The sequence below is a fragment of the Dasypus novemcinctus genome, chromosome 5, assembly GCF_030445035.2.
Source record: "Dasypus novemcinctus isolate mDasNov1 chromosome 5, mDasNov1.1.hap2, whole genome shotgun sequence".
In the NCBI taxonomy this organism is placed as follows: Eukaryota; Metazoa; Chordata; class Mammalia; order Cingulata; family Dasypodidae; genus Dasypus; species Dasypus novemcinctus.
Window position 1 is genome coordinate 57,666,440 of NC_080677.1, and position 137,407 is coordinate 57,803,846.

A 137,407-nucleotide genomic window follows, 5' to 3' on the forward strand; every position below is an offset into this window, starting at 1 on the left:
TCTCAAAATCTTCAAGTAATACTACTAATAAACCATAATGCTTAAACTTTCTGGGTAGAAGGCAGATTATATTCAAAAGCTCTGATAACCAGAGCCCTTCTTATTCAGCTATTACTTAGTGACCTGCCCCTATATACTAAGAGTTTGAAAAAGCGATTTTTGGTTCAGGAAATTAATTAGAAATTTGAACCAATCATTAATGGATGCAGCTTTAAAAAACAAACATAGTTCGATTGAAACTTCTGCCAATAAAAAAAATAAGCATCCACAGAACATTTATTTACTGTTTAAATTATTCCATATTTTCATATAATGTGAACAAAAAATACATTTTACCCCACACATAGTAAAAGCAAACAAGTGCAATCTTTCAAAGATTAAAAACAATCAAATCTGTACAACCGACAAATAAATTTATACCTCTAACAGTTAGCTTGTAACAAAACCAAACCAAAACAAAAGCAAAAATATTGCCCAAAGTCACTGAATTACTTAAAATTCCACATATGGTCAGATTCTCAATCACAGCAACTTGATTCTTCACTATACTGTGCAAGTTTAGATTGAGAGAGATTTTTTAAAAATATTAATAGGAGAGTAATAGGAAACACCAAAAAGCTTATAAAGCACTTTCCAAAAATTGGAAATAAGGGACAAAAATTAATTAGTGGGTGGGTGGGGCCACTGTGAATAGATACATACGATATGAAATATTACGGACTTTTTATAAAAAGAAACAACTACAATACCAACAATGACAAACCCAGTTACAAAGCCTAGAACAATTCTGTGAGACAAAGTGTACAAAGCAATATATACCTGGTAACCACAATTAAAAGGCAAAATCATGACAGGAAGCACTTAACATCACAACTTGAACACATATAAATTAAAGGCATACTGTTTATCATTCCACATCATTGCACATGATAAGAAAACAATACTGCAGTCAATCTTGAGTAAGAAAGTTTCAATGAAGTAGGAAGTTCGATGATGAACACAGGTGCAGACAATCTTATTAATACAAATTCAGTAAATATCAAAACACTCAGAGGTACCACTATGCTAATTCTATTTATTTACTGGAAAGTTAATAATTTCCCTGCCTTCACACATTAAGTTAAAATCATTTATAAATGGAAATAAAGAGATCTGGTAAAAAAGACTTTGCACATGCAATTCTAAACAATGCATTCTGGTTCTTTTTTTTTTTTTTTTTTTTACTATTTCACATGAAATATAAATATTTCCAATATATACACAATCACACATGTTCAACAGACATCAATGAGTTGTCCTCTTTCCACACAAGTTTACATTTATATACATATTTATATCCCCGAGATAGATGCTTTACTCCTCTAGGAAGATACAGAGTTAAGCCTGAAGAGTTTGTTTTTTATTTTTGGAAGCTAATGTCTTGATTTTTCTTGAATGGATGATAAGATAAGGAGTCCACAAAAAAATATAGCTACAAATGCCAACCTTTTCAACAGAGATGAATTATCTTTAGGAATAATAATCTGTGCAATATCATTGGTGATCTGAGAAATTTCATGTGCCACACAAACGAATATAAAAGTGCTGACAATGATGTTGAGCATAGGGTTTCCAGGTATAAGTACTAAGATACCCCTTGTGTCTGCAGCCAGCCATATGTGATATTGGCAAATAAAGAGCTAGAAGGAAAAAATAGTTAAAGTTAGATGTATATAGAGAAGTCATGAACAAATCACTATTTTTCATAATTGAACATTTGATAGCATTGTGATATTTTGAGGCTTTTCTAAAGCCATCTGATTCTATTTTACTACTTTGAGAACACTTCCTTGCATGTCATAGAAGACAGCTGATATATATCTGGACTTCAATGTTCCCAATTAAAGAATATATAAACGTGTGTGCACATGCATGTCCGTGCACCCATGTGTTTGTGTGTGACTATATGTATGTATATATATTTGCAGTACATATATCGGATGTATATATATCTGTACATATATATGTGTGTATATAATATTGTCATATAAAGTAATAAAATATAACATATCATATAATAATATATATGAATTATAACCTTGGATGTGTGTATGTGTGTGTATATATATATAGGGAGTATATATATATATTTTTTGACACTCTTACTGTGACTAGAAATGTGGTTCTGTCACTGCATTGTTTCAAAATATCGAAGAGTAGGAAATACTTTAGCTACTTCAACAAATATGTGGACTCAAATATATGGACTATGACATTTCTATAGTCTGAATAGAAACACTGAATAGAAACACTAAATAGTTAAAGCTGACTAAACTTCTTGTGATCCAAATATAAAGAGACTGGCAAATGAGCATTTTTTCCTGTTGATTCAGGTCTTGATAAGTCATTTATGATTAAGAATTTTAAATTCTATATAATTTCTTATAAATGACACTAGAGAAAATAATAGAATATTTATTTAAGAACTCAAGGAGAAATTTATTTCCCTATTTTAAATTTAATAAATCTTATATTCTTCTAAAATCTGTAATGATTACAATATGAATTATACTGCTTTAAAATATTCTACTTCAAATAAAGCTCAGACTACTCAGAATGTATTTCAAAATCTACTGCTTAAACAGATTTTGTAGATAATATTATATATCTCATGCCAAATGTAACGAGTTTAAACATTTTCCACAATTTCCAATCACAGTAAGGGTGAATTTTATTATAATAAACATCAATAAACTGAATTCCAGTACTATAATAAGTAATTAGGGAGATAAACAATAAATCAAAATCCCCTCAGCTTAATTTCATTTATATCTCATTTAAACCTTTCTCTCTTTATCTCAGCAGCTTACGACAAAATGCAGAATATTTTGCAAGTAATCTATATCCATTCACTTAGGTAAAGCTTTAAAAACATCTTACAGAACTTTACTGCTGTTAAAAGTTCTGAGTTTTCCGCCCTAATTCCATAAATAACACAGCTTTGGTTTTAAAAAAACTATTTGTATGTCAGATTTATATACACACATACATATATATACATATACACACGTACATGCACATAATACTTGGCTGTATGATATAGCATAAAATATTTTTTTTTTTTGCATAAAATATTAATGTACCAACCTCTAATGAAATTTTTCCAAACCAAGCAAAAAATGAACTGTAAACGGAACGGGCATATCCAGGGATGTTTCTTATCAGGATGAAGGCTAAAATCTAAAGAAAAACACAAAGTCAAATATTAATAATGTCTTCAACAAAAAGTATTTTGCAGGATGCCTTCCTTCAAGTGGCAACCTTATTCTTTATGTTCCTGAATTTGATACAAACACAATGAATTTTTAAAAATAGATAAACTATTCCTAAGTTCTTTTTGTTCTAGAGTCTCCCCTAAACTGGATTTCTCAACATGTGATCTGCGTTCTGCATACCAATGCAGAGTTTTAGTAGTAGATGACTGAACATTTTTATTTTATATATATTGGAAAAAACGTAATATAGCAAACTCACCCTTGAGGCCTGTGGTGTAGAAAAGAACAGATATTTATGTGGTAACATTTCATAAAACCCCTTGGTATAATTTTGTTCCTTCCATAAATATCTACATGGTTGACAGTCACTCCCTCTCTACCCTCTTCAAAATGCTTCTTCCATTGACAGCCACCATGTTTCCCCCTGTGGATCCTTACTCCCCTCAAAACATCTCTAACTTCTGGGCTTCTGGCCATTACTCATTTCCCTATCCTTTCGAACCAAGTGGAGCAATCTTGCTGTTTCTTAACCTCCAATTCAAAGTGTCACATCCAACACCCAATCTATCAAGCAAAGAACTCTCCTTAGTATATCCATCACCTTCCTTATAAATGAGGCAAATTGTAAAGTAAAAAGAAAAAGTTTTACTTTCATAAACATTTTAAAAAGTTTTTCTCATAAAATGCTTGAAAAGTTATCTACACTTCAGAGAAATCCCCATATTCAGTGCTGATCACATTTTGTCAAAGGAGCTAGGAAGAGGTCTCTGGCATGTATGAAAGATGAGGGAATGGGAGGACTTATGTGGATAATTATCACTAGGATAAAGAAAAGGAACCAAGGAGAACTATTTTGGTATAATTAAGTTGAGGACAACTATACAGTGACCCTCACTGGCAGTGGTATCAAAAAGGCTCAAGTTTGAATCTGGTCTATGCCTATTTAATTCTGGGTCTTACAGAACTTAACTCCTTTGGATCTGTTTCCTCATCCATTAAGAAGGGGATTAGGTTTACTTTGGAAAGTGGATGTGAACATTAACAGAAAAATATATATTAAGTGCTGATTATTGTATACATTGTGAATTATTTAAAGCAAGATATTAGGGAATTAATAGTATAGGTGGTAAACAAATATGGTAAAAATCATGGTGATGATACCTCAATGAGGGCCATAAACATAAAACTATTTAATTAATGAGTTTATTAAAGAATTGCATAAACTGTAAAGTTGCAGAAAAAATGAACATATAAATTACTCTATACATATAAATCATTAGCTTAAGCACCAAAAATCTGGAACTAGTCCTAAGCAAATCACTTTCCCTTTTTTTCCTTTGATCTATCATTTTCCAATGTGTATTTTATTTCTTTAGCATATTTGAATCCTATATTTTGTCATACATTTAGTAAATAATGTGACTGGGGAGAAGAAAGTTGAAGAAATAATAATCACGGAGAAGACAACTGCAATCTAAGAAGTCATTATTAGTTTGATATAAAAATAATAATGTTTAAATTGTGTTCAGCATTTATAATTTGCTGGGTAGTGCTAAACACTTCCCACACATTATTTATGGTTAATTATCCTTACACTTTTCTATAGCCAAGTCCTTCTGGAAATGTCTATCCAGCCTAATGGGCAAAAACCAAAAGGTTGGGATTTAAGGACTGATGAATAAGCTTTCTGTTGGGTCAAGCTGAGAAAATAGTTTCCAAGAGGACAATGAAAATCTTTTACATGTTTAAAATCTTAAAGGAATCCCTTCAGTTAGGTATGCTTAGCATTTATAGCATATATGTAAAATATATGTAAAACTGTTGGTGTCTGAGAACAAGAGTGATTCCTGATAAGTGTGTAACCTGTAATTTTGTAATTTTGGGCAACCTAATGCTCTCCAACTTTTACAATGGAGGACTAGTGCCCTTGTAAATAAGTAGCAGCCAACAAAATTAGTGCTTGTTTCATTTAGTGCTCCCAGGCAATTCTTTTACTTTGCAAAGGAGAAGCTGAGGCCCTCACCAAAAAAAATGTAACTAAGGAAATATGAGTTTGTAGAGGGAAATATGATATCTCCTGGGAGCACATGTTATTCTATGTATAGCCACCCTCTCCCTTAGCTCTCCTTGAATCATTTGTATGGTGCGCTATGAGTGATAATGTTTCCCTGCCATTCTTTGAGATCTAGTTTCATGGTTTTTAGCTCTTATGATTAGGTCCTTGATCCAGCTTGACTTAATTTTTGTACATGGCATAACACAGGGGCCCAACTTCATTCTTTTGCATGTGGCTATCCTATTTTCCCAGGATCATTTGCTGAAGGGAGCATTCTTTCCCAATTGACATACTTGGCACTCTTGTCTAAATGAGTTGGCCATGTATGGGTTTATTTCTAAACTCTCAATTCTATTCCATTGGTCTATATATCTATCTTTATGCCAGTAGCCACTATTTTGATTACTATGGCATTGTAAGTTTTGAAATTGGGAAGTGTGAGATCTCCAACTTCATTCTTTCTCAATAATGACTTGGTTACTCAGGGGCCCCTTGCAATTCCATATGAATCTGAGGACTAGTTTTTCCATTTCTGTAAAAAAATGCTGCTGGGATTTTGCTGGGGGTTGTGAGGAATCCATAGATTGCTTAGGATAGTACTGACATCATAACGGTAAGTCTTCCTATTCACGAACACGGATGCCTTGCCATTTGTCTCCTTTAAATTCTTTTAGCAATGTTTTGTAGTTTTCAGTATACAAGTACTTACCTCCTTGATTAAATTTATTCCTAGATATTTTATTCTTTTAGATGCTATTTTGAATGGAATTACTTTTCTGAATTCATTTATTGGCTGTTTTATTGTAGGGCATAATATCTAGGATATAGTAGGCATCAATTTTTATTAAATGAACAAAAAAACATGTTAAATGAATGAATATTTAATAATCTATTAGTCTGTAAATTCCTTGAGGGTAGTCCTGTACCTTGTTTAATACTAACTCTCTTACAGCTAGCACAGTGCCTAACACATGACAGAGAATTAATAACTACAATTAAATAAATAAATGAAGACATTTTATTAAGTGAGTAAAGAAAAAAGCAAGTAGGAGAAAGGGCACTGATTTTTTTCTGAGGGCCTATTAAGTGATAAATCCTGAGCGATACTGTTTCCATACAGTTAACACAATTATCCTTTGAAAAAGAATTTAATATCCCTATTATAATAGAGGAAGGTAGGGCTTAGAAAGAGTAAGTAACTTACCCACATTTTCTGGAGTTTGATCTTAAATTTCTCAGCTTCCAAAGACAGTATTTTATAAGGAATTAAGAAATAAAGGGAAACGGACTTTGGCCCAGTGGTTACGGCGTCAGTCTACCACATGGGAGGTCCGCGGTTCAAGCCCCGTGCCTCCTTGACCCGTGTGGAGCTGGCCCGTGCGCAGTGCTGATGCGCGGGGGGAGTGCCGTGCTACACAGGGGTGTCCCCCGTGTAGGGGAGCCCCACGCGCAAGGAGTGCACCCATAAGGAGAGCCGCCCAGTGCGAAGGAGGGAGCAGCCTGCCGAGGACGCCGCCCACACTTCCCATGCCGCTGATGACAACAGAAGAGTACAAAGAAACAGACAAAGAAACAAGACGCAGCAAAAGAGACACAGAAAAAACAGACAACCGGGGGAGAGGAGGGGAAATAAATAAATAAAAAAAATAAATCTTTAAAAAAAATAAATAAAAAGAAATAAAAATTTCTCTATATAATTACCTGTACCACAGAAACAGATGGATGGAGTTCATTGCATTCTGCTTTGTTTTTGCAACTGCTAGCCCAGATGGAATAAGTCTAAAACAAAATATGTATGGATTATTTCACAGTAACAGTTAAGCTTTAAATAGGCTAATTTGGAGAGTATCTTTCTTACAGTTTTCTTTGTTTATAACATTATAAATCATTATATATTTAATAAGCTTCAGAAAAAACTGCCCACAGGTCTTGTTGTTCCTTGTTTTGGTGTACTCAACTGTCCAAACATAAGAACGAGAGAAAGCAGCTTAGATCAAATGCTCTTCTTTGAATAGTGATCAAAAATTTAATACCAGTTGTTCTTCAAATTTAAGACATATATGTGTGTATGTGTGTATTCCTTTGAAATTCATATTCAATTAGAAAAGTAAGAAGAAAGAAAAATTAAAGATTTGATTTATTAAAACGATTAAATTCTTATTTCTTACAATAAATTTTTCTCTTATCATTTAAGAGTATGGAAAACTAGAGGATTACATTTTGAGACTTACCAAGAAAGAAACTACTGAAATAAACAATAGAAAATTTGAAACTCTGTTTGAAAAAAGAGGTTCACCCTTTCCTTCAGAAAGTACTTGGCGCTTCTGCAACGTCAGATAAATGAAAGCAAACAACATCCCATGGAAGACTACCTGAAAAATAAGGGAAAAAAAGATGTTTCAAACAACTATTTTTCAATAAGCAGCAAAAATATTTGGTTAATGAAGGATATCTGTATAAAAAATATAAGTGAAAGCTTAAAGGTTCAGAGTATCTGCGAAGTACTTTAACTTCAAGAGTAAAATATCAGGCAACAAAATAAAGTCAATGATTGTTAGAAACCATGAGCAATAGACAAGCAAACATCTCATGCAACAACAGGAGATAAATGGGTTCATTTTGAGTAGTCTCAGGAGCAAGTGAAGCAATAAAGACAATTTAAAAATAATGATCAGACACTATCTAGAAGACACATGACAATTTAAATGTATTCAACAAGCATAAAACACATTTTATATTGGTTCTTTCAGTCAAATAAAATGAACAACAATAGCACCACCAAGATCATACTTTTAAAAGGAGTATATGCACATAAGAGTGAAAAAAACAATGGTGGACCATAAAGAACATAAGCTTTCTTTTTTAAAAAAAAGACTTAGCATGAATTATATCATGGTAGACTTCACTAATGAGAAAGTTGAGAATTTAAAATTATTTGATGTCAAAATTTTAGCAAAGCTTTCTATTCATATATAGTACCTTAGAAATTGCACAGGTATTAGAAACCAGGAATGAAAGAATGCAGACACTGAGAAAATACTTATTGAATGAAAATAGGGATGAGTAAAAGATGGAAGGAAATGGAGAAAGAGTGAATAAGAGTAGAAAACATTTATTCAGTGTCTATTATTTTCCAACTGCTATGCTACAAGTTTTACATTTTCTCTGCCAATTGAGAAAACGTAATTGAATCTTAACCATCCTTCAAGATTGAGTTCATGGAATCATCCATGACAGTACTCTCTTATTTTCACATTTCTACAACTAAATCCATAACTGCATAGTTTAGCACCCAATTATAACTAGTTATGTTGGGTTTTAAACTAGATGGTAAAGCTTAGAAGCCTGGTGATATATCTTCCCCTAATATATTCCTCATAACACCAACATCTAGGACACATATGGCTCAATATTGTTTTGAATGGCTGAAGCATATATATTACAGATCAACTATAAGTCAAAATTATGTTGCAAACAAAGGGCACTTTATAGACAACATTTTACAGTATTTTCCTGCTGATACACAAACATGCATATACCACTTCCCTGCTGTAAAAACAAAAGTGGAGAGCATGGGGTAGGACTGCTTTGATTTACTAATTAAACATGTTTCCTTATTCTAAAACTAAATAAAAATAGATTAAAATGTTTTCAAATCCTTTTTAAAAAGTTTAATTAGTAATGACAAGAGATCACAAGGTAAATACATACGTAACGGTCTAACCTCCATCTGAACCACCATTCGTATACATTCCCTTTCAGTTCAAAACACTTGGACAATGGCCAAAGAGAAAAGATCTTCTCAAATGCACCCTGAGAAAAGGAATCCAGAAAATAAATTAAAATGGTGTAAGTCAATACTTGCTTTGCAATTCTATTATAAATTGTGGTTTTCTAAAACTATAATTATGTAAGGGTCATTCACAATTTGTAAATTCTATTTATATCATTTGAAAATCTCACTTCATTTGAAAATATGAATTTATTTTCAACAATGGCCAATAAAGATGGCCAAAACTTTTTTGTTAACTTACTTTTTTTTATATCACATGAAAGGCTACAGAGATAGTGTGTAAAATTTAAAACAAACAAAAAAACCCATCCTAGCAATTGGAAAGTTATTCCATATAAGGTTTTTAATCGAGTACATAGAACAGCTAATATTTACTGACCAAAACGCCAAAATAAAGAGGACTTCAACCAATGGTATCAATATCCTAATATATGATATAAGGCTAAAATATAGTTTTTATTTTTGTAAAAGCCCTTAATAATCTATAATTAACTATTTGAGTTAAAAGAATACTCTGAATTAGTCAACTTTACTCAACCATATCCAAATGCCATTATTAGCTTTTGAAACAAAGTTTACAGTTTTTCTCTGGTCAAATTAGTGAATGGTGCCCTCATTAATTCGACAGCCTAGAAAATCTGGGAATGAAGGGGCAGAAGTCTGTGTGCATTCCTGCACATTAATGAAGTCTTTCAAAGAAGAGGAAAAAAACTCAATTTCCATACTAAAGGATAACAACAAACTATTAAAGAAAGCTCCATTATTAGATCTAATGCCATAGCGCAAAAAATGAAACATCATGATTTTAAAAAAATTAAAACCAAAGCAAAAATATAAAAATATTACATTTTAGGTATTGCTGATCCTTAGGTCAGAAGAATTTTATTACTTTAATAAAATCCAAACTTCTCCACTTAACCACAGAATAAAAATGTGTGTAGCATATTAAAAATAGGTTTTATCAAAATTCATGCCCCAGAAAATTAAGGAAAATCTTACCAAAGTTGCAATATCAAGTATTTATAGATCATCTATGTATATATTAATATAATATACAGATATATAAAAGATTTTTATCTCAGATATATATGGGCATATATAAAACATATATATTATATATTTCTAATTAAAAATTTTATTTCTTACATGATCAATAAACAAGATTTATTGAAGACCCATTTTGTGAAAGATACTGGGCTATATACTTTTCCACTTTGTATATATTTTTGTCTAGTGACCCTCTGGTCAGTCTTCCTTTCTTTTGCTCAGATGCACCCATAGAGCTGTGTGTGTATGTGTTTTAAGGTTCCTTTCTTTTTATTTTTGCAATGCCATCCATACAAAAACAATAGAAACATAAGTCTTAAGAAGTTTACAAATGAATATTTGAACAGAAAGTCTGTACACATTATCATTTACAGCAATTTTACATGGAACTAGCTGTAAAGAGAGGCTCCTTTTACATTCCTTCTACATTGCTGGGAATTTTAATGAATAACTGTCAAGTAGTTGTCGTCATTACCTGGCTATTTCTTTATATTTATATATTTGACTATTTATCTCCTATAAAAAATCTTGGATGTCAGACAAAAAATATAAAGTACTTAAATATTTCTAAGTAAAAAGGCCTACAAAACAAAAAACAAAAAAAACCTTAGCTTTACAGAATCACACACAAACAGAAAATGCCAATAAGGCAGGGGTTCTTAACCTTTTTTGTTCCATGGACCCCTGTTAGTCAGGGGAAAACCAAGGACCCCTTACTAAGTCTACACTATTCTGTGTATTATTTAATAAATATATCACACCTGCACCAACATGTCCCCACAGAAATAATGTTCTTTTGAATTTCAATTCAAGCTCACGGACCCCTTGTTAAGAACCCCTCTGATAAGATGTCTATACCTGAAACAGCAAGGTATAAAACAAAGAGTAAAATAGACTGGGATAAACTACAGAACATGCCAGAACTATAGGCATTCAAATTAAAATATTTTGTTTTAAATATCATGCTGCCCAAAGAATATGTCTGCCTGATGTATCTGACCAGCAGGTAGCAGTTTGCCACCCTATTAAAAATAAATGAGAACAATCTCAACTGTCAGAATAAGGGAACAGAAAAATGACCAAAAAATTTATTAGACACATTACATATATATAAACCCCTCTCCTGCTAAGTTGGTTTTATAGCTGCCAAAATTTTACTCTACGCAGTTATATAAAATCCAAGTAATACTTTGATACAATGAATAATGCACAAACCAAGTTGCAAATTCTGTCAAGAGAATTTTGATCTCCACTTAGGTTAATGTCTTATAAGAAGTATTCAATAAGCATTTGATTGATCAAAGTCAAGTAAAATGGATCTTGAACAATTGCCAGAGGAAGAGCTTTAAATTGCTCTTACAACAAAAACAGTGATAACAAAAGTAGATAGGTCTCGAATGAACTACAGTGAGTAGTCAACTACAGAGTGACACTTTTATTAGTCATTTAAAAAAAAATGAAGCTAAAAAAAAAAACTATGACTCTTCACACATACTTTAATAGACTTGAACTTTAAAATAAAATATAAGAAAATGTAAACTGAAAAGACTATACAAACCTGAGAATAAGCCAAAAAGCATATACAGGACAGCAAGAAGGCTAGTTTCAACAGTAAGCCAAAATGCCAGAAACAATTTCCTAAGATAAAAAATATTTAATTTACTAAAAATGTAAATTTACATTAGAAAACATATTAAATATTCTCAAATTTCATGTATTAATAGCTTACAGATGTCTTAAAATAACTTAAGGCTGCTTAAAATGAAGTACAAAATAAATCTAGGTAGCATAAATTATAAGTAGGGCAAAAAGAAAAAAGATGGAGGATCCTTTTAAGGATACCCTATACACCTACTCTTCACCAGTATAAATGTATTTGAAAATACCTTCTGGATTCAATTATACGTATTCATTATAAAAAGTTACCACAAAATTTGGAAACATATGTTAAATGTAATTCTAACAAGAACTCATGTTGAATATAACTTAAATAATATTGCTTAAACATCAGAACTTAAAACTCCCTAATGGATGAGGATTTAACCAGAAGAATTATTTTAACATATGTATATTTTAAATTATGGGGACAGAGTTTATAGATATTGACTGCTCATTTGATTAAAATGCCATGTTGATGTAAAGAAATTAAACAATAGCAGCTGTCCAAAGACATTAACGGATTTTGTTAGAGGTAGGAATTCAATTCTCTCCTGAAAAATTACTTGATATGATAATGGAAGTCAATGAAAATATTTTTGATATATAATATTTGGTTGAAAGAGTTAAGCAAAATACATTTTTAAAAATCAAAATGGTAAGATTTTATTTTTGTAATAAAATCTTGCTGGAAAAAAGCACTAAGATAAATGACATTGGCCTCAGTTTGAACATTGTCAGTAATAGGTTAAGTGAAATTTAAAAATGACAACCTTTTGTGTATTCTAGTTTCCTTAAATGTAAAACAGATTGATAATAATTGCTTAAAGGGTTGTCCAGAAGTTAAATTATATAAGTACTTCTAAACTTTGATGTAAAAAGACTTCTTCCTAATGACTGTTTACTCAAATTTTCAATATATATAAGAAACCAAATTAAAGTAGAGCTGCCAGGATTGAAGCAGGGTAAAGGGGCAGCAGCTCCACTTGGCTTTCCTTTCTCTATCAAGGTTACCTCTCCTTTAACTACCTCCATTCTGACTCTGTATGAGACAGTTTGAAAACTGTTACATTAGTAAATAGGTAAAATAGCCTTGGAAAATTAATGCTTAAAAAGGGAAAACACATAATATAAAAGCAAACTACTTTTCTGTACTAAATATTATACTCCTTGAAATACTTAGCTGTAAACATTTTAGAAACATTTTACGAACAAAATTTCAAAATGTCAAAACTACACAAATTGAAACGATCTCTATTTTTCAATATAATAATAGCCATTGGTAACTAAAAAGAAATATACTACACCAAGAGAGTTTACTTATTAAAATTAATAAGAGTGTATTTACCATTTGCTTTTTTTTGGATTATCTGTGGCCATAGTGCTAAAGTAGCATATATGATCATGAACCATACAGTGACCAAGGGGACAAAGTAATAGAATTGGTAAGGCCGATCCATTACTATACATAACACCACTACCAGGAAATTGAGACGAAATAAGACCTATTAAAAAAGGGGAAAAATGGTTTTCATTCCAGGTATACATGAAAAGCAAAGTCAGATTTTCTCTGATAGAGTAAGACTAAGATAATAGTTGTATTTTATTAATCCCCCAAATTAAATTTATTCTACAATCACTGTAAAGAGTTGATTATAAAATATTTATGCATCATTATATTAACTAAATTCCAGCAAAGCACCAGCCTGAGCTATCCTCTGGCTACACTTGCTACCTTGTTAATTGTGGGGAAGGAATCATAAAACTCCTTCCTAGGGCTACAATTTATAAGCAGAGATTAGATTACCTCAAGAAAAAGGTGTCCATTTCATCTCTTGTTTGATGTTGACTTACTCCATTTGGGATTAAACTGAGAGTTGTCATAGATACAAAATAATATTACTCACATTAAAAAGTATCTTTGGGACCTTTTAAGAGTCATTTCAGACATCAGTGTGATATTCAAAGAACACAGACTTTGAGGAAATATATTAAAGCTGTACCACTTAGTACGTGACCTGGGCAAATTATTTAATCTCACTGAGCCTCAGTTTCCTCATCTATAAACATGAAGATAACAATTCAGGGTTGTAATAAAAAGTAAATGAAATAATGTTTAGAAAATAACTGGCATAGTGCAGAAACTTAATAAATACCCCTTCTCAGAGAGAGAAAACAGTATATTATAATAATTCCAGATAATTGTACATTTATACAAAACTAAAGTGAATGAGCAATGTTGTTCCTTGTGTGCCAGAGTTTTTATTATATACTCATCTAAATTATATTTTCCTTCCTGCAATAATTATCTCAAATTATTAAACATAGCATAATAAAAAGAACTGTCTCATAAATTCAAATTACTGATGATCTTATAATGACTGTATTATATTTTCTGAACAGTTAGGCACAAAAGTCCATTGAGTAAGAAAATAACTGAATGCATACCTACCTGACATACTCTATGGATTCCAAAGTCTCCTTTGATCCAAAAGTATGAGAAATGCCCATATCCTGTTTGAAACAAATATGCAGCAACCAGAACCCGAACGTGCATGTAAACTGGCAAAAACTGTTGACAAAAGTAAGTAGGTAAATATTCGTTGACATTAACTTACATTGTTATCATTTGGCATTAGCTCGATGAAAAGACATTTTCCTCAAAAGCTAGGCACTACAGAAAGGGGATAAAAAATGTACACTTTGCAACCAGATAGACCTAGATTCCAATTCTGCTTCTACCATTTACCAGCTAGGTGACTCTGAATTTCCTAATCTGCAAAATGAGATTATCATCTCCCTCTTCAATGGGTTCTCATGAGGAATGAATGAGATAATGTGAAGCACTTGCATCCTATTAGAATTCAATATACAATAATTATAATTATTAATCTCCATATATCCTGAATAAAAAGTCAACCCAGAGGTCCTATTTTCCCAATTAGAAGAAAAACAAAAACAACAAATAAAAAACCCACATTTTTGGCCTTTTCATATATATAGATGTTAGAGCTGTAATTAAGAGTCACACAATAACTTACAATGTTTAATTTCTTTAGCAAAATACACATATTTAAAAACAATTTTAAAATATTATTTTCCCCCAATTTTATTTTAAACTTCTATATCAGTATCTTCATCACCACCAAGCTCCTTAGAGTCAACTACCATGGTTTTCCAGAACATTACATTTTAACTTGTAAATTAAATGAAATACATCTCAATATGTTACAGGAATATGTTCTATATGTTACAGGGATGACAGGAATCATACAAAATGTTTTCTCATTTAAAGGTGCTAAATTTCATAAGTTGAAACATTTCCATTCTAGCTGTCCACCACTCATTAGTCCTTTAGGTATGTACTCATGAGATTCATAACATAACTAAGTGTACTGCTTTTTAAAATGATCCTTTAAAGGGCTTGGTTGGTGTCATCTATCCTTGCAAGTGCAAGTCCATTCTTTTAGGGATAATTACTAAGTCTACATAAAAGTTCTTTGGCTTGTATTTTTTTTTTTAAGATTTATTTTATTTATTTATCCCCCCCCCCACCACCACCACCACTTGCTCACTGTCTGCTTTCCACATCCATTCGCTGTGTGTTCTTCCTGCTTGTTTCCCTTTTTTGTGTCATCTTGCTGAGCCAGCTCTCCACAGGCATGGGCCATCAGCTCTCCGCAGGTGTGGGCCAGCTTGCCTTTACAAGGAGGCCCTGTGAAGCAAACCCAGGGCCTCCCATATGGTAGATGGGAGTCCAATCACTTGAGCCACATCTGCTTCCCTTGGCTTGTATCTTATAGATTCATCTGATCACCTCTGTAAGTAGTCAGCATTAATACTACTTAAGGCCATTTAAGTTTGATGTCTTTCACAAATAATATTCTATAGGACAATATAAAGTAATGAAGTGGTCAACTTAAGTAAGGGATTTTATGAGGCCCTGACTGTATAAATTCTTTTTTTTTTCCTGAGGGATAATTATGTTTTGGAAGATAAAAAAATATTCACTTGTAATGGGTCATAACTTCTAAACAGCCTCCATTCTAACCAAACTGATAAACTCTCTGGTTCCTAAACAGGTACTTCTTGTACTTCTCTGTCTACTTTCCTTTGTTTACCTGTTTCTTCTACTCTGGAATGTCCTTCCCCTAACCACATATTGCTTATTCAAGTCCTATTTTTCTTCAGAGCCTTGTTCAAATTTTCTATTCTTTACTAGCAGACCAAAGTCATTTCTCCTTCCTCTGAGTTTCTGTAGCACCAACAATCTATATATCATAGTTATTATTTATGCACTTCACCATTAGTTCTTTTTAAATATTTTAGTTCATCATTATATCAAAAATTTTCAATAAAGGGGGAATATATTAGACTCACAGGGATGAAAGTGGGAAAATACTACTGAAATAACCTCAGGATTTCTCTAATCCAAATTTAATATCCTCTTAAATATTCCCTTCATGTATTTGCTAAGCAATGTTTACGAGCAGAAAACATACAAACTCCCAAGGCAATCTATCCATTTTCAGATGATCATTAAGTGCCATAAAATTCCTTTTCATGCAAAATTGAAATCTAACTACAGGTAAAAGCTACTAGCTTCAGCCTTCTAGAGCAGTGCTGTCCAACAGAAATAAAATTCAAGCCACATACGTGATTTTTAATCTCATATGTCATTGGCTACTTTGAAAAGTTAAAAAGAAACAGATGAAATTAATTTTAATAAATATATTTTATTTATCTCAATATATCCCAAATAATATCATTCAACATGTAATGAAAATATTTTACATTCTTTTTTTCACAGTAAATTTTTGCAATCTGGTGTGTATATTATACTTATAGCACATCTAAATTCTGACTAGCAACATTTCGAGTGTTTAATAGCCACATAGGTCTAGTGGCTACCATATTGGACAGTCCAGCTCTAGAGTCACATGCATGAACTTAATCCCTCTTAGAGCTTTGAAAACAGATGTCAAGACTAGACTAAACATTCTCAATTATTTAACCACTCCACATAAAACATTCTTTGAGACCAGGGCCAAGACCACGAAGTTGGGAGTAGTTATTATATTTTAACAGTAAATACAATTCATTTAAATGGAATTAAACACTATCACAACAATTTTCCAAGTTCTTAATTTTGGCTTATTACAAATTTCTAGTAATATGTCCCCCAATTTTTTATATTAAGATTTTTAAATCAATGGTAAAGTTGCAAGAATAGTACAATGAATTCCTTTATATCATGCTGAACCATTTGGGAAAGTAAGTTGCAGACCACATGACATCACCCCTAAATGTTTTATCAAGTATCTCCTAAGAGTAAAAAATAGTTTCTTACATAACCACATTATCATAAACATACTGAAGAAATGTAATATGAATATTATGGTGCCTGCTATATAATTCATATGCAAATTTCCCCTACTGGTCCAATCATATCCTTTATAGATTTTTTAAATTTCTTTTTGATCTAAGGAACCCATCAATAATCAAACAACACATTTAGTTGTCCTGAGTCTTTAGTCTCCTTTAATCCAAACTGTTTGTCTTGGTGCATTGCATGACTCAAGTATTATAACAAAATATCAGTATTAAAAATATATTTGAAGTTCCAATTTCATTAAATTTAATGGCTAGGCTGGCTTCTGGTCCTATTTTTTTCTCTAGTCCCACTAATTTTCCTTCAAGCTCTTAATTCAGTTTCCTTCATGAAATTATTTACAAACTCTCTAAGAAAAATAAAAACACACTAGAGCACAAATTTGTCTAATGTATATACCTAACTTGCTGCTCTCTTTATGTTAAATTTACAGCATTTTGTCCATAATTGATATCAAGTATGTTTTTAAAAGAATGCATTTGGAAGGAAAGTTTTCCTAAATTAATCTAGTCTTTATTCACATGTCAGAGATATTTGTAGGATTTGATATTCATCTCTACTTACTTCTTAGAGAATCTGCTGGGATTTATCCTACAAATTCTATGTCTTTCTATCTCTATCTGTCCTTGCCCTTTATCTCTTTTACTGTCCTGGCTCTCTAATAACTAAGAAATTCACTGCTTAGCTGCAGTATCACGTGAATTTCACCACAGCTACAAATACAATTAACAAAGCAATGTAAATTCAGTAAAAATTATACCTCATTATTCTGCTGTGTGCCCTTCAAACCATCCATAAAATCACCGGTGATTGAAAATAATAAAGAATAACACTGTTTTCAAATTGTTAGGAATATCTATAAAACTTAGTTATAACAGCATTTATCTTCTTAATTGCTGCAATAGAAATTTCAAAATATTCCTTTCTAGGCAACATTTCCATACTACCTCAATTTATCATTGATTCAGTATTGTTTACAGACAAGTGCTTTATATATGCAGATAAAGCAATAAAAACATACTTCAATAGTCCTCAAATTATGAAGGACTTCCTTAAATCTTTTAAATATATTTTATAGAAGTCAGTTTGTTCTCATATATAAAACTTGTGTTAAAAGTGATTGTTAAATACCAGGTTCACCCTCAAAAGCGTGTTTTCGTCAATATAGCTGGAATGTTACAACTGAGAATGAATACATTTTCTCTACCCTTGCCATGTCCATGGTGGCCATGATTCTTGTGGTGACCACAAGAATCCTAAATATTTTCAGATACCAAGAGAAAAGGAAAAAACATTTTTTTGCTCAGGTACAAGATGCACGGGATGATCAACAGGAAGGGGCTCCCTGGCATGAAGAAGGTGATACTTAGGCAGTATGGCATATCCTATGTGGTCAACAGTGGCAGACCAGCTGCGACTGAGGGACATAACCTTTGTTTAAACATAGAGGCATGAGATTTCTAAGTTTTATATACTTTAAAAGTATATAGATAGTTGGTCAAACTTCCTAAGATATAGTGAAGGGTAGAGTCTAAAATATAAGAATATAATTTAATTTCCTTTGATAGAAAATTGCCTATTCTAAATCTTTGGCAATTAAATAACATCTGCAAAGTTTCTTGATAACTTTAATTATTCAACAGGCTGACAGAAAATAACATCCTTAGATTATCAGCTGTTTCTACTACGTTAAAATTAAGGCCAACTAAATACAAATCAAATATTACCTTATCTTACCTAATCTTTTTTTCTTTTTTTATATTTATTTTGCTTTAAAAATTATACATTCTCAAAGGGTCAGATGGCAGAAAAAAAATAAGAAGGCTGTAAGGTAGATGGGAAACAAGAAAGGTCTTTAAATGGTAGAGAATATAAAGAGCAAAAGGCCAGTACTCTTAAAGAAACAAGAAAGTGGCATTATTTCCTACACTTTATAAACTTCAAAATTCAAAATACTTACTGTACTTGCTCCAGAGATGTGATAAATCAAAATCACAAGTTGCATCCAGCCCTTCCATTCATCTGTTTGTTCTCTATTTAATACTTTTGTCTACATAAAAGAACCAAAATCTGTTTTAAGAATTCATCATGAAGCAATTATTTGGACAGTATATATTAGTATGTTAAAAAATTTCTTAAGGATATACAGCTAATGCTTCAATCAAAAATACTTTGGGGAAAAACAGCTAAAAATTGATATTTTATTTTTAATGAAAGATATGATTACTTAAAATGCAATACAAATTTGAAACATAAATATAAACTACAAGATTTTGAACAAATTGTTTCTTATGCCCTTATATTAAAATTACATTTAAACTTTAACAGCTATTAGTCATAAATCTAAAAGAAGCATTCTATAATTTTCTTAAATAAAATCTTAGAATCTCAGAGTTAAAAAGGATCCTACAGTTCCCTTAAACTTTGTCAGAAAAAAAGTTCTACAATTATAGTTTATTTTCCCTAGTATATTCTCACTGGAAATGAATAACTGATTAATCATCCTCATATGAGAGCTATTTCTTAAAAGAGAATTTATTAATTCAAATAAATAATGCCATTAAAGGAGATACACAAATATTCTGAGCAATGTCAGCAATTCTAAAATAAGAAATTCGGAAAACCCAAGTAGTGGATATATTGTTATGTAAGTTGTAATTGGTGCATATATATATATATACGTCTGTTTGTCTGTATAAATATATAAAAGTATGTACACCTAGAAATTTGTTGATATAGTTATATTTTTGTACTTTATAAGATAATACTATCTCATGCCTGAAGACCTTTATAAAAGCAGAAGCACCTCTACTTTCTCCATTGCCAAGCAGTCAAAATAACACTAAGTAATGACATTATTTTCACAGGTCATTATTTTCCTACTTTTCAACAATCTTGACTCACTGAACTTCCTCCAAACTGTTCCAAAAAAGCAACAGTTCATCTAGATACATCTTTATGTATTCTGGCATGACAAATGATATTATTTCTCAAATCTAGAGTTTGTAATAAGAAGGATAACATAAACTAAAAAGAAAATGACTCTTACCTCTTTAGTATTTTCAATGTAAAATATTCCCAAAACCAAGATGTAGATAATTGGAATAAAGAATGATGAATGCGTATAAAATTTGTTTTCCTTCATAAACAGATTTGCACGGTCAGACATATAGAAATAAGCCATAATCAGGCCAAGTTTGCAGAAAGCCTGTAAAAGTATTTCTATTGCAGACAAAGGGGTATTGATAATATTTTTCTTTTCCTCTCCACTTTCCAAATCAGGACATGGCTTATTCTTCCGATGAGCATTACGATGAATTACATAAAAAATTAAATATCCGATAATAGATAAAGTGAAAAAACAAGCAGCTAACTTCTGCATGAGAGTAAGAGGAAGCTGAGGTTGACAACAGGAACCATCTATAGGCTTCAAAATCTTATTGCAATACACGTTCATAAGAATCATTGCACTCTGTGAACAAATCAAGTTATTTGGTTATTAACTTGTCAGTAATGTAGTTCGTATTAGATTTTCTCCTGTGAACACTGCTAAGTTTTTAGCACTGAAATCAAAATGCTTTCATACCTTTTGCTACAATTTCCCAAACACTCATTCAAACAACAGTATTCTTTCTATCTATAATAGCTAGTGAGAATGACCACAATAATGACCTGGGTTTATGTTGTAGACCCAGGACACACATAATGCCTATCCTTACTATGTGTAATGTACTCTGACAGTTTTTTATATCTATTCTATTTTTTTTTTCTTTTTTAAAAATACTGATTTCATGGCTCTTAATGGGCCATGACCTTTGGTTTAAAAAAATACTATCAGACCTCAAGGACTAAAGAACTTTATAATTAGCAGACCTGCAAAACAGAAGATACCAGGATATTTAGGATAGACTCCAAGTCTTTAGTAGTGAAAAAAGAATGTAGAATAATTGCCCAAAAAATAATTCTCAGCTAACAATATTTTTAATATACCTTTTATCTGTTTTACAGATTATGTAAGATTCCAGTTTCAAGCTCTCTAATGTTAAATAAAATGTTAACTCATCAACATGGTTGGGATATAATAAAAATATTCTAGACAAGTTAACTGTCAAGATGCTGTCTAGTGAAAGCTCAGTCAAACTCAAATTTCATAAACCTTTATAAGTTTAGGCATATGTGGAACTCTAGATGATTATATTATTTAAGCCTAAGCATTAAAAGTAATCAAATGTTTAGAAAATCTCACCCTTTTAGCCCTCAGACTTCGAGAGGTTCTATACCTGGCATTCCTGCAGATACTAGTCTATAGACTCCACACTGAGGTTCTTAACCAGCTTCCAGGGAATCCACGAAGCCCCTTAGAGTATACGTAGAACCATGTGTACAAGTAAATGTATGCATTTTTCTGCAGGAAAATAATGGAACCATTGCTTTTTATCAGATACTCAAAGGGGTTATGTGACCCTCAAAAAGGTTAAGAACCACTGATTCATAAGACAATAATATTAATAACTAAATGGTATCTGTTCTACTATCTGTTAAAACTTAAAATTATGCAGTGCCTTCATACTTAATCCAAATCTCTTTGGATCAGTCAACCTGGATTTGCTGAATATCTACTACATACCTTGAATGATGCTTATGGTTTAAGAACTGTAAGTAAATAATAAAAAATACCCTATGTATTTTAAGATGTGCTCTTTATCTTCAAAGGCTTAAGGTAAAGAGAACATATATATATACACACACACATATATATACACATATATACACACACACACACACATAAATAACAGTAATTTTCAAATATTAGTATGCTGAGAATTTCATACATTTCTTACGAGAAAATATATGTTAAGAGTGACTACATCTTAAGATGTAGATTTTCTATTTTATCATACAAAACAATTCACACATTTATTCTATTATCTTTTTCTTTTTCACTCCCAAGAATATATTTAACACGTATGAAGTATTTCCTCCCTCCCATACCTTGTGTCTTTTCTCTTACAGTTATGAAAATTCTAAGGTATAATCAGCTAGGTGATGGAAAGCAAAATTATTTCTAGATCTATCTTTAGATAGAATAACCAGAGTAATTAAGATTATAATAAAATAAATTATTTACAACCATGTTATAGTGACTTATGGCTATAACTTATTAGACATTATATTCTCTACTGACAGACATAAGAATTCTTACAGTTTCTCTGCTTGATTCAGGTAGATGTAAGCCATCCAAAGACTCCATGATGGTTTCTTGAGCAATTAATTTGGAAACACTAAACATCTTGACATTTGATTTAGAATTTTTGGTGCTACTATTCAAAATACTGACTGCAGCTTCATTGTAGGCATCTATCTTCTCATTAGTGATCATTTTCCTATTTTCACTTAATAGATCTTCATAAACAGGATCTGCATATGAAACACATTTTTAAAAATGCATGTAAAAAATTCCTATTGGTACAAATTGTGATCATGCAAGTCAACTTGAATCTCATTTCATATTTTGTTTTTAAAGTCCACATGATTCCAGGCATCTAATATTTTTACATGAAATTGGCCAAGGTTTGCAAGATTTCCTCTTACATTCAATTTTCAAGTCAATCATTTTATTTCCCTCAAATTTAGACAACTTTTATCCCTCTTCCTTCTTACTTTTATAGCTTTAGGGAAGCATTTTATGTTTAAGTATGTCTTAAGAGTTTAAAACTTTTGAATGCTGGGTAACACTGAGAAACAGGAATTAGAGTTGGATTGCAGAAAACTGTTTAATAGAAACCAATCCTTTTCTAATTTTTTTTCATGTTACTGCTTTAGTCTGTAAACTCTGTTAACATAATTAGGAGGTAATATTATTTAGGATCAAGATTTGTCTATTCTCTTACTATAAATAAAGTTTTCTAATTTTACTATGAGAGAGCTTAACAGTGATCTATAAATAAAGTAGATATTGTAGAACACTTATCACCACCCTTTGTTATGCCTCTTAATTTGAAATTCAACTTGGAAATAATTATGGTTTCTAACAACTTAAGTGGCTAAAAGAGCTAAGGCATTTCATATTGTGCTAGGCATTAAATAATGGACACTCAATAAAACCTTAAAATATGATTTAATATCTACTTTCTTCTAAAGAATTTCATTACCAAGAATAAACTAGATGGCATGAGTTTAACTATATTCTGTCAATTCCAAAGTATATTTACTTCCAATGATTCTAATATTATGAAAGATTTGTTAATTTTTTCTCTATAATTCCCAATCACAATAAACATTTTAAGAAATAAAAATCAGAGGTAAACACCTCATTTGCCTTTGGAATATATCTTTGTTATCTTTTGCAGCCATTCTACCTGCTCCTTGAAGAATTTTATTTACATTTTTTATTTATTATATTTATTAGTCTACCTAATCTTGCAAACCCTCTTTCAAAATGTATTCTCATAAAGAAGTAATTTTGATTCTTGAAATAGGAAATAATAAAAACCCATGCCTCAATTATATCATTAATGTGGAGACAGAGGCCACTGGAGGTGCTGAAGGCAGGGACAGGGAAAAAGAGCTGTAATATGGGGGCATTTTTGGGACTTGGAATTGTCTTGAATGACATTGCAATGATACAGGCCATTATATATCCTGCTATAACCCACAGAATTGAGTGGGATAGAGTGTAAACTACAATGTAAACTATAATCCATGCTTAGTGGCAATGTTCCAAATGTGTTCAACAAGTGCAATGAATGTACTACCACTAATGAAAGAGGTTGTTAATTTGGGGAAGGGTGGGAGGTGTGGGGAGTAGGGCATATGGGAATCCCTTATATTTTTTTGTGTAATCTAAGTATCTTTTAAAAAAATAAAAAAATATATTAAAAAACGAAAACAAAACAAAAAAATCCATGCCTCAAAGAATATACCAAATGACATTTTTTCATTAATTGTTCCTTACCTTGTAAAACCCAATAAACATCACTAGTCTTTGCTAATTTTTCTAAAAGTGGTGCTATGGAGGTAATGTTCATTTTATATTGGGAAAGTGCTTCACTGCTACCATTGTGAATCTTGATGGACCACTAAGAATAAGTAAAAATTAAGCATTAATTCAGAATTTATCATAGAAAAATTAAAGCATATAAATGACCATATTGTAACAAGGTTAATTATTTAATGTTGATTTCCATTTTTATTATTTTATTATTTATTTAGAACAAAAGTTGGTTAAAGTTATCAAATACTTTTCATGTAATACATGAAGGCAGTTAGAAAAAGTTGTCACACTCTAGCAACGGAAGAAACTATATCATTGATGTGGAAACCATGCTGAAGGCAGGGAGGGGGGAAAAAGAGGTGTGATATTGCGGCATTTTCAGGACTTGGAGTTGGCCTTCAATGATATTGCAGGGACAGATGTAGGACATTATATATCCTGCTATAACCTACTGAATGGACTGGGAGAGAGTGTGAACTACAACATACTATAATCCATGCTGTGAAACAATGCTCCAAAATGTACTCATCAAATGCAATGAATGTACCACACTAACGAAAGAAGTCGTCAATGTAGGTGGAGTGGGGGGTGTAGAAATGGGGTATATGGGAACCTCTTATATTTTTTAATGTAACATTTTGTGTGATCAATGTATCTTTAAAAAAAAGATAATAAAAAATAAGAAAAAGCTGTCACAAAAATTAGACTCTAAAATGTATAACATTCAAAAAGAATAAAATTTCAGGTGCAACTATTTTTTATATGAAATATATAAAATTTCAGATATAAAATGTAGACTACACAATTTTAGATTAAAATTTTAGATGTAAAAGTGTAGATATAAAACTGATATTTAATACCAAATTTCCTAAATTCAATTGTTTTTATTAAAATTCATTAATCTGATTAATTATAATAGAAAAATGAATTAAAAATTAGTGCAATCAAGAATTCCATTTAAACATTGTAAGTTAACTTTTTCTCAGCATGAAGTAAAAGTTATTAAATAAGAATATAGGTACTTACTGTGGCAGCTCCTGCCACAATCACATGGGGCTTTGTAACAGAATCCTAAGGAAAGAAAAATCTTTCATAGTGCTATATGCATTTAAGTGAATTGATACAAATAACATCTTTCCTTTTTTTTCATTAAAATGTAAGTTCTTTTTCCTTCCAAATGCATTTTAAATCTCTAGATTTAGTGGATTCTTATTATAACAAGATAGACATCCAATGCCTAAAACCTTATATGGTTAAAAAGGGTGGCATAAGGTGAACATTTGAAGATATGACATTATTGCTGTAGGCAAAAAATAGGAGATGCAATTCCTTTTTAACTTACCATGACTTGTATGGTTAATTCTTTGGTGGTCTTAAATGTAAAACAAACAAACAAACAAACAAACAAACAAACCCTGAAATCTAACGTGACCTAACATTATTCTGAACTCTGAATGAATTACTTAGAATGAATTGTAGGTTAATTAAAAAGTATTCATGGAAGGCAACAGGGTACACAGAGCAAATGTTAAATAACATATAAGATTAGTGCCTAAAGAAACTTGTAATCTTTTGGGAAAACTAAGTCCAGCACATATTTAACAAAATAAACTGATCATTATTATAGACGACAATGTGGGAAAAAAACAACAAGGAGGGGAAGCAGACTTGGCTTAGTGGCTGGGGCATCTGACTACCACATCGGAGGTTTGCAGTTCGAACCCTGGGCACCCTTGACCCGTGTGGAGCTGGCCCACGCACAGTGCAGTGCTGATGTGCGCAAGGAGTGCCCAGCCACGCAGGAGCGTCCCCTGTGTAGGGGAGCCCCACGTGCAGGGAGTGCGCCCCCGTAAGGAGAGTCTCCCAGAGCGAAAGAAGGTGCAGCCTACCCAAGAATGGCGCCGCCCACACGGAGAGCGGACACAGCAAGATGAGGCAACAAAAAGAAACACAGATTCCAGTGCTGCTGACAACAAAAGCAGACAAAAAGAAGAACACGCAGTGAATGGACACAGAGAACAGACAACTGGGGTGGGGGAAGGTGAGAGAAATAAATAAAATAAATCTTTTTAAAAAAAAACAACAAGGAGAAATCACTAGAAATCCATACCCAAACACAAACTGTACTATTGATTCTACCAATGTATAGTACTTAGTAATTTACTAAGCACTTTCTTTTGAATTATCTCACTTTAATATAGATTCTTGTCTCCCTATGAGATAGGCAGGAAGATACTTTGCATGTCTTATAAAATAGGGAAATAGACTCAGGTTCATTAGGGTATTACTGAGGCCTGACAGGTGACAAAGTCAGAACTTAAGTTTTCTGACTTGTGAATTCAGTACACTTTCTACCACATCAAAGAATCATATATACAAGAAACAATTAAAAGTAAGCAAGAAATTTAACTAGAAAAAAAAAATTTGACCCATACCTATAAATAAAAATGGCACTGTCTGATTATAGAGGAAGGTAACTGCTCATTATAGAAAACTATGAAAACAGAGAAAAATAATAAAATAAACCCATATTCCTTTTAGCATATGCTCCTGTTTTCAGTTTAGTGTGCTTTATTTTACACAATTAGAGAATTTTTTAGTGAAATGTATTTTTTTAATTTTTCCTCATCTCTGGGTGGCTCCCTTCCTCACTCTTCACAGTAGTTATCCCAACCCTTATTTTCCTTATGCAGGTCCCTCCTCCTCCTCACTTTAAGAAGAAAGTCTAACTACTCTCAAACTCCATAGAGAAAATAGGATTCATCTTGCATATGTGTCTTACCTTCCTTTCTCCAATTTTACTTCATCTATATACTCACCTAGCTTATTTTCCTCTGACAAGAGAGTAAAGAAGATATATGTCCCTATTTCTTTCAATGGCTAACCTTTCTCTATGACTAGATTCCCTCCCTTTTTACTTCAAGGGCTATAATCCATGAATTATCTCCTCCATCTCTCACAGTATCAGTCTTGTCCTTCTCCACTTTGCCACTCTCCCTTCTTCCCTCAATCTATGAACTGTTAAATTCTCTTTAGCTTAAAAAAAATCTATTTTTGATCCTGTCTTACTCTCAATTTAACAGATTTCTTGAAAGAGCAGTTTGCGCTCACTATGCCATTTCCTTACCTATCATTTATGTTTCAATTTATCATGTTTTGAAGTTGGCTTTTCACCATTCCATCAAAATTGCCCTCAGAGTCTGTTAATCAACACTGGATTGCCAAATCCTGTATTTCCATTCTAGCTATCTGTTTCCTAAAGCAACACTACTGACTTTAAAATTCATTATCTACTATCTACTTAGCTCATCTTTTGTCAGTTCACTCCAAAATGAAGCACATGAAAGGAATAACTGAAACACAATGCAAATCAAGAAGCATTTCGTATTCTAGTTCCAACCATGCTAAAACTGCAAGCAATTCCCAGAATAGGCTATATTCTATCTTTAGCATCTTTGCTATTTCCTTTACATAGAAAAATCCCCCTCCCTCACAGGACCTCACCTGTAAGATCACTTTATCTGATAATGAGACTGAAAATTTTAAAATTACAATTAGTGCTTATTCTCTGTAATCCCACTGTACCCTATACATTCCCCATTTAAGCACTTGTGACATTGCTTGCTTAATTACCTCTCCCTGGGACTAGCCTAGAAGCTGAGGGGAGGAACTCTTGTCTTGTTAACCAGGGTATCTATTATGTCTATCCAAGTGCCTAAAATATGGTAGATGATTTGTAAGCATCTGTTGAATAACAGACTACTTAAGAGTCCTCTAAATTCAACTTTGTTTCATAAGGCTTTTCCAGTTGAATGTATCTTTTTGTCCCATTGTCAGTCTAGAAATACCTTCTCCTCTGTGAAGCTTTCTCCGACCATCGCCTGTATTTTCAGCACCCCCCACTCATCATCTCATGGTGCCTTTATAGTTCTTTGTAAAGAACTTCATCTTACCACATCATTATTCATCACTATCTACTGGATAGCAAATTCTTCAAAAGCTGAGACTGACTAATTTCCAGCGACATTCCTAGTATCTAGCACAAAGCTACCACATAGTATACAAGCAATAAAAGTGTGAATCTCTGTATTTTCAGGAGCTAGCAACTTCCTATGAAAATTATCAAAAATATATACATACACATATAAATATATACATAGTTTTTGAATGAATGAGGCAATCAACTAATCATTGGGTAACTACACAGCCATCTACTTGAATAAGTTGATTCTGCGCTTACTTCCAACAACCATAAGGTGTTTCACAACAGAATCTTAGACTCCAAAAACTAATTGTTTAAGTAAATAAGATTTGAAAACTTAGATTTGCATTATATCTCTAGGTTAGTAAATAACTTAAAGGTTATTCTGTTATCTTGCAGGAATTATATATTATATTGTATTAATGTCTGTTCCAGCATGAATTTCTACTACTTTCATGTACATATTTTCAGATCCACCAGCACAAATATGAAACAAATGTTTCAATTATTTTAAATATACAAATAACACTATTCAACATAACCGGACATTTTAAAACTGATATAAAAACAAAAGACAATATATGCAGACCCTGATTTCTGATTTACCAGAAAGTTGAATTCTAGAAGTCAACTGTATGGGTTTTTTGTCTTTTTTTTTTAAACTCCAACTCTAACACTCCAGTGTTAAAAATGGTGACTAGGTTCCTACTGCATCCCAGGAAAGCCTATTTTAAGTGTGTATTATGTATATGCAATATTAAACATTTTCCGTGAAAAGACACAAAGAAAAATATCATAGCAACATAAGTAATTAAGCAAAACAAGGTCAACAAAACTGGATATTGTTTTATCTGATCCCAAATGCAAACACCTCTGGGAAAGAATACAAGTTTAATAAAAGGACTGACTAGGAATTATATGTAAACTACTGTGGAGATTTTGAAGTAAACTTGAGACAAGTTAGGTGTTTTCTGAGTTAACAGCATGCTTGGCCTTTATCTCTATTTAACTTCCGCACATTAGGAGTCAAAACTTATCAGGCTTGTCTTTTGGATTACAAATGTAATGCTAAAGGGAAGAAAGCAGGCTATTAAAAAACAAAAAGTTTCCTGCAGTACTGGGGCAGAAATCTGAAGGACAAAGTGGAAAAATGTTCAACAGGATGTGTACGTTTTCTAGAAAGGTTATCTGGGTTTCAATTAGCAGAATTATAGCAGTAATAGAGAATTTTAAGTCTGGAAAGTCTGATGTAAGCATAATCTGCCTTCAGGTTAGCAGGGTACTGGATCAACAGTTTCTCCCCTCAGTAAAGTGATAGAATCACTCCAGCACTGATGGTGGGTATAAAGTACAGGAGACAGGGACAGGTGACTAAACGGGGAAAAAAACAATAGATGCTTGTAGGCTTTTTATATTTGGTTGCTTAAAACCTTTCAGAAAGATCTATATTTTCATATACAGACCTCAGTCCATACTTTGATACACTGTTTCATAGAACCATTAACTTCTGGATGCCACAGAAAATCCTAAAAGAGAAATGTAAGAAGAAAAGAATAAGTCTAAGAAATTATTATATCCACCATTCAAAATAAACCTTAACATATATTTTATAAAGTGGCTTAAAAGTAAAATATCCCCTTGTTTAAGTTACCTTCATCTTCTTCCTCATTTGGCAAGAGTCTTCCCAAATTCTTCTTGCATCCACTTTTGCCTTCCTTTAATCTACTCTCCATATTTCGGTAAAGTAATCTTTGAAAAATTTAATTTTTTCTTGTCATACCCCTCTGTTTAAATATCCAGGAGCTTTCAGTTGCTCTCAGAATAATATCCAAAGTCCTTAAAATTGCTAACAAGGAGCAGGTCTCTGCCTTTCCCTATTGCCACATTGCCCCTAGCCCTCTATGTACCCTTTTGGTTTTCATTCAGCAACTGGAATGCTTTATTTTTTTTTTTTTTTGTTCCTCATTGTTTTTTTTTTATTGACTTTGTAATAATATTACATTAAAAATATATATGTGAGGTCCCATTCAACCCCTCCCCCCCCCAACAACACTCGTTCCCATCATCATGACACATCCATTGGATTTGGTAAGTACATCTTTGGGCACCTCTGCACCTCATAGACAATGGTCCACATCATGGCCCATACTCTCCTCCATTCCATCCAGTGAGCCCTGTGAGGATCCACGATGTCCGGTGATCACCCCCGAGGCGCCATCCAGGGCAGCTCCACGTCCCATCTACGCCCCCACCTCTCATCTCTTCCTGCCCTTCCCCATACCCATCGTCCACCATGTCCACTTTTCCCAATCCATTGCCACCTCTTCTATGTGGACATTGGATTGGTTGTGTCCATTGCACCTCTATGTCGAGAGGAGGCTCAGATTCCACATGGATGCTGGCTGCCATCCTCCCATTTTCAGTTGTAATCACTCTAGGCTCCATGGTGTGGTGATTGTCCTTCTTCAACTCCATCTTAGCTGAGTGTGGTAAGTCCAATAAATCAGATTGTAGGTGCTGGAGTCTGTTGAGGCTCAGGACCTGGCTATCACATTATCAGTCCAGAGATTCAAATCCCCTAACTATATCTTAAACCCCAACGTTAACTGCACCTCCAGCAGATTAGTATGAAAGTCTTATGAAGGGAGATCCCATCTGAGTCCAGATTCATCACACATAAACACCATTTCCAGAGAGGGGCCATCTGCCCTGGTAGTAAACCCCATCGGCCATGACCATAACTCTCATGGGTCTCTTTAGCCTTCATAGGAACCAATATCTGGGGGTTGTATCTGCTTTATCTGTCTCTCTGACTCTGCTCAGTTGTGCATGAGGGCAATCCTTCTGCCAGCCTCCAGACTCTTTTTTAGAAACTCGTAGCCATATAAACTCATTTCTCCTTTCCATTTAACTGGAATGCTTTAAATGTTCCTTTCTCTTCAGTTCTTCGGACATCCTGTTACTTCCACCTGTAATGTTCTTCAACTCTTCCACCAGGCGTGACTATCTCAGAAGGCCCCCTACTTAGCCTTTAGGCTTTGGCTAAAACATCACTTCTTCAAGAGGAACACTACATTCAATTGCTTGACCTGTACTTTTCTCAAGCCCTACTTTTTCCCTGTTGTCATCCTTATCCCACTTGTAATTACAAGTAGAGAACTACTGTACTGACATGCAAGCTCCTTTAGGTCAAGGACATTTTGTCTTGATCCCCACACTATATTTGCAGTATCTTAGAAAATTCAGAGTGATTGAGATTTTAGAAAATCCACATATATTCTTTTATGGTTATTAATCCTGGCCACACACAGGTTTCCATTAACATACAACATTATTATTTCTGGATAAAAATCTGAGAGACTAATTTTTCTATTTACCATACAAAGCAAACATTTCATTATCTTATTATTTTTACCCATTCTCAAGAATATACTGAAATGTATGTAGTATGTACAAAACACTAGATGATCTGTAAATAAACTGATATATGGTTTCAACAGTATAACATTTACCTTACTATTACATGAACTTACCACTTTAACTGATGCAGTCTTGTCTTCAAAGGGAATGTTTTCATGCTGCCATTAAAAAAGGGAAAAAGACAAAGAGAAATCATTAACATATAGATTGATTTTATATAAATAATTCTCCCTATAGCAGCTCTTGTTGATTTATTTTTATGCTTTAAATCTCACTTATCCGTAGTCAAATGTAAGGGAAAAAGACCTGCATAGAATAGCAAAATACAAGTGACACCAGTTTCATTGTTTATATGTTCATACATCTAAGAAAAGCTCAAAGACAAAACCTCCCCTACAAAAAGCAGATACATAAACTTGAGTATTTCAATCACCTTTTTGCCAAGCTATTCATAACTCTGATTTAGTCCTAACATCACTATCTATGGCATAGATGGATTGCTCCCCTACACTTCCTGAGTCCCTTCCAATTGGGCAGGGCCAAATGACTAATTCTGGCCAATGCAATGTAGCCAGATGTGACACTGGTCATTCCAGGCTGAATTTCCCAGGTCCTTCCTCTGGTCTGTTTCTTAACCTGATATAGAGATTGAGGAGGTGACATGTTCCAAATGGTGTAACTACAAGACGGTAAAATTTCCAACAACAGGAATCCTGCCACCTAGGGCATGAGGTACCAGGTTAAGAAACAAACTTCTGTTTTGCTAAGTCATTAAGATTGTGTAGTGGTTTGTTGATGCAGCACCGTCTGGTTCATTCTCATCAATATACTAATAAGGCCTTGACTGAACATCTATGGATATATGTAACTTTAGGTTATTGCAGGTTTCACTTTGAAGATATACAGTTTAATTCTAGAAAAAAATTAAACTTTGAGGACTACAACTTCTCATAACCAAGCATTCCAGATAAATAACAGTAACCCTTTCAGAGCTAGAAATCCTGGAAGTGTAGAGGGGATAGGGGTAGGGATGGTCAATAAGATGTTAACCCTGATCCTTAAACTAAGATTGAAATGTTCTTATTAATTCAATCGGGTAGCATTTATTGTACAATCTCTATGAAACAGTTTGCTTTTGCAGCAGGTAAACTTTTTTATATCCTTGTTGGTCTTCCTAAAGCATCATTTCCCAAAAGGAGTCTTGGGACCATTAATTCAATGGAACTTTGAGGTATGTTAAATGAAACATTTCCTTGGTCAAATAACTCTAGGAAACACTGGGTCTAGCAAAGTTACAAAGGTGTTCGCCTCCTCCTATCCCATCACCAACTATTTTTAAAATTCTTCCTCAAAGAAATAATGTGTCATGGGAATTTTCTTCCCTCCTCTTGCACAGCTCAGTTAAACTCAACACAATCCCTTTCTTCTTTCTCTTTATTGTTTTAATGTAACATTTTATACAAAAGAATATATCATGTATATGTAATGTAAGTCATTAAGCACAGTAAAATTAAACACTCAGGAACCTATGACAAAACTAGAGTATTAGCAACAAAATGAACTACGTGCTCCTCTCCCTATCTTAATTCCCTGCTTCCTCCAAAGAATAACCCTATTCTGAATGCTGTGTTTATACACTGTTTTCTTTTTCCATTAAGTAGTTTTATCACATATGTATGCATTCTTAAACAACACTGTTTAATGTTGTTGGCCTTCTCTCCAACTTCAAATTTGAAAAAAATTTCAAACCTATAACAAAATTGACAGAATTATAAACACCCACACAAGTTTTATCAATTGTTAACATTTTCCTACACCAGCTTCACTTCTTTCCCTACACACATATACACAGGTTTTCTCTTTTGCCAAACTACATGGAAGTAAATTGCAGACATAATGATTAAATAGCAAGCATGACATTTCACCCTAAATACTGAAGCATTTACTTAAGAACAAGGACACTCTCCTCCATAACCACAGTGCCATAATCTCACCCAAGAAATTTAACATTGTTAAAATATGATTTATTCTAACAGAGAACATTTCAAATTTCCCAAAATTTCCAATAATGTCCTCCCTATAGCTCTAATATTTTAATCTAGAATACAATTAAGATCAGATATTACTTTATGGTTGTCACGATTATTTAGTCTAGTTTAATCTAGAACATTTCCTAGCCTTTTAAAACTTGTAGTATATCAACATTTTTTGTAGAGTGTAGGTCAGCTACTACTCTCTTGTACGTCTCCTAATACATATGTCAGAGTTTCTCCAGCAGTAGTTCTCAAAGCCCATAAGCTATACAAATGCTCACCCTCACATGATAATGCAAATCATTTTCTCAAATGTTTGTAACAATTTACACGTTTGCTAACAGTTTATAAGACATCTACTGAGGCACAGTTACTCTAAGCACATCTTGTTAGACCTCATATTTTTTGCCATTGTCAGATTTCTTAGTTTCTTTCATTATAGTCAGTGTAAAATGGTATCTCACTATTGTCTTAGTTTGCATTTCTCTAATTACTAATGAAGTTAAACATCTCTTTAGATTTCCATTGGGATTCACGTTTTCTCTTCTGTGAAATACATGCTCATGCCTTTCCCCTTTTTTCTATTGGTCTGTCTTTTTTATTAATTTGCAGTTCCTTGTAGCTCCCAGATATGCATTGTAATATCTTCTCCAAGCTTGTAGCTTTTTTCTTGAAGCTATCTTTTGATGAGATATTCATAATCTTAAAGTATGCGAATTTATCCATCTTTTATTTTATGGTTAACACTTTTTGTTTCTTACATAAGAAATGTTTCCTGAATCTTGATGTAATGAAGATATTCTCCTATATTTTTTCCTAAAAGTTTCAAAGTTTTAACTTTCACAGTTAAGTCTAAATTTACCTAGAATTGATTTTATTTGATGGTGGTGCAAGGTAGGGATCCAATTTCATTTATCTCAATATACATAACCAATTGCCTGAGCACCATTAACTGACCCAACTTCCTTTCCTCAGGATCTTAAAAGACATATCTGCTATTTATTAAGTCTCCATATACACATTTGTCTATTTCAGAGTTCTATATTCTGTCCTACTGATTTCTTCATCTAGCTCTATTACCTATCAGGAAAGAAGTTCTAGACAGACACTGTTTTCCCAGATTTACAAATACATTTACTACCTTCTTTGTCAACCATTGCTTCTTATATTTCAGATCATATTTTCTGAATTATTTTCCTCCTTCCTGAAGTTCATCTTTTAGAAATTCCTTTAGTACTACAGTACTATGTAGTATAATACCTGGGAGTAAATATATTATGGTATCTGGTAGTAAACCCTCACCATGTTTATCTGAAAACATTCTAATATTTCAATAACAACAGAAAAAATTTTTCCACTAGGTAACAATTCTAGGTTGAAACTTACTTTCTTTCACCACTTTGAAGCTATTGTTCAACTGTCCTCTGGTTTCCAATACTGCTATTGAGAAATATGCTGGCCCAATGCTTAGTTTTCCATATATGGGGCATTGCAGCTATTGACATCTGCCTTCAGGGCAACCCGATTCTCTCATGCTTGTCTATTGTCACTGCGCCCATCTCTGGTTTTGCCTCATAGTTTGTTTTTGAGGGAGTGTCTCCCATTTCCTCCAAGTCTAGAAATATATCAACAAGTATTTTTCTTTAATCTAGAATCTAGTTGGTTTGAAACAGAAGGGGCCCCCAGAGTATCTAGCCTGAGCTACAGCTGGAAGCAACATGAAACAGATTTAACTACAACATGTCTCCAGTTTTTAATATCCTATCCTAAATTAAAACCACCTAAAAGGGGGATATGATATCATCATCATGAGCTAGATATGAGCAAATATAAGAAGCAATTATTTGTCTAGAGCTTCTCATAGAACTAGTCTTCTATAAAACACAATTTGAAAAAATCTGCTCTAATAGCTCTTATTAAAAAATTAAAAAAAATAAAGAGCTTTTCCTATATACCAGATACTGTGCTAGGCACTAGAAATGTTTTTTAAAAAATTAATAATTACGATATGCAATCTCTGTCCTCAAGGTGTTCAGAGAAAAGAGGACTGAGAAAAATAACATGGCAAATTCTCCAACAGCACCTTGAACTACATATTTTCTCAATATCTGTCACTTATAAGACTATGACACTCCATCCTTGTTTCTTTTATAAATTCATATAAATTTAAAAGTATCTTCTTTAACAATTTGGGGATAACTGGGCACCCCTAGAAAATAAAATTTAGAAACATACATTTTATAACTAGGGCTTAGGAACAATGCACCATATTGTACCTATCTTTAGCTATTGAATTGAATTAACCATTTTAGCTTTTCTCAACTGTTGCTAAATCCATTATTGTAATTATCAGAAAGTCATATGATTCTAAGCTCGGAAATATTAAAACTGTCTCTTTGGAGTAAACTTTCTCTAACTCTTAAAGTGTACTAAAGTGTTTTTAATTTCAATTTTATAATTTCATATTATTAAACAGTTCCAAGTCTTCCATATACATTGTATAACTGTATTTTACACGTTTAAATACAAATGGAAAATACATTCACAGAAACAAAATACAATGAAAAGCTGACTTTATTATTTTCCATCATTCAGCTTTAAAACTAGCCTTCCCTAGTGACAAAATCTCTAATAGCCAATGGATTCTTCTTACAAGGAATAGTTCCTAAGGATTAGATATTCCACCATCATCATGTGAGCTATGTGATTAACTCACTTAGCTCTAAAGCCTCTAATTTTTCAACTCTTTACCACAGAGTAGGTTGATGTGCATAGGTAGATTTTCTTTAAAAATTCATGAGCTATTCCTACCATTCTGAAACTCTTGTACTCTATTTTTCTACCATTCCATTCTTCATTCCCAGTCATTTATAGTTGAAGACAAGGACTAGAACCCTGAATCACTTAAAAATGTATAAGCAGAAGGCTATTATAATTCACAAAAGAACTAATTAACTAATTAATGAATGAACATATAGAAAAAATGTTTGTCCTAGCTTTCATGGAAAGATACATTTCTAAAATCAGAAATTTTCTATCAAAATAGCATAGTTTTTTTTGCATTGTTGATTTTAATTATACAGCAAGATTGCCCAGTACCAGCAAGGCTGCAGCAAGATAAGCCCTGTTGTATGCTGGTAGAGAATAAATTGAAACAATCTGGCAATATAATTAAAAAATTTTAAATATTTCAATTCTTTAACCTAGCTAATATTTGCATTGTAGAAATTCTATCCAAAGGAAATAATTAAAGAGGCAAAGTTTTTGCACAATGATTTAATTGAAAATGTATTCTTTTTAATTATGCCCCCCCAAAAAAATTGGAAAAAAATTAAGGGAAGATTGTATAAAATTATATCTACTCAATAATATGTTGTCATAGAGAAGTTGATTGTATAATAATATGGTGAATTATGATAAATGATAGGGAAAAAAGATATAAAATTGTGCATGCTAAAAGATTACAAGTATGTTTTAAAAAGAGACTGAAAAGAAATATGCCAAAATATTAACAGGAGGTAAGAAATATTTTCTCTTTAAGGAATTTTTAAAGTTTTGTATGGTAAGAACCTATTACTTATGATAACCAAAAGTCTAAGTTAATAAAAGGTTGCCCACCATTTTTTTTTCTTATGTTCCCTTTCTTCCCCCAATTTTCCTAAAACCAAAGTAAAACTTTCATAGTTCCTACTGTTAATTTGGAGAGGCACAGTCCTCCTGCAACTATTCAGTTGATTAATCTCTAAATACAGCTCTCTAAAGAAGGGAACAGACAAATCTTACCTTATTTCCTTCTTCTTTGAATTGGGGATTAATTATTTTTACAAAAGAATAAAATAACTGACGAATTCTGGAATCTCCAATAAATGCAATATGTTTATCTACAAGGCAGTTCTTTGCTTCACTGAAACCAACAAAGAAACGTTAATTAAAATAAATAAAATCAGCCTACTAGTATTTCAAAGCATAGAGTTTGTGAAGAAAGTTTTACATTATTGTTGCACATACCATTATGTCACTTTAGAAATACGTGACCAGGCTTGTTCAATCTAATAGTCAGTATACGATCAACTAACTCTCAATGTTAACAACCTAGCATTTATTAAGTAAAGATGTACTCTAACTATACTAAGTGCTTTGTATCTATTATCTCATTTAATCCTCAGAATAACTCATGAGGTAAGTATCCATGTTCCAGAGCAAAAGACCCTGGTTACCACTCACCTGAGATAAAGGAGCTAGGTTAGAGCTCTTTCTATAAAACTTTTGGGCAGGAGCCTTCATTTGGAATCAGTCCTACCCCTATCTACAATCTCTAGCCCCCATCTAAAGAAGAAAAGTATTCTCCTTGCTCTACCAACCCCCATCTACTAGCTATTAAGATCCATCCTAGAACAGAGAAAAAACAAGCAAATAACAACAAAATGGAGAAACCTTACCCAAATTTGTATTTATGCATCATACAACTGTGAGGTTGCCAAACTTTCTCTCCAAGAAATCTGCCACTTGAGAGGAGGTATTCACATGAATCATTGCCTAGAATAGTTAAATTAAGCACAACAAAATTTTAAACAATATTAAATTTTTTTAATATGTTAGCTATCTTGACCCCATTTAAGCTCCTTGAGATCAAAGAGTACAAAGTTTTTATGCTTCACTTTAACTTCCATGCACATATTACCCACCCATGAGAAACACAGTAAATATCAATACATTAATATTCAAGAGACACTAATGGTATATACTTTCACTTATAAGAGATTCCTAATTCCTCAATGCCTTGGTCCATGTTTGGTACCTCATATTCAGGTTTTCTTTCCAGGACATCATCTCGAGCACAAACTAACCTTTACATCTGCTTATTACTCCAACTTCTAGTTTGGAAAGGAAAGTTGAAAGGATGAAAGGATAAAAGTGAAGACATTTTTGGAAATGACTCTCTATTCAACTACTCTAATAGTCAGTATATTAGCATATAGGAAACCTGCTAATTATTAAATATTTTATAAATTCACTCCCTGATTTCACAACTTCCCTGTGAGGAAGTGTGCCATCTCTATTCTGTAAATGTGCAAACAGAAAATTGCACACTTTATGATCCTCTTAAAAAGCTCACTAAAATTTCATCCTTTTACAGTCTTACAAAGATAACAATTAAACCTGTATCAGTCACAAGGTGATCAAAGACATGTTCAGTATCAGAAATAAATGCAGATTTCACAATTAATAATTTTCAGTTTTTATATTTCTATTGATAACTCTTGCTTTCCTTTTGGATGACCAACTTGTCCCAGTTTGGTAGAAACTGTCATGATTTTAAAACAGTTCCACATCCAAGAAACCCCTCTGTTCCACGTAAACTGGGACAGGTGGTCACCCTACTTCTTTTGGTCATTTTATTACACAATAGCCAAATGCACTTGACAAAGGGGTTAAACAGGGATTTGGTGACATTAACAAAAACTCACATTGTCAAATATATGAGGAAGAGAATAATATGTTTAGATTAACTATGGGTTATAATAAAATAGCTGCATCATTTAATTTAATCTTTAGTTTTCTATTAACAGCCAGTCAAGAGCAAGCTGTATTTGTTTTACAATTAACTACGGTCTCAGGATAAAGTGTCTGGTAAGAAGAGCACTACAGAACAAAAATGGCATTGAATCATTCAAGGTAGGGATAGGAAAGACCCAGAAATATTAAAAGTAGAAGAATACATCTCCTTTTTCAGTCCAATTATTCGTCTATCCAGTCAAATACAGACAAAAGGTGAAACAAATGTAGACAGATATGAATAAATATTGAAAGTGTTGTTGATTCAGTTTCATAAACTTTAAAATAGAACAGGAAGAGAAAGTGAAAATGCTGCATCATCTTGGTGGAAAACTTGATAAATGGGATATCAAATATTATTAATTTTTTGTAATTATATATGTGGACTAAGCAGGGATTTTTTTTGTATATCAAAGGTTTTTAATAATATCTCTCTAAACTATAAATAATTAGATCTTTATTTTTTCCACTTATTAAAAACTAATTCTAGTTTTCATAAAAACAAAATTAAGGTACCTAAATAATGAAGGAGGAGTAAAGAAAGGACTGTAGGAACAAAAAATTAATTATTTTCTTAAAAACAGCACACCTGCTGCATTGTTTTACAATGGCCAGGTAGTAAAATCCTATTAAAAGTCTAGTAAACAGTTTAAAATTAGGAAGAAAAAAAAAAACGTATTTATAGCCTGTCTACCTCTTTAAATACATCTATTAAGCCAAGTAAAAAAGTATAAGACATTGCAAATAACTACATATTAATTCCACATGGGGTTTTCTTCCTTTTTTTCTAGGGTGGGAGTGGGCATGGTGGATTATTTAATTTTAGTTTCTTAATTAAAGCCTAAACAGAACATACACCTGGATTAATCTTTAGTGTCTGGAATTCGGCTATTTGTTGTGCATCTAAATGGTTAGCAAGACGATCTTCCAGTGGTGGAAGTGCCATACCAACATCTTAAAATAATGAGTTTTTCCTCCACCAAGATATTATTTAGAACACAAATTTATACCTTTCCCTTCAATATTATTACCCGCACATAGTTTCAGTTGTTCAGATAGTGGAAAACAACAGTTCTAATCTGATGATCCCATACTAGAAAAACCCAATTATCACAACAGATTTGAAGTTGTCTCTACCTAAAAGGCACTTAAAAATACAGCAGTTTAGAAACCACTGGTCTTCTCAGGGAAGAAATTCTTAATTTGCTAATAATTGGCAGTGCGATGATGACTTTTCTTAATATATCTCAGAATGCAAAGTTTTTGACAAGGCTTAGATCCAAATTTAATAGTTTCTCTATAGTTTCAGTGTGGGTCCAGTCAGAAGAGAGAAACCATACCAGTTATTGTAACAGAAAATTTAATATAAAGAACTGTTAGTAAAGTAAAAGACAACTGAAAAATTAATGAGACTGGCTTTTTTATATTTGTCATCAAAATAATAAAAATAGTAGTAATAATAATTAATATTGTAATTGGAGTAAAAATCAATTAAACTGATCTAGAAAAGAAAGTGCCACAAAATTCCAAACTCTAAAACAAGTTTGTTTTTCCTAGGAAGGAAACAGTTTTGGGATCAAATTGCTACATGTAAATCTAGATGCAAAAATACATTAAAGAGCCACATATTTTTTATGTATACTATTTGTAATTTTCAGCTGGCACATATTTTCCTTCCCAAATTTTACCCCCAAAAAACCAGAGTCATTATTTTCAATTGCCTACTATAATTTGATAGCCATTTTAATATAAGCAGTGTGGGATGAGAGTTGGCAAGTGCTCAGATAAGTCGTTAGGAACCAAATTTTAAAAAGCAACTCAAGGGATAGATTTACCTACTTTAACTATCTCCAATACTAAGATTACCTAGAAGTATAACTCCCTTCTTCATTCCATTACCTTAAGCATAGGCAGTCTGGTTTGTCAATCTACAGCCTCAGATTTTTATGCATGATTTTTCTGTAACAGACAGATACTTAAAAGCAAACAATATAAGCAAAAACAAACAAAGAAACAAGCTAAAAACCAAAATGTAACAAATAAAGAAAACGTATCTGGATGTCCTACAAATATTTTCCTTTAAAAAGAATACATCTGGTAAACTGAACTATGCTGAAAATCATCATTTAAATTTTTCTTCAGGAGAGCTAGGAGTGCCTCATTACAAGTTGTGTCATATAGATCAGGACCTTTCAAGCAGTCAGAGAAAAAGCCTGAGAGACCTAAAGCTACTTCTTCTGTGCTTTAATTTCTGAAGCTTCCATTTACGTTCCTCCAACACAAACAACAATATGTAACATTTGCAATTAATATACTTAGTGATAAAAAGGAATTAGGCTTCAACAAAATTAAGGCATTTAAAACAAATTAACCTTATTGAAATAAAAAATTAAAATTTATCCAGGCTGGGACTATCCTAAAGGCTATAGATAACGACCTCTTGTCCCAGAAAGGATGTTTCTAATCAGGAATCACAGAATTAACGAACATTTTATAGTTCAGTAATGCTAAAAATTGATAAAATTTAGAAAAAATAAAGTTAAAAGAGTAATTATTTTAAAAAATAATTATGTAAAAACATTTAAATGCAAAAAAAAATCTACTTTCTAAAGCTGAGATTAGAGCATGCATGTAGAACATGAAATTCAATCAAAACCATAAAAGATCCAAATGCAAGGAGGAAGATGGAAGGAAATCGGGACTTGGAATATCTATTTATCCAAGTTATTTATGGAGTTCTTACCCTGTTAGGCTCTGGGAATTTAAAGATGAATAAGATACTCTGGAAGTTCACAGTTTGGCAGGGAGAAACAGATATAAATTATTATAATACAACCAGATAAGTATGTGCAAACTGTTGGATAAACAATGAATTCCTAATTTCTACTTCTGCAGCATGATATTTGAACCAGGACTTGAAGGAAAAAACCCTGCAGTTTCTTTCAAGGGGGAGAGGTCATTGCAGGTAAGGAAAAGCAGTAATCTGTGAGATATGTAAAAGGGCAAAGCATGTTTAGAGAAGAACAGTGAATACTATGAACCTGGAGTTTAGGAAGACTATGGGGGGAAAAAGGTAATAAAAAGTAGGTTAGGGTCAGATCTTGAAGTTTTACACATATGACTTTGAGAAAATCATCTCTTAGCTGGTAAAAAAAATAGGAAAATTCTTGGTTGGTACTAAGAGGTTGAATTAGTGTTTCTAAATTATTTAACCTATTCCCCTTGAAATGCTTTCTATCTAATATCCCCCCATCTAAGAAGCTTTGAGAAAAGCAGACTGTAACATAATGGTATGAGACAGACTAATTGGGTTCTAAATTCTAGCTCAGTTTCTGACTAGTTGTGAACCTAAATGTAATTCATTGAATCTAGGACCAAAGATTAAAAAATGCATCATTATTTTATTTAAGAGTATGAAAAAATGTTACCAACTAACTTTGGCATATAATCAAAGTTTTAAAGACTTCTCCTGATTATGCAGTTATTAAAAATGGGAGGGGGATGAAACATAATAGTATCTACCTCATAAGATAGTTGTAAAGACTACAAGAGTTAAAACATATAAAGTAGTACAGTGCCTGGCATATAAATGCCCAATGTAAGGGAGCAATATTTGCCAAGTTTTACTTTTTATAGTACGTAACTTCTGTTATTTTCTATAGTTTGTAAAGCAAAAGAAACACTAAATATATGTGATTCAAACTGCATTCACCCTACCCTGCCTGAGCCACATTCATCTGCACATACCCCTGATTTTAATAATGTCTAAACCCTTACATCTAATATAAAGTCCTTCATAATTCCAAAGATTTGATAGATATTGTGATTCAAGTATATAGTTATCTTTGTGTGAAGGGCATTACACTTGACTCAGTTTGACACTGCCAGAGCAAGAGGATGGCTGAAAAGTTTCTGGAAGTATCATTATTTTTCCCAAACAATCTCTGGCTCAAGTTCTTGACATTTAATCTCAGGCAAGTACACACACCAGGTGTACTGCTTCACACTCAAGGTACTGAAGCACCTACAGAAGCTGATGACTCACGTCTGGAGGAGACTGTATAAACAACCCCAGATTGCTACATTGACTCATAAGGCCCCATCTGACATCCTATCCTCCCTGCTGATGACAGACTTGATAAGATGAAATATATAATCTAAATATAAAAATTAGTATCCCAAGCTTATTAAAAGATAAAAACATGATAAAAAAAAATGGGGGAATGGGGAGAGCTAGATCTTTAGGACAAAAGGCCTGCAGTTATAAAATGTACCTCTACTACTATCACATTATACACCAAATTGAGGTAGATCATGTCACTTTATACCAAACAGCATAAAATGATTAGCAATAAACAAAATATATTTTCCCCAAAGTTGCAACCAATTAATGCCTCAACACTGCCAGTTTTATTTTGCACATTTCCACTTAAGAAAGAAAGTCTTGGACATCTGTTAGAGCAACAACAGATGAACCAAAGCCCTGCGAGGTCACATGGCTGTGACCTGTAGGGGGCTGGTGGAAAAAGGCCAAAGCGTATAAAAAATTTCCTTTAAAATCGATTTGGTGTATTTATACAAAGAGCTGTTCATCCACTACGGTACTGGAATTTAGGATTTTTAAACGTTAAGAGTTGAAGAAAACCAAGAAGCAAAGGAGACCAAAATTCCCTACGCTTTGAAAGATTTCCCAGGATGAGAAGGCAGCTCATATTCCAGTACCCATTTACTGGAAGTTTTGTCCAAGTAGGTGTGAAATTAAATGGGCAAAGTGTTAAATGTCCGTTACATATTACATCTCGACAATTAATCTGACAGCACCAAGAGCCAAAAATAAAAGATCCTATCATTAATTTCTCTCAGCTTGTCAGCCTCTCCCTGATGGTATTTTTAAAGAGTACATTAAGAAAGAAAGAGAGAAAAAAAGGCAGTATCTCTTGATTACAGATGGCCAATTCTTTCTGAAACAAGGAAATCATATGTCCTTTTCCTCTTTACACCAATTTCAAACCTGCCGCAAAGGCCTCCTTTCCAACAGCTTCCGACTTGCTTTCACTGCACACATCAACTCCTGTCAAACCACAACTTCTTTTAGAAAATCTGCCCCAGTGCCTTTAACTTCTTAAAACGTGTGCAACCAGAATCTTTTAACGTTTTGGAACCACAAAGGATTGGTGGCACCTCCTCCATTTGGCCTCGGGGCATCTTTTGCCAAGGGTCGGTCTCCTGGCAAAGGAAAACTGGGCGGTCCCTGCCGCTGTCCAACATCTCCGCCCTGATGTTACAAGGCAGAGGCCGCGAAAACAAAGCCTAAAAAGCCGGATCCCCAGAACGCGGAATCTGCGAACCCACTCCAGGCAAAGGTGCCCCTAGCAGGGCGGCCTTGGCCTTCGTGGAGCCCCGGGTTGGACCCCGAGGGCCGCATGTCCGAGTAACTGCACGCGAGTCCCGGGTCTGGCGCGTCCTCCCCTGCGAGCTCGCGCGAGTGCCCGGACCCCGGCAGCCCCTCGCCCCAGGCCCAGGGTTGGCGCCCCCACCCAGCCCCAGAGTGGGCGGACCCGGAGGTCAGCGACCACAGACCTCCGTCCTGCGGCGGCCCACACAGGGGTCCGCTCAAGCTAACAGGGGCGTGGGGCCCGACGCGAGGAACACCTGAGGGCACGTGGGGGCACCGCCTCCCCCGCGGGCGGACTGCCGCCGGAGCGTGGGCGTGTGTCGCACGAGGGGGGCGGCCTCCCGCCGCAGCGTCGCCACCTCCCCCCGGGCGGCCGGGGCAGGGGGAGGGCCCGCTCACCTCGGTAGCGGCGGGAAGCGAGGTGGCAGGCGGCGAGCAGCAGCACGGCCACCAGCGCCAGCACCTTGGCGCTCCTCACGCTGAAGTAGTGGTTGATCTCCCGCTTGCCCAGGTTGTAGGCCAGAGCCGCCATCTTGGTTCCTCCATGACAACAGTGCGCGGCAAAGCGGGGAAGGGGCGCCGCACAGGGGCAGCACTGGGGCTGCCGCCGCCAGCCCTCGTTGCCGCCACCCGCGCCTTCCGCCGGGCAGCCTGACCCAGCCGCAGCCGCGGCGGCTCCGGACTCTGTCCGCCCCTCCTCGGTCGCCTCGGTGGCGTCCCCCCAGCCCCGCCGCCGCTGCTCCGCCGTGCGGATTCCCTTGGCGCCCTGGATGCCTGTCTCCTCCCCTTCCTCCTCCTCCCCTTTAGCCTCCTGCCTTAATAGCGGCTGCGCTTGCGAGGGGGGTCCGGATGCCCAGTGCTGCGAGGTCATGGGTCCCAGCCGGCCCTCCGGGGTCACCGGGTTACGGGCGGCGGGCGGCGGCGACTGCGGCGGGAGAGACGTGGGCATGGGGATCGCGGGGCCTAGGGGCCCTAAGCGTGTTCCGGACCCGTGCCTCGGGACCGTCTCCTGGTTTAGTGGCCGCTACCTGAACCCAGCCCAGGTTGGGACAATATAACTACAGTTCCGGGATATAAGTACACGTCGTCCCACTCTCCTTCCTCAGCACACCCTTTCGCAGATCTACTCCCTGAACCCGCCCAGCAGGATGCGAAGGTCACCCCAGCTCCCCTGGGGAGTTGTTGTCAGACTCTGTGGGGCCTGTCTAGTCTGTCTGGCTGCTTCAGGTGCTGGCCTGGTGTTGAGATTGCTGGTAAAACCAGTCTTAACACTTAACTTACTGTCTTGGCCCGTTTGTCTTTTTAAACGTGAAAAAAAAATATCCTTAGTTTGCCCAGTTCCAGTGGGTGGAGGTGCACTAAAGCATAGAGTGAAGATACAGAAAGAGCCTAGTGTAAATGTAGGTGTTGGCAAGGAAAGAAGGAACTCTTCATCTGTGTTTACACAAGGATTGCCTAGGTGGGTGCTTAAATAAAAGAGGTTATGGCAGTCATCCCTGCTCCTAAAATCCTAAAGATGGATAATGTTTTGTGATTATCAGTAAAGTCAAGGCTCCTTTGCCTTTGTAAAGTGCTTTTTATGATCTCACCTTCGTTTTCTCTCCCCCCCCCCCCTCTCTTTTTTTTGTGTGTGTGTCTCCTTTCCTGCTTTTCAAATGGAGTGGTTATTTACACTCTTTGCTGTTCTACTTGCCTTGTTTAAGAATGAGTCATTAGTTTGTTGGGGTGTTGTCAACTATTCTTTACAACTTTCCCATTTAGCCATTCCTGAACCTGTGCTTATAGGTCCCTCTTAAAATTATAGAATGTTAGATATTAAAGAACAGTAGAAATCTTGTCTAGTCATCACTACTCTTTTCATCCAAGGGCTCTTTTTATTATGTTTTCATCCATGGACCCCATATCTTGAAAGATTTTGTCACTTAAATGAAATCACATATATCACTGTCATGGATGTAATGCTAATAAGCAATAACATTAAATAAGTGTACAGATACTTAGGCATTGTTCCCTGCAAATGGTCGCTTAATTTTGGCTGTCACTCTTCTGATCCAAGGTTGATCACATGCTGGAAGAATTAAATCAGATGTTGTAAAAACCAGATAAATATCCCTGTTAACGTATAAGGTCCACCAGTCACATCCTAGAATTTCTCTGATGTCATCATTAGCAAATTAGAATTTCTGATTGGGCCTATGATAGCTAGTGTTTGCACATAGAGTTGATTTAATGCCTGCCAAAAGTAAAGGAAGTTGGCATTTTATTTAAATTGCAATTTCCAGAAGGCTCTCTGAAATGCAGAATATTGCTTGTGGATCTTTTTCTTCCCTCCCCCTTAGCATAAAGCTAAACCATCTATCTCTTCTGAATCTCTTTCTCCCTTTCTTGGCAATGTTGATGCCTCTGTAAGTTATCCCCATGCCAATAATTCTTTCTCCTTTGTCTTCTTCAAACTCCCTCTCTCTTCTCCCTTCCTCCTTTTCTCTTCTCCTTTCATTGTACTTCACCAAGGGTGTGTGGATGACCTCTTGTCAGATCAAAGGGATGCATTAAATTCCTTATCTTCATGGACAATTTAGTAGAATCTGACATCATTGACCATTCTTTCTTACTTGGTATCCATCATCAGATTTTCCTCCTTTCTCTCTAGACCATCTCTTGGTTCCTCCTTTAGATAATTGTATTAACCAGGGATCTGTTGTCCGCCCAATTTTGGCTATTCTTAAAGTGACCTTATCTTCCCCAATGGGATCAATGATTTTCAATATATGAATCTTTGTTTATATCGACCCATATTTATCTCCTCATACCCATATTATAGACTCATCTGCCTACTGGATCTCTACTAGGATATCCTTTAGGTACCTAATATTCATTTCTCTAAAAATATGTGTCACCTTCCTTCCCCTCCTCCATCTACTTTTGACTTGTGTGCTCTGTCTTCTCACCATCAACCCAGTTATTGAAGCAAATATTTGAGCCATTGTTGCTCCCACTAAATTATCTCTCAAATATGTTGCCTCTTCCTTATCCCCTTGCCATTGCCTTGGTTAAGACATGATTCCTTGACTGAATTTCTTGTCCTGTGTACTTATCCTCGTATCTGGCCCAGAAACCCAATTCTACTGCCACTCTACCATACCACTTACTAGCTGGACTTTCTTAAACTCAAATTTGATGATGCTATTCCCTGCTAAAAACCATTTAGTGGCTTCATGTTTATTTGCTTTCCCCTATGTCATCCAGAATGTTTACTAATGCTTAGCAAGTTACCTCACCTCTAATAGTCTGGGAAAAATAAGAGAGACTATCATGTATGTATTAGTCAGCCAAAGGGGTACTGATGCAAAATACCAGAAATTGGTTGTTTTTTATAAGGGTATTTATTTGGGGTAGGAGCTTACAGATACCAGGCCATAAGCCTAAGTTACTTCCCTCACCAAAGTTTATTTTCACATGTTGGAGCAAGATGGCTGGCGACATCTGCGAAAGTTCAGGTTTCCTGGGTTCCTTTCTTCCTGGGCCTTCAGTTTCCTTTGTGAGCTTACTTCCCAGGGCTCCAGCTTAAGGCTTCAGCAGCAAACTCCAACATCAAAACTCTAACATCAAAAACCCTCGTCTCTGTCCTTTGCCATGCCTTTTATCTGCGAGTCCCCACCCCCTAAAGGGTGAGTACTCAACACCCTACTGACACAAAAGGTTTACTTCATTAGGTAATCCAATATAATCTCATATGTCCAGAGGGAAAAAACCAGTTTACAAACATAATTCAATATTTCTTTTTGGAATTCATCAATAGTATCAAACTGCTACAATGTAGGAGCTTTTTCAATTGTGCATTACTTTATCTTTTAACTTTTTAGTTTGAACTATTTTCAAACTTACAGGACAGTTACAAAAATAATACAAACCCCATACAGAGACTTCAGGCATACACCTAGCCCCCAGATACCCAGATCTGCCAATTTTAACATTTTGCCACATTTTCTGTATCATTCTATCTACTTATCAATCCATTTTCCGAACTCTTAAATGTAGGTTGTATACATCATGATGTTTAAATGCTTAGAATATTGCCAGGTACATTTCCTAAGAACAAGGATATTCACATAATTAACCACTTTAATTGCAGTTATAAAGTTCAAGAAAGTTAACATTGATACAAAGCTTACAGTCTATATTACAATTTTTCATATATCCCAATTATGTCCTTTGAGCCTTTTCTTCCCCCTTGCTAGATTATATCCAGGACTGTGTATTGCATTTAATTGTCACTGTTTCAGTAGTTGCTCTTTTTTTTTTTTTAATTGTGGAAACGTATACAACTCGGACTTTCCCTTCTCAACCACATCCAACCATACCATTCAATGGATTAATCACATTCACAGCATTTCAGTACTCTCGTCACCTTCTGTTACTGAAAATTTTCCCATGTCTCCAAACAGAAATCTTTCACCCATTTTGCATTAACTCTTCTTACTCCTATCCCCTGATTTTGGCAATCTGTACTCTAATTTCTGTCCCTATGAGGTTGCATATTCTCCAGTATTTCCTTTGTAGTTACTGTGTGGCTCAAATTTAACATCTTAAATCTATAACAATCTCATTTGCTTTGATACCAACTTAGCTACAATGGTATATGCGAACTATCTTCCTATATCACTCTGTCCCCTTATCTTTATAAAGTTCTTATTACAAATTACATGTTCATACACTGAGTCAAAAACCACTGATTTCTCGTTACATTTTATGTATTTTCCTTTTAGATGTTGTAGAAAGTAAAAGGTGGAGTTACAACCTGAAAATACAATAGTACTGGCATTTGTTGTTGTTACTTTCACCTAAGATCTGGAGATCTTTATTTCTTCATGGGACTTAGATTTGTAGTCTACTGTTTCCTTTTAACCTGCTGAACTCTTTGGCATCTCTTTTAGTTCTAGTGGTTGCAAACTCCTTCAGCATTTGTTTATCTGTGAATGTATTAATCTCTCCCTCATATTTGAGAGACAGTTTTGCTGGATATAGAGTTTTTAGCTGGCAGAATTTTACTTTCAAACTTTAAATATATGATCCCACTGCCTTCTTGCCTCTATAGTTTCCAATAAGAAATCAGCATTTATTCTGATTGAGGCTCCTTTGTACGTGACATGCTGCTTCTCCTTTGTACCTTTCAGAATTCTGTCTTTATCTTAGGCATTTGACAGTTTGATTATAATATGCCATGTTATGGGTCTATTTCAGTTTATACTGTTTGGAGTTCATTGAGCATGTAAAATGTGTATATTCATCTTTCTTTAAATTTGAGAATTTCTAAGCCATTATTTCTTTTAATATTATCTTTGCCTCTGCCTCCCTTTTCCTTCTGGATCTCCCACAAAACATATTGTTACACTTGATGGTATCCCAAAGGCTCTGTCCATTTTGTTTTCATTCTTTCTTCTTTCTGCTCCTCAGAGTGAATAATTTCAATGATTTTATCTTCAAGTTCACTCATTATTTCCACCAGCTCCAATCTGCTGTTAAGCCCCCATAGCAAATTTTAAATTTCTGTTACTGTGGTTTTCAGCTTTGTTTGGTTCCTTTCCATATTTCCACCCCTCTACTGATATTCTCTTTAGATTTTTTAATCTGTAATTTCTTGATTTCCTTTAGTTTTTCATTCTTGTTTTCCTTTAGCTCTTTGTGCATATTTAGGATCATTTTTTAAGTCTTTGGTATGTTCCAGGTCTGATCCTCCTCATTGATGGCCTCTAACCCTTTAGTCTTTTCCTTTGCCTGAACCATTGCTTCCTATTTCTTTGCATGTTTTGTAACCTTTTGTTGAAACCTGGACATTTTGGTATTTTAATGTGTTATTGCTGGAATTTAGACCCTGAGATATCTGTTCCTTAAGTTTGTTTCCGGCTAATGTTATTAAAGAGCTCTCCTTGAATGCCAGGAGCTATTATTTAAAAATTTTTTTTAATAAATTTTTTTTACAAAGAAGCAGAAGAAAAGAAAACACCTTTCCCAATCTTTACAGATTGACCTGGGTGAGTGTTCTCTTTCAGGGCTTATTCATGCAAAGAGTTTAGAGATAGACTCAGGCTAAAGGATAACAGCCTCCCTGATTTTTTTCTGAGCATGTCTCTTGTCTTGGGCATACATGTGTGGCCCTAGGAATTCTCCCATTTTCATGTTCACAAATGTCCCTTCATCTCTAGGAAACAATTTCCTCATGAGCTTGACACTGTACTATATGTCCTACAGCCAGCAATCTCTTTCTCCAATCAGCACAACTTGACTGCTCTCCCACAGCGTTCTGTAGGGGAGCTCTGTGAATTGCCTTCTACCCTCAGGGTAAGTTTGGGAATGACAAGTCTCTGAGGACATCACCAGACAAATTGGGCCAACGATACATGCTCCCAGTATGTGCACGAGGGCTGCTCTGTTTTCTCTAAAACCAGGACCAGGTATCCATAATGTGAGCACTGGCATGTTCCACACTGAGCCAGTGAAGGGTGAGGAAGGGGCCAACCAATATTCCATGTGATCCTACTGCTTTTAAGTAGTGTTTTTCTTGATTTGGCACTCACCCTGTTACTGTAGTCCTTCAACTGTTTTCTGGAAATTTGAAAAAAGTATTTCTGTCGGTTCTTTCTGGTTGTTTAAAGCTTCTTTGGTGGGGATGGAGCCCTGAAGTGCTTCACTCCATCTTTATCAGGGAGGATCCATTTTGTGTGCATTGCTTTTTTTTTTTAAGAAATCTACCAAACTTTATCCCTTTCCTTCTGACTCAAACAATTTCTCTTTGTCCTTCCCAACACTGTGTCTTCCATCTGTGTCCTCAAATTGTACCAATGCCATTTGAGGACCTGTTCCAATCAGTTGCCTTTTTCTCATTTCTACTTTCAGTTTTTCTCTTTCTACTCTTAGCCCTAGAAATAAGTTCAAATACTTTCTATATTATACCACCTTCCTCAATATATCTACCATATAACCTCTTTTCTCTGTTAATCATCAAACTTTTTGAAGGAATAGTCTATGGTTACTGTTCCACTCTCCCCACACACACTTTGACTATTTATTGTTTCTTTAAACCCTTGAAAACTGACTTATTCTCCATTCACTTTACTGAAACACTCTTTCAAGTGTCAACCACATTCTAAATTACCAAATCCAAAGGTATTATCTTAGCTTCATCCTTCTGGATGGTACTACATTGTTGAAATATTTACTTTATTAAAATCTTCCCTTTTGACTTCCATGACAGTACATCCTTCTGGCTCTACACTAACCTCTCCTATGCATCTCCAAGAAGAATCCTCATGCTTTCTCAAACTCCATATATGAACCTGATTTTCAAAGTCCTGTCATTTGCCTACTTCTCTTCATGGGAAACCTAAATTACACATTGGCTTTAACTATCACTCTTGATCCAGATATGTAACCTGGACTCCAGACCTCTGTTTTCACATACCTCAAGGATAGCTTCACATGTGTGTCTCATGGTATCTCAAACTCAATGTATTAGAGACTGTTTTAATTTCCTAGACTGCTCAAAGCAGATACCATGAAATGGGTTGAGTTTTAACAATGAGAATTTATTAGATTACAGTTTTGAGGCAGTGAAAATGTCCAAATCCAGTCATCATCAAGGCAATCTTTTCTTCCTAAAGACTGGCTGCTGCCACATGGCAAGGCACATGAAGGCATCTTCTGGTCTCTTCTGTTCCCATTTTGTTGATTTTATCTTCTTGCTTCCATGGCTTTTTCTATATATATATAGAGAGAGAGACTATATATATATATATATATATATATATATATAGGACTCTTTAAAACAGAATACATATATTTTCATTCTCTTTATAAAGGACTCTCGTAATAGGATTAAAGCCCATCCTGAATTTGGTGGGACACCTTAACTGAAATAACCTCATAAAAGGGTATTATTTACAATGGGCCCACACCTACAGAAATGGATTAAATTTAAGAACCTGTTTTTCTGGTGTAGATACAACTTCAAATCACCACAGAGACCAAATAGTTTTCATTTCCTTCCAATCCATTCATCCTGTTATGGTTACCATTTAGTTTATTGGCATCACTCTCCTTCAGGTCATTCTTGCTAGTCTTTGGCTCATAATCTTTCTCATTTGCTTTATCTAAAATATGGGTTTTCAAAGGTATCCTGAGTGGGAATTCATACCTATTGAGGGATTGACAGTGGCTCACTTATTAGTTTACTTTCAGCATATGTGCCTGTCAAACTATCATATGGATTAAAAGATTATATTATCCTACTTTAACTAGACTCACAAAATGGAAAGTGACATTCAGAAGTTTCTGTAAGGGGTCTGTGAGTTGAAGATAATACTTATAATACAAGCACCAAAAAATAAGAATAATATACAGAGTAGAGTCTTTTACTCCTGATACATTACATGGTGAAAAAATATATATGTATATATTATATATATGCTGACAACTTAAGTCTGGCAAGTAATCAGCAAAAATAAAATGGAACTATCAAGACTATTTTAAATAAGGATTTATACCTACTCATTATTAACCATGGATCTTGCTGTAAGTGTAATGTGCTTTGTGAAGAAAGTTACTGCTGATATGAAGCTATCACAATTAGCAAGACATTTAGAAATTAATCCTCCAAAACATGATTAGAGCAAAGAAAAGTTTGTGTGTATATGTGAATATATCAAATTACATGTATTAGTACATTAGTAGAGCAATACATAATTTATAGCTAAATATGAGTAAGTTGAAAGGGTCAGTGCTCAAGTTTTTAACAGTCAAAAATTTGGAGTCACTTACCTAATAAATTTTCTTTGTCTTTTCCAAAGCTCCTCACTTCTTCCTGGACTCTTCTGGTTTAGGCCCTAACTTGACCATCGCAACAGGCTTCTAATTGCCTCCTTGCATCCAGTTTCTCACTTTTTCATTCACTCTCCTGTGCATTCATAGAATTATTTGTCTAACACTTATGCTTGATCTGTTGTTTCCCTGCTCAAAAACTTTTGATGGTTCCCTATTGGAACAAAATAAATTCACAACTTCTCACCCTGTTTAAGGTGGCTGTGATTGGACCTAATCTCTTCTCTCTTAGCTCTTGTTTCATCCAACCATGCTAAACGACAAGGTAGGAATTTCATATGTCTGTGATTTTTCTCTTACTGTTCCCTTAGTTGGAAGTACTTTTTCTCTATACCTCATATTCTACTTAATTTTAAATCTTTCTCATTTAAAGACCTGCTCAAATTTTCTCTCTTCTATGAAGTTTTCCACATAGCTCCTTATGGGAATATAAATCTTCCTCTCTTGATTTCTCATACCACTTTGGTTATAACTGTACTAAAGCATGTAATCAGAATAGACACCAACCAATCCCAACAGGTATCTTCCTTACAGGTGTATATTAGTGTGTACTGGAAATTATTGGTTCTGTTTTTGGGGATATATCCCATAGTGCCTTATAATATACTCAATGGTTAAGTTTCTCTCCCTCTTCCTCATTTCTCCTCCCTCTACATTTTATGGATTTCAGGCACAAACACTTAGGCTTTTTTGTAATATTTGTAGGGGGAATATGTGAATGGTTTTGAAATGCACCAAAATATCATGGTTGCATTCAATGAAAGCTGGACATTGTCCCAATTCTGTAATTCTCTGAGGTCTGTGAAGAGTCTCTGTACCTTTTATATTTGTGTTATTTTACATTGCTGTAAATTATAGACTACTGATAGTAATACAAATAATTCTTGTCTGTGGAAATACAGATTGTATCTCATTGAGATTCCATTGATTATTGTCCAATGGATACTGAGCACTTTTTAATGTTTTACATCTATTAAGCAAATTTATTTTAGCATTCCTGATGAGCCATGTATTTGTGGTTCTTCAAATTCCTCCTTTGAACCTTGTGTAACATCTTACTGGTTCCCTCACTAATTATAAAGTTAAATAAAAGCTTTGAAATGTTCATTTTATATCTCTAGGAAAGGGATGATTATATCTTCTTTTAAAAATTATATTTAACACAGGGATATGTCTTGAACTTAGTAAATATGAATATATATCATTAAATTCAGAGTTAAGATCATTTCATGGAAAACACTAAAGGAGGATGAGATGTTTTTCTTCTTAGAATTTTTAAAATTATGGGAAAACTGCCCCAAACCTGTTAGCTACTCTTTAACCCCTCCTCAGCGTCTCCTTTTGAGCTTGTTTTTCAAACACCAACCAAAACTCATTAGAAATGGCATTTTTTCCTTCTGAGCTTGTTTTGTAGGCCATTGTAAACTGAGCATGTGCAGAAAGCTGGGCTGATATCTTAGATGACCTCCAAGACCCCAGACAAATCCAATAGGAGAGGTCTTTCAACAAGAAAAATTTGGTGGAGATCCTGCCTTACCATATATGGGCAAATCTATGCCTAGGCAATCATGCCAATGCCCACTTCCCATCCCCATTAAATCTCCCTTAGCCCTTAAGTCAAGAAGACAGATTTGAGCCTTGTCTCCTGTTTTAGTTTGCCAAAGGGCCAGACATGAGTTGGATTTTATAAAGAGGATTTATTTGGGGTAAAAGCTTACTGTTCTGTTCTGGAGCCGTGAAATATCCATATTAAGGCATCAGCAGAGATGCTTTCTCACCAAAGTCAGCTGCCATGGGATAAGGCAAGATGGCCACCAGTCTCTGCCAAGGGCTCTGCCTTCGGCCCCAGAATCTACCCGCTCTTGGAGCCCAGCACCCAGAGCTCAGCTGTAGCAACCAGACAAAGGGCTTGTCTCTTTCTCAGCCTCCTCTGTCAGTCTCACCTGCTCCACTTTCTCACCGAATTTAGCTGCAAGCTATCAGACATATGGCTCTCTTTTCCCTGGACCTCAGCTCTTTGAGTCCCTTACGGGTTTCTCTCTTTTCAGCTAAATTTAGAGGCTAAATGCTCAGCTGTGGAAAAAAACTAGAGTCCTTTCTCTCATATTGCAGGATCAAGTATGGCAGCCTCTTTTTCTGTGTCTCCATTTTTATCAGACCTAGCAAGAGGGCGGAGACTCAATCTGAGTCACACCTCGCTGTCATAATCCAAAGAAAAGTGACTCATACCCACAGGAATGGATTAGGTCATAAGCATAAACTTTCTATTTTTGAAATTCATAAAGTAATTTCAAACTACCCCACCTTCTGTCTCCTTGCTGGTTAACCTCTCAATAAACCCCTTTCTTTTCTCAAAATCCTGATGTTGTAGAATTGACTTATTGGGCAGCAAGCCCTTGCTCAGTAACAAAGGGGTAGAGAAATATTTTCCAAACTAAATGTTTGCTTGTCTAAATGAGGGAATAATTTCCTATAGAAGATTAGAAACCTTGATTTTTTTTTCACAATAAATTTGAACATTGACCTTTGGATCCTTTGATCACATTGAGTATGCCAAAAACAGCAAAAGCCAAATATTCAACCTGTATTTATGCAATTTTCAAAAACTGATAAAAAATATTAAACAAATTCTAAAGTATCACTCAATTATTTTATGATTTTAGTTACTTTTTTAAATATGAAATTTCTTACCTTGAAAAAATTTAGACAGAAGTCTTAATCATTTGGAAGTGGTATAAAATAAAAACTTCATACTTGAGAGAATAGTCTTCAATATAAGAAACACATCCTGAATTCACCCTACGGTGACATACCTCCTTGTCTTCAGAGTGGAACTGCTTGAAATTCAGCCTTAGGCCTCTGGTCCTTTCTATCTAAATGCTTCTTCTTACCCCAAAAAGATAATTTTTTAACTCTTCTTCTATCTCATTTCCTTTTGCTACTGATTGTGGTGTGTTCCAAATATCAGTTCTTCTGAAAAAGCTCTTCATTCCTTTCCACAGCGGCCACATTTGCCTCAATGGGTTGGACAAAGAATGAAATAGAGGAGATGAGAGAAAAGTGGCGACATATCTTAGAGGCTAAATGGACAGAACTCTTGCTGATGGATGGCATGCACGAGATAAGGGGGAGGGAGAATAAGGGTGACTTTTGAAGCAACTAGAGGTTGCAGAGGCTGCTTACACAGGGAAGACTGGTAGGAACACGCTTAAGAAATATTATCCTGTTTCCATAGTTCCTTCTGGTTTACTTCGAAGCTTGTGTAAAAGTAATTTAAAACCCACAAAATACAATACCTTCTGAATTTTTGTGTGTATAATTCTTTCCTACCCCACCACCCTCAGTGACCTTCTGCCTGGGACAGAGATATAAAAAAACACATCTCCCATTCCATTCCCAAGGGATATACTTTTATTCAGGTGAAATCAACATTTTCTATCCACTAGATAAAGATAAAAGGGGAGGGATTTGTGGTGTAACAATTATTTTGCCCTAGGTCTTCCTCAAAGGCTAAGACAAATTCTCCTTTCTGTAGGATAGTTGTTTTAAATTAGCTGGAAATTCACAGTTCACTGCTTTTTCAAAAGGCATCGTGTCCCTTAGGGAAGGCAGATGTGAATATCTCCCACTGTTCCTAAGGTGAGGGATGTTAACCATTGATCAGGTCAGAGTGGGGCAATTTGAAGAGAAAACTCTAAATGACCTGCCTGGTTTCATAGCCTCATGGCCCAAATCGTATTGACATTTTCATTAAATAGGTTAAGAAAAACAATAGAGGTTAATTAATTTAGTGATGTTTTAGCTGAAATGTTTGAGACTGTTCGAGGCCTCAGGTGAGTCTAATGCTGTTAGTGGCATCATAGCCTTGGACTTTACAGTATATCACCTAGAGTATCTGTAAACAAATTGAGATCACTCTTTGTGTAAGGCTGTGTAGCTCACAGGGATGTGTAAAAGTGTATTAGGTAATTTCTATAAAGCACTTCAAATGATTTATTCTTTAGCCAGTTTTTTCCTAAGGGGTACTTTGTCTCACATGCTTCTAATTGCCATCTAGTTAGATGATAAAGAGTAATCTTCAACTAAACACTGAGTGGGTTGCAGATGACTCATGCATCTTTTTACTCTATGCACATAGAACATATACTTATATTTCCCATCAGGAAATTCTGCCTTTCTAAATAGCATATTTTCTTGTGTGACATTTAGATATCATTTTCAGTTTGCAGAAGTGGCAGGTATAACTTTGTGGTCCTTAGAAAAGTTTTTACCATGGGGGTAGAATAATGTAATAAAAAGCGTAGGTTTTAAAAGAACATTCAGGGTTTGACATCTGGTTCCATCATTTACTAGCTAAATTATCTGTAGCAAACCCTTTTACCTGTTGAATGTCAACTTTCTTACTTGTAAAATGAAGATAATAACACCTATCACTCAAAGTTGTTTTTATGACTAAATGAGTAATGTATAGTTCTTGACATTTAGGCAATGCTCAATAAAATAAAAGATTTTTTTTCTTTTCTCCTTCAGACTTCATTGTCACTGGGAAATTCACAAGCAGTTTCTCCTATATCTGCTTTCTACCAGTTAATATCTCTAAGCTAACATATATTTCATAGAGATGGGATGCTAAACTAATAGAAAATAGTCAAGTCAAACACAGACTCCCTTAGATAATTAAATAATCCTTGGCTGATACTGTTAAACAATACCCCAGTATGACATTGAAAAGTGATGTCACTCACCTTTTTCTGTATTTCCAAGTTTTAAATAATTTGATTTAACAGTCCACTCTTTTGAACATAAATAATCTCTGGGGATTATTCTTGATCACACAACAATGATGATTTCTTCATGTTTTTGCCTGATTGGTTACACAGTTCAGCAATAGGCATTAATTAACTATGTGTGCCTCCTTAATCATTCAGTACTGAGCAACTACAGAGGCCAGAAATTAAATTCTTCTGGGTAATTTCATGAAGGAATATAGGATTCAATAATTTAAAAGCTTGTACTATTTTTTTCCTATCCTCAGGCCCAAGAAAATCTATCCATCAGATTTCACCTTCATTTCTTACAGTTTCTGGGGAATTCCTTTCTTCTTGAAGTCCCCAAATATGCTAAGGTTCCAAGCCAGCCAGTAAGCTTTGCCACTTATCATCACTGAGGCTTTAACTAAAAACAGATACCAAGCCAATTTTCTTGGATGTTATTTGTAGGCGTTGGTTTCACAAATAAAATACAACCTTTGCTCCATATATGATTAAATGGGACTTCTTATCAAATATGACTCTCAGGTATGACCTTAGATGAAAAAGAAGCCAGATTGTTCTTGTACCTACGCAAGTAACTTCATTGCCAGAAAAGATATGGAGACTCAGTAAGAGTATTTTATTCTAAATTTTGAAGGGGGCAGTGAGAGTTGGAAACCATTGTGAAAATGTTTCATGTTGGGCAGGGGACTTGGCCCAGTGGTTAGGGCGTCCGTCTACCACATGGGAGGTCCACGGTTCAAACCCCGGGCCTCCTTGACCCGTGTGCAGCTGGCCCATGCACAGTGCTGATGCATGCAAGGAATGCCGTGCCACACACGGGTGCCCCTGCATAGGGGAGCCCCACGCGCAAGGAGTGTGCCCCATAAGGAGAGCCACCCAGCACAAAAGCAAGTATAGCCTGCCCAGAAATGGTGCCGCACACACGGAGAGCTGATGCAGCAAGATGACGCAACAAAAAGAAACACAGATTCCAGTGGTGCTGACAACAACAGAAGCGGACAAAGAAGAACACACAACAAATAGACACAGAGAACAGACAACTCGGAGGCGGTGGGGGGGGGGGGGAGTGTAGAGAAATTTAAAAAAAAATAAAAAAATAAAATGTTTCATGTCATGTTGAGAGAGTTAGAGAACTGGAGAAAAATTACCAAGTAAAAGATAGGGCTTCTTCATGGACTCATAAGAAAATAGACAATTAAAAATTATACAAACAGTATTCCAAACCAAGTAACTACAATTACATTTCTCTCATCAGTTCATTTAGTTTCATATAATTAGTTTTTGTTCTGTTGAAGTTTAGGTCACCAGACTGTTTTCATGAAATCATTGGCTTCTGAACAAAAGAATCCTAGAAATCCCAACTATTTTCCCAGATATAGCTGACACTTGTCCAAGTAGTGTCATCTTTATGCTGCAAAGCAATTGCTCGTTAGCTTATTTATTGAAATATCAACAATTAAAAGTCCTGTCCATAAAATCCCAGTATTGTCCTTTGTTGAAGACAAAATGTTTAACCAGTGAGCCTTTGGGCAATCATCAGAAGGTGACAGAAATCATCTCTCAACGAGACTAAATGATAATAGTTAATTCATTATGACAACCAATAACATCAAAATTGAAGAGACTAAAACAGTCTATTGGGGTACAATTCATAATTATTTTTTAAGAATTTGATTAATGTTTTTCCTGAAAGTAAGAACATATTATGGGAACAGATGTGGCTCTAAAGGCTGAGCTCCAGCTTCCTATATAGGAAGTCCCAGGTTTGGTTCCTGATGTCTCCTGAAAAAACCAAAAATGAACAAGCAAAACAAATGAAAAAGCCAATTCAGGGAAGCTGATGTGCCTAAGTGGTTGAATGCTGGCTTCCCACATACAAGGTCCAGGGTTTAATTCCTGGCCCCTGGTACTTCAAAATAGATAGGTAGGTATGTAGATAGATAGATAGATAGATAGATAGATAGATAGATAGATAGATAGATAGATAGATAGATAGATAGATAGATAGATAGAAGAACATATTATGGACAGTGAGAGTATTGACAGCTCTCCAGGGCCTTCTCATTTTGTAAGATGTACAATCTTAGAAGCATGCATGTGAATAATATTTTATCTATAAAATTTATTCTTCAATTTGACCATCCTTCTGGTCAGTTTTCACAATAGTGTTATGCTAATTAAGAAATGTGGAACATATTAAAAACAACAAACAAAAGTAATTATTTTGGGCATTTTTTATAAGACAAAAGACCAAATCTCCATCAAATTCCAGGGGTCCTTTGGGAAATTTAAAAAAATGTTTCATGTGGGAAGAACATCCTGAACATCTTTTTTTCTGAATCTGGTATTGAAACTTGGGAAAGCAAAATCAATAGAACTATCAAAATATATTAGGTCATGTTTTATAACATGATCAGGTGTGCCCAAGAATCAGTAAATTGGCTACTTATTAAAATGTCAATACAAATAAACATAGAAAGAAGGTAGCACAGTTGAAAGGAATCAGCTCTTTCTTTAATGAAGAACATTTGTGTTCTTGTTATTTAATAATAACAAGCTTGACAAAGTTGGCACAAAAAAGAAAATTATCTTGATGAAATGTGGCATTTCTGTCATGTAGGCATATCACACAGAATGTCAAAGAACAGCCTTTTACTGCCCCTTATTAAGAGATGACCAAATAATTCAAGATAAACTGTCATTTTAGCATATTAAAAAAAAATTCTAGTTTTGCCTTAACATAATGCTTAGCAGTAAAGTATTCATGAACTTCCTGCCCTGTTTTTTTAATTATCTTAATATGGTGGTATGGAACTTGATATGCCCCAGAAAATCATGTTCATAAAGTTAATCTATTCCTGTGGGTAGGATCTTTTGGTGAGGCTACTTTTGTTAAGTTGTGACCCATCTCATTCAGGATACTTCTTAATCCTTATACTAGAGTTCTTTATATATGGGATAAATACAGAGAGAGAAATAGCCAAGGAAGCAAGAAGCTGAAAGCAATGAAACTGGGAAGAGAAGGGAGAGATCAACAGACACCACCATGTGTCTTGCCATGGGGCAGAGGACCCAAGGATCACCAGCAGCCAGTCCTTGGGATGAAAGCATTGTCTTGACGATGGCTTGATTTGGACATTCTCATGGACTCAAACTGTAAGCTAATAAATTACCATTGCTAAAAGACAACTCATTTCATGGTATCTGCTTTGAGCAGTCTAGCAAACTAAAACACTTAAAAATAAACTCATCAAAATGGAATGAACTTTGTAAAAATTTTAATACATTTCATTGCTTCTTTTGAGACCCATTATTTGTAGTTGAGGCAAATAAAATACATTTTGCAAACCTTTAATAACTTTCTATATCTATTCAAGATTTGTCTTACACAATCCTTTTTTGCTTTCTGTAAGAATTACTTTCTTTAAGACAAAACTGCTGTGCTTTCCTTGAAAACAAACAAAAACTGTGAACCTTGCATTTACAGTAGTACTCTTCTGCTACTATTGCTCTAGCATAGTCCAAATCACTCACATGAATTATAACTTTCAGCCAAATTAATTATTTCTATTTTGAATAGAAAACCAGAAAATAGTTCATTGAGAAATGTCTATCATACAATGTTTAGTAAATTAGCAAAACTCACGAATAGAGCCACAGGCATCCATTTCATTTATTTATTTATTTTTTAATATTTCTAAATTTATTTTTAAAAGATACATAGATTACATAAAATGTTACATAAAAATGTAGAAGGGATTGCCATTTGCCCCACTCCACAGACCTCCCACTTTTCCCCACAATAACAACTTCTTTCATTAGTGTGGTATATTCATTGCAATTGATGAACACATTTTGGAGCATTGCCACACAGCATGGATTATAGTTTACATTGTAGTTTACACTGTTTCCCACTCCATTTTGTAGTTTATGTCGGGATATATAATGTCCTGCATCTGACTTTGCAATGTCATTCAGGACAATTCCAAGTTCGGAAAGTTCTTCCCTATTACACCTCTTTTTCCCTCTACCAACCTTCAGCAACACCAGTGGCCACTATTTGCACATCATTTCATACTTTTAAAATGAGCAAAATCAATGTAATCATTCACATGAATTACAAATATAGCCACTACGAGAAAAAAAAATATATATATATATATGTTGGGTAACCAAATTTCAGTATTCTATTTTGCTTAGAAATTATCTAGGTGTCCAGGATTAACTATTAAATAATTTGATTTAAGAATAGCCAAAAGTCATAGAAGTAAATAAGGATCTTGGTTCAGTTAAGTTGATATATCGAAACTTAGAAAATTATTTATAAAAATTTAATTTAAGGATTTAGACCATTTGCATCTACATAGCTTAATGATTGAGATGGAGAACTGAGGTCCTCTGTATCAATTTGACTGAACTATTTATTCTAGGATATTCTTGCCAAGGAATATAAAGCTATAAATCAATAAATAACTTTACTATTTGCTTCAGGAGTTTTCTGAAAATCAGCTTATCTGTATAGCTTGTTCATCTGGTCAAACAGGTCTCCTATCAAGATAATACATGGTGCACCTGGCCAAATAGCTAGCTTATCAAAGAATGTTTATTTTCAAGATTCATATAAAAAAGCTGGCTTTACTATGCCCACCAATCCTAAACTATTATGTCCTGAAATCTACCCAATCTCAAACCTGCTTTCAGGCACTCAAGGCCAGCTCCTCAAGCCTAGCTCTCCTCCCCTAAATTTGCCCTCTTGAGACAGTACTAGAAGCTCTCCAACTGGTATTCCTCCTTTCTGCAGTAGGTCAATCAACTTAGTTTTGATTACCAATATCATGGTGGCATTTGGGGGAAATAACAGTTAATAAATTCAATGTAATTGAACACATAATTATATATTCTTCACAATCCTAAATATCATTTATCAGAAATGTTAGCTCACCTAACCAATATAAACCTGTATCAGAAATTTAGGAATTTAACCTGTCTTTTCATAAGAAGACAAATCCAAATCAAATATGTGTGTAAGTGTATTTTATTTATTTATAAATAAATATAAATTTATATTTCTACATCGTTTAATAGTATTTATATACAAATACATGCAATACATTTATATTTATACAACCATGCTTCTGATTTAGAGATTTCTATAAGAATATTTTAAGCTTAGTATTAGGACTTCAATTCTTTATTTCCTGAGAAATTTGGAATTAATAGTTATATCTGTGATTATTTTTCTATAGAAACCAACTTGAATGGACCTCTGTAAATCTGAAAGACAGTTTATTAATATACTTCAAGAGGTAGGAGTATATAGGAGGAAAATATTCAAATTCAGACAATGAGAGGTAAATGTTTTCCTCAATTTCTTATACACGAATTCACTGGGAGCCTGCAGCTTCAGTTCTACTACCTCAATCATAGATCAAAAGTAAACACAGAGGGGAGACGATGTAGCTCAAGTGATTGAGCACTTTCTTCCCAAATACGAGGTCCCAGGTTCGATCCCCAGTACATCCTAAAACAAGCAAACAAAAAAACCCCAACTCATTGGAAAGTGAATGTAGCTCAGTAGTTGAGTGCCTTATTCCCATGTGCGAGATGCTGAGTTCAATCTCTGGTACTTACTCAAAAAAATGTAACCACTAGTGCAGATATCAAAGAGATGTTCTACTTTCAATGAGCATGAAATGATTTCTTGATTGCATTGAGCTCACAAATAATCGAACAAGCAAAAGATGTCTAACAAACCAGATTCTCTATAATCTGCCACCCAACAAAGAACAGATCCTCATTAGTACAGACTATAAAAGCAGATTCTAAAATATTCCTGCCACTCATGAGGAATAACCTGTTGGCTGTGTCCAGACTTATCAATATACAGGATGCTACCTTGACTATGACATCAAGACTAAACCAAGGAGCCAATATATCCACTGGTCCCTGGGCTTAATTGTGGAATTAGACAAGACACAAACAGCTGAATAATAGTCTTGGCCAAGAACAAGAAAAAATAAACGAAAGTGCCTATGGTATGCTAAGAGAACATTGATGTGGGCTGTTTTAATGTTAAAGAATTTGCATAAAGAATTTGATGACCAAAGGGTCCATGCTACTGATGACCTTGAAGGTTAAGAAGTAGCAGTGTGCCTTTGTTAAATATGTTAAAACATAATAAACTTAAGACATTCATATAGATATGAAAATGAGCATAAGTTAAAGAATTTGTCTATCTCATTGATAACTAAACTGGTGTGGTGTTACAACTATTTCAAGGGAGAATTTTTAAAAAAGGCACATTATATACTGGGAATATTGAAATGAATGTGCAGATGGAGGTAAAACTGGCCTCGTGAAAGGGAGGACAGTCAAGTGACTCTCCACCAGACTGAGTTTACATGTTTATAGAAAATCATTAGTTTGTGTTGTTATCTATTAGTTACAATTTACAGAATGGTAAAATACCACAAAGACAAAAGAGGGATTAAAATCAGATACCTAGAAGGGTAGGATCTAAACAATGTATAATTTTATTGAAGCACAAATTTTTTCCCTACAATGAGCAACAATATTTGATAATAGGAAACTCGTGGGACTGACTTGAGAACTACTTTGGGTGTAGAAACTACACAACTTAGTATTTGGTTGGATGATGAGTGGGAATGAGGATTCAAAGATTATTCACTGTAAGTATGGCATTTGCTAGAGAATTATCAGGTTGCTTCATGTAAGTCATGAATATGACCTACATGGTATTTTAGACAATAAAGGGAAGATGGAAAAAATATTTTAAGAGGGGATCATTTTGGAAGCTCAAAGTCTATAGCATTGAAAAGAGTTTTTGGGGTGAAGGGAACAGCTTTTGCCATCCCCCCCATTCTCATTAATCCCTCCCCCTGAAGCTTACCTCAAATAATCATTCAGTGTAAACAAAAATAGTGTGCCTGCTGTGCCTAGCAGCTCCAGGAAAGTTCTTTGGGTTTCCCTTTCTAAATAACTTAGACAATATCATTTTTTTTGATGCACCTAATCAGGTATCATTTGTGAACCTACAGAGGAAATTCAGAAGAGAATTTAGAAAAGTCCTGTGGTAAAGTAAGGGAGACTTCACTAAGTACCTTTCTTTTCCTCCAGTATGACATCAATAAGAAAATATTCATTTAAAAAGAAAAACCAAACAGTGCATTAATTTTTCACTTTTTAAAAAGATTTATTTTATTATTTTATTATTTTATTAATTTATCCACCCCCCTGCCCCGCCTTACCCCAATGGTTTCCTTGTCTGTCTGCTCATCTTCTCTGGGAGGCACTGGGATCTGAACCCAGGACCTCACAGAGGTGAGTGCCCAATGGCCTGAACCACATTCACTCCCCGTGGGCTGTGGTGTCTGCTGGCTTGTGGCCTTTAGTTCATTGCAGTGGGTGCGACATCTACTTATCTTCTTTAGGCACCACTGGGACCCCAACCAGGCTCTCCCATGTGGTAGGTGGGTGCCCAACTGCTTGAGCAATATTTGCTTCAGTGTGTATATTTTCTAGCTCCTCCCATCAGAACCAAAGTTCAAAGGGGGCAACAAAGTCTTTATTCATTACTCTATCCCCAGCACCTGGTATAGGGTTTGGTACATGAGGTGCTGCATAATATTTGTCGCTTAGTGGTATAAATGAAAGAATGATGGAGTTTAAAAAAAGTATGACTTGAGTGTTTCACCAGTATCCAGTGCTCAAAACAAGAAGAGAGGATTCCAGGTCTAGAGCAGTGACCAAACTAACTCTTCTGTAACAAGCTAGAGACCAAACTGCAACTAGAATTAAGTTTGTTTTTTCTTCCTCTCATACTCCCTTTTTCTTTCCCTCCACCCTGTACCTCTCTCTCTCTCTTTCTCTCTCTCTCCCTCTCTCTCTCTCATACATACACATACACACACATACACACATACATATACACACACACTTCAGGCCCCTGTCAATCAGTATAAAGAAATTTCAGGGCACATATTCCCTGAAACATACATAGGCAAAATAATATATAATACAACATGATGAGTAAAAGAGACATGTTTTGTTACTCCTAAATTGATGACTTGAACCTAAATCTAAGGTAAAACAAATGGGTCAGGTGCTCTGATTATAAAGACAACTGCAAACAATTGGAAACAGACATCCACGCAAAGCTTTCTAAGTGGTTGCTTAACTGGTTCTCACACTCCCAAACTTTTTTACATCACCCTCTCAGACTATGTTAGAGGGTACTAGAGAGGGGTTGGAAGAAAGATAGAATCAGCTACCTAACACGAGAGTGCTTGGTGTTTTTGTCTCTTCTACTTGGCAGGGTTTGGGGAAGTGTCCCTTAAAAGTGAAGTGAGTGTTTCATGGTATACCCAAGAGCCAAATGAGGGGAGCTATAAGAGAACTACCATAGATTTTGTGGGTATCTGCAAGAAAGTGAGACTGCATTTTATTTTCTATTGGATTAACTGCCCCCCACTAAGCATGTACTTTCTGATCTGCCTCTATGCTATTTTGACATGGAGGAAAAGAATTTGAGACAAATGGCAGGTGGCAGAGAGAGGGACAAGCCCATCCATGAACCTTTTCATGGTGAGGATTTGGTAGTACCCCAGCTCAGATAAACACTGCAAACCATAGATGGACTTGGTCTGACCTTCTGGTACTTCACTTGGCGAGTAGATCCCAACATCAAGAGCTTTGGGGTGTACCAAAATGGCAACCCCTATGGGAGGGTTGAGAGAAGGGAGCTAGGAAGGGATCATCTATGTTAGGAATACCTCAGGGTCTTTTGAAAAATAGCCGTTCCAGAAATGAAAAGATCCCTTTTACTCAGCACCCTGTATTATATATTATCTTCCTTGTATGTGTTTATTTTCTAGCTTCCCCCACCAGAGCAAGGAGGACATCAAAGACCAGGTGGCCTTACCTAAAGAAGGAAGCATCAGTGGCCAAGAGAGAATCACAAACAGGCAGCCAATTGCATAAGGTTTCAGCTGTCTCATATTTATTTTTTCCTTTTTGTCCCAGATTCCAGAAGCCCTAATAGCTAAAGGGATGAGAGGAGGTGTGAAAAGAGGATATGAGGAAGAAATAGACAAAGAAAGAGAATGAGACTAGACTGGAATTTTAATAACTGAAAGTGACCCAAAAGCTTTGACAGCATCCTGAGTTATTGTGAAGAAAAACTGAATAGTGCAAAGTGAAGGCAGTGATTGGGAAAAACTGAAAGTGTTTCAGGTTTGTTTCCCCATAAAGTTCAAACTATAAATAAATGTATTACAAATAAGTGGTATAATTCTGTTCGATGTTAATTCTGTGAAGCAACTAAACTCTAATGAGGTAGAGACTAACTATGAAAATGGGGATGGATGGGGGCAACTTAGCAGTGGTGACGTAGGTGGGCCTTCCATGATGAGAAAAAAACACTCATTCCAAACTCTGGGGCAAGGGTAAAAATGGCCCTCAGGTAAGACTAAGAAGACCAGTGTGGTTGGAGTATGGTTAGTGAGGGGAGCAGTGTTAGGAGATACTTATGGCAAATTGGGCAGGGACCAGATAACAGGAGGCCTTATAGGCCACTGTAAGATAGTTTGATGGTAACTTTGCTTTCCTCAAACATTTTTCCAAGCATTTTCTTGGCCCTAGCTTCCATGGAGAAGGCTCTAGAATTGTTAATCTAATTTTGTTTAATGGATCACACATATCATATAATTCTAAATAGTTCTTGTCTCTGGGGTAAGAATGCCTAAGATATTTTATATTTTTTCCCCTATCATTGCATGGTTACTATAACTAGATAGTTATAAAAAATCATTTGTGCTATTCTACTTTTCATCTCACTCAGATCTTCATATCCGAGGATTAAATCCTTGTCCATCATGTGTGTGCACACTCTTTAAACAGTTACAAATGGCATCTAGGTTCTGAATGACTTATCTGTTTGCTACAAGTTCGAAATGATGAATCCAAATGTTGTTATCAATAGTTTATATTAATCAAGCAGAGAGAAAAAGAAATATTTATTTGCTAGTATATAGAAAAAAATGTGTAGAAAATAACGAACACATGGCAGCTAAATGTTCTATTCTTTTATACTTATGGATTATACCCTAAAACAGGAAACCTTCCACTTGGACTAAGCTTTAAACTCCCGAGATAGAAATCTCTGCGCGGAAGAGCAAGTATCCCCTCATTAGTGGGCAGTTGTTCCCTAACTACGTTAAAGAATGCACAGACTGCACGAGACGTGTGCTTGGCCCTCTTGCAGCAATGTTCCTGGCTTCTTCTCTAATATGAATTACAGAGCCCTCAGCACAATCCTTAAACTTCTACCCGTGACACTTATGCAAATAGTCACTGAATCCAACCTGATACCTTTTAGTTAATCCTGGAACATTAAGTACTGCAGCTGTCTCATAGAAGAAACTGAGAAAAAAATTTCTGTTCAGTATGGAAATAACTCTATAAAGCTCATGATAAATGAAGGCTTATGAATAGTATATCAGTTATTGCAGTCATCATTATAGCAGTATATTTTCTTGGGTTCTTATGGGAAATTACTTTCTTTGGCACATTCTTGGGAATTATTTCCTGCGTTCCATTAGCTCTGCGGGATGACATCCTAAAATGACGGATGCAGTTCTATTGTTTTGTTAGAGTGCTCGATAACTGCTCTTAGGCCTCCTTGTTTGAATGCATATTATATTCTCTTTGAATATTATCTGAGAATATGATTCATAGCTTAGTCTTAATGTTTTCAAGAAAAATCATTTAATGAACAAGAAGGAAGCTTGTCCTGGTGGGAAAAGCAGTAAACAACAGAACGGGTAATTTTTGTTTTAGTCCTGATACCACTGCTAACTCTGTAGCCTGTAGCTATCATGTCTGTTTCTTCATCTATAACTGATTTTAAGATACCCTTCAGTTTACATTTTCTATTATTCTATTATTTTTCGGTATTTACTAAGTATTAACTATGTAACAAAATCCTGTTGGTGAGACAAAGTTTAAGTACAAAAATTAGGTGAAAAGATATAATCAGTACTCTTTATCTAGCCTGGTATATTAGTAAGAAGTCTTGGTTGTAGGCAATAGAAACTACTAATTAAACTAAACTGAGGTTATGTCTGAAGATGTTAAGGGCTCTCATAATCATTTGGAGGCTAGGTAAGGTGCCAGCCTTGCAAGTAGGGAGGATTCCAGAGAGCTTTGGAGAGCCAAGAAGCAGGAGCCACCATAGAATATTTGGCTAGGATTCTGCTGTTATGTTATACTGCTGTGTGTGACTGCCAACCATTCCTTCTGTTCTTGCCTCACTTGCTCGAGTTCAAAGTGTGGGAAGAGATTTTTCAGTGAGCTGAAGTTAGATCATGTGCCCACCCTCTGGTTGGGCTTAGAGATGGAAGCCTGAGCAGGTCATACACAAGAGGGGAAATGATTTCCAAAAAGGAGGTCAGAGTGCTGTTAGGAATAAGATTGGCTAATGACAAATGCCCATTATGTGCTAAGTCACAGAGCCTAGAGAAGAAAGTTCAGTGTGTACTGGAATTATCGAGAGACTTTAAGGAAGTGGTAGCTTTTGAAATGACATTGAAAGATTTGGATAGCTAGAAGTTGAGATGAGGTCGATGAAAGAGGTGGAAAAGTGCTACACCAAAGAAAAAGAGAAACAAAGGAAAATGAATTTAAGTCACCTGAATTCAATCTGTGGGGCTTTCAATATTGTTCTGAACCAGCTACATCACATCTCTTGGTTCTCAATGGGGCTTTTTGCTCACTCATGGGGAAGAGAACAGTGTAGTGATTGATATAGTCTCTTCTTTAAACCTAGCAAAATTATATATTCTCCTCAAAGATCATTTTCACTCTTTTCCCAAAGGCATTCTGAAAAGGCATAGTCACATTCCCCAGGAGACTGAGGAATTTATGGTTTCTCAGTCTTCCCCACCCATTCAGAAGATACACCGTTCCCTATATATGGGGTTCTTAACAAGGGGCCCGTGAGCTTGAATTGAAATTCAAAAAAACATTATTCTTGTGGGAATGTGTTGATGTGGGTGTGATATATTTATTAAATAATACACAGTGTAGTGTGGACTTAGTAAGAGGCCTGTGGTTTTCACTTGACCAGCAAAGGTGTCTTTGGAACAAAAAAGGTTAAGAATCCCTGCCCTACATGATAAAAACAATAAGCACAAAAAATATACGTCTAAAAGGACCAGTAAAAGATACATGAAACTGCATGCTTTTGTTATGGATAGCACTTATTATCGATGTAACTAATTTTCTTCCCCCTTTCACCAGTGTTTAATTGATGAAATGGAAAAAGGTGGCTAAGATGGTGATATTGCTTATGGTTTCTAGCAACAGAAACATACTGTCTTTCTACAGGACTGTATGTCCATGCAAGGCAGCAGCAATCCTTCATTAATTGGTTTCAAAGGCTGTTAATGACCAATAAGACTTCTGTGGCTGAGGTGCTAGAGTTAATTCTCCTTCCTCCAAAGCTTACAGCATTGAGAAGCTTGCTGATCTTACTTCATTTTTCACAGAAAAAAAAATCACAGCACCTTTTTATGAAAGGAACCTGAGAAGTGAAGACTCACCTGTCTCTTTGTCTCAACACAATTTCAAATAAACACAAACTGGCTTCAAAAGTAACTTTTTCAAGAATACATACTGGGAGATTCCTCTGCACTGAGCATTCATATTAGGGTCTCAACAAATACAAGCTGATTTAATTCAAAATCCATCTGGCAACTGATAGAGAAGTGCTTCTTCATGTTGGCTGTCATGAAATTACATTATTATTGTTTGTGGAAGTCCTATAAGGTAGAGTGCTCACTTTTCCCAAGAAACTGCAAGAAGAGCAAACAACTCTCTAGATAACATGGATAAACATGAATAAAATGTATTTAGAGTATCCTACCTTGATGATGGGTTTGTAAATCTGTCTACTTGCAGATGTTCTAGTCAGAGAAAAATTGCACAGTAAAAGAAATCTTACATTTCCTAATAAAAACTAGGGACAGTAAACACATAGTAAACTGGAAAAAGTATGTAAGTCTGGAATATTTTTAAAGAGTGTTATGTATAGCTTAGTGTTCTTTCAGTAGAGAGGGGAGGACAGTGGTTATTGATTTTCCCAGTCTTAAATTTCATTTTTCTTGTTAGATGTGACAACTTAAGTGTAGCTAAGAAAAATAAAAAAAGTGCTTTTTCCCCCAATTAGATGTGAAGAGTATGTTCTGTTTATGGTAAATTCCTCTGCATAAGGGTGACTCACTTGCCAACAATTAACAGGCTGCTATGGTTAATTTAACACCGGTGCACAGAAGCAATAGAAATGTGAAGACAGACCTAGTCTGGGGCCAGGCCAGCAGCTGACTTTCTTGACACCTCACAGAGTGCTCCGGGGGTAGGGGGATGAGGGTTGGTGAGTTACTTTGTTGAATTTATCATAGTAAATGGCCTAGCCCTGAGCTGTCTAGGTTTGGAACCTGAAGTTTTTGTCAACTCACAAGAATGGATCAATTTCTCAGTGACAGATAAACTAAGTTCACAAGATTGATGCCAAAAATTCGGTGCCAAATTATTAATTTCTAATGGGAAATATAGAGGTCACACTAACTGATAATCAGTTTATTCTCTTTCTGTGATAACGGAACTTGAGATGTCAAATTACAACCTGAATCTTGCTAGATGAACATGAGATTAGAACAAAGGGAACTGGTTAAATCAACGCTCTTTAACTGTTAATGCATCTCAGGACACAGTCAATTTTACTGGCCTAAGAGCCTTTCTTCTTTCTTTTATATTTCTTTTTATTATTCATCGTGTGTTAAGCCTAACCATGGTAATCCTTCATGAACTGACCTCAGGAGAATTTTATTTTTAACTTTTGCTTTAACTGTATATCATTCATAAAATAAGCTATGACGTAAGGTTACAAGTACAGTTTTGAAAAATGTGCTTGGAGCCAGTACATTGAAGTCATAAGCATTCTGAGAAGGCTGAGAGTTTTACTAAGTTGAGTAATACTGATTTTATGAAAAAGAGAGTTGACTGTTACCCACTGGTATAGAAAGCTAGAAAGGATGAGTATGGAACAGAGGTCAACTTTAGACAGCCATCATTTGGCTCTGTAGCACTACTGTGTCAAGCAAATTAAAATCTGTGGGTTATGTTTGGTTGGTCTCTGGACTGTTGGAAAACTAATATTTAATATACAGTTTCAAATTTCCTACCTCATGTCTGTTCATTTTCATTTCATTCATACTGACCTGTGCAGTAAAGTCCAGTGTGTGATGCGAATTTAGATGAAGAAAGGATTTCTCAGTGTCCATTTTCACATTCCCCACTGCCAGCTCCGCAGTCCCTCCTGGAGCAGCACCCTCTAAGACCTATCATCCAAGCCATGATTGATATTTGGGTCATGGGTATCGTTCTGAGGATTGAGCTAAACTAGATGTAAGCCCAACTTGCCCAGATTCATTTGTTTTACTCACAAAAATGTTGGTACTCCCTGCACTTAGTAAAGCACATTTTAAAATGATTTTGTCCTTTTGTTCTGACCTTGTCAGTTCCAGCGCAGAGAATCTTTGTGGATGGGATTTTCAGAAGATATTCAAGGAGAAACAGAAAAATGAAAGAGGAGTCGCTGTTTGAGGTGAAACAGGGATGTTCTGGTTGAAGGAGAATTCCTGACTCAGGTAAGGAAGAGAGGAATGAGTTTATATTTCCGAGAAGACAGGCATGAAGAAGGGGACCCATTTGCAGTAGAAAGTCTCCCAAATGCAATGGAAAGAGGCTGTGCTTTGAAGTCACAAAGACCTCTATGTACATCCCAACCTATCAGTTATGGGTAAAGTGATGGTGGACAAGTTATTCAGTGCTTTTGCTTTAGTCGCGTCTGTAAAGTGAGGGAAGAAAACACCTAAGTCACAGCATTTATTATAACATCAAGTGAGCTCACATGAGCAAAACACTTGTCAAGGTGCTCAGACCACTGTGGCACTTCACTGCTGGGTTCCTTATTCTGAACCCATGATGTTTAATTTTAACCAGGTGGAAAAAGCATTTGTGGGCTAATAACATTTTCTTCCTCGTTGACTGAAAGTTTCACTTACTTTAATGTAATTGCCCTGGTAAAACCAGAGAAGAGCCTTTCATGCCTTGTCTGCAGACATCCCTGCCAGCAATCTCTTTCCCTGATTCACTTAGTGTACTTACCCTTGCTGTGATCACCCATAAGGGAAGGAGATTGGTTCAGTTCGGCAGCGAGGAAAATATTTCACTGTTCTACAGAGGCAGTAATGGCCCTTCTGCCCTTGGGGAGAGAGATTATAGGAGTTATGGAGTTATTTGAAAGTTTCATCTGTGTAGTTTTGTCCTTTCCACTTTTGTCCATTTGTGTTGTTGTTGTTGTTGTTGCACTTCTTAATGGTGACCAATGTGGGAGTCTCGAGACAACTTAGTTACTGTTGTATTGTCATTTATTTTCTAGATCTTTCAATTGAGACTGGTGAACTTAGCTTTTTTGTTGTTTTAGAATTAAATAACGTCTTTGATCTTTTGCATGCTTTGATTATTGTACTCCTTTTTGTAGGGATCTGAATATCATAAGTACAATATTATAGTGAACTGTCACTTTCACCAAGGAAAATCTAATCTAATCTCACTAAACTTGTTTTTCAAAAGTAAGAGCCAAAGCTATAACTATCTGGGGCATGAAATGAGAATAGAAAAAAAAAAAAAAGAATATAAAATAAGGCAGACTGTTTTCCAGCAGGAATATAGACACATAACTAAAATGATTTTCAACCTACAGACACAGCCTAGATTTGACTATATCTGGGATGGCAAAGGACAATGAAGACCTTGTTTCTTAGACTAACAATGAAAGCATCTGATTAAGAATAATATGTTTTCAGCAGTAATGTCCTAGACTGCAAAGCCAATCTCATAGAAGATATTTGAAAAAAGTATGGTTACTATTTACCTATAAAAAAATCTAATTTGGAAAACATCCATCATTTGATTTTCAAACAAAAGGTTATGATTGCTATAGGTACTATAGAGGCCTCAAAGAAGTCACAATATGTTTGTAGTTGAATTTAAGGTATAGAAAATTCTGGTAAAGATTTTCAACTTGTGCTTAATATATTGAGTGAATCAGAGGTGAGAATTGTTCTAAATCAATAACTGGCATTCTAATGTGATTTTTATATAATTTATCAGGATGAGATTCAGGAGATCTAATGCAATGTGATTTCTAGTCAAGCTTGGATAATGTGTCACCCTGTTTTCTCAAGAGAAACGATGAACACATGGGAATGAGAAAGGCTACCCATTTGGGATTCTATTGCTTTTCACATGTTATTTCCCACTCTGCTTGCCTCCTCCACCACTTTCTTACCCCCTGCTATTTCTCTCACCACCAGCATGGCAGAGGAAAAAAAAGTGGCCTTTGGTACATATTGGTGATTATTGTACATATTCGTACTTTGAACAAGGTTTTCTATTTTTATTCACAGTGCAAGAGTGCACATGAAGCAAGGATATTTTTCTACAATTCTAGTGGGCCATTTGGCAGGAGGCTGACTGATATTCAGCTGAATTTAGAAAATGTTTTTAGGATGACCTTTAAATGTGTTGCTTGACAGATAATTAGGACTTCAATTTCATTAAGTCACCCTGGCAAGGTGGTTAAGGAATAATCTCTGGGTACAAAATTCTAATTCTACATAATTTCAGTTATGTAACTTTAGGTGAATTTCTTAACTTCTTTGTGCTTCAGTTTTCTAATTTGTAAATGGGAATAATAATAGTGCCTACCTGACACACTTGTTATGAGAATTGAATATATTAATAAGTAAAACTTTTAGAACATGCTTGACTCATAATAAATGCAATTTAAGTGTTTGCTATCACAGTTCACAATCCCTTATTTGCCATTCTAAAATTGAAAAGATCACAATCAGATAGACACATTTTTCATCAAATTCAATTAGTGTCAAGACCTGACCTGAAGTGATCTGCAGTGATTTATAGACTTTGTTTATCACACTTAGGGTGAATACTTATATTTATAAATGAAGAATTATTAATGTGTTCGACTAAGAGCTGCTGCTAGACCCCCTGGGATTATTATATAAGATATCTGTGGTGTTTTAAAATCTTAGTCATCCTGAATTCCAAAAGACATCAGACTCCAAGGGTATTGAAAAGGAATTCAACCAATACCTGGGTTGCTACTATTTCATCTGATAAGATAGTAGAGCCAATGTTGCTTTTACTTGGTGAACACAAAACAAATGGTTTGAAAATGTGGAGTCTTGCCTAACACAGTAGAGTTCTATAGTACTGCACTCCACCAAGGTTCAGGGAAGTATGTTCTGGTTAATCACATCTTCTAGTTGATACGTATGTAATATACGTGGATTGCAACTTTTTGAAGAGTTTGCCATAGTCATCCACAAAACTTTTTAAAAAGAATTTGACAATAATCAACCACAAAACTTTACTAAGTTTAGCTTACATTTATTGAGAACTTTCTGTGTGCAAGTATTGTGCTATGCAATTTACATGAATTTTCATTTCATGTTCTCACAACTCTCTGAAGTGAATTTTATCATTTTCCCATTTTGCACGTAAACAAATTGAGAGGGCACTGAGCTAGTCAATGAGACTCAAATCCAAGTCTGGGTATTCTAAAGCTCATGCTGTGAAAGTAAATTGTTAATATTTGATGACTCAGAATTGTGACCTCTGACATTTTTGTGTTCCAAAGGTATCGTTAAAAACACTAATAATAATACTAGATGGCATTTCATTTTTATAATTTATAGCCTTTTCTATATGCCACACATTTTGCTAAGAGTAAAGTCATAACTCAACTGTGAACAAGTGCCAATTAAAAGGAGTTGATTCAAAATGCCTCAACAATTATTGTTAAGTTCATTACTATATGGTGAAGATTTAGGATGCAAGATGAATAAAACACAGATCTGGCTTTTCAGGAGATTATAACCCCAGATAAAGTGATTGCTCTGGGAGATACAATATATCCTTAACTTTTCACTCTCAATTTAGAGTTAACATTGTGTGAGTTCACCAGAAATTCAGAACCCTTGCACCCATACAGGTCCATTATTCCTTAATTCATCCTTTATACTATTATTGTCATATGTGTTAAATCTAGCTACATCACAAACCCCATAAAACAATTTCATAATTTTTTACCTAAACACTTAGAAGTATTTTAAAAAGATTAAGTGGAAAATAGTATTTTATAATTACCCGTTTACTTATATTTTCAAGTTTCTTCATTTCTTCCTGAAGATCTGACTTCTACGCTGGTATCACATCTGTTCAGCATGAAGAATTTTATTTAGCATTTTAGCAGATCTGCTGGTGACAACTTCTCTTGGTTTCCTTTTCTTTAAAAATGTGATAACACTTTAAGTCTTGTAGGATATATTTGCTGCGTATAGAATTCTGGATTGACACTTTTTTTCTTTCAGCATGTTACAGAAATTATTTCATGCAATTCTGGCCTCCATAAACTATTTGTGTTTAAATTTAAAATATTAATCTTGTTTTTCATTTGTTTCTTCTTGACTTTTTTCCCTTTTCCTTGCTTTCTTCATTTGAACTAAAATGTATTTTATTTTTCTTTCCATCTCTGTTAGCTTGGTAGTTACACATTTAAAAATTATTCTTTAATGAGTAATCTAGAGCTTATAGCATGCATCCTTGATTTATTACTGTCTATATGAAATTAGAATCTATTTTAAATTAGTACTTTTACTGCTTTCAGGATACACAATGCAAGAATCTTTCAAATATTTTAACTCTATTAACTTCTTTTGTGCTATTGTGATATGTTTTAGTTTCCATATATTTTAAATCACACAAGATATTATTATTTTTAAACAACTAATATTTAGTTAGATTTACTTACATTCTGAACTTTTGGTGCTTTTTCTTTGTTCCTATATCACACTAGTTCCATCTGGGATCATTTTCCTTCTAATTGAAGAACTCTTACTAGTATTTCTTTTAGTATATATTTATGATGAATTCTCTCAGTTTTGTCTTTTTTTGTGTGTGAATTTTGAATTTAATTAATCTTATAATAGCTTTGTTGAGCTATAATTCATATACCATAAAATTGATCCTTTTAAAAGTAAGTGATTCAGTGGTTTAAGTATGTTCAGTCTTGTGTAACCATCATGACTATATAATTTTAGAGTATTTTCAGGATCTCCAAAAGAAATCCTGAACCCATTATTGGTAAGTCCTCATTCCCTCCTCCCCCAAAAGCCCAGACCCTAGAGACCAGTAATCTACTTTCTGTCATTATAAATTTACTATATTATGAACATTTTATCTAAATGGAATAATAGGAAATGTGGGTTTTTGCCTGGCTTCTTTTACTTATCATGATATTTTCAAGATTTATCCATGTTGTAGCATCTATAATTAGTTCCTTCCTTTTTATTGCCAAATTGTATTCCATTGTGTGGATGTACCACATTTTGTTTATCCATTCATCCATTGAGTACATTTGGATTGTTTCTACCTTTTGGCAACTGTGTATAATGCTGCTAATGAATATTATGAACAAGTTTTTGTGTTTTCAATTCTCTTGGTTATATGCCTAAGAGTGGAATTGTTGGGTCATATGGTAATTCTATGTTTAGCTTTTTTTAGGAAATGCCAAATATTTTTTTCCAAAGTGGCTCCATAATTTTACAATTCTATCAGGAATGTATATGGATTCCATTCTCTGCATATCCTTGTCAGCTCTTGTTATTGTCTGTCTTTTTATTTTAGTCATCCAAATGAGTATGAGGTGGTATCTCATGGTGGGTTTTTTTTTTTACACTTTTTAAAATTGAAGTTAATAGATCACAAAGAATGTTACATTAAAAAACATAAGAGGTTCCCATATAACCCACTCCCTACCACCCATCCCCATCATTTTTGTAGATTGTATTTTTTAAAGATGTACACATCACAAAAAATGTTACATTAAAAAACATAATAGGTTCCTGTATATCCCCAACCCCCCACCCCACTTCTCCCACATCAACAACCTCCCCCATCATTGTGGCACACTCATTGTACTCAATGAACACATTTTGGAGAACTCTGCACCACATGAATTATGGTTTACCCTGTAGTTCACTCTCCCCCATTACATTCAGTGGGTTATGGCAGGATATATAAAGTCCAGAATCTGACCCTGCAATATCATTTAGGACAAATCAAAGTCCCCAAAATGCCCCCACATCATATCTCTTCTTCCCTCTCCCTCCCCTCAGCAACTACCGGCCACTTTCTCCACCTCAATGCTACAACTTCTTCTATTAGAAGTCTCAATAGTTTTATAGTAGAATGTCAGTAAGTCCACTCTACTCTGTATTTTATTCCTCCATTCTTTGGATCCTGGGATGGTGATGTCCACTCCACCGCTATATCAAGAGGGGGCTTAGATTCCACATGGCTGATAGATGCAGTTCTCCTACTTGCAATTGTAGGCACTCTTGTTTTCCTGGTATGGTCGTTGACCATCTTCACCTCCCTGTTAGCTGACCTGGGTAAGTCCAGCAAACCAGAGAGTAGGGGTTGCAACTCTGCTGAGGCTCAGGGCCCAGCTGGTACATGGGCAGTCCAGTGATTCAAGTCCCCTGAGTATATATTCCATCCCTAGCACCAACCACAGGTTCACTAAAAGTGACAGAAGAGGCATATGTAGAAAGGTCATAGCTGAGTCCAGCTCCATCACTCTCAGGAGCACAAATTCCAAAGTAGGGCCCATTGACATGGCACAGAACTCCAAATCCATCTGCCATGACCATATATCCTGTGTGTCTCTGTAGCCTTCAGGAGAACCAGTACTTAAGGTTGTATCTACTTATGCTGTTTCCGGGGTCCTGCTGAGGCATGCATAAGCACGACCCCTCTGATGACCTCCCGACTCTTTTTTGAAGACTCTTAGCCATATAAACTCATTTTTCTTTGCCATTTCCCCCTTTTATTTAAGGCCAAAAAGCAGCTTTTAACACATGAGCCTACATATAGGCTGAGATAATCTTCTGGTCTGAGTTGACCCTTTAATTCAAGGACTCTTTTTAGTTGCATCACCAGCGAGTGACTGGGAGTAATCCTTCGACACCAGGGAGGCTCATCCCTGGGAGTCATGATTCATGCTGAGGGGAAGGTAATGCATGTACATGATGAGTTTGGCTTAGAGAGTGGTCACATTTGAGCAACTTCGAGGCTCTCAGGAGGGAACTCTTAGGCACCTTGCAGCTCTAGGTCTAGTTCATATTTCAGGCACACAGGCTCATAAGCATAGTCATCAGTATCAAGGGCTCATTATTGGACAATCCTTCCTTGTTGGTCTTTGCTGTTGCACTTGGGAAATTATTGCTGTTCCATTGGTGAATGTGACAGAACTCACCTGGGTAGAAACTCAGCACTCTCTCAGTTGTTGTTTGTAACTGTAACTACTATGAAAATACCCAACATATATCAGAAAATTTTTACGTCCCCTATATACATGCCCTGGAGTACTCCCTCTCACCCATGTGCCCCCCATCAATAACACCCAACACCAGTGTTCCTCCCCTGCCATAGTTGAACCTTTCCATGGTCCAAAACTTCTTCAACAATGAAGCCTGATACATTGCTAAATTCCATTAAAAGGAAATTGAAATATAGTGATGGGTTTAAGGCTTAGAAATAGAATACATACTAATTCAGAGACATTAAAGTAAAAAATTGTTGTATTAAATAATGAAAAATATTATAAAGCTTTGTTTTTAACATTTTGCCTATCATCACTGTAATAGGTGTGGCTCTCTATGTACAGTGGCAAGGCACTTTCTTTCATTTCTTCCTCAATGTCTACATCCTTTCTTTTTTTTCCTTCTAATTTTTAATTTTATCTTCATAAAAGCTTTAGATCAGGGTAATTCACATATAATATAGGGGACTCCCATATATCCAACATCAAGCCCTTTCCCCCTTTCTCCAGCAATGATCATTTTTTTGGTCTTTATTTATTTTTTAATGTTACATTAAAAAAATATGAGGTCCCCATATATCCCCCACCCCTTCCCCCCACTCCTCCCCCCATAACAACAACCTCCTCCATCATCATGAGACATTCATTGCATTTGGTGAATACATCTCTGAGTACTGCTGCACCTTATGGTCAATGGTTCACACCATAGCCCACACTCTCCCACAGTCTACCCAGTGGGCCATGGGAGGACATACAATGTCCAGTAACTGTCCCTGCAGCACCACCCAGGACAACTCCAACCCCCCAAAATGCCCCCACATCACATCTCTTCCTCCCACTCCCTACCCCCAGCAGCCACCATGGCCACTTTCTTCACACCAATGCCACATTTTCTTCCATTACTAATCACAATAGTTCATGAATAGAATATCAGTAAGTCCACTCTAATCCATACTCTATTCCTCCATCGTGTGGACCTTAGAATGGTTGTGTCCACTCCATATCTATATTAAGAGGGGGCTTAGATTCCACATGGATGCTGGATGCAATCCTCCTGCTTTCAGTTGTAGACACTCTTGGCTCTCTGTTGTGGTTGACACAACAGAACGTGGTTGACCTTCTTCACCTCCATGTTAGCTGAGTGGGTAAGTCCAATAAACCAGAGTGTAGGGGTTGCAAGTCTCTTGAAGCTCAGGACCTGGCTATCACATGGTCAGTCCAGAGAGTCAGGTCCCCTGGGTATACACTAAACCCCAGCACCAACTACAGATCCAGTAAAAGTAACAGGAGAGGCTTGTGGACAAAGATCATATCTGAGTCCAGCTCCATCACACAGAAACACAAACTCCAAAGCAGGGCCAACTGACATGGCACTGAACTCCATTTCCATGACCATAGAAACTGTGGGTCTCTGTAGCCATCAGAAGAACCAGTACCTGGGGTTGTATCTACTTTATCTGTCTCTGGGACTCTGCTGAGGTGTGCATAAGGGCAACCCCTCAGATAACCTCCAGGCTCTTTTTGGAGACTCATAGCCATATAAACTCATTTGTCCTTTCCATTTCCCCCTTTTATTCAGGTCAAAAAGCATTTTTAACTCCTGATATTATATGTAGATTGAGATATTCTGCTGGTCCGAGTTGACCCTTTTATTCAAGGTCATTTTCTAGTTACATCATCAGCTGGTACTTGGTAGTAATCCCTCAGTGCCAAGGAGGCTCATCCCCGGAGTTATGTCCCACACTGGGGGGAAGGCAACACATTTACATGCTGAGTTTGGCTTTGAGACTGGCCACATTTGAGCAACATGGGGGCTCTCAGGAGGTAACTCTTAGGCATCCTGCAGCTCTAGGCCTTGTTCTTATTTCAGGTGCACAGTCTTACAAGCATAGTCATTAGTATCAAGGGCTCATTGTTGGACCTTCCTTCTTTTTTGGTCTTTGCTGTTGCACTTGGGGGGTTGTTACTGTTCGTTTAGGGACTGTCATAGAGCTCCCCTGGCTAGGAACTCAGCACTCCCTCAGTTGTTGTTTTTAATTGTAACCACTATGAAAATATCCAAACATTTTTATGTACCCTGGATATATGCCCTGGAGAACTCCCTGCCAACAATGTGTCCCCTGTCAATAAAATCCTACACCAGTATTCCTTCCCTGCCATTGTTGAACCTCTCTGTGATCCAAACAGCAATGATCTTTTTACATGTTCATGTTATATTTGCTGCAGCTGATGTGCAGATTTTGAAACATGGCTATCAAACATGGTTCCATTTTTGTTTACATTACTGTTTATATTTTAGACTGTATACATTTTAAAATTTTTAGTTTTCTTATGTTTTATGTTATCATTTACATTTTAGGTTGTAAACTTTTATAGACTTTTGGTGTAAGTTACATGTCCTATATCCATTATTATGCAATATTACTGGAGCGCTTCCATTGCCCCCCAGTTGCCCTGCTTCCATCTATTCTATTCTATTCCCCTCCCCTCAGAGCCCAAAGTGACAATCAATCTTTACCACTTGAGGGACCAGTTTTACAGATACTTGCAACAATGCTGAGGGCTTGACATACTAGACTCTGCTAACCGATTAGGAGCCACCAATTCTCTTAAGAGACATAATTCCCTCTGTTTGAGAACTTCAGGTCTCCCCAGGATGTTGTACATCTTCACACACATTGTATGGGTCTCCACCCAATGATATAACATACTATGACAAAATAAGCACTCACACACTCCCTAGAAGCCTGCCCTTGTACCAGATGCCTCCCCCCTCTTAAGCACCTTAAACACGTAATGCTTCCTTATTATATTTTGTAAAGAGTATTCTCAACATCATAGTTTCAACCATATACCTGACAGTCTCCCATATTAAACTGTTACCCCCAGCTCTCCCTCCAATTCCTTGGGCCATCTGACCCATCCTCCCAACCCTAGCCCCCCACAAGCCCGCAGAGCACCACACAAAGTTGTCCCTATGCCCTCATCTTATCTCTTCCCTGTACAAATACTTACCTCCAGCTTATCATAGACTTCACCCATGTAGACATCAGCTTGCAACCTTCTCCCTCCCAAATTCCTTTAAGCCTATCTTCCCGTCTCTAGCTCTCTGAAACAGCTTGGTTTGCTTGTTTCATATCAGGGAGGTCATGTAGTATTTGTCCTTCAGTGCCTGGCTTGCTCCAATCAGCATAATGTCCTAAAGATTCATCCATGTTATCGCATTTGTTTGTACTGTATTCATTCTTATAGCTGAGTAGTATTTCATTGTATGTATATACCGTATTTTATTTATCCATTCATCTCTTGATGGGCATTTGGGTTGATTCCTACTTTGGGCAATAGTGAATAAAGCTGCTATGAACATTGGTGTGCATATATTGCTTTGTGTCCTTATTTTCAATTCTTCTGGGTATATACACAACAGTGGAATTGCTGGGTCATTTAGCAAATCTATAACTAGTTTCTTGAGAAACCACCAGTCTTTCCTCCAGAATGGCTCGATCTTTCTGCATTCCCACCAGCAAAGGATTAGTGTTCACCTTCCTCCACATCCTCTCCAGCACTTGTAGTCTTCTGTTTTTTTGATAGCTGCCAGTCTTATGGGAGTAAGATGGTATCTCATTGTAGTTTTGATTTGCATTTTCCTAATAGCTAGTGATTTTGAACATTTTTTCATGTGCTTTTTAACCATTTGTATTTCTTCTTTGGAGAAGCCTCCGTTCAAATCTTTCCCCCATTTTTATAAAGGGTTGTATGTCTTTTTTATTTTGAAGATATAGGAGTTCTTTATATATGCAGGATATATATGCAGATATATAGTTACCAATTTTTTTCTCCCATTGTGTAGGCTCTCTTTTCACTTTCTTGACAAACTCCTTTGGGGTGCAAAAGGCTGTAAGATTGAGGAATTCACATTTATCTATTTGTTCTTTTGCTGCTCATGCTTTGGGTGTGAAGTTCATGAAGCCAGTTCCTATTACAAGGCCCTGTAGATGCTTCCTTACTTTGTTTTCCAAGGTCTTTATGGTCTTGGCTTCATCTTGAGCCAAGATCTTTGATGGATTTTTGATCCATCTTGAGTTGATTTTTGTATAAAAATCAACTTTTGCATATGGATATCCAATTCTCTAGGCACCATTTGTTGAAGAGACCATTCTATCTCAGTTGCATAGGCTTAGTGGCCCACTGAGTGTATATATGAGGATCTATATCAGAACTCTCAATTCGGTTCCATTGGTCAGTGTGTCTATCCTTGTGCCAATGCCATTCCATTTTCACTACTGTGGCTTTGTAGTATGTTTTGAAGTCAGGTAGTGTGATTCTTCCAATTTAATTTTTCTTTTTCAATATGTCTTTGGCTATTCAGGGTCCTCTTTCCTTTCCAAATAAATTTCATAGTTAGTTTTTCTAGTTCACTAAAAAACACTGTGTTGATTTTTATTGGGATTGCATTGAATTTGTAGATCAGTTTTGGTAGGATAGACATCTTAATAATATTTAGTCTTCCTATCCATGAACAGGGAATACTCTTCCATTTATTTAGGTCTTCTTTGATTTCCTTGAACAGTGTTGTGTAGTTTTCTGTGTATAAGTCTTTTACATCTTTAGTTAAATTTATTCCAAGGTACTTGATTTTTTAATTTACTATTGTAAACTGTATTTGTTTCTTGATTTCCTCCTCAGATTGCTCATCATTGGTGTACAGAAATGCTACTGATTTTTGTGCATCGATCTTATAACTACAACTTTACTGAACTAATTTATAAGTTCTAGAATCTTTGTAGTAGACTTTTTAGGGCTTTCTATGTATAGGATCATGTCATCTGAATAGTGAAATTTTGACCTCTTCCTTTCCTATTTGGATCCCTTTTATATCAGGTTCTTGCCTTGGTGTTTGAGCAAGTACTTCTAACATGGTGATAAATAGAAGGGGTGATAGTGGGCATCCTTGTTCCTGATCTTAGAGGGAAAGATTTTATGATTTCACCATTGTAAATGATGTTAGCTGTGAGGTTTTTCATATTTACCCTTTATCTTGTTCAGAAAGTTTCTTTCTATTCTTATTTTTTGCAGTGTTTTTATCAAGAAATGGCACTGTATTTTGTCAAATGCTCTTTCTGCATCTATAGATATGATCATGTGATTTTTTTCCTTCAATCTCTTTATGTGGTGTATTACCTTAATTGATTTTCTTGTGTTGAACCATTCTTGCATACCAGGAATGAAACTCACTTGGTCATGGTGTATAATTCATTTAATGTGTTGTTGAATACGATTAGCAAACATTTGTTGAGGATTTTCGCATCTAGGTTCATTAGAGAGATTGGTCTATAATTTTCCTTTCTTGTGGTGTCTTTGTTTGACTTTGGTATTAGGGTAATGTTGGCATCATAAAATGAATTAGGCAATGTTTCATCTATTTTGATTTTTTTGGAAGAGTTTAAGCAAGGTTGGTGTTAGTTCTTTCTGGAAAGTTTGGTAGAATTCACCTGTAAAGCCATCTGGGCCAGGTTTCTTCTTAGTTGGGAGGTTTTTAATGTCTGATTCTATCTCTTTACTTATGATGGGTTTGTTGAGAACTGATTTCTTCTTTTGTTAATATAGGCTGCTTATGTGTTTCTAGGAATTTGTCCATTTCCTCTAAATTGTCTTTCTTGTTGGAATATAGTTTTCCAAAGTATCATTTTATGATAGTCTTTATTTCAGTGGGATCAATGGTGATATCTCCTTTCTCATTTCTTACTTTGTGTATTTGCATCTTCTCTCCTTTTTTCTTTGTTAGTCTAGCTAAGGGTTTGTCAATTTTATTGATCTTCTCAAAGAACCAGCTTTGTTTTATTTTTTGAGTGCTTTCTTATTTTCTATTTCATTTAGTAATGTTCTGATTTGTTATGTCTTTCTTCTTTTCTTGGGGTTAGTTTGTTGATTTTTTACTAATTCCTCCATTTGTGCAGTTATTTCTTCAATTTTAGCTCTTTATTCTTTTTTGATATGTGAATTATGGCTATGAATTTCCCTCTCAGTACAGCTTTTGCTGCATCCCATAAGTTTTGATATGTTGTGTTATCACTTTCATTAGTTTCAAGATAGTTATTGATTTCTGTTGAGATTTCCTCCTTGACCCACTGTTTCTCTAACAGTGTGTTGTTTAACTTCCATATCTTGGTGTCAAATCTGAGTCTCTGGCCCTTGCAGATTTCTAGTTTCATTCCACTGTGGTCAGAGAAATTATTTTGTATGATTTCAATCTTTCTGAATTATTGAGATTTTCTTTGTGGCCTAGCATGTGGTCTATCTTGGAGAATGATCCATGTGCACCTGAGAAGAATGTATATCCTGGTTTATTTGGGTGTAATGTTCTGCATATGTCTATTAGGTCCAGCTCCTCTAATATATTGTTCAAAGTCTTTGTTTCTTTTCTTTTTTTCTTTTTAAAGATTTATTTATTTCTCTCCCCTTTCCCCCATCCCCATCCTGGTTGTCTGTGCTCTATCTATTTGCTGCATCTTCTTCGTCCACTTATGTTGTTGTCAGAGGCATGGGAATCTGTGTTTCTTTATTTTTTTTTGTTCCTTATCTTGTTGTGTCAGCTCTCCATGTGTGTGGCACCATTCCTGGGCAGGCTGCACTTTCTTTCATGCTGGGCAGCTCTCCTTACAGGGCGCACTCTTTGCATGTGGGGCTCCCCTACACGGGGGACACCCCTGAATGGCACGGCATTCCTTGCGCACATCAGCACTGTGCATGGGCCAGCTCCACACGGGTCAAGGAGGCCCGGGGTTTGAACCGCGGACCTCCCATGTGGTAGGCAGACGCCCTAACCATCGGGCCAAGTCTGCTTCCCAAGTTTTTGTTTCTTTATTGATTCTCTTTTGAGATGTTCTGTCCAAAGTTGATAGTGGTGTATTAAAGTGTCCTACTATAACTGTAGAGGCATCTATTCATTCACTTAGTTTTTCCAGTGTTTGCGTCATGTATTTGGAGGCACCTTGTTAGGAGCATAAATGTTTATGATTGTTCTTTCTTCTTGAAAGATTATCCCTTTCACTAATATGTAGTGTCCATCTTTGTTTCTCACAATTGTTTTGCATTTAAAGTCTATTTGTCTGATATTAGTATAGCTACTTCTGCCCTTTTTTGATTATTGTTTGCTTGTAAGACTGTTTTCCAGCCATTCACTTTCAACCTCCTTGAATCCCTGGGTCTAAGATGTATTTCTTGTAGACAGCATATAGATGGGTGATATTTCCTTATCCAATCTTCCAGTCTGAGTCTCTTGACAGGTGTGTTTAATCCATTGACATTCATTGTTATTACTTTCAAGGAATTACTTATATCAGCCATATTTTCTTTGGATTTGTGTTTGTTACATGTTGTTTGATTTTTTTCCTCTTTTTATCATTTTAGTTGTTCTTATAGTCTCCTCCAACTCTGTCAGTCCTGTTTTTTTTATTTCCTCCTGTGGAACTCCCTTTAGTATTTCTTGAAGGGCAGGTTTCTCATTGGCATACTCTCTGTTTCTGTTTATCTGTGAATATTTTGAACTCTCCATCATTTTTGCATGCTAACTTTGCTGGATAGAATATTCTTGGTTGGAAATTCTTTTCTTTTAGTACCTTGACTGTCATACCACTGCCTTCTTGCCTCCATGGTTTCAGATGAGAAATCAGCACTTAATCTTATGTGATGGTTCTCTTTTCTCTTGCTGCTTTTAATATTTTCTCTTTGTCTTGAGCATTGGATAATTTGTCGAGTATATATCTTGGGGTATGCCTGTTGGGATTTATGCTCTTTGGGGTGCATTGTGCTTCCTGGATATGTAACATGCATCTTCCTCAATAGGTTTGGGAATTTTTCAGCCATTATTTCCTCCAACATCCTCTATGTCCCCTTTCCCTCCTCTTCTCCTTCTGGGATGCCTATAATGCATATGTTTGTGTGTTTTGTGTTGTCATTCAGGTCCTTAAGTCCCTGCTGGATTTTTTTCTATCTTTTTATCGATTCTATTCTACTATGTTTGACTTCAGATGTACTGTCTTCCACATCACTAATTCTTTCCTCTGCCTCTTCAAATCTGCTGTTATTTGCTGAGATTGTATTTTTGATTTCTAGGATTGTACTATGGATCCCCATCATATCCATTATCTTTTGTATATGATTACAGTCTCTTCTGTATGCTCTCCAAGTGTTTTCTTAATATGCTTAATCTCTTCCTTCACTTCATTAAATTGGTCCATGATACATGTCTTAAGCTTTAATTAGTTGTTCAATGTTCCACTTCTCTTCTTGTTTTTAAGTTTGTTCATTGGATTGGGGTGGGCCATGTTTTCTTGATTATTAATATGGTCTGTAGTTTTTTGTTTTTCTCTGGTCATCATTTTATCTTGTTGGGTTTATTCAGTTAATTAGCTTCTTTGTCTTGGGGTTTAATTAATTTAATTCATTGTTGTTTTTGTGTGCATGTTAAGTCTTCTCTTTGTCACTTTGTTCTTCTTATTTTATTTCCTTATTGTTGGCTAAGTTCCCTTGAAGGAAAAGGGGCAAGAAAAGAAAAATATAATAGTAGTACTGATAGTGAATGTTAGCAGAAGAACCAAGTGAGATCCAAGAGAATGGATATTGAATTCATGTAAGCTGTGTAGAGTTATAACAGTAAAAAAGTGGAGTACCTATAATGAGATAGTAAACTGAGTATGGGAAGGAACATAGTATGAATTAAAAAGAATATAGTATGAAAAAAAAGGCCAGAGTGGTCAGGAGAGAGGGAAAGAGAAAATAAAGGCCAGTAATATAAAGAGTGAATAAAAGATAGAAAACAGAATAGAGGTATTAGAGATAAAGAATCAGAAATATTGGGGGCTGAACAAAGAGATTTTGAATGTAAGAGAAACAATAAATGATGGAGGATAAGAAGATGTAAAGGAAAGGGGATAGCTTTGGTAGCCCAAATCAGTACACAGAGAAAAGAGGAAATTGAGGATGAGGAAGCACAGAAAATAAGAAATGTTGCCTGCATCACCTAATTAAAAAAAGAAAAAATAAGGGAAAAAGAGGGAAAAAGAAAGAGAGAAAAAAAGCAAGCAAGAAAATGAGAAAGGAAAAAAAGAAAAAAAAAAGGGGGGGGGGAGCCAAGGGGGGATAAAGAGGAAGGAAAAACAAGAAAACAAATAAACAAAAAAGACTGGATAAGGCCTCAGGCTAGGAATCCTCTTTGAAATTGAATAAACTGCTTAGGAGTTTGACCTTCCCCCTTTCTCCCATCCTCACTTCCCTCTCTCCCAGGGCAGTAGGAAGGCTGTGTGAGGTCTCCCATAGTAGATTCAAATGGGTCCCTGGTGAAACAACTTACCTCAGAATATAATGTCTCTTAATTTCTTGAGAGGATCCACCCCTTGCCAGGAACCATAAATATGCAATTGGAAGCCTGCAAAGCATATCCTACTGTCCCTGCACCTTTGGTATGCTACAGGGGGACTAGTTAATTTTCTGACTCCACCTTCTCTCAGACGAAATTTCCTATCCCAGGGCATTTAGGTAAATTGCGCTCTCTCAGTAGATTGGCCTCCCCTCTCTTCCTAGGCTCTCCCCAAGTCAGCTGATATGCTTTTCCAAACTCAATAAAAGGGGTGGACCAGAAAATTGAACCTGTACTCCTAGGACCCCTCTGCACCTCCCACTCCTGGAGTCAGTCTGAGACTGGAGGGCTAGAGCATTGCTGTATTTCCAGGAGTGCTGGGCTCAGGAAACAGAGACCAGGGAGAATATGGACTCAGGATATGTAGGTCTGTGAAATATGGGTTGTGGGTTCAGGGAACACAGGCTTGGAGTTGATGTGTTTGGGAAACATGGGGCTTGGACACACTGTCACACAACTGGCAGTTCTCAGGGAGCTCTGTGACCCTTAGCCCTAGGGGGAAGGTATTTACCTTCCATGGCTTTCGAGTTCAGTATTAGAAACCCTCAGTTTTACCTTGAGCTAGCATTAATTTTGTTGCAGTAACTCCAGATGGATGTCCAGACACCTCTTGCTTTGTAGGTTCCCAAAACAGCCTGCTCCAGCAGGATTCCATCACCATTCAGCCAGTCCTTTGCAGGAGAGATGACGATGGTATACATCTTGCCCCATCTCTCTCTCATGGTGGTTTTATTTGCATTTCCCTAATGACTAATGATGTTGAACATCTTTGCAGGTACTTATTGGTTACTTGTGTATTTTCTTTTTTTCTTTTCTTCTTTTGCCCATTTTTAAACTGGATTGTCCTTTTATTCTTATAAGTTATTTATGTATTCTGGGTACAAATTCATTATCAGATATATGATTTGCAAATATTTTCTCTTATTCATTTCATTATCTTTTTTATTGTTTAAAGTTAATTTACTGAAGTATATCATCACTCATACATAAACATACATAAACAATAAGTGTATAATAATAGTTGTGAACTTAGAAAACAAACATATATAACATCATACAGGACTCTCATAACTCACCCTACCACCAATAGCTTGCATAGTTGTTAAACCTTTTTAACTAATGATTGAAGAGCATTGTCAAAATATTACTACTAACCATTTTCCCCAACCCACCCTATTATTATCTTTATATCATTTATATATGAACATACATAAACAATTAAGTGTGTAGTAAAAGTTTTGAATTTACAAAGCAAACATGCATAACATCATACAAGGTTTCCATGCATCAGCCCTCCAGTAACAACATGCTTTGTCGTGAGATGTTTGTTACAAATTATGAAAGAGTACTGTTAAAATCTTACTAATTATAGTCCTTAACTTACATTTGCCGTGTTTTTCCTCAAACCTGCCCTGTTATTACTTTTTAAATATATTTTTTATGACAGAAGTTGTAAACTTATAAAACAATCATGCACAAGTGCAGAATTCCCAAACAACACCCCTCCATCAACACACCACGCTATGGTGGAACATTTGTTACAGATAAGATAATTTCATCTGATTGTTACCACATCCATAGTGTACATTTGGTTCACATTTTCCTTACTGCCTCATTATCAACACAGTACGTCTTTCACATAGATGCAAGAATATTGTATCATTACTGCTAAACACAGTCCATAAGGTCACTCCAGTTGTATTTTTCCCATGTTTCTCCACATTCCCAACACCCTGTAGTAGGGACATACATTTGCTCTAGCTCACAAAGGACACTCTTGCATCTGTACCATCAACCACAATTCTCATCCACCTCTTGGTTTACTGTGCTATTCAGTTCCTAGATTTTTCTCTAGCATTCTGTCATTTGGCATTTACATACCTAGATTACTATTTTCAGCCACATCCCAATTTATAAACTAGTTGTTACTCAGTGTTCATTACCATCCACTCTGTACATTTCCATACTTTTACAGTAAAGCTAACTTAAAACTTCTACATACATTAACCATCAGTAATCCATCTCAGTCCTCCTCTTATCTCCTTTAAGAATCCACCACCTACCACCAGGTCTTGAAGATATTTTCCTACAATTTCTTCTAGAAGTTTTATGGTTCTTGTTTTTATTTTTAGGTTTTTGATACATTTTGACTTAATTTTTGGATAAGGTGTGAACTAGGGGTCCTCTTTCCTTCTTTCAGCTATGGATATCCAGTTCTTTCAGCAGCATTTGTTGAACGGACTGTTCTGCTCGAGCTGTGTGGTTTTGACAGGCTAGTCAAAAATCACTTAACCACACATGTGAGGGTCTGTTTCTGAACCATCAGTTTGGTTCCATTGGTCTATGTGTCTGTCTTTATGCCAGTATCATGCTGTTTTTACCACTATAGCTAGGTAATATGATTTAAAGTCTGGAGATAAGGCTTCGATTTTCCTTTTTGTAATGTTTCTGGCTATTCATGACCCCTTACACTTCCAAATAAATTTGATAATCGTGTTTTCAATTTTTAAAAAAATGCGGGTGGAATTTTAATTGGGATTGCATTGAATCTGTATATCAATTTGAGTAGATTTGACATTGTAATGATACTTCCAATCCATGAGCATGGAATGTTCTTCTAGTTATTTAGGCCTTTTCTGATTTCTTTTAACATAGAGTTTCAGCTTTTTTTCTTTCTTTCTCTCTCTCTCTCTCTGCTTCCCTGACCCCCCTCCCCCAGTTGTCTACTCTCTGTGTCAATTCGCTGTGTGTTCTTCTGTGTCCTCCTGTACTCTTGTCAGTGGCATCTGGAATCCATGTCTCTTTTTGTTGCATCATCTTTCTGCTCTCCGTGCATGCAGCGCCAGTCCTGAGCAGGCTGCACTTTTTTTTGCCCTTGGCTGCTCTCCTTACTGGGTACACTCCTTGTGCGTGGGGTTCCCTTACATGGGGGTCACCCCTGCATGGCACGGCACGGCACTCCTTGCATGCATTAGCACTGCACGTGGGCCAGCTCATCACACGGGTCAGGAGGCCCTGGGTTTGAATCTTGGACCTCCCATGTGGTAGGCAGATGCCCTATCTGTTGGACCAAATCCACTGAACGCAAGTGCTTTACATCGTTGGTTAAATTTATTCCTATTTGACTTTTATCTGCCATATTTTATTTTCACCACTCTTTTGACACTTTTAGTTAGTTTTATTGAAATAATCTTCATTTCTAGACTCTCTTCCAGTCCTCTCTCTCTTCTGTCTTTTCAGTCTCTAGCACATCCTTTAGTATTTCCTGAAAATCTGGTCTCTTGCTTAGTAATTCTCTATTTTGGTTTATCTGTGAATATTCTAAATTTGCCCTCATTTTTGAAAGACAGTCTTGCTGGATATAACATTCTTGGTTGGAAAATTTTCTCTTGTAGTATCCTAAATCTATCAAACCACTGTCTTCTTGCCTTCATGGTTTCTGGTGAAAAATCAGTACTTAATCTTATTAGGTATCCCTTATATGTTATGCACTGCTTTTCTCTTGCTATTCTCAAAATTCTCTCTTTGTCTTTGGCATTTGACATTCTGATTAGTATGTGTCTCAGAGTTGGTATATTCAGATTTTTTTGGAGGGGGCACATTGTGCTTCTTGGACATGGATATCTATATCCTCAATAGGGTTGGGAAATTTTCTACCATTATTTCTTCAAATATTCCTTCTACCCCTTTTCCCTTTTCTTCTTCTTCTGGGACACCCATGACACATATGTTTGCATGCCTTTTCCTGTCATGTAGTTCCCTGAGACCTTGTTCAATCTTTTCCATTCTTTTCTTCATCTGTTCTTTTGTATGTTCACTTTCAGAGGCCGTTTCTTTAAGATTACCAATCCTTTCTTCTGCCTCCTCAAACCTGCTATTATATGATTCCAATGTTTTTAAAATTTCATTTCTTGTACCTTTCGTTCCCATAAGATCTGCTGTTTTTCTATGTATGCTATTAAATTCTTCTTTGTGCTCATCCAGTTTCTTCTTAATATCCTTAATCTCTTTAGCCATCTCAATGAATTTATTAAGGAGATTTGTTTGACATCTATGATGGTTGTCTCAACTCCTTTATGTCATCTGGAGGCTTATCTTGTTCCTTTAACTGGGCCATAGCTTCCTGTTTCTTGGTGTGGATTTTAATATTTTGTTGGTGTCTTGGCATCTGACTTACTAGATTATTTATTCTGGGTGCAGTTTTTCTCTTTATTTTAGGGCTTCCTGCCCTTTCTCCCTTGCTGGTTGTGTGGTAGGAGTCAAGGATGTAATTGGTGCTATAAGCTATGGAGGCTCAAGCTGCCCTCATTGCCCCAGGGAACAATGAAGCTTCTCCTAACTTTCTCCTTTGCCAGGGGAAGGGATAGAGTCACCACTGTGCGGACTAATCCAAGTCATGCAGGCCTAGCCTGTAGTTGCCCAGAGACACTGATGAAGCTTCATGCACTTTTCTCCCCTGTGTGGGATGGGGATGGAGCTGCTGGCGTGGGCAGTAATCTATGCAGTATGGGTCCAAGATGACTGCAGCTGCCCTGGTAGACTTCCAATTATTCAGTCTGTGCCAGTGAAAGGTACCTGCAGTTACCTGGATAGGTTGGTGTGTGTGTGGGGGCCCGGCCTCCTCCCTGCCAGAGGTGGGGCTGAAACCTAGTCTAAGGCTGCAGGCCAATCTGGGTGAAAGAAATCTGTTCTACCATCACTGTGATTTTTGGTCAGCCTGGCTTCCTGTCATACTGGGGGTGGAGTCAAAATGGTAACCACTGGCCTCTTTCTGGCTTGGACAGATTCACACCACAGCTGTTCCTAGGGTTATACCGTAACCAGTCAAGTCTACCAATCAGTAGCCAAAATTGGCAGTCAATCATCTCTTCCTCCCCTGTTTTTGAGAAATGGAGCTTCCAATTCTACCCATAGAATAGCTCCTGAGGCAGACTGTGCCACCAGACTAAGGTAATCACTGGCCTCCATGGCTTAGCTGGTAATTTCCCAGAGAAGATGGCGCAGGTACCCCAGTTTCCTACCTGCTGGAGGTGGTACTGGGGCCTAGGCTAGAGCAGCAATCTGATCTGGATGGAAAGAAGCTGGTCCCCACCAGCACTGTGATTTTCAGTCTACCCCACTTCCCCTCGTGTCAGGCATGGAGTTAAGATGACAGCTACTGGCCTTTTTCTGACTTAGGCAGGTTCAAACTTAAGCTGTTCTTAGGATTATACTTTAGCCTGCTGAATTTACTCATCAGTACCTGAAGTTGTTGCCCAACCATCTCTCCCTCCCCATTTTTGGGAAGTGGAGATTTCAATTCCAGCTGCAGAACAGCTCCCGAGGTGGCTGTGTCTCCAGTGGAGGATGGGCACTGGTCTCTGTGGTGTGGAGAGCTCTACTTATGAATCTTCTCTGCAAATGGGCAGTCTCCTCCTTCCATTCCTTCAAGTATGTTGCAGGATGCTCTTCTGGCCTCCTCAAGGTCCCCAACATGTGCTTCAGCTAGTTCCAGACAGCTCTGTGTGTTTACTAACTGCCCTGTAGCAAGAGCTGATTCTGGGAGCTCCTTACTCTGCTGCCATCTTGTTGATTGTCTCAGTTCTAGTTCCATTTAGTTACATTTTCACATTCTTGATGGTGCCCTTTTAAGCATAAATATTTTAATTTGATCAAGCCAATATATCTATTTTTCTTTTGGTTGCTTTTGCTTTGGGTGTCATATCTAAGAAACCATCATCTAATCCCAAGTCTCAAAGATTTACATCTATGCTTTCTCCTAAGGTTTTATGGTTTTAGCTCTTATGTTTTAGTCTACATTCTAGTTTGAGTTGATTTTTACATATGGTATGAAAAGTGTCAAACTTCATTCTTTTGCAAGGGACTATGAGGTTGCCCCAGTACCATTTGTTGAAAAGACTATACTTTCTCCATTGACTTGTTTTAGCACCTATATTAGTCAGCCAAAGGGGTGCTGATGAAAAATACCAGGAATCCGTTGGTTTTTACAAAGGGTGTTTATTTGGGGTAAAAGCTTATAGTTACCGGGTCATAAAGTGTAAGTTACTTCCCTTACCAAAGTCTGTTGCCATATGTTGGAGCAAGATGGCTGCTGATTTCTGCCAGGGTTCAGGCTTCCTCTTCCTCTTAAGGGTCTGTGGTACCAGCTCCCAATATCAGCTGTAGGCAGAGATAATTCTCTTCTGTCTCCTAGGGCTCATTTCTCTCTGGCCTCAGCTGCTCTGGTCTTTCCACAAGGCCAGCTGTAAACTCTCAGGTGAATGGCTCAACTCTCTTCCCAGGGCTTCTGCCATGTCTAATGGAGGCTTCTCTCTTTCCTTCCATATCTGCTTCTCTGTGTATTTACTTCCTGGGGCTCCAATATCATAACTCTGTCTCCTCTGCCTTGTCATTTTCTCTGTGAGTCTCTGCTCACCAAGAGGGCAGGGACTTGACATCCTACTGATGTGGCCCAATCAAAGCCCTAATCATTATTTAATCAAGTAAAAGTGAAATCTCTAAATCCAAAACAATCTAATATGCCCAGAGAACAGACCAGTTTACAAATATAATCCAATATCTATTTTTGGAATTCATAAATAATGCCAAATTGCTATAGCACCCTTGTCAAAAATCAGTTGATCAGGGAAATGACATTAGAGTAGACAGGTAGAGTACAACTTTCTCACAAAACAACAGAGACAGTACCAAAAGCTGTCTGAGGGACCCTGTAGGAATCAGTAGACCAGGACACTACTGCACAACTCCAAGGAGGATGAGGGTCAGAGAGACGAAGAACTCGAACAACAAACATAAGTTACTAAACCCCCTCAGTGGCCAAGAAGGGCTCTCATCCCCCACCCACAAGACATTAGGCCTGGATAAAACCCCTGGCTCAGTACCACTGATTGCTAGGGGCACAGACATCTTTCTCCCTGTCAGCTATTACAACAGAAGAGGGAGGGTGAGTTGGAGGGCTTTGCATCAGTGAATTAAGCCAGTAGGGCCCACTTTGAATCTTGGCCCTGACCAGACCAGAAACATGGGAAAGTGGAGGTTGTTCTGCACAATCTTGCAATGACTGGTACAAACCATTATAAATTTTGTCAAAACCTATAGAAGTATATGGTGCAAAATGTAAACCAAAATGTAAACCTTTGACCATGGTTAGTAGCAATGTTTAATATTTGTTCAGCAATTGTAACAAATGTATCATACTGATGTAAGCTGTTATTAATAGGGGGAAATATAAGAGGGGAAAGGAGTGGGGTATATGGGGACCCTTATATTTTCTATGTGAGTATTCTGTAACTTAAAGCTTCTTTGGAAATAAAGTGAAAAAAAAATAAGACACTGGAAAACATACGAAGAGATTTCACAGTGCATTAAAGCTAACATATCTTACAGTGATGAAAAGCACAATGAAAAAATTTTTAGTTTTTATTTTTGTATTTTATTTATTATTTATTATTATTTTATTTATTATTTTTATTATTTATTTTTGTTTTTTTGGGGGGATGCTTTGGATTGAAGGAGGGTTGCAGTTGTGGCAGGGGAGGGTCACTGGTGTGGGGGATGTATGGGGAGGGGTGCACCTGGGGAATATGTTCAAGTCATCATGGGGTGTTGTCTTGGTGGGTAGAGACCCACACAATAACCAAAAGAATATTGAATTCCTATCCTGGGAAGTCCTGCTACATTCTGTAATAGAGTGGCAAGAATCCCTAGAGTACATGGGCAGTACCATGTGAAGGAGGACAGATGAATACACCAGGCCCTTGGTATTAATGGTTGTGCTAATGAACCTTATTCTTGTGAAATTGAAACTTAGCCTAGTATTATATATTGTCCAAAAGTTACCTCCTGTAAACCTCCTTGTTGCTCAAATGTGGCCTCTCTCTAAGCCAAAGTCAGCATATAAATGCACTGCCTTCCCACCAGCATGGGATATGACTCCCAGGGATGAACCTCCCTGGCACTTAGATTATTACCAAGCACCAACTAGTGATGCATTTGGAAAAAGACCTTGACCAAAAGGGGAGAATATTGAATGAAAGTGAATTTGTATGGCTAAGAGAGTTCAATATGAGTCAGAAGGTCATTCCAGAGGTTATGTTTATCCATGACTCAGGAAGATATCATTGACTGCCACAGAAAACTGTCTCAAGGAGGGGTGCGTTAGGGACATCTAGACACTATAAACAGGGCAGACAATCTCAGGAATTCAACACCCTGTCAGTGGGCCTTACTGTGGAACATATGTCCTTCATTGTAACAGAGTTAGAATCATTTATAATTTCCCTACAAATGGCTCTTCTGCCCCTTTTGTTTGAACCTATATTTAACACTCCACTTGTTAAATATAGGTCACAAAGACTTAAATCTTCAGTCTGTTCATATGTCAGTTGAGTCCTGAATCTCAGCAGACTTGACACACCTACTCTCCAGTTTATTGGCCTCACCCAGGAAAACTAACAAAAGGATGATGATGAACAATGCCTATCCCCCAAAATAGAATGTATCTGCATCTGAAAGCAAGACATTCCATCCATAGCCCCATGGGATCAAAGCCCCCTCTCAATTGCAAGTAGAGTGGGTATCACCATCCCAATATCCTCAAGATTGAGGAATGAACAAATGAAAGAGGGGGCTGCAACTATGGATTAAAGTAGTCATTGTTTTTCTAGCAATGGAAGAACTTGTAGCATTGCTATAAAGACAGTTGTTCCCAGAGGTTCTGAGGAGAGAGAGAGAGGGAAAAATCAGTGCAACATGGGCTATTTTGGAGACATTGGAATTGTTCTGCATGACATTGAAGTGACAGATACAGGGCATAACACATTTTGTAAAAACCTATAAAAATGTGTGGTACAAAGTGTAAACTATAATGTAAACTATAGACCATTTGCTGTGTGACCATGGTTAGTAGAGGCACACAACAGCAGATATGACTTACTCAAAGACAGAATTAGTGATTTTGAGGACAGAACACTCAAACTTGAAAAGACAGGAGAGCAGAAAGAAAAAAGAATGGAAAAAAATGAAACAGGGTCACAGGGAATTGAATGACAATGTGAACTGCACAAACATATGGGTTATCAGTATTCCAGAAGGAGAAGAGAATGGAAAAGGGGCAGACAGAATATTTGAGGAAATAATGACCCCAAATTTTCCAACCCTTATGAAAGACATAAATATCAATATCTAAGAAGGACAATGCACCCCAAACAGAACAAATCCAAATAGACCTACTCTGAGACATCTACTATTTAGAATGACAAATATCAGAGATAGAGGATTCTGGAAGCAGCAGAAGAAAAGCAAAGCATCACATACAATGGGAACTCAATAAGATTAAGTGCCCACTGTCACTATTGCTATTCAAAATTGTGCTAGAAGTTCTGGCTGGAGCAATTAGTCTAGATAAAGAAATAAAAGGCAACTAAGTAGGAAAGGAAAAAAGCAAAACTTTTGCTGTTCACAGATGGTATGATTCTGTATCTAGAAAATTCTGAAAAATCCACACCAAAGCTACTAGAAGTAATAGACAAGTTCAGAAAAGTGTCAGGATACAAGATTAATACACAAAAATCAATAGCATTTCTATACACTACTGAAGAGCAATCTGAAGGAAATCAGAAAAAATTTCATTTTTAATAGCAACTAAAAGAGTCAAATATTTAGGAATAAACTTAACCAAGGACACAAAACACCTGTAGTCAGAAAACTACAAAACTTTGCTAAAAAAAAAAAAAAGAAAACTTAAATAAACAGCCTGGAAGACTAAATATCATTAAGATGTCAATTCTATGCAAACTAATTTATGGATTCAACATACTCCAAATAAAAATCCCAACAGCCTATTTTGCAGAAATGGAAAAAAGCCAATTATCAAATTTATTTGGAAGGGTAAGGGACCCTGAATCACTAAAAATCCCTTAAAAATGAGGAATGTTGTTGGAAGACTATCACTTCTTTAAAGTGTATTACTTAGCTACAATAGTAAAAAGCAGCATAGTACTGGAATTAAGACAAACAGAAGGCAGAGCCCGTATGGTTCAGTGGTTGAGTGCCTGCTTCCCATGTATGAAGTCCTGGTTCAATCCTTAGTACCTCAAGAAAAAAAATAAAAAAAATAAAAAAACAACCAACCAACCAAACAAAAAACCTCCACAGATTGATCAATGGAACTGAATCAAGAACTCAGAAATAGATCCTCACATCTATGGTCAAATGATTTTTGACTTGTCTGTCAAGACCTTCCAGTTGGTCCAGAACAGTCTATTCAATAAACGGTGTGAGCAGAACTGGATATCCATAACCAAATGAAAGAAAAAGGACCCCTATCTCATACCTTATACAAAAATTAACTCAAAATGAATCAAAGACCTAAATATAAAAGCTAGGACCATAAACTCCTAGAAGAAAATATAGGTCTTGTGGTAGGCTGTAGTTTCTTAAAACTTACACACAAAGTATGAGCCACAAAAGAAAAAAAATGATAAATGGGACCTCCTCAAAATTAAATAATTTTGCATCTCAAAGGACCGTGTCAAAAGGGTGAAAAGGCAGTCAATGCAATGGCAGAAAATATTTGGAAATCACGTATCTATAAGGGTTTAATATCCATGATATATAAAGAGATGCTATAACTCAACAATAAAAAGACAAACGACCTGATATAAAAAATGGGCACAGATTTGAATAGACAATGGTCCATAGAAGAAATACGAATGGCTAAAAAACATATGGAAAAATGTTCAATATCACTAACCATTAGGGAAATACAAATCAAAACTACAATGATCTATCATTTCACACTTATTAGAATGCTCTCTGATAAAAAGTGAGAAAACTACAAGTGTTGGAGAAGATGTGAAGAGATAGGAACACTTATTCATTGTTGGTGGTAATGTAGAATGGTACAGCCACTGTGGAGGACTGTTAGGCAGTTTTTAAGGAAGTTGAATATAGACTTGCTATGTGTCCTGGCAATACCACTACTAGATATATATCCAGAAGAGCTGAGAGCAGTGACATGAACAGACATCTGCATACCAATGTTTGTAGTGGTGTTATTCACAATTGCCAAAATTTGGAAACAGCCCAGGTGCCCATCAACCAATGAATGGATAAACAAATTTTGGTGTATACACATGATGGAATATAATACAAGTATAAGATGAAATGAAGTCAAGAAGCATGTGACAACATGGATGAACCTGGAGAACAATATGTTGAGCGAAGAAAGCCAGACAAAAAAGGACAAATACTGTATGATTGTTCACTTATGAACTAAATATATTGTGTAAACTCATGGAGTTAATACTTATAAAATAGAATGAGAGTAGAGAATGGAAAGCTAGAGTTAATCTGTGGATAATTGGTTAAAAAAAAGGGTTGTAATTCTTTGGAAAAGAATAGAAATGGTGAAAGCACACCATAAAGCTTGTAACTATCAAAGCTATTATGTAAGTATGAAAGTGATTGAAGGGAAAGTCTAAGGACATGTATATTACTAGAAGGAAAACTAAAAAAATGTATCGTGGTACTGTATAACATAGTGAAACTTCGTGTGAAATACAAATACAGGCAATGTAAGATTGTTTATACACAATATAAACACAAACTATAGAGATGGAAATAGATTAGCAGCTATGTATGGCAGTGAAAGCATAGCGAGATTGACAGGTGATGACCTTTTTTATTTGTTTTCGTGTTTTTTGTTTATTATTATTATTGGAATAATGAAAATGCTTTAATAATGATTGCAGTGATGATTGCACAACTATCTAATTACACCAAATACCATTGGCTGTACACTTTGAATGGATTTATGCCTTATTAATGTATCCATAATATTGATTTGTTAAAAAAATACTGGTTAGTTACCAAAAAAGAATCTATTTCATCTATGCTCTGTGAAAAAAATTAATAAAAAATATAAGGGTCTCTTTCTGGTCTCTCAGTTCTATTCCATTGATTTATGTGTGTCCTATGTAAGTACTACACCATGCTGATTTCTATAGGTTTGCAGAAAGTTTTGAATGCAGGAAGTGTGTGCCTTCCAACTTCATCCTTTTTCAAGATTGTTTTGGTTAAGCTTTGTTTTTATATCACATTTGAAAGATATTTCTCTGGTATAAAAATTATACATTGGCAGTTATTTTTCCTATGATAACTAACATTTTTTCTCTTTGTTTTTGTTTTTTTGACTCTTACTATGCTGTGTCTAGATGTGGTTTTGCGTATATTTATTCTGCTTGATAGTATTAGAACTATTTGGATATATGGCTTGATTTATTTCATTAGTTTTGGAAAATTGTATGCCAGGATTCTTCAAATATTGCTTACATTCTCTCTCTCATCTTATATTGGGACTGATGTGGATTTTCTGTACTTTTTTCCTCTCTGAGTTTTCATCTGACATTATACATTTTTGTCCAGTTCACTAATCTGGTCTTCTGCTTTGCCATATCTGTTATTAAATACATATATTGGATTCTTAATTTCAGTATTGTCATTTTCAGTTCTACAATTTCCACTTTTTTCTTTTTAATAGATTCCTATTTTCTTGTAAATTATCCATTCTTTTTTCTATTTTCATGAATATATTTGTCCCAGTCATTTTAAAGTCTTTAGTGATAACTCCAGTACCTGAAATCTACTTTACTTCTGTTTCTATTTTTTATGTTTTCTTAGTTTTTGTTTATTTGTATCTTTTCTTCCCTTATCTATTAATATTTGATGGAATATTTGGCATCCTGTATGAAATCCTCCCACAAAGAGTATTTATTTCCATTTTGGGTGGTAGATATAATGGTAAATCACCTTGATCTAGTCAAGAGTGATTATTTGGGGGCTGTTCTGGTTCTAATTTGCCCTCATTCCTGGAACGTAGCCCTAACATCTGGGTATGGTCTTTTTAAGGTCTCAATTGAAATCATGTTGATGTTTCTCAGATCCTCTATAGTTTTGTGAGCCCTGAACTCTAATCTACATCTCCTCAGTACTGCCATATTGCTAAAATCTTTGCCCAACTCTCTGGCATCCCACTACTTACTGCTAGATTTCTGGAGTCTTGCTTTGTTTATACAGTTTTGAAGTTAGTAAACTCTTTGCAGGGAAATTGCATGAGAATTTCAGGCTCTCATTTCCGTATTTCTCTCTTTTTTCCTCAAATGCTGACCTCACTGGCTGCTCTCAATTCCAAACTCTGTCTCTTCATCACAGTGAAAACGTCATAAGCCAGGTTTGGCCTCTTCCTTTCTACTGCAATCAGCGAATGCTTTGAGGTAAAACACAGTGCAGAGGCCCGATTCAGGTGCTCCCCTTCTCTGCAGGATTGCTGCTTCTCAATTTCTGCCTGCCCTAAGTGTTCTCTGATGTCCTCAAACAGTTGTTTTTTTCATTTCATACTTGATTTGGATGAGAGGGTTAGTCTAAGTCCTTCTGTCATAACTGCAAATGGCTTTTCCCAGCTTTCTTTTAAAAAATATACAAGGAAATTCCTACTGTAAGTAGTAACATAATTCTGTCATATCAGTGAGTAATATCTCATAAAAAATCAGACACTTTCAGGATTTCATGTCTATTATTTGGGGTTTTATTTGTGACAAATATTTGGCATCAAATACATCCTAAGAAGAACCTCCCCAATTATAAATCAGAGACACAATAGTAACATAAGGATAAGATAATTTAAAATTGTAAAAACAGGCTTGGTTTACTAGTGCTATATTTAAAGGACCTCAAGATATGTGATATGTAATATGTTAAAGAAAAATCTTTATTTTTTCAATATTTTGACCCATCGTTAATATGCCAGCTATCGTTAGCTTTTAGTTCACTATATTTTTCTTTGTCTTAGAATATAAAAAATATTTTCAGGAATGACAATTTGGGTGACCCAATTCTCTTTATACCATCTCTAAAAAGTTTGAACTACTTGCTACTTTTTCACAGAGTAACTTTTCTTGAGAATCAGTGGAGACCTTCTATTCATCTTAGAGCTATTAAAAAATATTATAGTAGAAACATAGTTATTTATTCACATTGCTGCTGATAATGATCAGGATTTTTTTTTCACTGAATATCATCATTACTTTCAAAATAATAATTGACAAAGTAATTCTTTCTTTATTTTGCCCTAGTTTTTGCAAGCTGTTAATATAACCAGCAAATATCAAAACAGGAAATAATCATTTCTGTATACTCAGTGTCACTGATACTTTGGCAATTATCGAAAACCTTTTATGATCCATACAAATGATTTCTTTGAAAAAACAACATTTAGCTTGATTTATAGAATTGTAGAAATATATATGACACTTTACAGATTGTATATAAATGCTAGTTGTAAGGAACAATTTAAGATTTTGGAATAAACAAAGAGATATCCCTGTAAAGGCATTCAATGGAATGCGGAAACTTTTAGAAATTATCTGAACCTATGAAGATTATACAACTTTGTCTTTAAGCTATTTTACAACTCTATACAATACCAACTCTAATAACAATGCAAATACAAATAACTCTTGTCAATAGACATGAAATATATTTTGTCTAGTGGAAGAAAAACAATCTTTTGCCCACTCCATGCCCCCAAAGGCAGTTTTGTGTCCATTTACAAATTTATTTCAATATTCCTGATCCATAACTGTGTCTGTTCTCTGAGGTATCCTTTCACTCTGTTGTAGTATATTACTGGGCCTCTTATTTAATTAATCAGTAATTTAACATCATTAACATGTGCTTATTTTATATTTATATGAGATTCATTATTTATTTTACCTCCTTTTGAAAATTATCCTTTAAAATAATACTTCCTTGGACTTGGTCATTTGTGGAAACTTTTAAGGAAGAGAAAAATTCAGATATGTATACAGTGAATGGAATGAGAGTGTATGAAAGTGGGAAAGGCAAGATCCTGCTTTCTTCTCTAGGCTTAAGGCCTAATAAACCCACTCATCATAGGAAAAAGTCTATAAGATTATAGAGATTGCTCAGGGTTTTATTTTGTTTTAATAGTACTTCCACAAAATCTTGTTTTAAAAATTAATACTGTATTATTTTTAACATAATTCCTTGCTTTACTCTTTATTTCACAATGTGCATGTTGGTTCAATAACTAAAATTGTCTGCTTTTCTTATCAACTATGGAAAAAAGATATTGTAATAGCTAGGAGTATGAACAACTATATATTTGCAAATCATTCAGATGCAGGACACTCTCTTAGGTCACTTTCAAAAATGTTATCTTTTTCAGTTCTGCACCGCTCCCCATATAGCAGCAATATGAGGAGTGACTTCCCCATCATGGCTAGATGTCCAGAATCCCATCTGTCCTCTCATGGGCTTAGAGAGGGGTTTCTTCCATGGGATATTCAGACTGGACAGTAAAATCTTAAAACCAGCAAGCATTATCCCTGCCCCAAATCAAGAGGTGCAGTGTGGATCCTGATCAAGCCCTTTCTTTTTGCTGCTTAGAGAATCAACTGGTACAATTATATTTGCACTGTAGTAAAGGTAGTCCTGTTTAATTAGGTCCACTCACTTGTTTCTTCAGAAGCAATAAGCCCTTTGACTTTCTTGGTTTGAAAATGTTTGTACCCCAGAAAGAACATGTTCTTAAGTTTAATCCACTCCTGTTGGTGAACCCATTCTCAGTAGAAACTTTTGATGAGGTTCCTTCAGTTAATGCGTTACCCAACCTAGTCAGGATGGATCTTAATTCTATTACAGGAATAATAATAGAAGCAAGACAAAGAGAGAAAGCCATGGAAGAAACAAGTTGAAACCAATAAAATCCAGCAGAGAAGGGAGAGACCACAGACATGACCATGTGCTTTGCCATGTGGCAGAGTAGCCAAGGATTGCCAACAGTAGGTCTTTGGGAAGGAAGCATTGCTTGATGATGCCTTGATTTGGATATTTTCCTGGTGTCAACCTCAAACTGCAAGCTAATAAATTCCCATTGTTTAAGCCAACCCATTTCACAGTATCTGCTGTGAGCAGCCTAGAAAACTAAAACAGGTCCCAAGCTCCTGGGGCTCCTTTGGGTAATTCCCTTTCATTTACTCTTCACTTTTTTTCTTTACTCTTCCTAATTTCCTTTAAGCCAAGTGCCAGGAAGAAATCTATTCCTCTCTATTCAGACTTCTCTCAGACACATTCTCTCTTCCCTCAAATCCAGTTCTGTTTTCTTCAAAATAGATATTGCTGGTTCATTACCGCTAGAGGCTGAAACATTAACAATCAAAATATTAGTTCATTTTCTAAACACTCAAAATGCCTATAGGTGATGAAAATACTTGCATTCTATCACTCTTTGCATGAAAAAAAGGAAAAAATCACAGTTTTAGTTTGCATATTATATCATAAATTGGTGTCTTTCTCCAGAAAAGCAAATTATTGGGAGGTTTTATGATGTGGAAAAGTAGATATTGGAGATGAAAAGCAACTCGTATTACCTTTTTCTGAGTTCCAGAATGCAGAAGATATACTGTTCTAGAGTCTCTTATACAAACCACTTAAGGTCTGATTTTAGAATGACAATATACGTATATACCATATATTATATAACTTCTCCAGAGGGGTCTGGAGCAGCATTGCTTAGTCAAAAACAATATTTTTTTTTTAACCACAAACATATGAATATTTAGGTTCTGTAGAATAAACAAAGACTTTAAATAGCCTCCCATCAATTCAAATCAGTTTTTGCCACTGAATGATTTCGGGTTAGGTTGTATTTTGTTGTCAAATTAATTTTTTTAAAACAACACTTGATCTTTAGAGCTTTCTAGATTTTGGAATTGTGAATAAGAGATATTTAGGGCTTATATTTTCTCAACTTTCAGAAGCTATCAATAGTAAAATGCACTCTGTATATATTGATAATTTTGAAAGTCAAACTTAAATGCTCCATTTAGTAGTCTTTCATGTGTTTTCACTTTTAAAAATACCTCTTAATTGTATATATCTATTTCATTGCATTGTTAGCAGTGAACATGGCATTCAATGTACAATGGGTTTCTTTGGTAATTAGTTGAAAATTTCCTTTGCAGTGTAACACATGGTTAGTTGTTATAAAATTTTCATGTACATTAGAAAAATATTTATTCTGAGTGTGTGAGCATGTGTGTGTATATATATATTCACACATGAGTGTACATCCATATATACACACATATACTCATGTATGTATATGCACATGTATATATAAATATATTCTTACATACTCACTTTATCAGTCAGGATTCTTCAGGGGAAAAGAACAGATTTTATATATGTGTGTGTATGTATATACATACATACATACATATATATATATATATATATATGAGTTTTAAAGATTTATTATCAAGATTATCTCATGGGATTATGGGAATTGACAAGTAAAAATCCAGTAGGGTAGACTGGAGGCCGGAAATTCTGGTAAGAGTGATGTTGAAGTCTTGAGTCCAAATTCCTTAGGCTGGAAACTCAGGGTGGAATAGAAGGTATAGCCTTGAGACAGAATCCTCTGATTCTTGGAACTCTCAGTTTTCACTCAAAGACCTCCAGCTGATTGGATGAGGCCCACCCACATTACTGGGTGTGATACATTGAATTATATACCCCAGAAAAACATGTTCTTTGTCTTAATTCATTCTTGTAGGTCTGAACGCATTGTAAATGGTTGAAGATGGTTTACTTAGTTAAAGTGTGACCAACTGAATCAGGTTGGGTTTTCACTCCAGATTGCTAGACTCCTTCATGAGCAGAATGAAATCCAGATATAAGGAGAGGAAACCACTTGGAGGAGAAGCCGTAAGTCAATTGGTTCTGGGAAAGAGTAGAGAAGATGCCACTATGTGCATTGCCATATGATAGAAAGGCCAAGAACCCAAAGATCACTGGCAGCTAGCCCTAGAATGCCACAGTTTTCTGGGACAAAGTATTGTTTTGCTGATTTTGGAGTTTATACATTTTTGATGTGTGTTCATTCTACTTTTTAATGATATCTTCACAATATTAGTATACACATTTAATGTATTTTCAGTAGTTAATCAGTATCTGCAGTTAAAAGACAAGGCTTGTTTTTTCCATTTTCAGTTTCTTTCTCACCCACCTGTACTCCCTAACAACTACCTCATTAAATCCAATTTTTCTATTATCTGGAATTGTAGTTTCAGTTTTGTTATTAAAGGTAAGTGTGGAGGTTTGAAGCTATATGTACCCCCATAAAAACATGTTCTTAAACTTAATCCATTCCTGTGGGAATGAACCCATTTTAATAAGACCTTTGGATGAGGTTACTTCTGTTAAGATGTGGCCCACCTCAATCAGGATGGGTCTTAATCTTATTACTGGAGTCCTTTATAAGCAGAATGAAATTCAGACAGAGAGAGAGAGAGACAGAGAGAGAGGAAACAAGAAGCTCAGCATCAGCAGAACCCAGAAGAGATGAAAGAGCCTTGCCATGTGACTAGCTAAGGACCAAGGATCGCCAGCAGTCAGCCCCTGTACACCACGGTCCTCAGGAAGGAAGCATTGACTTGATGATGCATGGATTTGAACTTTTTCCCAGCTTCAAACTATGAGTGAATGCATTCCCATTGTTTAACCTAACCTATTTCATGGGATTTGCTTGAACAGTCAAGAAAACTAAAATAGCAAGTCTTAAAAATAACTAGCACTTTTATGGTGTGATAGGTGGAATTATGTACCCCGGGGGAAGGGGGTGTTCTTAATCTTAATTCATTCCTGTGGGGTATAAACCTATTGTAACATTGCAAATTAGACCTTTTAAAGATTATTTTTAATTAAAATGTGGCCAAATTGAGTCAGAGAATCTGGAAGTTAACAGAACCCAGAAGAGAAAAAGAGGACATTACTGGTGTATTGCCATGTAATAGAAAAACCAAGGACCCAGTGATCCCCAGCAGTCAGCCCCAGAAGGCCCCAGACTTCAGGGGAATACATTCTTTTGCAGACACCTTGACTTTGAACTTCTTCTAGCCTCAAAACTGTGAGCCAAGAAATTCCTGTTTGAGCCAACACATTTTTGGATTTGCGTTTGCAGCCAGGAAACTAAGACTTATGGTTTTAATAATAATGATTTTCTGAGTCTCTTTGCCTTCTTGCATATCCTTACTTCCTTCTATTCTTTCTGTTCATCTGATATTTGGGTATTAGCAATTATTTCAGAGAGGGTCAACAAATGGTGAACTATATATGAAAATGTCTTGATTTCACTTTTTGGGATGAATTTGGTTGCATATAGATTTCTATTTTCAAGGTTATATTCCTTTAACATTCTGAGTTAACTCATTATCTTTTATTATTGCTGATGAGAAGCCTAATATCAATCTGATGCTTTTTCCTTTATGAGTAATCTTTTTTCTCTCTCTCTTTCTCTCCCTGGTAGCATTTAGAATGTTTTACTGTGTTTTAAAATTTATTTTGAAATTATTTCCAAGTTACAGAAGAGTTGCAAGGCAAAATTAAACAACTTTTATATTCCCCCATTGTTAGCTCCCTCATTTTCTCCCTCCCACTCTTTTGCTCATATATCATTATTATTATTATTTTTCTAAATCATTTGAGAGGGAATTACATTCATGATGCCTAAATATTCTAATGTGTTTTGCCCCCAAACAAAGGCACTCTTTTACATAACAATAAAATAATCCAGTGCAGGAATTTTGCTTTAAGGCAACACTATATTCAATGTACAGATTCCATTCAAATTTTGTCAAATGTCCCAACAATGTATGTGTGTGTATATTTTCTTCTTTTTACCAGCCTGAGTTGTATTTAGTTGTCATGAGACTTTAATCTCCTTCAATCTGTAACAGTTTCTTAGTTTTTTCCTGTCTTATAGTATCTTGAGAATTTTAAAAAATATAGGCCATTTATTTTGTAAGATGTCCTTCAGTATGTGTCCAGTTGATGTTTCTTTATGTCCAGACTCAGGCGTAGCATTACTGGTAAAATTATCACATAAATGATATGCTTTTCTCAGTGCATCATAGCTGAAGATACCTGGTATTGATCTTTCCTGCTACTGATAAATCTGATCACTTGATCGTATTGGTTTCCACTGTTTCTCCACTGTAAATCCACCATTTTTTTTACTTTGTAATAGGTAAGTATTTTGAAGGAAGGAAAATATTAGACTATGCTAATATCCTATTCCTCATCAAACTTCTACCTAGCCACTTTAACTCTTTCCCAAAGCAATCACCACTATGATGATTGCCCTGTATGGAGATGTTTTATTTCTATCATTCTTTCAGCATTTTTTAGCAGGCCTTCTACTAAGAAAGAGCCTTCCCTTATGTATGTATGTGTATATGTGTGTGTGTGAGAGAGAGAGTATGGGTTTCTGTTTTATTTACTGGATTGTAAGACATTTCTATCCTTATTTTAATGCTCCAGTTGTCCAAGATTTGGCCAGTACAAGCTCCTTCAAAGCTGTGCCCTTTTGATATGCTCAATTATTCTTTAAGTCTCTTCTTAATATCTGGCACACCCAGGTATCCCAGGCTCATTTTGAACTTTTCTCAGTCCTGTCTTGAATCAGCTATTTCTCCAATTATTCTGAGTTTCTTTTAATAGAAGATGGAATTTTGAAACTAAAATATGGGTACTCACTTTTATTAATGGCTGCTGTTACCAAAGTATCATTGCTTCTAGGCCCTCTCAGTTGAGGGAGATAGGAGATATATGTGTGTATAAATGTACACACACACACATAGTTATGTATCTATAAACATGTGTATGCCTATCTTTATAAAGACAAAAAAATAAATGTGCTCACATTGATAATTCCAATTCCAATCCAAAAACTCAGGGATTTTTGTAGATGTATTTAGTTGTCATGTGACTTTAATCTCTTTCAATCTGGAATAGTTCCTCAGTCCCTTTTTTCATATTTGTAATTTATTGCTTTAACACTGAAAAATCTGGCTGCTATTATCCTCAAAATATTTCTTTCTTTCCTCCATATCTCTGTATGTGACTCATTTCCTGATCACAACAGCCATATCTTTGACCACTAGCTCCATCATCATCTCCTTACCACCTCCCACCTACCTCCAGTGATGCCTACTTAACCCAAGGGTCCCACACCACCTCCTCGAGCCCTCTGCTACCTCTTTGCACACTAGCCCACCACCTTTTCAGCCCTTAGGGCCCACTTATGCTTCCTTTCCTCTGCAAAGAAAGAGAAATGAAAGAAAGGAAACCAATTTAATGGAGGAAGAAGAGGAAGAGAAGATTTTTCTTCTAATCTTCAATATTATAAAATTGTATGCAGGTGTATCTAGATTTGGATTTTTTCTAATTGAATTTATCTATCTGATATTACTTGGCAGACTAAGGAATCTTGTCACTTTTCAGCTCTTGGGAATCCTTTACCTTTATTTCTCCAATTATAGCTATTTCTTTTTGTCTTTATTCTCCCTTTTTGGAAATTCTTCAAGTCAGATGTTTAAACTTCTGAATCTATTTTATATGTCTCCTGAATTTTTCTCCATAGTTTATATCTCATGACCTCTGCTTTATGTTCCAGAACTCCTGAGCTCTGTTTCTAGTTCACCAGAGTAGTCTAAAATAAATTCATTATGTTATTCAGCCTATTTACAAAGTTGTGTGGGTTTTTTAAGAAGTATATATTTTTTCATCTCTGACCCTTTTAACTGATTATTTGTATTTCTGCTCATTCTTATTTCATAAACACTTGTTCTTATTTTATTTGTTCAAATCAATTCCCTGCTTTATTTCTACTGTAATATTAACTATTCTTTGAAGCCCTTTCTATTAAGTCATTTCCTCTGGTGTAAATTCTTTCTTGTGGGGTGGGGGCTGAGTTTGTTGACAATCTTTCATGGAATTGCCATGGAATTGATAAGTCATATTGGAATATTTATCTTATCTGACAGAATTCTCCTGCATATGTGAGGGACTGTGGCAATCTCCTACATGGGATCCACGTTGACTCCCAGTAGGGATGATGTAATTCTCCTTTATATAACATGATGTGGCTATAGCAAGGGCAGTATGTTCTTTCAGGGTGGCTGTCTTGATAGTACAGCAGCTATGACATGCTCCTTATGTTGAGGATCTAAAAATAGGATTTCTTAACCAGTGGTCCATGAGTTTGAATTGAAATGCAAAAAAACATTATTCTTGTGGGGAAGGGTAAGTGCAGGTGTGATATATTTATTAAATAATACACAGTAAGTGTGGAAATAGAAAGGGGTCCATGGTTTTAATCTGAATGAAAAAGGTGTCTGTGGAACAGAAAAGTTTAAGAACCCCTGCTATAAAGATTTCCTACTATAATGGCTTATTGCTGTAATGGCTTCCCACACAATGTATGCTTCCTAAGCTTATAGTTGTAGATTTGGCTCATGCTATGGTTACTAGTCTTTCAGTGATACCTCATAGCTTTAGGTCAACTAAGAGTTTCCATTTCTAATTTAAATAAGACTGGCTTCCTTCCTTCTTCCCTCCTTCCCTCCCTCCCTTCCTTCCTTCCTTTTTTCCTGGTTGGTATGGAAGGAAGGGATAGCAGTATGTGTTTAATCTGCATCTTAGAACCTGAATTGATTTTCAAAAATTTAATACCTTTATGTTAAAGATGACCTTTATTATCTAAAGAGCAAATCTAGAAAGGGGTTGGGGAAATGGCTCCCCAAGGACATGTGTGCAAATGAACTTAAAGAAGGAGGAAATGTATATTGAGCAACAGCAAAATATTTTACATATATAGTTGGGTATGGAAGACACAGAGAGTATGGTTAAACTGTTGGGTCTCCTGTTAGAGTCCAAAAGTGGCTGTGAGTTTCTGTTTGATTACAGAACTAGCCAGAATATAAAGATTTAAAAAATTCTCTAATTAGAGTTTTCCTCAGTCTTATTTAATATTTCTATATGTGTATGTATAGACTAAAGAAACTTTTGGAAAGTTAAAACTAAAATAAAAGTATAGGAGCTTTTAATGTTTCCTTAATTGATCTAGGTACATTAAGACTTTTTTTTTTTTTAATTATGATAACCTGGAAAATTTTATATTATTCTACCTGGCTCAAGTAAGTAAATAATAGTAAAAAAAATTCTGTTTGCCACAAAGTAGGGATAAACCAAACTATGTTGTCTGTTGCTCCCATAAATCCCAGATATACTTCTGTGCTTGTACTCAGAATTCAATAATTCTTGTTTACTGACCCAGTAGCATAAATATATATAAAATATGACCATAGTATGGTGTTCCATTCTCAAAACTGTTCTAGAACACTTTTCCTCTGAGGTCTTAACATCACTCTAACAAGAAAAACAGAATAACAACAAGAACATAAGCGACTTCTTGCTTTCTGGACAACACCTGCCTTTCCTGTCACTCTGACCCCAACACCTCCCCCACGTCACCTGATTAACACAGAGAACTGAATTGTTCTGCCTGTGGATCATAACTGTGCTTGAGCGTTATCTGACTTTCAACTGCAGTAAGGCTTCCACAATAATAAATTTGAAGTGTGTTTTGTTTTAGCATTGTTTGCACTATAAAACGAAATTTTTGAAGTCTAAATAAGCCTTGGGTGGGAGCAGTAACTGGCTTGTGGGAAGAGATTCTTGGGGGGATGTTCCACTTCTCTGTTTCTCGTGGAGCAGCAAACATAGCCTAGGGGTTTTACATAGTGTTTCTTCTTAGCCTCTCTGTAAACTTGAAAGTGGTTAAAACGGAAAATTTTAGGTCGTATAAATGTTCCCAGAATAAATATTTAAAAAAACTAACAACCATAGAACTGTACAACACAAGGAGTGAATCCTAAAGCAAACTATGGACTATAGTTAATAATTATAAGATTGTTTCATCAATTGTAACAAAGGTACCACACCAAGACAAAATGTTAATAATTGGGAAAACTGTGTGTGCGTGTGTAGATATATGTGGACTCTGCATCTGGAATGATGTTTCTATAAATTTACAACAGCCCTATTAAAAAAAAAGTTTAAGTGTATCAAGTTCTGTATGTGTGTGTGTGCGCGCGTAACCCAAAGATAGTAGACTCTTCCCCTCTTCCAATTTGCGAGAGAGCGAATAAATAAAGACTTGGCAGTCATCTCACAGAGGCTGCTGACACCTGCTCAGGAGAAATCCCAGGGCAACGTGCTTTCTATCTTCAATGCATGTTCTGCACGAAGGGCTAAATTTTGTTTATCCTCCATCCATCTAAAGAGATTATATTTCATGGCCAGCTGGTTCCCTGTGAGGCAGAATTTGGCTCCTTAAATATATAGTACTTGTCTAGATAAATGTTTAACTAGTTTAATAAAGATTTTTTCTTGGTAGCTTTCTTCATTTTTCATTAGTCTACCAGGGATTATTTGTGTGTCTGTTGACAAACTTGTGTTTTTCCCTCTAAGAACAGTATAAAAAGACCGGACATTTACTGTAGTAGGAATTCCTTCTACTTCATCATTATTCATAGCAGTCTCCTCCTGAGGTTGTGAATTTTATCATAATGGATCTGGAGCTATTGGTTTTCGATTAATATAAATATTCCCTACAAGTTTTTGTGGGGGTTATTTTTGTCCTTTTGATGCTATGTAGTACTTTCTGTACTTACCTCTCTCACTATAATCTTGTATGCTTAGAATTCAAACTTTAAATCACAGATGATATAATTTCTTCCATTGCTAGAGTCATGGTAATTCTATAGTAGGATACCAGTAAGTCAATGTGGAGACAGTGGCCGTGGGAGTTGCAGGAAGAGGGAAAAAGAGGTGTGATATTGGGGCATTTTTGGGACTTGGAGTAGTTCTCAATGATATTGCAAGGACAGATGCAGGACATTATATATTCTGCTATAACCCACTGAATGGACTGGGAGAGAGTGCAAACTACAATGTAAACTATAATCCATGCTGTGTAGCAGTGCTCCAAAATGTGTTCATCAAATGCAGTGAATGCACCACACTAATGAAAGAGGTTGTTGACGTGGAAAAAGTGGGGGGTATGGACAGTGGGGCGTATGGGAACCTCCTATATTTTTTACTGTAACATTTTGTGTGATCTACATATCTTTAAAAAATAAAAAGATAATAAAAAATCACAACGGAAAATCTTAAAATATTTATCTGCTTCTAAAGACCCATATACATACCAAAGCCCCACAGTGAATCACCATGGGATGCATTGCAACACGTTGCACACAATACGCATTGTCTTTGTTATTTGAGTAAGAAACACGTAAGCAGTTTTGAATGATCTGTTTTACTGTCCCCTAATCAAAAATGGATTTTAATTTAAACTCTTTTAATAAAACTTCCCTTGGGAGTTATTTTGATGTTGATGCTGCTCATTTCTGTGGAGCCCTACCCTGCCAACGCAGGTTGTATCCTTAAGAGTGCAGTGAGTGACCTCAGATGTGACAGAGCTTCAGTCTGTTTCATTAAGGCCAATTTACCTGGTTTCCCATAAAAAGGGACCCAGAAGTGCCAGTCCCTGCAGATCAGAAAGCAGCCACTGTGAACCAAGTTAAGTGAGACACCTCTAATTTTCCGGGCATGTCTGAGACTGATGGTGCTGCAGCTGTACAAGGAGAATACAGAGCAGAGTGGCTATGCAGGGCAGCTCTGGAGTCAGGCTGTCTAGGATCAAGACCCAGATCTCCCCAACTGCATACGAGCTGTGTGTAAGGTTGGACAAGTTATTTAACTTCTCCAAGCCTCAGTTTCCTCGCTTATAAAATAGAGATAATAATAGCATCCAACTCATGGGGTTGAGGTGAGGATTAAGGGAGATCAAGCCAGTACATGGGGCAGGGTCTAGCACCAAATAAATACTCAATGAATGTTAGCTGTTAAGTCCTATTTGTCACAGCTACTCCTCAACTCTAAAGTCCCTGGGATCAGAAATGCTCATTTTGGTACTTGATCATGCATTAATTCATTCATCAACATCTATTGAGGTGATTTTAATCTCTCTTCCATTGCTGAATATAGCTTAAATAGTGTTTATGAGAACAGACTGCCTATTTTAATGCCTTTCACATTAAACTCTAATAAATATTTACTCAAAGCTCTAGGTCAATACTAAAACAGTATGAAAAAAGAAAATAGGATATTATGCTCAATTAACAGAGAAAAGATTTTCCTGCTGAGAGGAGCCTTATTCCTCATGGCTCCTATCATAGGTAGAATGTTGGGACTTGTTATGGTAACCCATACTATAAGAATGACTGATAACAATGCAAGCAGAGGAGGGAAATTATGATGGGAGGGTCTGGAAATCTTAAGTTACTTGAGAAACGATAGAAATACTTGGATTGCACAAGGGGAAGAATGTGTATTCTCCTTAGTGTTAGGAGCTGTTGGAGAGGTTCTGGTATTTGCCAGTTTTAGATTTCTATTTATGGTCAGACTTTTATATGAGTCCCCAAGGCTGGATTGAGGATAGTTAAAATCAAGTCATCTTGCTTTGCTCAAAACTCTTACTCTTCCACCTACTTTGGCTTTGTTTCTTGGCCTGCCTTATTGTCCTAGCCTTGTGCTTTGACCAAGAAGGTCAGTCTTTACCTAAGTGAGCTTCTTGTGAGACTGGACCAGGTTGCCAGAGGCCCAGGCACTGCTGAATCTTGAGACAAGCTCAACTATGCCTATTCCCAGGGTCAGTGGGCTCCAGCACAATGGAATAGAAAAGGGTGGGAAATTGAAAGTAAGAATGTGCAGGGAGTCAAGGGGCCATGGTCAGCAAGAGACAACTCGGTTGGATGGAATAGATTCAAAGCTGTGATCTGTCTAGGAGAGTTCATGTGGTTTGAAGACAAACTCTCTAATTTTGCTGCTATCCCTATCCTCTATATTAGATTCCTCCAAACTTTGGGGGTTCTTTCTTTGTCTCTCTCAGACTCTCTCAAGTGGTTTTGCTATTTAGTTTATTTTAAATTGCTAATAAATGTAGGATTATGGCTTATGTACAAAATAAAAAGTGTCAATTTTTTTTACTATCTTTGATTTGGACCTGAGCATATAGATTCATAGTTCAAACTTAACTACCAGTGAAAGTGCCCAAATTTGCTTTCATGGTCTGATGTTTAGAATTAATTTTGCCCTTAAAAAAAGCAATTATTGAGGAGCAGATGTAGCTCAAGTGGTTGAACGTCTGCTTCCCACATATGAGGTCTGGGTTCATTCCCCTGTACCTCCTAAAAAAGCAAAACAAAACAAACCAATTATTTTAATTTTACAATGTTCATTTTTGTTTCTAAAATAGGGGGTAAGTGCATTTTCAGAATATTATTTTGCAAGTACTTGCCCACCTACACTCTTAAGCTTTCTATTACCCTATCTGCCTTTAACTATAATAGTGGCTGCACTAAGTGCTGTTTTGGATAATTTGCTAAGGATTCAAGTTTGCTCTTTTTCCCCTCACAATTACATTCCACTTTACTTTTTGTGTACATTTTTAAGGAATAGTTATAATTCACATAATTGTAGGAAATTTGTTGATGTGATTTTTACTCCTTTCTGCAAATGTTTAAAGCACTGTGTTTTGGAAGCACACGAGGAGTAATGTTTTAACACATGGTTTCTATTTTCACGAAACCCACATTAAGTCAAGTTAGTTTGTTCTGTATAAAATGCTGCCTGATATTCTTACTTGTGATCATCCCTGCAGGTTTCTCTTTTCCTTTTTTTCTTTCTTTTTATTCACAAGAACTAAAAGGCAGCAAAAGCTGCTGAAGTTAAAATTGTCAGACATTTTAGGTAGTTTTCCCTCTTGCATCAAACTGGTCTGCTCAAAATACCAAGCTGTGTATATGTTGAGATTGCCACCCCCTGGCGAAAAAAGAGAATTTCCATTTTAATGAGTAATTTAAGAAAACATTTGTTTCCTATTTTTAGAGTATAAAATAATGTTTTAGGTTCTTTAAAAAATGTATTTCCAACCCCAGTAGTAGAATAAAGTCCTTCATTATTAGGAAACAATTTAAAGCTACCCTGGAAGAATTTTTTAAAAAATCATTATGAAGCCACTTAAAAATCTTCATAACTATAATAGTCTCTGCAAAGGGGAAAAATGAAATAAGAAAATGTTGGGAATTAAATACACCAAAATATTATCATTGGTTGCTTTTGAATACTGATGTCAAGAGTGATTGTTAATAATATAACATTATTGCTTCTTTATACTTTTATTCAGTTTCACTTTTTCTCTAAAAAATCTTTTATTGCTTTAAAAGAAAATAGAATCTGAAGAGAAAAAGTAAACCACATGTGTGCACATGAATCAACTGAATTGTAGAGCTTCAATAATGGCACTTTATGGAGTGTTAAAAAAAAATCACCACCCTAAATCACTGCCACATTTAACCAAAAAATACAAAAGGAACAAAAGATTGAAGATTGAACTGCAGCTTTCATCACTCCCCTTAGCACAAAGTTTGAATTCAAATGTATTCATAAGGATTTATTATATGCTAAAGATACCATTTCAAACCCATGTGGAAGGATGCTTGATTATCTCACACCATACACCAAATAAATCCCAGGCGTGAAAAATAAAAACTATAAAATAAAAATTTAAAAATACAAATGAATATTTAGCTTATGCAAAAATGCAAAAGAAAAATTGTCAAGTATTGAAAACTTTGTGTATCAAAAATCACCATAAAAAGCAAATGATAGACTAAGAAATATTTATAGCATATGGAACTGACAAAATAAATACATTTTTTAAAAGTCTATGAGCATTTGGGGAAAAACATTTAACCTCATGAATAAACAAAAAATTGTAAATTTTAAGAACAGTGAAAACTTTAGTTATAAAACTGGCCAAGACTTAAAAAAAAAATTGTTACACCTAATGTTGTAGAAGATACCCATATTATAGAACTCTTCTGTTACTTAAAATTTTTCCTTTAAGAAGATATTTAATAATATAGAAAAATGTTCGTATTAAATCTAAATTAAAAATTGTCTGAATAATAACACAGTTTGTCTAAATCTATACAGAAAGATATTATTCTGTTTTAATAGTGATTATCTGTACTTACTAGGGTTATAGGTGATAATTTGCTTTTTTATTCATTTCTGCATTTTTTAACTTTTTGAAAACAAAATATTGCAAGTGTTTAAAATGTTAATTACAAATTCCTTTAAAATTAGGCCACAAAACAATATGTGCAGTTTGATTGCTATTTTATAATAAAAGCATGTTTTTTTAATCTATATAGATATACACATATGTATTTAATTCAAATATACAGAATAAAATAAATTTTTTAGGCAGTACCAGGGATTGAACTTGGATTGAACTTGGGATCTCATATGCACAAAGCAGGCGTCAACCAGTGATCTACACCAACTCCATTATTTTAGAGTTTTAAAAGTGATTATTTATAGTACTATGGTTATAGGTGGCTATGTCCTTTATCATTTATTTTTGTTATTAGTTTAATACTGATAAACAAAAATATACACAATATATACTAAATGATATACATTAAAATCATCTTTAGGAAAATATTTAATGACATGAAAAAATGTTCATAAAACTTTAGTTAAAAAACAGGAAAGAATGCAGCCTAATATATACAGTTTGGGGAAACGGACTTGGCCCAGTGGTTAGGGCGTCCGTCTACCACATGGGAGGTCCGGGATTCAAACCCTGGGCCTCCTTGACCCGTGTGGAGCTGGTCCATGCGCAGTGCTGATGCGCGCGAGGAGTGCCCTGCCACGCAGGGGTGTCCCCTGCGTAGGGGAGCCCCACACGCAAGGAGTGTGCCCATAAGGAGAGCCGCCCAGCGCGAAAGAAAGTGCAGCCTGCCCAGGAATGGCGCTGCCCACACTTCCCGAGCTGCTGACGACAACAGAAGCGGACAAAGAAACAAGACGCAGCAAATAGACACAGAGAACAGACAACTGGGGGAGGGGGGGAATTAAATAAATAAATAAATCTTTAAAAAAAAAAAAAAATATATATATATATATACAGTTTGTTCACAATTTGAGAGAAATGAAAGTACCTATAAATATTTTTCATGCAGAGCAGATGTGGCTCAAGGAGGTGGGTGTCTGCCTCCCATATGGTAAGTCCCAGGTTTGGTTACTGGTGCCTCCTAAGGAAGACAATAGAAGGCAATGAGCAAACTGAATGAGCAGATGCAACGAGCTGATGTTACAAGCAGGGAGCAGATATGACCCAAGCAATTGGGTACCTGCCTCCCACGTGGGAGGTCCTGGGTTCGATTTCTGGTGCCTCCTAAAGAAGAGGAGCAGACAACAAGCAAACACAATGAACAGACAATGAGCAGAACCAAGAGCAGACAGATGAGGGAGCCATCTTGGGGGGGGGTGGGAAATTTTATTCATACATGTAGATCAATGGATTTTATTTTTTTTAATGATTTATTTATTTTCTCCCCTCCCCCCTGTTCCCCTCGTTGTCTGCTCTCTGTGTCCATTGGCTGTATGTTCTTCTGTGTCTGCTTGTATTCTCATTAGGAGGCTCCAGGAACTGATCCTGGGAACTTCCGGGGTGGGAGAGAGGTGATTACTCTCTTGTGCCACCCCAACTCCCTATTCTGCTATGTCTTCTCATTTTATCTCCTTTGTGTCTCTTGTTGCGTCATCTTGCTGTGCCAGCTTTCCATGTTGGCTGGCACTCCTGTATGGGGTGGCTTTCCTGCACTGGCAGGCATTCCCATGCAGAGGGGCACTCCTGCATGGGGTGGCATTCCAACATGGGCTGGCACTCCTCCTGGGCCAGCTTGCCATGCGGGCCAGCTTGCCCTCACCAGGAGGCCCTGGACATTGAACCCTGGACCTCCTATGTGGTAGATGGGAGCCCAATTGGTTGAGCCACATCCGTTTCCTGATCAATAGATTTTAAAAACTTGAAATGGCGTATTCTAAAGTTTTAGTTGTGATTATCTATAGTACTATGGGTATAATTAATATTTTTTATTCCTTTCTAACTTTTTACCTGTAAATAAGATAGTTTATACATATGTTTTAAGCCATATCCTTTAGATATGTGCAGCTTATTGTGTCAATTATATCTCAATAAAATAAAAGCTGTTAAAAATGTTGTTTTTAACATGACCAAAACAATAAATACAAAGGACTCATCTTTCTGAAAAGAAAAGGTGAATGCTTAAAAAACCTGAGTGTTCATATTTTATTGGACCAATGCTCATTTCGTTCAATTTGTAGGTAAGTAGATTCACCATGACTTCATAAAATATTTTTTTTCTGGCATTTGACATAGTAATGAATCTGCATTCTAAATCAGTTCACACAAATCTAGATCTGCACATTCTTTTGCAGGGGTGGGGAAATGAGATGGAATATTTTCACTTATCAAAATATGTTAGCCCCTAACATAAGTATAAGTATATATGTAAGCCCCTAAAATAAGGAAATAAGTATCATGTTAAAAAAGCCAATAACCTTGTGGAACCATTAGCTATTTATATTTTCCTCAAAAGAAGGTGATGTTGGGAAGCTGACTTGGCCCAATGGATAGGGCATCTATCATATGGGAGGTCTGTGGTTCAGACCCTGGGCCTCCTTGACCCATGTGAAGCTGGCCCATGTGCAGTGCTGATGCGTGCAAGGAGTGCCATGCCATGCAGGGTGTCCCTCGTGTAGGGGAGCCCCATGCGCAAGGAGTGCACCCTGTAAGGAGAGTCGCCCAGCATGAAAGAAAGTGCAGCCTGCCAAGAACAGCGCCGTACACACAGAGAGCTGACACAAGATGATGCAACAAAAAGAAACACAGATTCCCGGTGCTGCTGATAAGGATAGAAGTGGTCACAGAAGAACACACAAACAATGGACACAGACAGCAGACAACTGGAGGGGGGGGGGCGGGGGATGGGAGAGAAGTGAAAAATAAATCTTTAAAAAAAAAAAAGGTTATGTTTAAGCATTAACAAATTTATGCAAGAAGCCAAGCATGATATGAATTTTGAGAAGGAAACCACTTACTCAAATATTAGAGTCTTGCATTAACACATTCGGTGCTTCAGCAGAAATTTTATTGATTATGTGAACTGTTAAATAGTCCATCTGCAAAGCAAACAATGAAAGAAACAAACCCTGATGTTGATTTCTTTTTCTCAAGGAATTTCAGAACTAAATTAAATAAAACCCATGATTTGGGGCATGGGTTTCTGATAAAGCTTTCAAATGTCTGGCATATTAAAAGTGTGGTGGTTGGTACATGAAAGATGATACTAGACAAAGAATGACATTGTCTCAATCATTTTTTAAAAAGGGAAAAAATACAACCCTCTTGTGTAGCTACACACTGCCTGTAATACTAATATGTTTTCAGAGATATGATATATTCCCTACTCTTATGAGCTGTGTGGAGACTTCTTGCACAGGTGCTTTCGTATGATAGCTGGCTGCATATTTCATTCTGCCTCAATTGCAAGGCTCACGCTCTAAAATCCAAGCAGCTAATTTATAAATGGTGATGCTTGGCACAGGCTGAAAGAAAGAATGAAAATACTCATCCCTGAGGCATGTCACAAGTTGATTATAATAAAAATTGCCTAATGCATTATTAGTAGTTGCTTTAAAAATTAGTCTGGTTTTGGCAGAGGATATAAACTGTAAGAAAGGAAAGAAATGCTAGAGTCTTAATAGTTAGGGGACACCATGGTTGAGGGTTTCATATACCACACAGACACCCTTTGACTCTATTCTGTAAGTGCTGTGGATACACAGAAATCTTTTAACAGGATGGAAAGGTCAGATTTATGTTTTAGGAAACGACTTTGCTGCTGTGTGGAAGATGGATTAGAAAGATGGACATATGAGGGGGCAGGCAGCAGTTAAGGTAAAAGACTATAAAGGCCTGAAGTGAGTGATAAATGGCAGCACAGGTGAAAAAGAAGGGAGGGGTAACCCCAAATATTTAGAAGGTAAAGCACATGGGAAAATCATTTAGGAGGATTTGGTAATTGATTGGAAATTGGTGCCAAAAGTAAAGAAGGGGAAAGAATGAACTTTCTTGCTTTGTATAACTGGATAGATAGTGATACCCTTAAATGATATGGAAATCAAGGTGCTGATGCAGATTAGGGGGAAGCATAAGTAGCTGATAGACCTACTTCTTTCCTAATGGATGTATGTAGTCACCCAGAAATTTTACAAAAGCAAATTGTATGGGCAAACATACAATAAACAATGGCAGTAAAATTATACATGAGGCTCTCCAACTAAATCACAAAAGGCCAGGAAAATAGAAGAAACTTTTTATGAAGCTGATGTCAGGGTCATGGACAAAAATGGAACAGATTGTATCAATTGTATTTGTTATGTTGCAATGGGAATGGTTTTACTTGCTGTAATAATGAGCTTTGTTGTAGTGGACATTCTCCTTGTATCTTACCTATTTATTAGAACGAGGTTTTACTTTTTTTCCTTTTACAAAATAAGTACACAATAAGATCAAATAATTTTAATGATTGCCAACAGATGGTATGGGGCTCAATCTCAGGACCATCTGATCTTTTGCTTTTCAGTCCTTTCCGGCTGTTCTTTTTACTCAATTACCTTCCCCTCACTTCTTAATCCCTTCCATGTAATTCTATACTCTCTATTGGGTCTAGCACTCTCTATTAATTTTCCACATTCTATACTGCTTTCTGATAAGATATACTTTCTTTGTAGTTGTGCTACTAATGGATCCGAAGAGTTTGGTTTCAGTAGAAACTTTCAATCCTGCTTGAACCGTGTCTTTTCTCAATTTACCAATTCAGTTTAATGCTGAGAATTTAAAACTCACTCTTAACAATTTAATCTCCATTTCACATCTGACAACCAACAGTGAATTTCTATAATCAAAGAACTATTTTAACTGACCTGTGTTTTAAATCCTTGTCATAGGAGACTTTTGGTTTTTTTAAATCATTAAAGCAAACTTATGAGAGTGATAGACATTTTAGTAAGAAATTTCCACTATTACGTGAAGGCATGTGTGCCTTTTACTGAACGAAAGCCACAAAAGTATTGCTGTAATAGGTATTTTAACAATACTTTGGGGTAGCACAGAAAGAGTAGAAATCATAGAATCTCAGAAGGCACCTCCTGAGAATAATCTATAAACTTTGTATATACCTATATATCCTTATCTAGACAAAACATTTTTTCTTCTCTTTTGACATGTAGATTTTAATGTCCAGTTCAAAACAAGGAAATCTGTTTCCATGTTCTGTTCGGTAATCCCTAACAGCACTGCTTTGCCAAGGTGCACTAATTGAATTTTGTTGTTTGAAAAATCCTGCATTATAGATGTTTCTCATGTTTCTGCCTTGATTAGCAGTTGTTTGTTTAACCAAATGCTTGTTCTTTCACACAGATTGCACACCAATAACTATATGTTGTTAAGCATTTGTAACAAACTTTGTTTTAAAAGTCATCTATGTTTTGTGTGTGCCATCTAAAAATGATCACTATTTTTTCTGATAATGAAAGTAATATATCTTCATTTGAAATTCTTTGAAAAATACAGAGAGATAAAAGGAATAAGTAATGTCACCCAAAATTCATAGAAGATGGCTATTTATATTTTTGAATAATCCTTTCTTGATTTTTTATGCATACCTGTACAAAAATGAAAATTTGAAAACAAACTTGGACTTATATTGTATATAATGATTTACATAGACAGTCCTTACACATATCTAGGTTTAATGCATTTTACTCTGTGTGTGTGAAGGTGTGTGTGTGTGAGAGAGAAAAGTTTAAATGGATTTTTAAATTCCCCCTTCATTTTCCTCATGACTGTATGCTCTAGAATAAACATAAAAGAGAGGACAAGAATAATTTACTGTTTTCTCAATGCCTCTGTTTCTGTGTGTTCCTCAGGGTATGTGCATCTTGCTACAGGGCCTATAATTTTATTGATAAAAATACCCATTTTTCTCACGACATTATCTAAACTAATGCCAACTACTTTGATGCTCAAATCACAGAAACAGCTGTTTATTCTAATTCTAAAAGAAAAACCATATTGAAGTTATGTTATCTGGTTTCCAACATGGAGATTTCCAAGGATAATGTTGACTATATGAGATTTTTACATCATATACTGATTTTAAAAACCTAACTCTTGCAAGAGAAGCAATTCCACTGTAATCTACTTATTTATTTTAGTACATAGTGATCATTTTTCCCATATCATTGAATATTCTTTGAGAACATGGATTTTAATAACTGCTTTGCAATCCTTCATATGGATGTGCCATGTCTACTCTAAACAATCCATTATTATTAGATGTTTGGTTAATTTCCAATGTTTGTTTAAATTACGCTGTGACAACTGTTGGGTCTGAGATATGATAAGGGGGTCGGATGTTATTTTCACACATGTACTTACTGTTTTTGTAGTGTCTTTATTTCTGGTACTCTTTCCATTCTCATACTGATAAAATATAGGAAGGAGGGGGATATGATTTCATAATAACCAATTGGGGTAGCCTTCCATGGAAGAGGAGTCAATAAGCATGAATTTTTAAAGCAACCTCTTGGTGTTTGGGCAGCCTCCTTGCCTTGACACCTCCTGTCCAGAGGGTTGCACTGGCACTTAATTATGTGAGCAAGTTCAGAGTATATTTGCTGTGGCTTTTTTGAGAGCTGCAGTGTTCTGGTTCTGCAGTGTTCGGCTTCCTGCTGTGAATAGCTATGGCATTTCCCAAAGTTAGATAACTTCTGTGATTCATGTGCTTGTCCTTCAGATCTGCCTACCTCTCCTTCTTAGCCTCCGTTACCCTGGACAACTGCCATGGAGACGAGATATTCTGCTCTGACTTGGGCAGGAGAGGGAAAAACCAGGGTTGCACAATTTTAGGAAAAACTCTTGACATGAAACTTTTCTTGTTCAAAAGTTTTTTGAAGAATCAAGGATTCGTTTCCTAGGACACATTTCTAGGTATGGAGTAATAACCAGTCAAAAGTCTGTCTTTAAGGCTTTTGATGCATTCTGATAAATTGCTCCTCAGAAACTTTGTACCAGTCTATACTTCTATCAACTGTATATGAAAGTGATCTTTTTTCCTAAAGCCTCATCAACACTGTATACTCTCATTCAAAAAATATGCATAGCCATAGAGGTTTTCATTTGTATTTCTTTTATTACTAAAGGAGTTGAACATTTTTTGGTATATTTAATAGACTTTGTTATTTTGTTTGTGTGTTCTCTTTTTTTAAAATTTCTTTTATTTTTTTCTTTTACTCTTTTTTTAAAAAAATCATGTTCTTTGCCCATTTTTTAAAAACATCACTTTTTAAGGAAAATTGACGTCTAATAGCTATATTTTATGCCTTTATCTAGAGACAAAAGGCTCAAACCATGTTAAGTAAGGCATGTATTTTTCAGGAAAAAAAAAGTGAGAGGAAGAAAATGAGAAAGGCAGATAGGCAGCAGACATACAAGGATTCTGAATTAAATTTCTGTTAGTCTAGAACATTATGGCTTTTGTGATGTAACGAAGCTGTTACTTATTTCCTTTTATGCTTCTGCCCACTTTAAATATTGCCCCACTGATGACTTCTGATGCCCAGGTGGTTATGTTTTATACCCCATGACTCTCATGGCCACAGTTGATGGGCTGTCTTTTCAAAGGTCACCAGTTAATACGATGTCCAGGGATATATTAATTATCCTGGAATCTTTCCCTTGTGACCTAGAAGAGAAAGCAAAGAGAAAAAAAGATGACCAATTAATAGCAGGACTTAAAGGAAAAATATGGAGGGTGTGATTGAACCATATTAGCCGTGGAGCTGCAGAGAAAGGACAAACTAATCCCTGTTCTTGAGATCTCTGGAGTCACCTTAAATAAAGTCAGGTTCCAGTTCCAGTTTGTAGCAAGCCTTCAACCTGTAGTCCTTCCTGCTCTTTTACCTCTATGTATGTTCCTGTCACTTGAGTTTCCTTGAGTATGTCTCTTATTTGCAACTAAATGGACCTGATAAAACAGGATGATTGTAAGCAAAAGTACCTATGATATAGATTTGAAAATATCTTAGTTACTACAATTCTATACTTATCCCAGCAGAGTCATTTTTATAGTTGATTCTTTCATTCAACAATTTATTCAACATAGAAGTCATTGAGCACACAGTCTGTGTTTGATACTGGGCTAGATGGTAAAGTGGATGCAAAATTGATTCAGACAGTATCTCTCATCTAGAAACATATAATTCAATCACCCTTTTTTATTAGCATGGTCTTTCATTGCTGCAGGTTGCCAGATCAATGGTGACCAACCTGTTGCTAGGCAACTCGAAAGGCAAGAATACAGAACTGGTGCAGCTTTATTCTGATTTGAATTCTCCTTTGAAATATTGGTCAAGAATTGTGAAGGATCTGAAACGTTCTCTACTTGCAAGCTTAGATCTTAGCCTGCCACAGATTAATAGATGCTGGTACTAGACATGCAACTCAAGGGTCAGAGATGAAGGATTTTATTAGTCAAAGCAAAGCAAGCAGCATGAGCTTTATGCTTGCTTCAGCTACTTAAGTCCCATGAGGGCAAAACAGCAATCTAGGGGGATGTGTCACAGGTGAGGAATACCAAGCTTAGGGAACCCAAACCTTTTATAATGGGCTGCAAGCATGCCTGCCTGACATTTGCCCTGGAGGAAGATATTACCTTTATAATACTGGACAGTAAGTAAACCTTGCTCAGTTCTGAAGGGAGACAATATCTTTCCCTTCCAAGGCCGTTCATTATTACTATACCAACATCCTTGGAAAAATAATCCAGAAGAACAAAGGCTGCCAGTGTCTGCTTGAAAATCATGCAGCAATGCCAGAGACCCATGGAGAATTTCTCCTGTTTTTTTTTTTTTTTTTTTTTTTCTGGGTATTTTTAAAAACCCAGCTTGGCTAAAGCAACTGCCTCTAGATTTTCAGGTATATCCAGAGGGGAGGAGCTGAAAAAAGCACAAACTCAGTAAATCTTGGCTTTTCACAAATAAAGAATGAGAGTTTCTTGGGAGCCTTGGGGGCCTTCCTAATTGCTTCCTACTATATCCAGATTTGTTTTGATTTGCTACTCAATTGCTCTTAAGAAAAATACTGTTACTATTTTGAGCATAATTTTACTTGAATTTTTTTTATCAGTTAAGTACAATATTTTTTTGGTCAGCTTGAGTCATTTCCTACATTTTGAAGGTCATTTTGTGAGCTGATGTAAGCCAACTGTTGTGATTCAACAGTTTTTGGTAAATATAAGTAGCCTCTTGTGGCTGAAGATTGATGACGGCTATATGTCTTTTCTTGCCAATCTTGTTACTAAGTGAAATGTTACAAGTAAAGAAAGTCTCAGGCCAAATTTTGTTAATAGTATGTATTTATTAGCTGGCCATATCTCTTCAAGGCCATTATTTCAACTATAAAAATATTTTTGACATCTTTTGTGCTAATTAACATACCCACTGGTGTAGATTTCAATAAATGTTATCAAAACACCCATGTAGCCACCTCCAAAGCCATGGACTTTACTAATTAGGGCATTTCCAAAGTTGCTTAATCAACTCTGGTGTGAACACTAAAGTTAACTTATTGCCCACATGCAACATACATACACGAGACTTCCTATAGAAGTATTTTTAAAGTAAATTACTAGGGAAGTGGATTTAGCCCAACTGATAGGGCATCCACCTACCACATGGGAAGTCCAAGGTTCAAAACCAGAGCCTCCTGACCTGTGTGATGAGCTGGCCCACGCGCAGTGCTGATGCGCGCAAGGAGTGCTATGCCACGCAGGGGTGTCCCCCGCATAGGGGAGCCCCACATGCAAGGAGTGCACCTTGTAAGGAGAGCCACCCAGCACAAAAAAAGTGCAGCCTGTCCAGGAATGGCGCTGCACACATAGAGAGCTGACGCAGCAAGATGACGCAACAAAAAGACACAGATTCCGGGTGCCCTTGACAAGAATACAAGCGGACACAGAAGAACACACAGTGAATGGACACAGAGAGCAGACAACTGGGTGGGTGGGGGAATGGGAGAGAAATAGATAAATAAATCTTAAAAAAAAAAAGTAAATTGCCAGACAGACAATATAATGGGGCAGAATTGAAGCATTTAGTCATGTACTTATGCTAATTCACATATTCCTTTGTAATTAGCACCCCTCCTGACTGGATTAATTGAGTTTGCAATAAGTAATCATATTTATAATACTGCAACTGTTCCCAAATTAATTGCTGACATGTTCAATGACCCATTACATGTTCTCTTCTAAAGCAGTTTAGCGAATGTACAATTCTAGAGCCCTAGTCCCAAACATTCTGAGAAAGCGACACAAATATGTCAAGAATATGATGGAAGCAATAAACCATGTTTTTTCAAACTTTGAGGGTACATGAGAATCATCAAGGAGTGTTAATTAAAAATGCATATCCCTTGCCTCCATCCCTAGCAATTTTGGTTCAGTATGGGGTGTGGAAAAACTTGATGAAGTATCGCATACCTTTTTCCTAGAAAAATGCACATGTTCCCATACTTTCAACTTTGCTAACGATTATAGGGAAGGTTTTCAGAACCCTGTGGCTTTAGTCTAGTACAATTTCTCTCAAGATTGGCTGCATATTAGAATCAACAGGGGAGTTTTTACACTATATTCCAGGCCAATTAAATCATAATGTAAGAGGTATAGGGTGACTAAAATGTCTGTGTATTTTTCCCAACCCAGAATAGAAACTAGAACTTTTCGTAAGTGTACCAATCTATTTTACTGAATTATCATTTGACAAGATACCCAGGAAAAGTGATAATAAAAAGAAGTCCAGAAACCTTATAAATCTTACAAAATACAGTTTAATTTGTGTGTTGGTGGGAAGGCACATAATTTGGGGCATGATTTGTCTCTCTTTCTCTAAAGGTTCAAAGGATTTAGTGGACTTAGTACTGTGTTTGATAGAAAGCCCTTCCAAATTTGAGGGAAAAAAAACAAGGCTCTTTTTATAATCTATGGTAGCAAGATGACTGTTTATTGTGATAAAGTGTAAGAAAACATGTGAAAATTAAAACTGACTATAAGTTTACAATATTTTAATAGCATGCCCAGTGGTAACTAAAAGTCAATATTCATTATGAATAAGCCAAAGAAATGGTTAAATGGGCAGTTTTCTAGCTGTTGTCTGAGAAAGGTCTTTTTCCCTTTCTTTCCATTAAGAACAAATCTTGTGATGAGCAAGGTAGTAAATGGAGACTTTAATTTAGTTGCATTTATAACATTTTAGAAATGGTTTTAGAGTTCTATACTATAAAGGAAAGTAGGCCTATAATCAGCAATAGAAAAATCATGTTGGAAATAACTGTAATCAAAGCTTCTCCTATGTTTCTTTGAAGTGGACCCACTTAAAATATTACTCATATAGACATTCAAAGCACAGGCAATAATAGGTGATTTAATGATGGTTAAAGCCCTTGAATAAATTCATATGGGCCAAGAAATTTTCCTGGGGACATGAGTTTAATAATTATAATCATTTCTTGTGCTGATAACACTTGAGTTAGGATTTCCGCTGCCAGAGACAAAGTTTTAGAAAATCAAACTCTAAAAATAAGTGTCAGAAGCTTTGGTTAATTCAACATGTATGAGTTATAGTCCATTTGTAAAGAAAAATTGGGTTCTGAGTAAGCAAAATGGCCATTTCTAAGCTCAGAAAGCTTTTCTCCAAAATTGAATGCATCTAATGGCATAGAGGAGAAACTAGTTAAATGCAAATTCATTCCCTAAGAGCAATTTCACTTTGTTTTACTGTTAAGGTGGAAATGTTGGTTTCCTTTTGTAAAAAATGAAAAGATTTTCACACTTTTAATAAAAGCTGAGTACTTTTTCATTGGGCCATATGAAGAGACTCACCAAAATTATGAGGGCTTAGAAGTTTGCTGGAAACTTTGTGGTAGGAGAAATGGAAGTGTAAATGAATTGTAGATATGCTATCATTCTAGGCTGCTGTTGTCAGAGAAGATAGTACTTGTGAGAAAGTGGTTCATTTTCTTGGTGATGGAGTAGTAAGGGAAGGTCTGGGCTCTTGGGGATAATAATAGTAATGTTTTTTTGGTTGTTGTTTTCTGAGTTCCTATTCTTCACCAACCTTACAAGCTGCTATACCTTCCTAACTCTAACCCAAGCGGCAGTTTACAGATGAGGAGTCCATGGAGACAGGATTCAAACCCAAACAGCTCTGCTCGCTCAGCCTCTGTTTTTTCTGTTGTCTCTTTTCCACATAATTGAAAGGTGGCCACCACCCTTTGTTTAAATCCTGGAAGGTGTTCACCACATTTGGGAGTCACATTTGTAGTATTGGGCAGCTCACACAAAAGGCCATTTTCCTTTTGAGCTTATTTTTGTCTCCTATGTCTTACATTTCCTAGCTCCATGTGAGAGATATTAAAGATAGATCCAAATAGAGGAGAGTATGGGCCATGATGTGAACCAATGTATATGAGGTGCAGAGGTGCCCAAAGATGTACTTACCAAATCCAATGGATGTGTCATGATGATGGGAACAAGTGTTGTTGGGGGGGGGGGGGAGAGGGGGGGTGGGGGGGTGGGGTTGAATGGGACCTCACATATATATTTTTAATGTAATATTATTACAAAGTCAATAAAAAATAAAAAAATTAAAAAAAAAATAAATAAAGATAGATCCAAGAAAGTTTATAAAAAACAGAGCACCAAGGACATGGAGATTGCTATGGAAGCTGGAGAGAAGGTTGTGTGTCCAAGTAGACAGGACATAAGCACAGGAAACTATTCTATTTTCTCCCAAATTTAAGTTCTCGTTTTCTGAGGGTGTGCGTGTGGTCTAGTATTAAAGGACTGGGGTTTGCTGTGATTCAGCCAGCAGGGGGAGCAGGGACCATCACTGAAGTGACATCCTTTGGGGAAAGGGAGGCCAGTCATTCAGCATAGTGGTTTATGAGTAGGTGTTCTTGTCCTGCATGGCATTAATAGTCTCCTTTCTAAATAATTTTTTTCTGGTTTTATTTATCCTGCTTATGATCAGTGAAGGCATGAGACACCCAAAGCAATGCTGCACTAGAAAAAAAATATTTATGTTGGTAAAATGCATTTTGTATTTAAAATTTCTTTAAACACGTAAGGAATTGCAGTATTAAGGATGCCTTTCTAAATTTCAGTAGGATTGTTAAGTCTGTCCCAAATGATTACTATATTTTGGAATTAAAATAATAGCTCTGCTAGGGAGCAGCCAGATGAGGAGACATTTGGTTTGGTGAGATGATTTCAGGGTCCCTGAAAGACTTGCCCCAATTATTGACCTTACAGCCTTTTATGGTGCCAGGAATTACAATTCCCTTTTGGTTAAATCCTCCTTTTTCTAATTAAAAATACACATTTTACCTAAAAGGAATAGCCCATTAACAGACCTTCATGTTGAGTGTGTTAGCTCTTAACTGGAATGGTTCTGTGCACAGGTGCTTTGTGATGTTACAAAGTATATAGGACCAGGTCATAAGGGGATCTGTCAAGCCTTGCTAAATGTAGGGTAGTGGGCCCTTAACAGGGAGGCTGAAGAATCAAAGACAAACCGTTGTCATCTCTATCTTTGCTTTGAACTGATGATGGTTGGTCCTTTCAGGTCTTAGGATAGAAGAGGTAAGAATTCAGAGATGAAATATGATATTTCAGAAAAGCCCAGGGTTTAGTGAAGTAATACTTCCTTTGGACAGTGGTTTGTAACACCGTTTTTGACCACGGACACCTTGGAATATCCAAAGAAACTTGTGGACCCATGTCCAAGAACAACGCACATAGACACACAATTTAGCCTGCTGTTTCAGGAATTCATTGACCCTTGCCCCCAAAGCTCATCATGAATACTTGTTTAGAGCAGTAGGCTCTAAAAAATGGGGGTGCATCCAACCCAGGGTGGTGTACAAAGAGATCCACTAGAGTATGGGCTTTTCTGTTTGTATTTATTTTTGTCTGTTGAATTTTTAAAATTTCTGGGTAGGTTTAATATTGCATATGATATATTAGTGCCATAGTACATGCATAACATTTATATAAAAATAAACAAAATACATTTTAACAGCTTAAAGTTTTACTGCTAGAGAGGCACAACTAAAATATTGAGAGCCTACCAGTTTAGCGAGTGGTACTAATTATATTGAAGTTTGAGGGTCTCCTGTCCCTAAATTGGATAGTCAGTAATAGGAAATTAAATGAAGAGGTTACTACCAGTGAATGGAAATTTTGAGCCTAATAATCATGATAGTCATGATAATAATCATTTGCTCACACTTTTCTGAGGGCTTTCATATGTGTCCTATTTGGTCCTGCCAGCACTCCTGTGAGAGGTAGAGCAGGTAGTGAATGGAAATCTCTAAGAAAAGGTATGTTAACCAAATTCTCAGATAACTCAATAGACTTCCCAGGGGCTTTTGGCTAGTTGGTGATGGAGCTGGTACTCAATGTTGGTTGCTGGCCACAAATTACGTGCTCATTTCACTGCAACACAGGAAGAAGTCAGTCAATACAGGCTGTCTATGGTCCCATTGCTGCAGCTACTGATGCTCCCCCAGGATACTCCATTGTGGAATCCCTGACTGATCCAGACACAGAGATAGAAAACATATTTTAGTTCCTTGATCCAAGGGCCAAGAAGCTGAGCTAACAATTCAGCATTAGCTCTCTCTTTTTGGTATTGTAATACCAGCATATTTCAAAACAGATAGAGGGCTCTGGAAGGGTTTAGATATATCTATGTACAAAAAGATTTACAATGGGTTATTAAATTGGAGTTCTGAGTCTGGCTTCACTGGAAGTGCCAACCACTCTTACTCCCAAATTTCCCTTGGTGCCGCTGTCAAAGGCAAAATATTCATCTAGATGGATTGTTGTTCTGACCCAGAGTGACATTTCCAACTTTTTTTTATATATAATCCAATTTCTGAACTTCCTTTTCAGTGATATTAAGTGGAATAGCATAAAAAAGTCTTTTGGCATTAAAGATAATAAATGTGTTCAGCATTGCTCAGGTGTCTCTGCTCTTTGCCAGTGCATTAGCTGTATTGATTTTAGAATTTTAAATGATCCTTTTTACCAGACTTGATGAATATCTCCTCCTTAGATCTGGGCTACCTGTTCCTCCCTTCTTCCATGTGCAATCTTCTTCCCTCTCACACTCACCCAAGTTCGAGGCATCTGACCTTCACATGACCAAGGGTCAGGAAATGTCGTAAGGAGTTCCCCTTGGCCTGGTGATTCGCCTCTGAGGAGGGGGCTGGTGCTAGAAGGGTCAGACCTTCAGTACATTGCTCTAGGCCCATTTTTCTTGTCCCCTGGGAACACCACAATGGACTTCCTGGCTTGGTAAGTGTCCGACTGTTCTTAGATGTGGCTTGCAGGGAAGAAGCTTTTTTAAAGACAGACATGAGGATTGGAGGCAAAGTGAGATTGCTGGCAAGAGATGGCTGGCTCAATTCAAATATCACTGCTACTGTATGAGACTAAGGTCTATTTCCTAAGATTACCTCTAATTGATTGTGTCCTCTGCTACTCTCAGAGAACACTTTATTTAATATTCTGTTCACACATTATTTTATTCTGTCTCAGCAACTGAATTGTGAGATAGATCCCCAAGGACTCTGGAGCCCAGTACAGCTTTGTTCACTCCTCTCCCTCACCAGTGTCCTGGAGAGAAGCTGGTACCCAAGGGATGATGGTCCTTGGGCCAGGCTTCTTTTTCTCTTTGAGGAAATGGAGATTACATAAATGCTAGATAAAAATATAGGGGATTCTCTATTCCCCGCTCCTACACCTCCCACATTTTCCCACATTAGCCACACCATTCATTAGTGAGGTACATTTGTTACATTCTGTATATGACTTTTCTGTAAACTAAAACTTCTTCGGAGACAAAGTGAAAAAAAATAAGACACTGGGAGAATAAATGGAAGAAAATATTACAGTATATAAGACAACAGATCTCACAGTGATGAAAGATATAGTGTCAAAAATTTTCAAAATATTTTCCATTATTTTTTATTATTTCAAATTTTTATTTTTTAATTTAAATTTTTTTCGTATTTTCTTATTTTTAAAACTATCATTATTTCATTTTCTTATCAATAGTGTTTTTTGACCTCATTTTTGAAGAAGTTTTTGATCACAGAAGGGTTACAACTATAAAAGGGAAAGATCATTGGTGTGGGTGTCAGTGATGGGGGCTACATGGGAGGAGGTTCACCTGGGGCATACCTATAAGGCACACAAATGTGTTCAAGTGTTCATGGAGCAGGGAAGTGGATTTGGCTCAACTGATAGAACACCTGCCTACCATATGGGAGGTCCAGGGTTCAAACCCAGGGCCTCCTGGCCTGTGTGGTGAGCTGGTCCACGTGGGGGGAGAAAGGGGAGAGAAATAAATAAAAAATAAATCTTAAAAAAAAAAAGTGTTCATGGAGCATTGTCACAGTGGGTGAAGAGTCAAACAATAACCAAAAGAATATAGAATTCCCATCCTGGGGAGTTCTGCCACATTCTCTAGTGGATCAGCAAGAATCCCCTGAGTATTGGGGCAATGGCTAGTGAAGGAGGATGGTCCATTGTTGGGCCCTTGATATTCATGACTGTACTTATGAACCTTTACTTTTGAAATTGAAATTGAAATTTAGCCTAGTATTATAGGGTGCCTAAGGGTTACCTCCTGAGAGCCTCCTTGTTGTTCAAATGTGGCCTCTTTTCATAATATTTTAAAAGTAAAATTGTTGAAAGTTAAAATAACTACATTATAGCAAATTTGGGAAATTTCAGTTTAACAATCAGTCCTGCCCTTACTACATGAACACAACTACTCTTAACAATTTTTTATATTTACTTAGTCTGTTTTATCTCATATAGTTCTGACACTGCTTTGTATTATATTTTAAACAAGGTAACATTCTATTTAAGCATTTTTTCTTTTGTTCAAGCATACCCATGAATTAGGAATATTTAATATAAATATTAAATTTATATTAAATATAAATTAGGAATACCATAATTTATTTTACTGTTTTTTTATTGTTATCTAACTATATACCATAATTCACTTCCTCACTGCTATTTACTGGCTATACCATAATTTATCTCCTCATTGTTATCAAGTGTACATACCATAATTTATTTAACTATGTCCTCTTGCCACACAATGATGATTAAGTGACCATCAAGCAACTATACAGCTTAGGAAATCTCCTAATACAAATTTAGCTTGACAAAAAACATTTTTTTTAATAAACTTTATTTCGTTCTCACAAAATAAAGTGACAGACTAAAGGCAGCTCAACAAACTATGGAAGCATTACTTTAAAAACCCTGTCCAGGCACAATTATCTTGCTTAATCCTGAAAACAAATTTAGTTGTTTATTATCAGTATTATCTAGCATAATGATTGGCCCATTGTTAGTACTCAATAAAAGTTGGTTTCTTCCTTCTTCTTTTTCCTCCTTTCTTCATACTAAACTTATGATCTGATTCTTGAGCAATGAACTTGAGGGCACAGTTTATATTTGGCCCAGAGATTTCTAATTGCTTTTCATGCAAATTAAACCTAACTCATTTAATTTGTGGGCAGTACCAGTTTTATGATCCCTGCTGTTTAGTTTTCTCTATATAGCTTGGTCAAACATAACAATTCACTTTTGTCAGATTTAGAATGTTAGAGCTTCAAATGACTATGACAATTGCCTTCTCCCATTTTTCCCCAATTTGGTACACATCAGAATTTCCCAGAGTGCTTAAAAATACTGATTGCTTACTGTTGTGGTTTGTTAAAGACTGCCAATGCAAAATACAAGAAATGGGTTGGCTTTTTTGCAATGGAAATTTATTAGGGTAGAACTTAAAGTTCTGAGGTGGTGAAATTGTCCAAATCAAGGCATCATCAGAGATGCCGTCTCTCTGAATTGCAGCTGAGGGCTATCAGGCACATGGTGGCATCATCTAATGATGCTTTCTTTGAAGCTTAGCCAGTCAAGCTTGTCTCTCCCATTTCCTCCTGGCCTGTCTCTTTCAGCTTCAAGCTGCTCCCTGGGCCTAACCTCCTGGGGCCCTCATTGCCTCAGCTTCGGCCACTCCACAGATTCCAACCTCCAGTCGCTCTTTCAGCCGCTCTGGGTTTCTTTGTCTTTCTGCGACTGGAGGTGATCCTGGAGTCCTCTCTTACATGGCAGGGTAAAATGACAGCTTTCTCTGTGTTTCTCTGCTTTCAGTCATCAGTTTATATAAGACTCCATAAAAGGATTAGGACCCATCCTGCGTCCTGCAATCTAATCAACGACCCTTAACTGAAGTGGTCTAATCCAAAATGATCTAATCAATAGGTCCCTTAACTGAATATAACCAAAAGTTCCCACATACAATACACACACAGGTATGGGTTAGTTCAAGAACAAAATTTCCTGGGGTCCACAAATACTCAAACCAGGACACATACTAAATCCGAGTCTGCTGGATGAACAGGGAGTCTGCATTTTAGAGAGCATCCCAGTGTTTTGATTCAGGTGGTTGAAGGACCATAATTTGAGGCTACCACTTGCTTAGTAGACCTTGCTACTTCTTACAGTTAATGTTAGATTTTCATCATGTTTAGCCTTTTGCTTTTTAAAACTAATTGAATCTTGAGATGACTTATAACAGAAGGAAAATATTGCAATCACAATTATGTTCTGCAACAGGAAATAAGCTCTAAATGAATCTTAACATTTTACTTGACACCTTACTATGTTTAAGTATATTAAAGCTGTCACTGAATGGTGCAGGAGAGGAAAATGAACTTGATTTGGCAAATAGGTGTTCATGGTACTATTATCTTTGACTGTTTATGCTGATCGACAGCACACACATTACCTCTTAACAGGCAGTGTACTCAGTTGCTTACGATTAAGTGTATAACATTTTTACTGAATATTTGAAACTGTTTTAGTTAATAGTAAAAATTGTGCATAGACCAACTTTCAGCCAGTTTCAAATTGCTTAATGGATAAGCCCAAAATTTCTATAGACCTCTGCTTTTGTTAAAAAGTGCTTTTTATGCTTATTGTAGTAGGTCAACAATGCCATGTTGCTTAAGTATTAGGTATTTTGAGTAGGGCAAATGTTTAATAATGCAGAAAAGGAATCTCTCTCATATAGATATGGAATCTCATATAGATATGGAAACAGGTTCAGAAAGGTGATGTGTTCAA

At 35.9% G+C, this 137,407-nt stretch overlaps 1 protein-coding gene across 1 annotated transcript; it reads right to left on the minus strand.

Moving 5' to 3' along the window:
• Positions 1–258: 258 nt before the first annotated feature.
• Positions 259–45,634, minus strand: CASD1 (CAS1 domain containing 1). Its single transcript, XM_004470708.4, has 18 exons — positions 44,978–45,634; positions 38,067–38,163; positions 37,411–37,531; positions 31,708–31,752; positions 29,638–29,700; positions 25,219–25,263; positions 24,154–24,277; positions 22,402–22,616; positions 20,248–20,670; positions 19,159–19,248; positions 14,259–14,378; positions 13,155–13,311; positions 11,709–11,788; positions 9,022–9,123; positions 7,542–7,682; positions 7,012–7,089; positions 3,127–3,219; positions 259–1,679 (listed from the first exon to the last, which is right to left on the minus strand). The coding sequence occupies exons 1-18, from the start codon at positions 45,525–45,527 to the stop codon at positions 1,413–1,415; spliced, it is 2,811 nt and encodes a 936-aa protein (XP_004470765.2). The 5' UTR covers positions 45,528–45,634; the 3' UTR covers positions 259–1,412.
• Positions 45,635–137,407: the final 91,773 nt, after the last annotated feature.

Bases quoted from the DNA above. Each gene is read 5' to 3' on its own strand.
- CASD1 (XM_004470708.4), bottom strand. From the start codon at position 45,527: ATGCCCACGTCTCTCCCGCCGCAGTCGCCGCCGCCCGCCGCCCGTAAC. The intron at 29,701-31,707 runs GTAAGTTCATGT...TTTCTCTTTTAG, and splicing joins AGACTGCATCAGTTAAAGTG to GATTTTCTGTGGCATCCAGA. The intron at 22,617-24,153 runs GTAAGGAACAAT...TTTCATATGCAG, and splicing joins TGTTTATTGGGTTTTACAAG to ATCCTGTTTATGAAGATCTA.